Source organism: Camelus ferus, chromosome 11 (genome assembly GCF_009834535.1).
Source record: "Camelus ferus isolate YT-003-E chromosome 11, BCGSAC_Cfer_1.0, whole genome shotgun sequence".
Lineage (NCBI taxonomy): Eukaryota > Metazoa > Chordata > Mammalia > Artiodactyla > Camelidae > Camelus > Camelus ferus.
Window position 1 is genome coordinate 59,327,813 of NC_045706.1, and position 144,179 is coordinate 59,471,991.

The following is a 144,179-nucleotide window of genomic DNA, read 5'->3' on the forward strand; positions in this document are numbered from 1 at the left end:
CGCCAGCTCCAGCTCTCCTGCCTGCGACAGCGCCAGAGCCAGAGCAGAGGGACGCGCTGTAAGTATCAGTGAGGCTCTGCTGCCTCCCCTCCCCTTCAGGGCCGGGACGCCCGCTGTTCCTGATGTGTCTGTGAATTTACAATTCCTGATTATTCTTAGAGGTGGTAACATATCACTTGCGGCCTGTTGTGTCTGTGTTTCATTGTTAATATAAACATCAAAGTGCTCTACATGTCTTTGTTTGGGTAGACGCACTTCTCTGCACCAGACACACAGGGCGGGGACGTGGACAAGTGACCCAAGCACGTTCCCACCCTCTCCCTGTGAGGCATCGACCTCGTCTCCCTTGTCTGCTGTGGACCCAGGGCCCGACCCAGGGCCTCCATCAACACTCCCTGAGACCCTGCCCTTGGGAAGTGCCCAGTCACCTCAAGATGAAGGGAAGGACTTCGAATAGAAGACCCCGAACTTTTAATCTCATAGAATTTGTTTTCTTCTAGCAGCATGACTGATTTGTGTGTGCGAATGTTGCCTGTTTGACATCCATGGAGCCAGCAGCATCCATGCCATTCCTCATATGGCCACCAGAGGGAGGTGTGTAACTGCTCATGGCACTCTGCTCCATTCAAATATGGTCTTTTCCAATTTACCCTTCATCAGAGCATTTTATAAACTGAGGATTTCTTTAAGCTATAGAGATTTGCTTTTCTTCTTCAATCTCACTTGTAAGCTAATGTAAATAAGTCACCAATATAAGGTGAGGTACTGAGTGGACGTTGTCCCTTGTGACACATAGACATGTATATAATTCTGTGTCCAGCCCCATCTGTGTCCACCTCTGTCCCTTCCTCTCTCCCTCTAACTATCTGTAAATATCTATTTAAATAAAACACTTTGACAATCAGTGTAATGTAGTAGAGATATTTTAATTCATGTTGCCTTGTGTGTGTGTGATGTAGATTTGGGTAGCAAGTGGTCTGCTCACAGGACAGTGGGGTTGTCCCTGGATCCCTAGGAGACAATTGTAGGGGGGCAGGAGGCCTCAGTGAGAGTCACTCCAAGGGAAAGAGCTCCTGCTCAGCACAGCCAAAGTGGGTCCTCATTGACTCCTACCCCCAGAGCACTGAGTCTGCTTTCCCCTGGGGAGCTCTGCTAAAATCCTGTGTATTTTAAAGTGTCAGAATAAAGAACAGTGATTATAGGAACTGTGGGAGAGGGACAGGTTATGATTTTAATTTCCTGCTCCTCTACCTACAACGGCTTTCCCTGGATTGTATTATAACGAACGCTCAGCCACCTGAGAGCAGAGTCTACGCCTTGGTTTCAAGTACATTACAGGTCTCTAGCCCAGCACTTGGCCAAGAAGATGGACGTGTATTGCTGAATGAATACAGTTGCGAGGGAAGATAGGACAGGTTCGGGAATGTATTTGAAATGGAGCCTCTCCTGGAGCTGTCCCGACAGGAGGTCATCATACATAGGCACCTTCCTCACCTGCCGGGCCCTTTACTCCTGAAGACCTTCCCACAGAGCCCCTCAGCCAGGACCCACATGATCCCAGGGCTCTCCCACGTCACATCTCAGCAGCTGCTCTCACTTCTCTGCTCACTTCAGCCTCTGTGACTCTCCTACTGTGTGGCTCTCCACTCTAGGTCAAGGGACACCTCTAATTCCCTCAGGGATCCAATGTCACAGTACTAGATCCTATGGACCAAAAGTTTCATGATGGGACTGAATTTAAAAATCAATAACCACATGGAGAAATACAACTCTGTGTGACTATCATAATGGTTGGTTTTCCTTGAACAATCTATGTTAAACTCAATGGCATAAAGCAAATATGTTTTTCTTTGCAATGAGCATCCCTACTGAATTTTGCCCTTTCTCTGATGAGGCGCTAAAAGACCTGACACACAGCAAGAGGAACAGAAGGAAGTTATATTGTGCTATAGTGCAATATATAATGGTGTGATACTTCTGAAAATTGCTATTAGCCAGTTGTGTTAGAGTTATGTTGAAAGAAACCTTATGTAAATATTACCCTTTAAATTTCTCATGTTTACATGAAATTCAGAAGATGGTATTGAATTTCCTCAATTGCTTTCTCGGCATTAATTGAGATGCTCCTGTTTTGTCTCCTCACACTGTTAGTGTAGTGTATTACACTCATGCATTTTCCTAGGTTGAAGTCTTCCTGCATTCCAGGAATAATTCCCACTTTTTCATGGTGTACAATTCTTCTTACACAGATAGTTATGAATGAATAGTATGTAAGTATTTTTCTGCCCTTCCTATCTCAGCTCAGGCTTCCTGAGCCCTGCTAGGGTGGTTGGTGCTAGTCAGGACACAACACTGAACCACAGAGGCTTGTGCCTTCTCATTAGTCATGGTAAGTGTTCTTACTAACCCCTGATTGTTGGCTTACACAGTTGTGACTGTCAGACCTGCACTCATCCATTTCCTGCCTCCGTGTCTCACTCTCCACTCGTTCCTTCTGGGATTCATTCACTTCTTTAAATCCATCCTTCATCACTCTCAGTGACAGCCTGACAGTGGCAAACTCTCTTATTTACTTTGATCTGAAAATGATGTTATTTTGCTTTTACTGCTGAGTGATGGCTTAGACGGAAAAATATATGGACGTTCCTGTGATGTGTCCCTTGGCATCTGAAGATGTCGTTCTGTCATGTGTTCTGCCCTGGCTTGGTCCTGCTGCCTCGACTCCTCTTTGCGCTCCCTGTCCTCAGCCTTCCCTCCTCTGTGACAAAGTCTTCAATTGTCCTTCACAGTACAGCACAGTGCTTCAGTCATACGAGACATACGTATATTCGTTTTCATATTCTTTTTCACCACAAGTCCCTACACAATATTGAATACAGTTCCCTGTGCTCTACAGTGTGAACTTGTTGTTTATTTTATGTATAGTAGTTAGTATCTGCTAATCTCAAACTCCCATTTATCCAGTCCCACCCTCTTTTCCCCTGGTAACCATAAGTTTCTTTTCTATGTCTGTTTCTGTTTTGTAGATAAGTTTGTTTGTCTTTTTTTTTTTTTTAGATTCGACATACATTATATGGTATTTTTCCTTCTCTTTCTGGTTTACTTCACTTAGAATGACAATCTCTGGGTTCATCCATATCACTTCAAATGGTATTATTTTATTCTCTTTATGGCTGAGTAGTATTCCATTGTATAAATATACTACAACATCTTTACCCAGTCATATGTCGATGGACATTTAGGTTGGTTCTATATCTTGACTATTGTAAATAGTGCTGCTATGAAAATTGGGGTGCATGTATCTTTTGGAATTAAGTTTCCCTCTAGGTATATGCCCATGAGTGGAATTGCTGGATCATACGGTAAGTCTATTTTTAATATTTTGAGGAATCTCCATTCTGTTTTCCACAATGGCTGCACCAAACTACATTCCGACCAACAGTGTAGGAGGGTTCCCTTTTCTCCACAGCCTCTCCAGCATTTATTGTTTGTAGACTTTTGAGATGGCCATTCTGATTGGTGTGAGGTGATACTTAATTGAAGTTTTTTATGTGCATTGTCTGATAATTAGCAATTTTGAGCATTGTTCATGTGGGTATTGGCCATTTGTATGTCTTCATTGGAGAATTGCTTGTTTAGGTGTTCTGCCCATTTTTGGAGTGGGTTGTTTGTTTTGTTGTTATTAAGTTGTATGCACTATTTGTATATTCTGGAAATTATACCATTGACATTCGCATCATTTGCAAATATTATCTCCCATTCTGTAAGTTGTTTTGTTTGACTTATGGTTCCCTTGCTGCACAAAAGCTTCTAAGTTTAAAAGGTACCATTTGTTAACTTTTGCTTTTATTTCTATTGCCTGGCAGACTGCTCTAGGAGAACCTTCCTAAGATTTATGTCAGATAAAGTTTTGCCTATGGTTTCTTCTAAGAGTTTTATAGTGTCTTGTCTTATGTTTAACCCTTTAAGCACTTTGAGTTTATTTTTATGTATGGTGTGAGGGAGTGTTCTAGCTTCACTGATTTACACGCCGCTGTCCAGTTATCCCAACACCATTTGCTGAAGAGACAGTCTTTACTCCCTTGTATGTTCTTGCCTCCTTTGTCAAAGATTAATTGACCAAAAGTCTGTGGGTTTATTTCTGGGCTCTCCATTCTGTTCCATTGGTCCATATGTCTGTTTTTGTGCCAATACCATGCTGTTTTGATTACTGTAGCTCTGTAGTACTGTCTGAAGCCTGGGAGGGTTATTCGTCCAGCTTCATTCTTTTTCTTCAGTATTGCTTTGGCAGTTCTAGGTCTTTTGTGATTCCATATAAATTTTAGGATTATTTGTTCTACTTCTGTGAAACATGTCCTGGGTTGTGTGACGGGGATCACATTAAATCTGTAGATCGCTTTGGGCAGTATGGCTGTGTTCACAGTATTAATTCTTCCACTCCAAGAGCTCAGGAGTATCCTTCCATTTCTTTAAGGCATCTTTAATTTCCTTAGTCAATGTTTTCTAATTCTCTAAGTCTTTCATTTCCATGGTTAGATTTATTCCTAAGTATTTTAATTTGGGGGATGCAATTTCATATTATCTTTATTCATTTATGGTCCCAATAGGAACTTTTAGGTCTTTTAGCAATTTAGAGGAATTTCTTTTACAATTTATCAAGTTATTCTATATCATGATGGTCTTGGTGTTCCAATCTCCCCATTCATAGTATCTGCTGACCCTTGTTCATGGTAGATCAGGGCATGTTTGGGTGACAGTGGATCCTTGCTGGTTTGGGGGTTTTGATGTATATATATTTTGGGTGGGGCATGTTAAAGACATTTTGATCTATTGTCATTTTGTTAAGTGTTATCTTGGTTTTTAATCAGAGAACGATGTGGAATTTTCTCAAGTGCATTTTCAGACCCTATGGTGATGAAAATACAGTATTCTCCTTAAGTATCATTTCCTTCATGTTCCTCCCAACATAAAGGCTTCAGTTACCTCTTCAGTTAAAACAGAATGTCCCAACTCCGCACCTCCACCCCTTCCTCTGTGTACTTATACCCATGGCACTTATAATCCAGCACTGGCTGCCTCAGTCACAGGCTGTCTTCCTCCATTTGAGCTGCTATAACAGAAACCTTAGACTGGGTGCTATATGAACAATAGAAATTTAATTCTGCTAGTTTTAGATCCTGAGATATCCAGGATCAAATTGCGTGCAGATTCCGTGTCAGGTGAGGGTGCACGTTCTGGTTCCCAGGAGGCCATCTTTCGCTCTGTTCTCACCCGGCAGAAGGGGCAAGGGGGCTCTCTCAGGTCTCTGCCACAAGGGCATCCATCCCATTCATGAGGGTCCTGCCTTCTGACCTAATCAGCTCCCAAAGGCCCCACCTCCTAATGCCTTCAGCTTAGAGGTTCAGATGCCAGGCATATTCATTTTGGGGGAAAATAAATATTCATTCCTCAGCACAGATCTAGCAAATATTCCCCTTAGAGGAGTATCTCTCTTCTGACCCAGAGTTCAGATATCAAAGCTTCCTCAGTGAGTAAAATGTTTTCTAGTCAATGTCTATTAGGGGCAGAATCCACCCACAGACCTGGCTTTATGTGCCTTTGTGTCTGCATCCCTGATCCTGCCTTCTCTCCCTTCAAAAGGGGTGAAAATCAGAAAGATGCTCACCTGGCTCCATGGACCAATATCAGGACCCACCCCCCCACCGCCCCACCGCCCACAGCTGACACATTATCACAAACTGGGACCCTGTTCTCCCTTCCTCTTCACTCTGAGGCCTCTCCCTTTCTCTCTCCTGAGCTTGACCAGGCCATCCCACATCTAAGTGTTTGTAGCATAAGGGTGTTTGGATTGTCTGGTCTATATCTTGCCTGGACCAGGAGCTGTCACATCTTTAGCAGTTGAAATCTGCTTTGTTAACAATGAGAAAATGCATAGGCATTGAGCAAACATTATTCTTCTGTGGGTTTTCTCCGTGTAATATTTTTTAATGCTTTCTGTACTTGAAAAATAATTTTGTCCTTCATTTTTTTTTTGAAGTATCCTTTCAAAAATAAAATAAATTTAAGAATTCTGGGAAGATGGCTATGTTCATGGAAGGATAGTTTTTGTCTTCCAGAATCTCCACATAAACACAGAGCATGTTATATGAAAACCAAAACCCATTTACAACAAGTCTAGAATACAAGGTATCCCTCATTACTGCAAAATCCAAGTGAGTGAATAACAGCCCTGAGACCCGCCCAGTATCTCAAAAGTCTGGGCAAAGTAGACTTAGTAACAGTGCAAGTAAACGTCTGAGGGCCCTGCGCATGCTCAGTACAGTAGCAGAAGGAGCCAGCATCCACCCTACTTCCCAGGAGGGCCCCACGCATGCGCGGTGCTGAGGCCCAGTGAGGACCCACCAGCAGTGCCTTGCGGTCGTTCCATGCAGAAGTCAGGCAAGGACTTGCCGCTGAGTCGAGGAGGAACTTGGTTCACACCACCAGTGATCAAGGCAGAGCCCCAAGGTAAGGTATGAAAGTCCTTGAATTCTCAAACTGCAGTGCCTGGGCTATGTTAGGACTGAACCCCACAGTGGATGTCAACTATAAAGAGTGCGGGGGAAAAATTAGGCAGGATGGGAACCTATAAGACCGAGGACAGAGATGCTTCAACTCAGGGCTAGAACCAGGGGAGGCAAGAAGTCACTGGGCACAGGCACAAAATTTCAGGGGACGACAAACAACTCAGAAATCAAGATAAATAAGGTTTTAATGTATAATTATTCAAAAACCAGAATCAGTGCCAAAAAGTCCTTCATGAGCAAAATACCAAACTGTGAAATGAAGATGGGATCATGAAAAGACTTGTAATGAGACATATTGGAGCCAGAGGCAAAAGTAAAACTTAGAAATACCGCCCCCGCCTTTATCACTGCGCGTCAGGAGACTGTTCCGGGAGCCCTCGGAGAGGACTCTGCTCAGAACCAGTTTCCCAATCAAAGTAACTAAAGAGATTGCAGGAAGGATTCGTGTGAGCAGTAAATATATGGTTATTTGTAGAAGCAGGATGATGTGAGGGTTAAAAGAAGAGATTGCTTTATGTAATTGATGCAGTTTTGGGTCTTAGATCCTTGAATCAATAGAAATTGAGAACAGGCGGCCGAGGCCTTCACGCGAGGCTTTACTGGGACTCGTGTTCCAGCACAAGGAGTGAGAACAAGGAACAGGTGCCCTTTGCTCTCAGATGAGGCGGGTTGGTTCCTTAAATGGGGGGGAGGGTGGGGGCTGACTGGTGGGAGGGGCCAGAGGGCTGGCTTCGGTGATGGGCCCACCCTCTTGCTGGCGCTGTATGCAGGGCCATGTTCAGTGCTCTGCGTTTACTTCTGGTGCCTGAGAGTGGCAGCTGTTTTGTGGCCTTTCTGTATCTTACTGATCATGATTGCCCCAACTGCGCATGCGTGCAGTTACTTTTCGTCCCTTTTAGTTAAGTTGATTTTGTCTTTGATTTGTTTTTGTCTTTGTCTTACTGAGGCTGAAAATGCTTTCTTCCCTCTGTCACTCACTGTAACTTCTTTTCTGGTGTCTATTTCCCTTTATGGCAGCTGTGCTTCCATTTTTTCAGTGGAAACTTGAACTTTTTTCCTTAGTTAGAAAGTTTGAAATTATACAAAGCATACATTCAACCTAGGAATTGAAAACAAAATTTTAAACATTGGAAATGGGGGAGGAATTTAATATAGAAAACCTAAAATAAACAGTTGGAAAGTAAACACTGTGCTTGATGGACACAAATAAATGTTGGTTTTGGAAAAGGAAAGTATTGTTTTTCTAATTGAAAATATATGAACCCTGTCAAGCAAATTAAAAAAAAAAAACTTCATTATGAATAAGACAAGAAATACTGTAGGAAAAAAAGTCATAAAAAAGGTAATGAACAACTTCATACCCATATACTTGCCATATTAGGCTACATGAATAATTTTCTGGAAAACAAAAATAACCAAAATTAAATTTCTTTCTTTTTGATGGAATGGTAAATGGGATTATTTTCTTAATTTGTCTTTCTGATAATTTGTGCTTAGCATATAGAAATGCAACGGATTTCTGTATATTGATTTTGTATTTTGCAATTTGACTGAATTCATTGATGAGCTCTAGTCGTTTTTTGGCGGCATCTCCGGGATTTTCTGTGTATAGTATCATGTCATCTGTGAACAGTGACAGATTGGCTTCTTCCTTTCTGTTTTGGATTCCTTTGATTTCTTTTTCTTATCTGGTTGCTGTGGCTAGGACTTCCAAAACAATGTTGAATAGAAATATCAAGAGTAGGCATTCTTGTCTTGTTCCTGATCTTAGAGGAAATGCTTTCAGCTTTTCACTGTTGAGTATGATGTCGGCTGTGGGTTTAACCGATGTGGCCTTTATTATGTTGAGGTGTGTTCCCTCTATACACACTTTGTGGAGAGTTTTCATCATAAGCGGATGTTAAAATTTGTCAAGAGCTTTTTCTGCCTCTATTGAGATGAACATGATAAATTTTCAATTTGTTTCTATGGTGTATTACATTGATTTGCAGATATTGAACCATACAAGGTTATTCTTTTTGTAAGAATTCACTAAGCTTCACATTTGTTTTGTGTCATTTGCTATATATCGGGGATCTGATACAAACTAGGAATTCCAACTCCAACCCCAAAGGCTACAGCCCGCAGAGGCAGAGTCCATCAAGGAGAAGAAAGGAGGCCCCAGGGAGCTCTGGCTGAGGCTCAGGTGGGAATGGAGTCGGGCTGCCCTGTTGCAGACTCACTGCAGGGGGCGCTGCAGGCACACTGGGACCAAGGAAAGGGCTGCAGTTCCTGTATCTGACCCCTGGGAAGCCCAGAGGGGTGTCCCGTCCAACTCAGAACCGGAAAGCAGATGGCGAGGAGGGCTTCCGGGGGTCCTGGCCCCACGGCTGGTTGGCACAAGCCCTGCGCTCGGAGAATCAGGCCTGTGCGCGGGGCCCCAAGCACCCGGAGAACAGGCCGGTCCTGCAGCCCAGTGTGGGAGGGCGGAGGCCTGCAATCCCGGGCCGGGAGGAGGAGGCCCACCCCGTGAGGCTGGTTGCTGCCAGGCTCTGCTTGTCCTGGTGGCTCCTTCGGTTGGGCCCATTACGTTTCTCTCCAGGCCTCCATGTACAATCACCAACCTCACGGACTTCCCCTGCGCCCCGCTTGGTCAGATCCCAGCCTGACTTGGGCTCCGGATCTGTTTGCACTGGTTTGGAGTCAGCCTTGCCTCCCTCCAGGATCCCCCACATCCACCCTCCTTCCAGGCCGGGAAGGTTGGAAGCCACGGCTCTCTGCGGCCCCCAGGCCTCACCCTCCATGGAGGAGGCCCGAGCTGGGGACAAAGGAGGTCAGAACTGGGGCTGATGGGCTCCCCTGGAGGCCGTGGGGAGCAGGAGAAGCGGATCCACTGTCCTTCCCTTCTCTGGACATTGGGAGCATGAGGCCGTGAGCTTGATTGGGTGCCCAGGGTCCCCAAGGGAAGGAGCAGGGCAGCCAGAGGTTCGGGGCGGCGTTGCCCATGCCAGGACGCGTCACTCCGCCCACTTACTTACACAAGCAGTGACATCCGTGAACCCTGGCCCTGCGCTGCCGGCTTCGGGGTGCTGGTGAGACCCCAGACGGGGTCAGACAAGGACAGGACAGGCAATGGGCCTAAGGCTGCCCTCAGCACCCGCCAGCACCAGCCTCCTCTCCAGGTAGTCCTTGGGCAGCGCGCCCCTCCCTAGGTCTGCGATTCCACCGCGGGTCCTAAAAGTTAGGAGGGGACAGCCAGCTGCCTGGAATCAGCAATGCGGTTTGTGCTGTGATCTGGCCAGTGTAGACATGCACACAGGGACTGGAGCCTGGACTTGGGGTCCACCAAGGGCAATCTCCCGCCCTCTTCACTGCTCTTGACAGCTTTGAGATGGTCTTGAGGGCAGAAGGGCGAGTCAGCCCTGCTCAGCTGCCCTCAGAAGAGGTTCCAGAACGGGGCACACCGAAGGGAGGGGAGGACACGCTAGTGGCCCTGAGCACTGAAGTGCCCCTAAACAATGAGGTCTGACCCTTGGCTCCAGTCTCTCCCCAACCCACACTGGAAGTCCTTCAGCACCCCATTCTTTTCCCTCTTTCTTCCCCTTGGACCTCTGTCTTCAACTCTCTTCTGTGCCCGTCCTCAAAGGACATCGCTCCACTCCGTGGACTGCCGCTGCTGGTCCCTCTGGCGGCCTCCCAGAGCTCTCCCTGCACAGCACCAGCCCCAGACTCTTAGATCTGCCTCCGACTGGGCTTTGTGCCCTAAGAGCTGGGGACACCTGGCAAGAGACGGTCCCTTTTCACCTACAGCCTCCAATCAATGGAGGAGGAAGCAGAAACTGACATGTCTACTTATATCAGCTGGTGACGAGTGTGTTGGAAAAAAGTTACCCAGGGTAAGGGATGGTGAGGGAGGGGTGTTAGATGGAGAAGCCCTGGTCAAATGACAGTAGTGACGAAGGTTTTTCGTTGTTTATCTGTTGCCACCTTGTACATGTTGGACCACGTACATCTCTCTCTATTCAAAATACTACCTTGGAGAGAAAGCAAAATTAACAATAGTAAACAAAAGTGAGATTTGTTGATACATAAAATACGATGTAATTTATGTTTAAAAGCAATGGGCATCTGTCACGCCCACCAGCACTTCTAAGGAAAGGGGTGTAGACAGACACTCCCTGGTGAGTGGCAGCTTCGCTGGCTGGCCAGGAGCCCGAGTGCCCATCTGAGCCTCCTGAAGTGAGAACAGAGAGGGCAGGAGATGGCATGGGAACCTTAGGAGGGGATGTGACAGAGGGTGCACAAGGCATGGGGATGACAGGACAGCTGGCAGGGGACTGATGCACACATGCTCCTGAGGGCTGGTCACCACTGCTGAGATATGTCCTGAGTTCCCTTGTGTCCATCCCTCAGGGACCTGAGAGGGTCCTTTTTCTGTGCAGCCTGACAAGACCTAAGGAGCATGGCGAGGCGGATGGAGTGAAGCACAGGAACGAGGACTTGCAGGGAGCAGAGTGTGAGCACACCAAGACCCAAAGCGAGTACAGTTCTGATCAGCTTGGGTCACTTGTCGCTGAGAGGAGGCGTAAGTTTGAGAGGCAATGAAAACAAACAGTGTGGGTCCTTGAAGGCCAAGGGGAGACGCTTAGACTCCAGAGGGGATGGGCAGCCATGGCCAGTTGGGCAGGGGTATTTTCAGAACTTGGTTGCAGATGGATGCGGATGGAAGTGAGGAAAGGTGGTTCGCCTAAGGGTCGAGCCTAGAGACTGGCTTGGCACCAGAACAAGGGCCCTAGTGGGACATGAGAAGTACCTGAAGGAGCTGGTGGAGATGGAAAAGCAGGAGAGAACGTGACATGCTGTGGAGGCTGCATCACAGGGGCTGATACTGGAAGAGATGTAGGTTAGGGTTATTTAATCGTGTGATCAAGCCCATTCAGGCTGTTGATAGTGGGGCCAGAGGTGTTTTCTGTAAGGACAGAAATGGCGAAGAGCTAGGTCTCATGGGAACAAGGCTGGGATCTGGGAAGCATTACGATCAGAGGAGGCTCCTTGTTTCATGTGTATGGTCCATGTCTCTTGTTCCTGAGACTCTACCCTGCGCTCTGTGGGTTCCAGGTTTCTGTTCCCCGTGATTTCATCCTGCAAGGGTCCAGGGTTGCCATGGCACCAATTCTGACCTACATCTCTGTAACTCAGAAGTTCCCATGCTCCACACTTGTGAACACAGTTTGAGGGCTTTGCAGTGAAATACTTGGCCAGCATTGAGCCACGCGTTCTCAATGGGTCATGTGTCTCCTATTGGGTGAGGTCACCCAGGGCTGCCCCTTCCTGAGCTTTGGCAAAGCAGATTAGGTCAGAAGTTCAATGATGTGTCTGGCAGAAATGCCGCAGGGAAGCAATTGGAGGCAATAACAGGGTCAATCCAGTCTTTTCTCTTTTTTTTGAAACTGAAGTCTAGTCAGTGTATAATGTTGCATCAACTTCTGGTGTACATCATAATGTTTCAGTCAAACGTGTACATACGTATATTCGTTTTCATTAAAAATTACTGAAAGATATTGAATATAGTTCCCTGTGCTATACAGTATAAACCTGTTGTTTTTCTATTTTGTATATGGTGTATATATAGTAGGATCAATCTGTTCTCACTGAAAAACGTTGCTGCATTTCACTGAAAGAAAAGCAGGAAGGCGAGCATTTGCTGAAGGTCAACACCAGGTTGTAATTTTTTTAAAATCAACACTCGACATTATTGTCAATGGGGAAATGTTAAAATTCCTTCAAAACTAAAAATATACAAAGGATGACCACAATCACCACCTCTATTCCACATTATGTTGGTGATCCTAGCCAGCATAGTAAGAGAAGAAAAAGAAAATGTATAAAATATAAATGCAAAGGCAGAATCAAAATTATCATTACACAGGTGATATTATCTAATAGAAACCAAAGAAATCTATAGACAAACTGTTACGTTAATAAAAGCTTATATAAAAATCAACCACAGTTCTATACCCCAACATCAGTTAGAAAATATAATCTTAAAAATAATGCTATTTCTGTTGGAAACAAAGAAACCACAAAATAATCTATGGGAAAAAATCTTACAAAAAATGTACAATACCAGTTTGGAAAAAAATGTGAAGCTTCTTATAGGACATAAAAGACCCAAATAAATACAGGAGTGCCCAGAAACAGCCTCAGAAGAATATGAAACCGTGACATAAGACAACGGTGATGATGAAGGACTATATTAATTTCCAGTGGCTACTGCAACAAATTGCCACAAGCTTAGTGGCTTAAAGTAACACAAATTGGTTATCATACAGTTCTGGAGGTCAGACTTCTAAAATGTGTCCATGGGGCTTCATTTCTTTCAGAGGCGCTAGAGAAGGATGCGTTGTTTTGCCTTTCCCAATTTCTAAAAGCTGCCTAACTTCCTTAGCTCCTGACCCCTTCTTCTGTCTTCAAGTGACTGCGTCACTCCAATCTCTGACCCTGCTTCTGTCCTTGTATTTCTTTAAGTCTACTTCTCCCTCTTATGAAGACCCTTCTGATTACACTGGGCTCACCCACATAATCCAGGATAATCTCCCATTCTCATGACCCTTAATTTAGTCATACCGCAAATTCCCTTTTGCCATAAGAGGTAACATATTCTCAGGTTCCAAGGATTAGGAAGTGGACCTCTTTGGGGAACCATTATTCAGCCTTCTGCAAAGACCAACAGAAAAGGAACAGAAAATCCAGCTAGACAATTGTTCATTCATATGGAAAAAATGAAATTGACATTTGTAACACAAACATTCAATTCCAAATTGAATGCTCAAACGTGAAAGCAAAATTTAATACTTTCAGAAGATAATACAGATGAATGTCTTTATCAACTTGGGTAGAGAATGGTCTATTCAACAATTTTATTTCATTCTAATCATGAAAGAAATGATTAATACTTGCTACAGTAAAATGAAGATCTTCTGTTTGTTAAAAGATACTATAAAGAAAGTGAAAAATCAAGCCACAAACCAGAAGGTAATCACAACATACCTAAGGAACAAAGGAATAGTATTGAGAATACTATTTAGAATAACTAAAACAATCAATAAGGAAAAGATAAATCAATAGAAAAATGGACAAAAGACCAGTGGTCCATAAATAGGTTCCAGCTCATTGGTAATGAGAAAAATAGATGATAGCAATGAGATGTCATGTTATACCCACCAAATTAGGAAAAAAAAATTTAAATCTGATAGTTTGAAGTGTTGGAGGGAATACGGGGCAATGAGAGCACCTTTAACTGCAGGTTGGGGTATAAATTGGTTCAACCACTTTGTCAAATAACTTGACAGTATTTTGTAAAACTGAACATGTGTGTATCCCATGAGCTGTGTATTCCACTCCTAGGTATAAACCCTACAGAAACTCTTGCACAGGTGCATGTGAAGGTATTTGTAAGTTGGATCATAACAGCATTCTTGAAATTAAAAAAAAAAAACTGAGGAAAATGTGTATTTCTGTGGTTGACCTCAATGCCTAAATAAGTTGTGATAAAATCACATAATGGAACATTTTCAAGCTGTGAAAATGGATGACTTACAGTGACGTGCAGAAATAAAGATGAATCTTGGAAAACATGAAGTGAGTGGGGGAAAAAAGAAAGCCTCAGGAAACAACACAGTAGAAGACATTATTTTTGTAAATCTCAAAAACAAGCAAGTTGAGCTACATGTTGTTTTGAGATACATCCATGTTTGGTAACACTATTTTTAAAAAGCATGCAAATGATACACACAAAATTCAAGGCAGGAGCCATCTTTGAGGAGTAGCAGGGACGGAATAGTTGGCTTGAAGGAAAGTTACTCTAATGTTGAGGTCATGTTCTAGATCTGAAGTTTGGGGTGGGTGTGTAGACATTTGTTTTATTATTTTATAACTTATATATACACCATAGTTTTAAAAAGTTAAGTCCTGGTTAATTAAAAATCCGTATTTATGTTAAGCAAAAGACATCATGAGTAGACAAGCCAGTGACTGGGAGAATAGATTCACAACACATTTATCTGCCCAAAGAACACCTACGTATCAAAAAGAAAAGGACAAATAACTCAGTTAGAAAATGAGCAAAAGACTTGAACAGGCATTTCATAAAGAGACATCCAAATGGCCTATGAGCACTTGAAAAAGTGCTCAACCTCTTCATTCAAGGAGGAAATGCAAATTAAAACCTCAGTGAGATACTCCTGCATACCAGACAGGCCAGCTAAAATCTAAAAGTCTGACAATATTATGTGCTGACAAGGATACAGAGCATCCTTCATTTTCAGAGGGAGAATAAATCATTGTTACCCCCTTCAGAAAACTGTTGGACATTATCTACTGAAGTTAAACATATGCCTAACCCTATGATTCAGCAATTTCACTTCTTGGTATTTACCCAAAAAAAATGAATGCATATATCCGTGAAAGACATGGATGAGAAAGTTTATGACAGCCTTATTCATAATAGCCCCAAACTGGAAATGACCTACATATCCATCAACACAGTATATAAATCTTGGTGTATTTATAGAATAAAAACAAATTATTGATATAACAGAGATGAGTCATCAACATTTTGTTGAGCAGAAGGAGTCACACACATGTTGTGTATTTCCATAGACATGAAGTTCAAGAGCAGGTTAATTAATCTACGATGATAGAAGTCAGAATAGTGGTTACCCTGTGTTACCTAGGAAAATGCACGAGGGAACCTCTGGGATGATGGAAATGTTCTAGATCTTGAACTGAGTGGTGGTTATATGGTGTATACATATGCATGTTTTATAGCATTGTATAATTAAGATTTGTGTATTCTACTATATATAGGTTATACCATTAAAAAAGAAAAAAAACTTCCAGTGTCCCCTCTCAACCAGGTTTCTCTTTCTCAGCATGCCCTGTGTAAGAATTCTAGCACCCTTTTCTCTGTGGACCTTTTATGTCTCATGAACTTAGCTTACCTGGATTCAACCTTGGCCTGTGAATCTTTCCCACTTAGGATCTTCCTAATAAGGGTCTGTCTCAGTCAGCTATGGCTGTGTAACAAAGTACACTAACATTTAGTAGCTTAAAAACAATAGTCCTCTTGTCAGCTGTTCAGGTATTTGAGTGATGCTCAGTGGGCATGGCTTCTCCTCCACATGGTATCATATGGGGCAGCTCAACTAAGGGCTTCCCTCTTCTTAACAATGCCTGCTCTTTAGGCATTACTTTAACACATCACATTCTTTCCCACTGCGCTCTTGTGAAACTTTCTGATAATGGCTTCCACAGTCCCTGAAACAAACATTAAAAACATGCTACACCAGGGCCTTGAGCTTTGCACCAGCATCAGGTGTCCTCTATGTGTCTAAGAAACCCTTCTAAGGAAACACACAAGAAGTATTATCCATGCTACAATTAAAAGACTAATTCTAGTCTAAGATTTTTTTTTTTAATTTTCTCTCCCTTACAAAAGAAAACTTTATTTTGGATAAACCCATGATTGGATAATTAAGTCAGCCCCCTGTCTTGACAGTGTTCCCCACTAGGCCTAGCTTCTTCCTGGATTTCTCATTCAGGCTACATCCTCAAAAAGCCAAAGTGTCAGGAAAAATGCACATGGAGCAAAACAGAAATAAATGTCAAAGACTGCACAGATAAAATACATCAGTCAGCCTTCTCACCCAGCAGATTATTTCAGGAAACACCCATGGAACTCAGGGAGGATATTGCTGCCCTTCAGAGTTGCAGCCACAGGGAGCATCACCAGTAAAGGACAGGCCTGGAGAATTGGGTTTCAGCGCTGAGTTAGCCCTTAGCTGCTAACTGTGATCCCGGCCTCCTCCAGGCCGCAGTTCCTGCCTGTGTGACAATTAATGAGGCGGTGCACAGAAAACCCCTAGCACCAGACCTAGCCTCTTACAAAGCACCTTGTAGATATGCAATAGATGTTGGCTTCTACTGGGACAACTGAAGCAGCCCAGCCCTGCAGACAGCTGTCCGTGCCCAACCACTTAATCAGCTGTCATGGAACCTGGCACTGGTAGGCTGTCCCCACTCGGCACCGCCCCTTCCAAAGGAGTTGTTCATTATTCTACTGCATATGGCTGTACACACCTGTGGCTCACCTCCTGCGTGTTCATCACTGGCAAATCATTGTACTTTGTAGATTTGATTAAAACATCATTGCGTTATTTTGATGCATAGAAAAGATCTATATACCACATTCATAAATAACTCATAACTGCCAGGCAAGGCCCAAAATAAACCTCCATTTTTTTTTTTACTTCCATAGTGCCTTGAAAATTAGTTAAAATTTAGCTTGTCCACAATTTATGAGGTCTCCCGTCATAGACCTGGAACTCCAGAACTGGAACATCAGCTCTTCTGGAAGTATCTAAAACTTGAAGGCTAGCGGGAGGGTGTAGCTCAAGTGGTAAAGCAGATGATTTGATCCCCAGAACCTCCATTAAAAAAATTAATAAATAAACTTAATTACCTTCCCCCACTCCAAAAAAAAAAACACTAAAAAAAATAAGTTAGCATTAAAAAAAAAATTGAAGCCTGTGCCAGGCATATCCTAGGGGCTCAGTGTACATCAGCAGTTTATATTAAAGCATCCCGCAAAATGTGATGGTAGGTTGGAGCAGCAAAATGAAGTAGTCAGTGGAAAAATAACAGGTGCTCGAAAAAGATGCACTGCATTTTGGTTTCTCTTATATGTGATTCTGCTATGTCACTTACTCCTAAAAGCCTAAAAATAAATGGTGTATTTAATATTAGTCCATTGAACTATTTCTGGCCGGCCATGGTAGGTGGTGAAGTAATTCATGCTTAGCATTTCAGAAACTGTTCAGTGATCCGAAGGTTAAAGGCAGGAAGTGGTTTATCCAGGGCCTGACATAGATACCTAAGTGAATGTTCAGTACAGGTGAGTTATTTTTAGGAAAACTGGGCTTACATTTTCCCCTTGCATGACAGCAGCAGGAAACACTGGAGTCGCGGTACGTGCTTAAGCATTGCGTGATCTGCACTGTTTTCTTTTCCACGATGTGCTGTAGAGCTGGAGTCCTGACGACGAGACTCCTGAAACCAAGAGCATTTATTTTTATTTTTTCAGTTTAGTCACTAAAAATTCTTTGATGCTCCACTTGGTTACTCATGCAGGAATTCATGCTCAAGTACTTTAGAAACTGTTCCATGGTCTAAAGGTTCAATTCAGGATGTGGGTTCCCCCCTGAAGACAGTCCCAGCTACCACTCACTTTATAATTTGTTATCTTATCAAAGTAGTATATGTATGTACTTTAAACAGTCAAAAGTGCTACAGTGAAAAAGATTACAGTGAGCTACAGCAGTTCCCTTGGCCCTCCTGCAAGGCACCGCATCCCTATTACCCAGAAGCCCCCACCCCCCCTCTTCAGCTGCTGTTTCTGCCTGTTCCCTCCTGATTTCTAAACAATATGCTTATACTGTTATTTCTTGATTTTTCCATCAACCAGCGGCCCTGGGAGACTAGGATTCCCTCTCCTATGGCCCCCTGCCCCTACTTATCCTTCCAACATACCCATATCACACGTGCTGAAATCAATATTTCGCCAATATGGTGTAATATTACAACAATTGTGTAAATATTGAGCTACATATAATATACTTCGATTACATTTTTTTCTTGTGCAATGTTTGGTTAACCTCTAAGTCAATACTTTGCTTCATTTTCTAAGCACAAGTCTCTAATTGATCCCAAACTGCCAACTGACATGTAAATTGCTTCTCAGCACGTGCAAACTAATGAGGTATCATATCAACCTAGTTTTTTCTAGTGTTTTTTCCTAATTGAATTACAATCAGTTTACAATGTTGTGTTAATTTCTGGTGGACAGCATAGTGATTCATATATATATATGAATATATGTATATATATATGAATATATGTATATATATATTCACCTTGTCATATTCTTTTTCCTTATAGGCCATTACAAGGTATTGAGTATAGTTTCCTGTGCTATACAGTAGGACCTTGTTATTTATCTATTTTATATATAGTAGTTTGTATCTACCAATCCCGAACTCCTAATTTATCCCTTCCCACCCCTTTCCCCACCACTGTAAGCATAAGTTTGTTTTCTATGTCTGTGAGTCTGTCTCTGTTTTGTAAATAAGTTCATTTGTGTCATTTTTTTAGATTCCACATGTAAGTATCATATGGTATTTTTCTTTCTCTTTCTGGCTTATTTCATTTAGTAAGACGATCTCCAAGTCCATCCATGTTGCTGCAGTGGCATTATTTCATTCTTTTTTATGGCTGAGTAGTGTTCCATTGTATATGTATATCACAACTTCTTTATCCAGTCATCTGTTGATGGACATTTAGGTTGTTTCCATGTTTTGGCTGTTGTAAATATTTCCGTTATGAACATTGGGGTGCACGTATCTTTTCAAATTAGATTCTCCTCCAGATATATGCCCAGGAGTGGGATTGTTGGATTATATGGTAAGTCTATTTTCAACTGTTTGAGGAATCTCCATACTGTTTTCCACAGTGGCTGCACCAAATTACATCCTCACCAACAGTGTAGGAGGGTTCTTTTATTTCCATACTCTCTCCAGCGTTTACCATTTGTGGACTTCTGAATGATGGCCATTCTGACTGGTATGAGGTGATACCTCATTGTAGTTTTTATGTTCAGTCTAATATTTTCTTACCTATGTCCCTCCTGGAGTCCTAATGCTTAGAAGAGAGAAATTTAAATGGTTTCTTCTTAGCTGTAAGAAATTAGAATTTATTTTAGAAATTCATTGAGATAAAAATAAAGTTAATTTAAGCCAGTTTCATTAGGACACTGAACATTCAAACACGAATAAGTCCTGCTTCCTGCCCTCAACAAACTCAGTCTGGATGGGGAAACTCATGAAACAGAAAGAGGTAGAGACCTTTAACGGATGCAGGGATACAATGAGAGGTCACCCCAGGGAGGACAGCGTGAGTGCTGGGACCCCTGATTACGTTTAGAATCAGGCAGATTTGGGTTTAAATCCTGATTCTGCCCCTTATGGGGCCTCAGGTAACCAATCTGACCTAAAGTCTCAATGTATTTCTCTATGAAATACAGATAACACTCACCCTTCCAGGAGGTTGGAGAGATTATATCAGAGAAGAGACGTAAAATCAGCTAGCAGCATGTTGGACCCATGTGCTAAGTCACAGAAAAACTCCAAATGAAATCCAAGTTTCGCAAACCTTACGATTCATGCCCATGTTAATTTCATGTTGCACTCATCCTCCCCCAGATCACCATGCAACGTTTGGACTTCTACGGCTTTGTAACTAGGGGAGTAAAAAGCTCAGTTTTACCGGCAGGTACAAACTTTGTTTCAGTTCATCACCATTTCAGAGCCTGACTCAAGTCTTGTCTGCCAGAAACTCCTTGTGGTGGTTGTGAGAAAAGCCGCCCCAGTGAAAATTCTGCTGTTGTATATTCTAAGAGGATTGTAAGATTTCAGCCAGCCATCAGGTGGTATTACTTGGAAGCTAAAGGGACAGTTTGAAAAGTACGACCATTTCCTGGCATCTTCCTCAGCTTGGCTCTTCATCGAAGGGTCAGGTTCCTGCTGCTCACACGCCTGCTTTTCCTCCCAGAGTCTTGGTCTTGTCAGCAAACAGTGGTCATGTTCTCTTCACATCATCGCATAGAGTTGTTTTGAGTTACAACCCCGGCTCTTGATGTTTTAAAACGCTTTAAATACCTTAAACTCTTTGTAAACTGACTCTGTTCTCTTTTTGCTTTGACTCTATTTGCTTTCTTTCAGGGATCGAGACATTTTAGATTTTAGAGGATCAGGAGATTCAGGAAAAAGTCTAAGAATCATTCCCAATTTTTGCATTAATCTATTCATATGATGCTGGTTGAAATGCACAATACCTGTTAACCTCTTAAGAACTCTTGGTTGCATATAACACATTTATTATATTTACTGCCTGCCTCTGGCAGTAAATAATGATAATCTGCCCCCAGAAAGGTCAAGTTGCCACTGAGCTATTAGGACTATTTTAACTAAGTTGAGGGTGGTTTGCTGGGATGCTCTTGAACGTAACCAGATCATGTAGGCTCAATATTTACCACCCTCTGCACACAGCTGTTAAGTAGCAATGGCAGCTTTATGTCTGTTCATTTGATTTTCTGGCCTTTCACATTTCTTCTGAATACATATGAAATGAATAAACATATTCTTATTTAAAAGAAACTCAAATCAATACCAATTAAACAAAACCAGTTAAACACCTCTCCTCATCTCATCTTCCTGCAGAAATAATCATCGTTATCAGTCTGATAAATAGCCTTCCAGGATTGTTCTGTCTGTGCACTCAGAAGCATATGCAGATATTATGTGACTATATACTTTAATGGATTATGATGCACTGTTTGTATGACTGTGCAATTTGAATTTTCCCCAAACAGTATGACTTTGAGATCTTGTCAGTACAAGAATGATCTCTTTCTCTCCACAGATGTATGGTATTTCAGAGATTTGCCCTAAATGTAATGCTTATGACGCATAATACTTTTTGCCTTAATTTCACTGTTATTACTTGTGGATGAGCAAATCCTTCAGGGCAAAAGTGATTGTGAGTGCTGTGTTCTTCCATATTCTCTCTCCATTAGGTCAAGTGATGTTCCATTAGCCTGTTAATTCTTCAATGCTTTCTTAAAAGGTTTAAGAAAAAAAAATTTTTCTTGCCAACATTTTAATTGTTTTCAGCAAGATGGTTAGTTTGAACTCTTCTGTTGGCTGTTTGGGTTTTTGTTTTGTTTTTTGTTTTTTTATCTACTATATTGCTAAACTATTTTCTTTTTGTTTCTAACAAATTCTCTATGGATTCATTTGGATTTTGTATTAGACAACCTTATCTGCAAGTGATTTCAGGCTTTATTTTCAAACTTTTGCCTGTCATTCTTTGTCTTATCACACTGGGACCTCTAAATAATATTAAACAGAAATACTGACATTGGCAATTCAATTGATCCTGAATTTCAAGAAAATGATTCTAGGATTTTACTGTTAAGGTAAATTTCTGTAAGTTTTTACTAAATACCTTCAATTAATTGTTTCAAGGAAGTTCCCTTCTATTTCTACTTTGTTAAAAGATCTTTTTTCTTTGAATATTTTTGAGTTGTTAACATTGAATCTTCAAATAAGGCATTTCTTTCAGCTAGTCTTTCCATTTATTTTGAATATTTATCTTTGAATATTATTTGAATTGAATTCTTTTTGTGCATCCACTGAGAAAATTCCATGCATTTTTCCTCTTTATTAATGTGATGTTACCAATACTGATTTTTCTTTTCTTTTCTTTTATTGAGTTTTAGCAGTGTGTGTAGCCTCCAGTTTTCTTTCTTTCTTTCCATTCTTTCTTTTTGCTTTAATATATTTTTATAGATAAAGTATAGTCAGTTTACAATGTGTGTCAATTTCTGGTGTACAGCACAATGCTTCAGTCATATAGGAACTTACATACATTCGTTCTCATATTCTTCACCATAGGTTATTACAAGATACTGAATATGGTTCCCTGTGCTATACAGAAGAAACTTGTTGTTTATCTATTTTATATGTATAAGTTAGTATCTGCAAATCTTGAATTCCCAATTTATCCCTTCCCACCCCTTTCCCACCTGGCAAACGTAAGTTTGTTTTCTATGTCTGTGAGTCTGTTTCTCTTTTGTAAATAAGTTTGTCTTTTTTTTTTTTTTTTTTTTTTTAGATTCCACATATAAGTGGTAGCATATGGTATTTTTCTTTCTCTTTCTGGCTTACTTCACTTAGAATGACAATCTCCAGTTTCATCCATGTTGCTGCAAATGGCATTATTTTGTTATTTTTTATGGCTGAGTAGTATTCCATTGTATAAATATACCACACCTTCTTTATCCAGTCATCTGTTGATGGACATTTAGGTTGTTTCCATATCTTGGCTCTTATAAATAATGCTTCTATGAACATCTAAGGTGCATTTGTCTTTTTGAATTAAAGTTCCCTCTGGATATAGGCCCAGGAGTGAGATTGCTGGATCATATGATAAGTCTATTTTTAGTTTTTTGAGGAATCTCCATACTGTTTTCCATAATGGCTATACCAAACTACATTCCTGCCAGCAGTGTAGGAGGGTTCCCTTTTCTCCACACCTTCTCCAATATTTATTGTTTGTGGACTTTTGAATGATGGCCATTCTGACTGGTGTGAGGTGATACCTCACTATAGTTTTGATTTGCATGTCTGTGATAGTTAGCGATACTGAGCATTTTTTCATGTGCCTATTGGCCATTCATCAGATATTGATTTTTCTAATGTTAATTTACCATTGCTTTCCTGTGATAAATCCAAATTGGACATGTTCTGTTATTTTTTTATATATTACTGGACACAATTTGCTAATGTGTTTTAAAGGAATTTGGTAGTTATGAGTGGGATAACCTCCAATTTTCCTTTTCCTAGTTTTCCTATTTTGTTATCAATGTTCTATAGACTTCATCGAGTATTTAAGGGAGTTCCCTCTTTTTCAAAGCTCCAGAAGAATTTGTGTAAGACTAGAATTGTTTATTTCTTGAAAACTGAGTAGAAATAACTTTCAAAAACATGAACTTTATGTTATATGTTATGGAATTTTTTTCTTAATGTTGATTTGATTTTTTAGAAGTTATAAAATTCTTCTGTTTTACATTTCTTTTTTTTTTTATTAAAGTATAGTCGATTTACAATGTTAATTTCAGGTGTATAGCAAAGCAATTTAGTTATACATTTACATATACATACATATCTTTTTTTGTTCTTTTCCATTATGGCTCATTACAAGAAATTGAATTAAGTTCCTTGTGTTATACAGTAGGTCCTTGTTGTTTATCTATTTTATATATAGTAATGTGAGTCTGCTAATCCCATACTTCTAATCTATCCCTTCCCCTCTTCTCCCCCCATTACCAGTTTTTCTTTTTCTATGTCCATGAGTCTATTTCTGTTTGTAAATAAAGTTTGTATCTTTTTTTTCGATTCCACATATATTCATTCCATTTCTTTTTGTGTCAGTTTCACTTAATTTTTCTAGTATTTTGATAACTTCATGTAAGTTATCACTTTCATTGGCACATACTTATTCAAAGTATTCAGTTAATGTCTTTTAAATCTCTGTGCCCCCAGTTAGGTTATTCTTTTCAAAGAACCTATTTTTGACCAATTAAAAAATTTTTTGCCTCTTACCTTCTTTCTACTCATCAAAAGTTTATTCTATTGCTTTTGTTCTATCTTAAAAATGGAGAGTTTGTCTTTTAGAATTTTCAGCCATTCTTTTTTTTTATATATATATTTATAAACACTTCAGGTTAAACATTTATCCTTAGTATTGTTTCGCTACATCTTAGGACTTTGGATATTTTATTTTTGTAATCATTTAGCTCTAATTTTTGAAAAATTTCCATCACAATTTCTCTAACCCATGAGTTATCAAGAAATGTGTTTTAAATTTTCTAAACAACTTAACTTTTCGTTATTTGCTTCTAAATGAGTTTTGAATATTTTCCCCTTAGACTTGTTTTGCCTCTTCTACAAATTTGTATCCACCGATTCGTGTTATATGTATGTTGTTTTATTTGGCTTCTTCCACCAAGCATTGTAAACATGCACTTTGTCCACATCGTTGATTGAAAGAGCAGTTCTTGCCTCTTTATTGCTAAGACTATCATAAATAGATTCGAACATTTTGTCACAAATCTTTCTGTTGAATGTTTTCATTTCTCCTGGACAAAATGGAAATGCTGGGTTGATGAAGGTGTATCTTTAATTTTACAAGCAACTCCCAAAATTTTTCCAAAGTGGGGCTGATTTTACATTCCCACCAGCAACATTACCAAAGTTCCAGTTGCTCATTTGTGCCAACATTAGTGTTGTCATCTGTTGAATTTTGGCTGTTCTGCTGAAGAGACAATAGTAGTATCTCGTAATTTAAATGTGCATTTCCATGACTACTAATGATGTTGAACACCTTTAAGATGCGTTTATTACCTATTTGTGTATCATCTTTTGTAAAGAAACTATTCAAGATTTTTCCCATTTAAAAACGGGGCCGTTTGCTTTTTACTGAGTTGTAGTTCTTTATTCTGGATTCAAAGCCTTTTGCCAAGCACATGATTTGTGAATATTTTCTCCCCGTCAGAAGCTTGCATTTTCATTTTCTTAATGGTGTCTCTTTATGAAGACATTTTTAATTTTGATAAAATCTATTTTTCAAGGTTGTTGATTTCTGTATCCTGTCAAAAAAAATTCTTGCCGGTCCCCAAATCATGAAGATATTCTTTCATGCTTTCTTCTAAAAGCTTTATAGTTTTAGCTTTTACACTTAGATATGGTCATCTAGAATTAATTTTTGTGTTTGGTATGAGGTCGTTTGTTTTTAAATGGACATCTAGTTTCAGAACTATTTGTTTAAAATACTTTCTTTCTACATTAAATGGTTTTGGTGCCTCTTCCAAAATTCAGTTGGTGATAAATGTGTACACCTGTTTCTGGGCTCTGTCTTTGCTGTATTGATCTGTTTTCTCTTAGGCTAATATCACATGGTTTGGACGACTATAGTTTTGCAGTGAAACTTGAAGTTCAGTAGTGCACATCCTCCACCTTTGTTATTCTTCAAGATTATTCTGACTATATTAAATCCTCTGCATTTCCGTGTGAATTTTAGGTCAGTATGCCAAGTCTACTTTAAAAAAAAAGCATTGACATTGGACATGTCTGCCTTTTTCTGGATATTAGGAGTAAAGCAGCACACATTATATTATTGCACTTGTCATATATGCTCTTTATCTTATTAAGGTGGCTCCCATCTATTTCTAGTTTGCTGAGAGCTGGGGGCCTTTTAAATCACGAACAGGGGTTGCATTTTGTCAAATACTTTTTCTGTATCTAAAGAGATGATCATAGTATTTTAGGCCTTTGTTTTGTTAACATGGTGTATTATCTTGATTTTCAAATGTTGAACCAATTGTGTTCTCCTTTGATAAACCCCACTTGGTTGTGATGTACTATGCTTTCTATATAATAATGGATTTTATTTTCTAATATTTTGTTAAAGCTTTTGCATCCATCTTCATAATTTTGGTCTGTAGTTGTTTTTTTTTTGCTGTTTATTTTTTCCATTGTCTTTAGTATTAGGGATTAATGAGTAAGACTCATACAATGATTTGAGAAGTATTTCCCTTCTCTGCTTTCTCAATAAGTCTATTTAAGTGGGGGAAGGTATAGCTCAGTGGTAGAGCATGTGCTTACCATGCACAAGGTCCTAGGTTCAATCCCCACTACCTCCATTATAATAAATGAGTAAATAAATAAATCTGATTACCTCCCCCAAACAAAAACAAACAATAAATAAAATGTTGGGGGGGGAAAAAACGATTGATATTCTTCCTGAAACATATTATGATGCATCAGTGTTTTTCTGGGACGGGACTTTTATCTGTAGGAAGATTTTAAAATATTCCTACAAACGCTTATTTGTTGGGGGGGAGGTAGGTAATTAGGTTTACTGGGGATTGAACCCAGGACCTTGTGCATGCTAGGCATCCACTTCTACCACTGAGCTATACCCTCCCCTACCCTCAACCTGCAGTTTCCCATTTCTTGAGTCAGTCTTGGTAAGTTTTGTTTTTCAAGGAATTTGCTCATTTCACTTAAGTTGTAAAACTTACTGGCTTAAGTTATTCGTAATAGTCTGTATCATCCTTTTAAAGGTCTGCAGTATCTCTAGTGATATTCCATCTTTCATTCCTGGCACTGGTAATTTGTGACTTTTTTCTTGATGAGTCTTGCTAAATGTTTATCAATTCTTTTAACTTTCCAAAGAACCAAATTTTAGTTTTGGTAAAATTCCTCAATTGCTTGTCTTTTTAATTATTTTGACTTCTGCTCTTATTTTCTCTCCTTCCACAACTTATTTAAGTTTTATTGCTCATATTTTTCTAGCTACTTCAGGTAGAAATTAAGATAGTTAATTTTAAGCCTTCTTTCTAAACATTTCAAGCTGAATTTCCTCTAAGCACTGCTTTATTTGCATGTCTCAAATTTTTTATTTGTATTTTCATTGACATTTAATTCAAAATTTTTTTCTAATTTTTCTAATTTCCTTTATGTTATTTAGAAGTGTACTTAATTTTTAAATATTATTTTCTAGATATTCTACTATATTATCTTCTGATATAATTCCTTGCAGTCAAGGCTTCAACCATATGAAATTCACTGAGACTTGTTTTATGACCCATCATGTGGTCTATCTCAGTGAAAGTTTCATGTGCAATTGAAAAATTGTTGAGTGTAGTATCCCATAAATGTCATAAATGATGGTACAAGGTAGTTAATATTGTCATTCAGATCTTATTTTCTTGCTGATTTGTAAAACATACAAATTCCTGAGAGGTGTGAAAACATCAGACTATTACTGTAACTTTGTGGAAAATGAATGTTGCCTGCCATTCCAGTGAACAACAAATGTTGCCCACCATCAAGCCATCAGCCCCTGCACTCCCCTGCACACACTAGGAAGGGGAGTCCAGGATGGATAAAAAGTTACCATTCTGTGCTCTGGATACTGGTCCTAGATAGTTAAGATGCGTTATCTATGGACTAATTTCAGTGAGCACAGACCCTTTCATCTTCCCATACATAGAAAAGCATAAAATCATTAATTTGAAATGTTGTTTTCTGTGATTAGTGGTAATCTTTCAATGTTTGACTACATGTTTTTTTTCAACAAACATATATTCTGGATCCTCCCTTACTTCTTAGGATTTCCTCAGAGCTCCATGAGAAGCTGTCTCTCAGGATATAGTCCTCAGTAAGGTCCCCAAATAAAACTTAACTCACACCTTTTAGGTTGTATTTTTCTTCAGTGAACACTCCCTTTAATTTCAATTTTTGCTGTGTATTTGAAAGGTTCTACTGCTGGGTGCAAAGGCAATTGTTATTTCTTACGGATAAAGATTTTTCTCCTTCCTCTGATCATTATGAAATGCTTCTTTTAGACCTGTTACTTGCTTTTTGTCTTAAAAGTCTACTTCATCTGATATTAATCACTCCAATTTTCTTATGATTCTTAACATCTTTTCCAATCCATTTTCTTTGAAATTACTTGTATTTACTGTGTCTTCATTTTTCAGTTCAACCATCTCTGCCATTTCATTGGAGTGTCTGGCTTACTTACTGGTATGTAAGTATCATTAGATTTAGTGAACAAACTTGGCTTTTTCCTGTCTTAGGAGGAAAGCATTTTTTGCCTTTTACTCACATCTGTTTGTTTTCTTTCTCATCAGCTTTCTGTGACTGCTACTCTTTCCCTACTTTTGGTTAATCAAATATTTTTCGGTATTCCGTTTTGATTCCTGTAAGCAGCTTGGGCTGTATCTCTGCATTGTTTTTTACTGGATGCTCTAGGCATTATAACCTGCGTCTTTAACTGATTACAATCTACTAAGTCTTACACTAGTTTATATTAAGATTTCTGAACCTTGGAACAGTACAGTTCTATTTACCTACCCTCTCTGTTACACAACTCTGTAAAGCAGGCAGGTCCTTCTAAACTAGGTGGTATACAGATAGCTTTCTATTCTTGCTCCTTAAGCCAGTCCATGGTCTTCGGAGCATTCAAATTGCAAACACAGAAGCTAAGGAAACAGAGGTTTGACCAAAACACTCAACAGTATTTATTCATTTCTTTCTATAAAGACTTTCTATATGAAATTATTTGTGCATCCAGTATCAGATCGCTAACTGACAGTGAATTGTGCAAACCTCTTCTGGTTCTGCCTTCTAATGTAAGGAAAACACTTGTTTGAAATATTTTAATGATCACTTAAGTGTATCCCACGTCCCCCTCCTTTATTAGTCACTACCAAGATATTAACAATACTAGTTTTGGAAACTTTATAGAGATTTGCTGTTGAAGTAACCCAAACCCAAAGTCCTCGGTGATATTAAAAGGTAATATCCCATGTGTTTAAAAAGTCAGTGTTCTACTCTGCTCTTTGTATTTGGATTTCCTGATGGAGTGAAAACAAAACTGCTTGATAAAAGCTACCATTTACCAGGACCTAAGTTTGGAACACTGCTACTGCTTCACAGGCCCTACCTGCACCTTCACAACCCTGAGGTTAAGCACTATCCGCTATTTATTTCTGCTTCAGTAAAAGTTCAGGAATTTGCTCAAAGTCAATAAACCAAACATATTTGAACAAATATTCCAAATGTGTGCATGTGACTTAAGATGTTCCTACGGATGCAGCCTGTGCACTCCTAAATGTGGTTATGCACATACGTGTGTGTGTAAGAGGGGAAAGAAGATGGGCATTCTCTCGACAGGGTCTTTTAATCTAGGTTTATAGTTAAAAGCACTCAGGAGAGGCTGAGGAAGACACTTGAGTAAATGCAGGCAACTTAAAGGCTGACAAGAAGAAAACCAACAAAAATTGGTTTAATTTTTATGTGTGCACTGAAAGTGTGAAATTCACTTAAGTGATACACTGGGCTTCCCATTAATCAGCTTTAACAAGTTCATGAGACTTCTTTCTCCAGAACAGTTCAATAGATTTATGTTAAAGACAACGTGTGTATTGAAAGTAGCAATTTTATTTGAGTTAAAATTATTTACAAAAACCCAAAGACATACTTCATGAAACTGGTACAAACTATTTTTTTTCCTGCCGTTGGCTTTTGCTCCAAAGATCACAGCTGAGAAATACTGTATAAAATAAAAATAGGATTGGATTCAGAAAAGTACTCTACCTTCTAATTTCCAATGGTAGTATTTACAGAAATATTTACAATGGAAAAAAAGGTTACTTTAAAACTTTAGTTAATTTGCAAGTCAGCCTCAAGTACCCTAAAATGCAGAGTTCTCTGAGGGTTAAAAACACACAAATGCACTGCAGTTGGTGAGGTGATTTCTTCCCCACCCCAGCCCCCCCACCAAAATCTGCATCTCTATCAGTGCTTGACAATTAGTTATTATTTAAAAAACAAAACAAAACAAAAAAACTGTTAAACACTGAGGTAAATCAATTCTCAAATGATTACCAGTGTAACAGAAAAAATGTAGTTCGCCCTGATTGTTCTCATCCAAATGTTTTATAATATCCCTTTACCATCTGCCACAAGTCAGTTTTACCCAAAATCTCCTCCTTTTCCTAAATCCAATGATTAATAAATATCAATATATTTTAAAATAATTTAACTAATTCAATTTCATGGATATCATTTACCAAAATGCTTTTAAAGTAGTCTAAGCTAGGTTTTATACTCAGGGCAAATACCACCTCAGTCTTTCCCAAGTTACACTGGCATACTATGCTCTTAAAAGGTGATGGCTGGGGATTGGGGTGGGTAGGAGGAAGAAGAAAACAACTTGACTGGAATCAGTTACTTCCTTATAGATTTCCCAACAATCTGCATTATCAAAAATAGGAAGACAATAGAAGGCAGCCACTGCATTAAAAACATTACAGCTGGCACTGATCCAAGAGCCCCGATTTGTCACTTTATACAAGGAAATAACAAAGTCTAAGTGGGTAAAAATTAGACTTTTAGTTATTTTCCCCAATACACACCAAACTAATATTTTTATGGCTTCAAGTTTTACAAATCCAATGAAGAAACATGATAAAACTACCTTAAAGGTATTTGAAAGTATTAACTGAAATATCTGAAATGCCCGTATTCAGGCTCAATCAATTAAAAAAAAAATGTATAACCAGTGGTCTGAGCAAGAATTAATACAAGAAAAATTTGCCATGTTGTGAAATTAAATATATAAAATGTGTTTTCTGTGTTCCATGACTGTTTTCCAAACAAAACACTGTTCTATGAACTAAGAAAAAAAGGATCTTCTCTAAACCAGCAATTTAAGGCTTTGCATATATGCATTTGATCCTGTCACTCTATAGAAGAATATACACGTTATCTGGAAACATGAATTCCACATTGGTGTTTAGCTTCCTTATATTTATTGTACTGAATATTAGAAAATATAGCTAGAGAGTCCTCCCTTAAAACTTCATCATGTTTCAAGAGCCGCCCCTAGCATTCAGGTCACCTGCTCTCACTCTGTCTGTTTTGCTTCATCCTTTAACAGGGCACATCACCTTACACAACGTTCCTTCAGAGTGTTGCCTGTTTCCTTGCATCTATAGCTACGACTCTTCATGGTATGGTAACATGGTCATGGTCTCCAAGGTGAAAAACAGTTCGACAACCCAAACCAAATCAAGAATAAAAAAATATACTATTAATCCCTTGTGTCTTTGGATTCCATCTAATTTTAAATATAGACAGTAGTTCAGGGAACAACAACAAAAAAATTCACAAAATTATTAAAAGCTTTATTTACGATTGGAATCATTCAACAAAAAAAAGCAAAAGCAAATGAGCCTGAAAAAGGAACTAAGCTGTTGTCTAGAATGTCCTCAAAACATTCAACACCTCAGTAGCTAAGCTGCCTTGGCACCTGGCTGGCATGACAACAGGGGCTCAGCATACACAGCAGTTGCACGAACAGCAGCACAAATGTTCCCCTTACACTTGCCCGGAACAAAGCAAGAGAACAAGGGGAGAGTAGAAATTCTGCCGAAGTAAGTGTATTTAAATACTGCATGGAATTGTTAACAGCCTGAACCTTTTCCCTCATTTTTGATAGTTGCAGATTGATGTAGTAACTGCCATTTAGCAAATGCAGAATGCATGATGAAGAAATCAGGTGGCCTTAAAAATCCAAATATGAATGATACTGATGAATGTTCTTGATATATCTTCAAGGACTTCTTTCGTGACTTTTCTTTGTCTAAGAATAGCTCCAGCATTACCGAGCACCTGAAGCAAAGGTAAAGCAGCTAGCAATGTTCCAAGTATTCAATCACTCTAGAGATAGACTTCTGGCCTGTGGTTCCAACAGCACACTGAAATGGGGAGGGTCAGAGACGGGGGTGGGGGTGGGGCGGAGAGGAAGTAACAGTTAATATTTAACAAATTTTCAAAAGTATTGAACCAAAGCTTAAATTCTTTAGCTTTACTAAACTGAACACTACGAATCAGAACACAGAGATTAAACTGTGGCTCTGATAATACACTATCAGAATATTTGGCCATAATTCATAATTGTCTTAAAGAAACAGAACACAATTATTAAAAGGGAATCTTTTTTGCTTCTACTCACTATGGCCCTAGTACTTGTATTTCTACTGTCATTAATGTATCATGCTTATATTTAAAACCACAGAAGCTGCTTACGGTAAGATTCATGAAGCTCAGGAATTTTTTGAGCATCTCTGTCATTATTGAAAAGTCCCCTTCTGGAAGATACTCCCGCACAGTGGTCACATTGATCTGAGGAAACAGATCACAGAAACACAGGTCAGGTGGCAGAAAACATAAGCTTGAACCTCGCACTGTGTTGTCAGTTCTGGCAGACATCCTGTATCAAACTTCTACAAGGCCCTTGAACTCCTTGGTTAATATGCAGTTTCCTTTTCCACAGGCCTCAACTCTGTGACGCGTGTGTCATTCCATTCCCTACCCCATCCCATTCTTAGAAAGAAAGGAAAAAGATAAAGCCAGCAAAGCCTACAAAGAAACACTTGTGTGCATATACACTTTCATAAATGCACAGAAAAATGCCTGAAATAACAAAATGCGCTGTTGAATGTGTGTGCAGGGGTGGGCCGGGGGGCGGGGAGTACTGGGAAAGGAGGAGGGAGGAGTGCTGACTTAGATGCACCCAAAGAGCTGCTCAGGAATAGAAAGAAACAGATAAAAGAGGATTCTTCAGGTTCCTATGTAGGCTAGGAATTAACTCCATCTTTCCAAAGGTACCCTAGGACCATCTACGAGAAGGGGAACGCAGGCAGTGCCAGGAGACGAGATTCAGATGTTCCCCTTCATTAACAGCAAGAAGCAGCCAAACTATACATAAACCTCTCTGTTACAAGGGAAATACGGCCTGCCTCTAAAAGACTGGTCTATTTCAACATATTTTTAAAATTATTTAAAGGTTCATAAAGAATAGAAGGAAAAGCTCTTCTAAGGAGACTCACCTGTAATAAAAAGCACAAAAGAAAATAAGCTGCCACAATAAGAGGAGGAACAGGGAAGTTTCTGATTTGATTTTTGTTGATGGGGCAGGAGAGGAAAGAGTATATGTCACCCCTCTTGGGAAATATGCAACCAGTCCCCTCTCTCCCTCTTTTTTATTCCTGTCAAGGTCCTTTTGAAATTATAAATAAGTGAATATGGTATGAACAGAACTTCAGAAAAGATCTAATAAAAACATTGCTAACATAACCATGTGCTAAGGTACACGGTAGCAATCACCCGTATTCTAAGTGAACCTTCCTACCAAAAGCCACCACAGGTCCCTGGCTGGGAGGTGGAGCACAAGCTTACTCCTACTGAGTTAACAAGTTTTGCAGCTAAAATACTGAGAGATTTTTACAATCTTTAACTCTCTGTATTTCTAAAATATACTGGAAAGTGGAGAATATTTTGTTAAGAACAATAGCTATGGTCACTGCAGAGGGAAAGGAAAGCCGGATTTAAGAACATCTTTAACCAGTTTCTAGGAAAGGGGCCTGAGACCACAGTGGTGGGAAGAGAGGTGGCTAAGGTGTCTATGAAGACAGCTCAACAGAAGAGCGCACTCCCATCACACAGAATAAATGATTAGATCCTGGGTTCTGAGTGAAAGCCTCTCAATAAGCCAAATTAATCCTTTTCTGTCAACACACTGCAGAATACAACACGATGAGTGGCTGAGGCGTGGGAGAGAGTCATAGCATTTATTTTTAAGCAGCGTGCAGCAGGTACAAAAAGAAAAGGTAGGAAACGGCATGGCCTATTTGGGAAATTTAAAAAGTACCCAAGGGGCCTGACAGATTTAAAATTTGGAGAACGTAGTTTTAAGTTTGGGGTCTTGCAGCAGTAAACAAGTCACCATTCCCTAAATGATGTTAAGTCAAGAAAGGACTGGTGAGAGAGAAGCTATGGGATCAGATGTGCTCTTAAGGAAGTCAGCCGTGGCGGCGGCATGCAGGACTTTAGGAACGGGGAGTCACGAGAACGGCAAGAACAGGGAGACCAGAGGAGACTGAGCCCTGCAGGACGTCAGGTGTGCGGGGGGCGATGGGAAATGACAGCAGAGTCTCCCGGGCTCCCAGGCAGACTGCCCTCACCACAGAGCAGCGCTTACTGCACATAATCACCTGCTTCTCTGTTTCTTTCCCACTTAAGCACTGGGCAAACCAGTTTCCTTTACATTTTGTGGTATCAGCTAGCTTTTTGGGATTAATCATAGTAATTCCCTAAGCAACAAAGACATCTTAGGTTCTATGAATTCACAACACTTCCCACAACCTAAGGACCTTATGATCTCTTTAGGGACAAGAGAGACATGGATGGATAGGAATTCATTAACATAGGAAAGATGGCCCAAAATAAATCACATCTGATAATAACCCAAGTTAATTTCAAGAACCATTATTTAAGAAAAAGCATGACTGAAATTAGGGTGTGTGCAAAATACAATACCCAAAATTTTAATTTAAATTTAAATTTAAATAGCATGCCCATCAGGTTTGGGGGGGAGCTACTGAAGGAGCCTCTTGTACCTTCCCTTTGCTTGGCATGTGTTTCTCATTTGCCCTTAAAATCTCTGGATTTTAAGGAAATAAGGAAAAGGGCTGAGCTGAAGAGATTACATACAGGAAGGGGAATAAAGATCTTGCAGGGCCTCCAAAGCCATGATAAGAACTCTGGTCTTGATCCTGAAAGCGCTGGTGCCACCAAGGGCCACAACAAAGTGGGCGAGTGTGCATTTAGATCAGAGCTTGACTACAATATAAATATGGAAGAGATGGACTCTTGTCCATCAGAAAAATACACAGGACTCTAGACAAATGGATACAGGGGGAAAGCAAGGCAATGCAGAAAAGTCAATGAGAAAAATGAAGAAATGTGAGTGGACTGATAGACGCTCTTCAGATCATGGTCTTTACTTCTAATCCTCCAGCCTCAGAAAAGAAAAACTAACCATCCTACTATACCATAGACCTCCCTCCACTCTTTCTTGCATCCTGAATGCCCCTGGCTCCTAAGGGGGAAAAACCCTCCCTTTTATTTTAAAATCTGGCTCTTCTACTGGGCATTTCTGTTAAAAAATATCCATATGTTCCCCTTTTTAACAGAGACCATCCCAATAGCCAGAACCTGTCCCCTTCTGTGCTGAGTCAGCCCAAATGTCTAGACACTCACATACTTCTCATAGTTAAATCACGATGATCTACATCTCACATAGTAATCCCTTTCTCCTGGCCAGTGGGTAGATCAAACAAAAGCAAGTGAGCCGATGTTGGCCAAGGTGAGGGGAGGGCTACTTTTTGCAGTGGGTGTGCAGGGGTCCCAGGGATAAGAAACCATTGCTGTTACAAATAAACATACGGGAAGAGGCAACCTTCTTCCACAGGACATTAGTTAAGTAGACAAGACATGTAGCTAGAGTCAGCACAGGGCCATGAAGAGAGCTGGCAAAAAGACGACATGCAGAGGACAGCAGAGTTTAAAGACAGAAATTCTGAGTCTTTGATGCTCTCACTGAGACTGGACTTTTCCACCTCAAGCCAGTTGAGCACAGGTTTTAGACGATGCTCTCTGACTTCAACCAAAGACACAGTGAATCCATTCCTCCATTAACCTGGGAGTTTTCTCATTAAACCCAATTTATTCTTACTTTGAAATGTACCTTCTAAAGTTCACCAAATATGAGGGGGTAAAAAAAGTCCTAAGTTAGGTACTGATATGAAGCGGTCACAATGGAATCCTTTTAAGACACATAAACAGCTCTGAACTCTTACTTACTGGACTCTCTTGGCAGAGACACCCAAGAAGTAGCGCTGTGTATGAGGCCACGATGCAATCCTCCATGTGTTTGCCAGCATGCTGAAGAGCTGAAAATATTTAAGCCAAAAACTGTAACAGTACATTAAAAACACACACACATACACAAAAGCATCCAAGAAACCAACATCTCTGTCAGTCACCTTTCCTTCAAAACTGCTAAACATCAATAAACGGTGCTAGGAAAATGGGATATCCACACAAGTCAACAAAAATAACACAAATGGAAGAGGGACCCAAACCATAAAACCCTTAGAAGAAAACGCAGGACCAAATTTTTGTGATGTTGGGTTAGGAAATGGTTTCTTAGACATGACACCAAAACTGCAAATGATGAAATAAAAAACAGGTAAGTTGGACTTCATCAAACTTAAAGCTTTTGTGTTTCAAATGACATCATCAAAAAAGTGAAGGTAACTCACAGAATTTATCTGCAAATCAGGTATTCAATAAGAGTCAAGTCTCTAGAATATACAGAATTCCTACAACTCAACCAAAAAGAGACAACCCAATTAAAAATACGGGGAAAAGATTTGGAGAACTATTACTGTAATTTATGACAATAGCTCTCAGTTTACAAAGTGAGGCTAATAAAAGAATCCCCAAGTTTCAGAAGTATAAAAACCCTTAGAGGTCATATTATTCAGCTGCTTCGCTTTACAGATAAGTAAAGAAAGAACCAGGAAAGCAAAGCAGACTGTGCCTGCACTGGACACATACCTTCCTCCCTGCTAGGAAGCCTGTGAAGAACTCCTACAAGCACTGAAATAACAAAGCTTGTCCGCACTGGACTAGACAAGCCATAAACATAGCAAGATTGTAACAATATATGAATTAAAAAATGTTTTGGAGGAAAAAGAACACATATTTAGTTTGAATACATCAAAATAAACACACCTTTATTGAGGTCAAGTTCTTCATCGTCTTCCTCCTTCTTCTGTTTCTCTTCCGTACCATCCGTCTTCTCAGTTGACACCCACTGTATTTCTCCACTTGTTTCTTGCCATTCTCCACTCTTATCATGCTGAGTGGTGGGAGCATCTTTGATCAACTCATCTGTTTTACTTTCTGCCAACTGGGCTGCTCTCTCTCGCTCAAGGAAGAGCTGATAAAGATGATTTTTGAAGATCATTAAGAGAGATCACCAACCAGCAACAAATTTAAGGCTCAATTTGCTTTTAAATATCACTAACCCTAAGAAACATGTTGTCTGGTAAAAAGTATCAATAAAAGCCCTTGCTCTTCATCCAACTGAAGGCCAAACCAAAAGTATCAATGTTGTTGAGATTCAATCAAGTAAATTAAGTGTATCTACTAATGATGCAGGCATTCTGATTCTAAGACTGAAAAATCTCAACGCTTCTAATTTGGGTAATACTGATGGAAAATTCAAGCAAAAAATACAAATTAAAAGTTAAAAGAGTTAAAAAAAAATTAAACCCAAGCAGCCTGGATAAATTAACTGGAAGGAAGAAAGGACACTGAATAAAAAACTACGTAATATGGGGAGAAAGCAACATGGCTTCTTTAAAAGGAATTTAAAGAGACAGACAAGAACTAGTAAAAGTAAAAAGCTAGTTCTCAGAGAAAGACCCAGAAATGAATCTCCACTAGAATAACTAATAATGGAAGTACATACCAAAAAGGGAACCCACTAAACCTCCTGCCTTCACTCACTCTAGTTCCCTGTGCTGGTGCAGTGCTGAATGAACAGAAAGCATTTCACGTACTCACTGATACACATGGGGAAGACCCAGTTACTAATAACAACTACCTGAAAATCACATGACAAGGAGATCTCAGATATATACAAGAGTGGTATACAAACTTTAATACCCTTAAGAAAATAAAATTTAAGCTTTATATGAAGCAGTATTTCTTAAAATTGGTTCCAGGTTCCCTAGGGGTCCTCCCAAATCCTTTCAGGGAGTCTGTGAGCTCAAAACTGCATTCATAAGAATACTAAAAGGTCAACTGACTTCTTTCATTCTCTCACAACTGTATGGTGGAGTTTTCCAGAATCTACATGCTATGTGATTATGTTTCTGCTCCAATGGCTAATAAAATGAGTGCCTGAATTTTACAATTTTCCCAGTTTTGATTTCTAATTTATCAATAGATAAAGCACACATAAACAAAAGTTATTTGGTATCCCCAGTAATTATTATAAAGTATATGTACTTTATAGAAGGTATAAAGTATATAGAATAAAAAAAAAGTCCTGAGATCCAAATGTTTGAAAAGAGAATGATAGGCTCCTAGTTATGACTCAATGATAGGCTCCTAGTTATGACTCTAGTTTCAAAAAGGCCAAAAGAATTAACAGGTTAGCAAAGGCTTTGGAAAAAAATGAAAAGAAAAGAAAAGAGAAAAGAAAAGGTTCATCATCACTTCTGAACATGTGCAAACTGTCACTTAAGGAAATAACAAAGGTAGCTAGGAACTGGCAGAAAAGTATGATACTGGAAAAAGTAACAACAGTCATGAAACAAAAACCCACATACAGTTTCAGGGGGGAGTATAAATCGACAGGAAAGGGAGTATGTGATTGGGGTGGGGCAAGCCGGGGACATCAACTTTAAATATACATACTCTGACACAATTCCTCAGCCAGGAAATTACTCCAGACATATACACTTTGCAAAGTATGCCCCAATATTTAGGTGCACACAGTCCTGGGTACAGATCAGACCAGTAAGTAATGCTGGAGGACTTGAATCAGATGCGATAAAGCTAAAACTTGATCCCTAATTTGTTAATAATCTACTTTTGATTCATAAACAAATATGCCTTATTTCTGCTTTTCGCTAACAATGCCTAAGGAGTGATTACAGTGGTTGAAAACAGTAAGCAGAGTAAGTAATGGTACACATTCTAACCCAGTGTACCTCTCATGACCCAGGGAGAGAGTCAGAGGAAGAGGAAGAGGAGGGGAGGGAAGGTAGGAGGGAGAGAAGGTAACACCTGATAAAGGAATTGGACAGATGTAAAAACTGAAGGTGTCAGTGTGTTTTTAAGTTGCTGCTTACCTGCACTAAAGCCTGAACTGCATGGACTTGTCCAGCCATCCTTAAACTGTCTTCTCCCTCTCCACTACAGAAGGAAGAATCAAAAGAACACGATGTTTCCATGTTGACAAGACAGTGCCGATTCCGAGCACTGTACTCGACTAGATTTATCAGTAGACCTAAACCCTACAAAAGGTAAAATATGCATGTTATCACAGGCGAGAATTAAAAGCAAATGAACACAATATACAACTTTTATTGACAGCTAGAAAACTAATCAGTGTTCTATCATCTACAAAATGGTTAAAAACCAATATAAAATTATAAGTAATGCTCTTCCAAAGAATGATTTCACCACTTTTAAAAATCACCACTTTCAGTCCTTATACTCCTTATTTTTACACGTGGCCCTTCATGGCTCCCTTCTGTACTGTAAGAGGTATGTTCATAGGGAATCAACTGAAACCCACAATATATTGAACAACTGGTTCTTAAATCCAAAACTAAGATGAAGTTTTTTTCATCTTAATAGATCAAGCATTCATTTCTGAAATAGTCATTTTGACTCACCAGCACTCGAATATCAAATCTCTGCTCCTGAGGTAGGTACTTTGGAACCTGAAGCACACAGTTCATCGCTGTGCCAATCAAGCCATCCTGCTCTCCTGTTTTGGTGCTGCCCCATTCTGAAACAGGGAATGGGAAGAGGATAAAGGTTGCTATTTTCTTTTATGACACTAACAATACTTATTAATACTAATATTAGAAATTAAAAATGCATAGCTATTCCTTTATTCAGATACACTGCTGACTACAATGTTTCTGAGCCAAGCTACCAGGCTGGTTCTAAAAACATCTACTCCTAACAGCAGTTAAATCTATACATGAGCAAGTGAATGACACAACGGCAATTTAAAAATGACTACGTTAAGAAAAGAAGAAACAAGGGGAGTAACTTATTTTTACATGTAATACAATCTTTCAGTGAGAATATATGTGGAAAATATGACTTACCATTATCATTAGTTAAATTGAGCAGCACCCCAATGATGGCCCTCATGCAGTCTTCCACCGCTTTGCCCACGTGGTTAGTGATATTCTGGTGAGGCAGAGGCTGACTGTCAGGTAAGCATATACTGTTCTCAGCACGGTTATACTGCTTAATTAATTCTTCACAATGTTGTAATGCTCTTAATAGAAAACAAAACATAGACTATTATGTTCAGTAAACAGTTACACTAAGAATGTCTACTTACCTGGACCTGACTGTTTTAATTTTGTCATAAATGCTACCAAATTAATTTTCTTCTATTTCAGAACTTATAATGTATTACCTATTCTATCATGTACCAAGCATGTCTGATAATCATGCTAGGTGCTAAGTTTTTGCTTTATTTTGGGAAAACTTGATAATATAAATTTTTCTAAGCAAAGTTAAAATTATAAACTCAATGCAGAAGTTTATAACTATACTACCCACAGCTGTGCCCCATTTTACCAATCTCTCCAGCGTAACAACCTACCACAGCCCATCCCCAAACAAGTCAAACCTTTGAAAGCTAACACTGGGCACTTCCGAATTTCATTTAGATGTTTTTTGTATTTCAAATGTAAGCTCTTAGCTTAGGTAGAGAATATTATTTATAACAATATTGCATAATAACCTTGTATAGATAAATATTAAATACTTCATAAACCTTAGAACAAATCATAGTTTTTAATGGAGGTACTTGGGATTGAACCCAGGACCTTGTTCATGCTAAGCATGTGCTCTACATTGAGCTATAAACAACCCCCCCAATCATATTCTTTAACATGAGGTCATTTAACTGAAATGTCTCCAGGCAGTCATACAAGGGTATCAACTATATCCAAGGATTCTCAAGATGCTACCCAAAAATAACAAGGAAATGTGATCTTTAAGTGGGCCTAGTATTTCTGAAGACTCTTTAAATCGCCAAGTCCATTAATTTAAAAAAGTCTATGATAGATGAAGTAAGCTAACTCTGTTGGCTGTTTTCATGTATCATATACCACACAAAACCATTATAGAAAACTGTCCTATAAAGAAAACCGCTCTCCAGCTGCTCCTTAAAACATACTCTGTGGTTAGGAAGGGGTTCCTTGTGTCTAACATAAAATAATTTGTTCTTTAGATGACTGGGGATGTTCACCAGAATTACCATGCTGTTACTGTTAACTGCCTGAAGTAGTACTGAGCTAATAAATCTGCCAGGAGGTGAGCTGGGAACAGCAGGAGTGTATGTAACTGTTCAACATGCTATCCCTGCACTTATCAGGGTTCTGCTGAAAATTTCAAAAAGCCAGATGAGTGGTCTTTCACAAACAGCCAATTCTGACCTCTACTGCCACTTCTAAGACATCTGATGCAAAGTTCCTAATCACAAAGGTTCCTAACCGCCTCCTTTTAGAAGTCATGTGTCAGGGGTCATGAAGTAAACAAGAGACATTTTCAAAATAAGAAACATACTTTAACTTGCAATAGTACTCTTTGGTAAAGGAGGGTAAACATGGTAACAAAACAACCAGAACATGCCTTAAAGGTACTAACCGTGATACAAAATTTACAAATATAAGACAAAAGAGAGATGACAGGGGATCCTACAGATTAAAAACAAATCTATTAGTAACTAGAGACTATTAGAAATTTGAGACTATTGGAAATTTGAATACTGACTGGACTTATGACAGTATTAAGCAAGTAATAATTTATAAGGTATGAAAATGGTACTATGGTTATATTTTTTTAAGAGTCCTCTTTTAGAGATTATATACTCAGGTATCTATGGATGAAATGATTTGAAATACATAATTTGCTTCAAAATAATATAGAAAAGGGAATGGATAGGGTAATACATGGAAACAGGACTGGCCATGACAGCTGACTATTCAAGCTAAATGAGGTGTACAACAGGGGTTATGATGCTACTGTCTACTTTTATCTCTGAAATTCTTTAAACTTGAGTCAGGTTGTAGTGGGCCTTTGATACTACACTAAGGATGCTGGATGTACATCCAAAGACACTAAGGCATCACACACATTTGGAGTTTGGGATTATTTTTATAAACAGAGATCTGTGGAAGGTTAACCCCCTGCGGTACTGGTATTATACTGGACTGATTAGAAACCAGAGAACCAGGGCAGCCATATCAAGAACTGGGATAGAGATATTAGGAAGAAGCTGCTATAATGAGCTAGAACCAGGGCTGGTGACATACTTGGCAACTTTACATGCTCTGAGGAGGATGAAATAATGCCATTCACAGCAACAAGGATGGACCTAGAGATTATCATATAAAGTGAAGGAAGCCAGAAAGAGAAAGACAAATACCATGATACCACTTGTATGTGGAATCTAAAAAGATGACACTAACTTATTTACAAAACAAAAATTACTTACAGAAACTAACAGACACAAAAAACAAACTTATGGTTACCAAAGGGGGAAGGGGAAGTGGGAGTCATAATTAGAGGAGTTTGGGATTATCAGATACAAACTACTATATACAAAATCGATACACAATTATATAGCACAGGGAACTATATTCCATAGCTTGTAATAACCTATAATAAAAAAGAACCTGTCTATAACTGAATTACAACACTGTATACTAAAAACACAACACCGCACATCAATTTGAAAGGAAAAAAAGTATGACATTTCAGAACAACTTACTTAGCTGATGAAACAATGAGTTGTGAATCTTTATATGCTATCAAGTAGCTCTGATTCTCTGGATTATGCACTGTTACCTAAAAGGAGAAATTTTGAAATTTTGTGGCAATCCATAACATTCATTCATTCATTCACACACAACACACAGTGCTCTGAAGGACATAAAGATGAGGATGGATGATCAGCCCTTGTCATCTAAGGGAAAAACAATCCACGTGTTCTAAATTGAAAATAATACAGCTATTGCTTTACTACAAAATTAAAACATCACTGTTATAACTGCTTGTTCATAATTAATATATTCTGTACTATACATTCATGGTAATGAATTACCAAGCACTTTAAAGGTCAGAAAAGAAAAATCACTAATAAATAAATAAACTAATATTTTAAAGGTCTTAAAGTAGATTCATCTAGAATTTTTAAAAATTGTCTGTTTATCAAAAGTACCTGAAGCACTCTAGAAGAGCCAAGGAACAATTTCCATTTCATCTATGCCAGGAACTTTTCATTCACACTAGATCATTTTCCCATAGATGTTTCAAAAGGTAGTACCCACTAATCCAATCTGGCCAACACACAGTTTGTGCATCTTGAAATTCACTGGCAGCATAAATTCTAACCTACTCTGAACTGGGTTGTCATTCAGAAAAGTCAAAGAATAAATATACTTATGGCACATGGTTCAGAAGTACTCTTCAGAGCCAAATATTATAAGTTGTGATTATAAACATGACTCAAACAATAGCAAAAATCAAGAAAATTTTTATTAAAAAATAAAAGAAAAAAATACGATTGCATTTAACTATTATTTTCCACAAACAATATGTTTAAGCAGAATTCCACATTAAGGAAAGAACAATAACATTTGGCAACAGAAACAAACTTGACGTGCATGGTTTCATATGGAGCAACGAACAAAAAACTTAACACTGCTCACTTCACTTGTTCTTTAACATTGGTGCTCAAAGAACACATTACAATTTCAATTTGGATTCACAAAAGTAAAACTCTAGGGATATTTAACATAAAACTATGACAGTCTCACACACAGTCATACTTTCTCCAAATATTTGTTCATACTTACACTTTCTAAAACTCGTAAACATCTCTCTGCTCCCCATAACGAGGCCACTAGCTTCTCTTCATCTTCATCTCTACTTAAATGATCCACACATTCTTTCACTGGGAGGAAAGAAATGGATATACATTAGCATGTCTCATCACTTCAATACTTATCCCCTTAACTAGTATTTAAAAGCCATCTGTACACATGCTATGAATATGCTAGAGCTTCTCTGAATACTGTTTATTCTAAGTTTTATTCTGTGGGACGTGAAAATGTAAGAGACTGTAATTTATTGTTTTTTTAAATTTCCACAACTCCCCCATATCAGCATTAATGGCCTTTCCTTTTAAAAGATTTTCAAGATGCTACTAAAAACAGATCTTTTCAAACTGATGTAATTATTCTTTGAAGTATGTGAATTTTCTTCAGGCTTTAAATAATATATTAAAATGTTTTATTGCATGTATATCATACCTTTATCTACAATATGATCCAGACCACCCAAAAGCCGGAGTTCTTCTTTAAACCAGTCTCCTGCTCGTTTGGAAGTAAGGGACAGTAACGTCTCCATAGCTAAATGTCCAGTCTGAAAACCAGAAGCACCGTTAATGAATCCTGACTCAACAATAATTCTGAAGCAACACTTCTAGAGACTTTTATTAAAAAAAAAAAAAAAAAAGTTTACTTCATGCTACCAGCCCATAGTATTTTTATAACAAATGCCTTTTCATGTAAAGCTAAACTAATTTGAATTGGTATCAGAAACGTCTTAAACTGAAGAAATGTTTTTTTTACCATTGGCTTATTTCAGCGAAAATCCATTATTTAAAGTAGTCTATCATTTGCCAGTTCAATAAAGCATACACTAGTACTGTTACTTCTACCATATAGAGGCTCGGGGGTGAGACTGCTAAACCAAAGGGTACATGTATTACAACTATAGATCAATGTATTGAATTAACTTACCACAAAGGTTGTAACAAGTAACACTGCACAAACTGGGTATGGGTGTGTCTAAACTTTTGCCTGATGGTAAAAAACTGGTATATTATTTCTTTGCTTTGTACTTTCTAACTATTTTGAAAATGAGCCTGTCCTCATGTATTTATCAGTTAACTATTTCTTCCACTGGGAGTCCCCTGTCAAATATTCTTTCCTTATTTTCCCGCAAAGTTTCTTGTCTTTTTCATATTGTTCTAATATATTTTCTTACCTATTCTGAATAAAAGTCCTTTGTTACATTTAGGGTTTCAAATTCACCAGTTTTACACTTTACACTGCAGCGTTAGCAGCTTGGATACACATCATGTGGCCAACATGACAGTGTTACACACAAATAATGATTTAGGACCACCACTAGAGGGAGCACAGAGCAGTCAGAGCCATATTTATAAACCAGTCAGCTTTTTATTTTTCTTTTCCTTTAATTTTTCTTTTTCTTTTTTTATTTCTTTTTAAAAAAAACTCATAGCCATCCTCTGAATAAAGGGCAACCTAGTTCCTGCTGCAATAAACTTTAGTCTAACAAAAGAAATGCTTTAATTAGCAAAGCTGAAAACACGTGATTTTCTTCCCAAAGCATCTTTCCTTTGAAAGATGCAAGTTTACATTAAGTCTTCCTGACCTATTTGAAACTGAATATACATTAGATATTTAGAAATGCAAAAAAAAAAAAAAAAGATCTTATCAGCAAAAATCTTAGTATTATTAGATTTAGAAGAGATCTAAAGACTTTATTTTATTCTTTATAAAAAAAAAAGCAAGGCTGATGTCCAAGGTGATAAATATAAAACTAGAATTCAATACTCCAAAAACATTAAATTTTGCCCAGTTCTCATTCTAGGGCCCTGAAAGAGTAATGTAATGGGATCAGTTCAGGTAAGTCAGCTCATGAGTCACAGTAGTGAAGCTGAAGACTAATAAGGCTTTCTTCATTTAGAAAAGAGAGTAATAGTAATTTGGGGTTAATATAGCAAAGATTCACAAGGTTTTATGCAAAAAGGGGACTTTATTTTTGTTTCTATAGGCATAAAAAGGACTGTTTGTTATATTCAGTACACTATACAAGCTAGTATTTAAAAGCAGCATACAATTCAAACACTTTATTTGAAAATGGAATAGTCTTCAAAAAGTTAAAGCACAACCCAATCATTAATAAGAATACTGCTCAGCAATGGTGAGCTCTGTTATCTGAATTATACTTATTGTTTTAACATTATATTAATATTTTGAATTATCTTTCCACGGCACATCGGGAGTAGCAACGTATTTCAAAGAAGAGGTCGAACAGTTAATGAAACAAACCAAACTTATGTGTAGGAGATAGTCACTATATAAAGCAATGTCTATTGTAAGATTTAAAACACACATAAAATTCAAGAACTTCAACTTTTTAGGATGTAAAAAGAGGCATCCTAATATTAGCAACTGTGTTTGGTTTTAATCATGTGGTTAACTCTTTAACACAATATAAGAAAGTTACAATGATATTTACCATCCTAATAAATTCAACAAATGATGGAGAAAATTCAAGGAGTATGTTTATCAACATGTTATTTAAGAGAAAATGCCTGGAAAGAATTGAAATGTACAACAGTATGGGAGACAAAATAGTAACAAAGGTATGTTTATTCAATCATGCAGCAAATAAAAATTATAGGCTCAAATTTCTACCATTAAAAATTAGTGTATGTAAAATGTTAAAAGTAAATAACTTTTACTTTTAAAAGTAAAGTATGTTTTTAAAATAGCATACAGAGAGTTTGGTGAGGTAGAAGGATTGCTTATCTACAATCTTATCTCTTTTCTAATTTTAGTAATTTAAAGTACTGAGTACATGTCAAATTTGTATCCTGCCTTTTAATGGTAACTCATTTTCCCTCTCAAACCCCACTCTACCTGAATCTATTCCCTACCCTAGCTTAACTAAACACAGCAATATCCCTAAGTCATATGTGGCTAACACGAAGCATTCTGCAATTTCTGAGGCAAACGCTGCAGTCCTCAGTTTTGTGGGTAGTAGAAAAATGAATGCTTATATATAATTCAAATGTTGGAAATACCTGAAAGTTGGGTATATATATATATTTTTAATGACCTACTACTGGCCTACTAATCTTCAGGACAAGTTTTTAAAAAGCCAGAAGAAAGTAGAACTAAAATCAACCAAAAGCAACACAATCATCTTGAACTTGGGGAGTTGCACTGAGCCTAATGGTAGCTACAGCCATGACTCCCAGTATAAGACACATTACTCCAGAAAAGGGCTGATGCCTAGGAATCTTCCTTCTGAGTCTTGATCTCTTGCAGCAGTTAATCAGACATCATGCAATAACTCTGAAATAAATTAATGCTCATTGAAAATGCTTCTGAAAATCTTTTGAGTCTTTACTACTGAAATCTACAAAGAGTAAGAATTCAAATTCCTACTAGCCTCAATGTAGTTACATTAAAAACAAGCAAACAAACAAAAAGGAAAAGGATTAAGCAAAATGCAATGAAAAAAAGTTACCAGGAAAAAAAAAAATCTAAATACCCATAGGCCATTTTAGGAACTTCAGGCAGGGAACAGAATTATGCTGAGCAAAAAACATCAGAAAAATTTGCCAAATTATAAACCAAGAGGTGAAATGATTTGTCCAAAGTCACACAGCTACTATGACTAAAAACTTTCTGAAAGTAATTTTCATTTTATAATGGAAGGAAGGAACCCACCGTTATATTTTCTAGATCAAGGTGCTTATTGTGTACAGTTTCGCAGAGCCTTCGAATTTTTTCTTTAATTTTATTCATGTCTTTTTCATTCAGCAGCTTAGCTGAAGAAGCATCTTGTTCCAGTTCTAAAAGTCGAATCATTAGATCTAGGCTAGCTCTATCAAGATCCATGTTCAAACGATCTCTACTCAGTATGTACATGAGGGCAGCTGTACAAAGGGACAGATTCTTCAACAGACAAAAAAAAAAAAAAAGTAAGCAATTAGTGATAATTTCAGGAGATAAGATCATTTTGATGTTTGTTCATATTCTGGAAACCTTGAAAATGTTTTATTCAGTGAAAACTCCCCTCTTAAAATATGTTGCAGAAATATCAATTAGATAAATACATAAAGTACTGTTGGTTAAAATTTTCCTTTCTACAGAATTTCCCTACCTAAATGCTTCTAGCTCTAGGGCATTCAAGTGGAATTACATATTTTGGAGGCCATTCTGTACTAAATGAAGAGTTTACAAAATACCTTTCCAGCTATAAATAATCCTATTTTAAAATACTCTTCACTCTTTCTTTATGATACAGTAGATAAAGTCGAATTTCAGTTTAAAACCAGTAACTAAATGCAATAGTATAAATGTAAAATCTGTATCAGAATCAGCTATTTTTTTTATGTAAAAGGAACACAACTGAGTTTGTGTCAATATATAAAGCTAGGATGCTCAAATAAGCATATTTAGACTCATTTCTTAAAATAAACCTATCAGGTCTGGCTGAAGCAAGTAATTTTTAGAAAACCATTAATATAATGTGCTCTCAAAATCATTCAGATCAAGTAGTTAGCACACTCTGCTTACAATAAAATCTACAAGTACTAAAGGTGATATATTATAGGTAAGCGTTAATATGACAAAAAAGTCTATGTTGGGATATTCCAACATTTAGGATATTCTGTACTTAACACTTGTTTCAATGCACAGAAACACAATTAACTATCTAAAGATTTAAGCTTTGAATCTCCCAAATTCTGACTAGGTTCAAAATTCTACCTAAATGCTTACAGAGCAAAGTAGTTTTGGAAATTAAAATGGCATAGGCCTTGGGAGATTTCCTTGAACAAAAATTAATAAAGCCACCTCAAAATACCACTACTGATCATGATTAGTAGTGATTTTTTTTTCTAATTTCGAAAATGTTAAACCCAACTTTTTAATGTAAATATGCTTTATTTTTAAGAGAAAGTGTCAAAGTCATAATGAAAATGAGAAATTGATCCCTTTTCAGAATGGGCTATGTCCTATATTCAACATCCAGATAAAATGTTAAAAAAAATTTTTATCAAAACTTTTTTCTGTGCTATTAATATCAAAAACTAGTAAAAGATTTTTTTCCAGTACTTTTTGATTAGAGAAAATCAATGCTTACAGAACTAAATCTCCAGTAGTATGCTAGCTATAATAACTGAATTAATGTTTTAACAGTATAAATTGACAGGTTAAGGGAAAAATGTCATGAGCAAATAACTTTAAATGATTTATTAAGCAAAAACTTCTGGCATTAAGCAAATAAAACTTAACTCATAAATACAAAATATTTATAGATGAATATTCAGTGAAGGTACTTTTTCAATAGCTAAGTAAAACTAGAATTTTAAAATAATGCTTCTCAATCCCAGAAACTTAAAATACCTGATGATGCTGGGAATCATCCAAGGTTTTAAAGACCATTGCTACCATGCCGTGTGCTCTCAGGTGCATTCGAAAACTGGGCATGGCACATTTAGTAGCCAAGCTAATAACACTAGAAGAAAAAGAGACTAGGTTAGGGGAACTGAAAATACCTAGTGCATTAATTTTTTGTTTGCACAGTACCAAAACAAGCAAAAGGACATGCAGTAGGTCGGGGGGGGGGGGGGTCAAAGCCCATACAGATGACAATATAAAAAACATGGGCAAACCAAATTATTAAAAACTTACTGATGCATAGTATGTGATTATGCACACTACATTAAAAAATATAACACAGGATCATCTTCAGTGTTATTTCTTACATTATCACTACCATTAAATTAAAAGCAAAAAAAAATCTCAGCTACCTTTCATAATGCTTCTAATTCATAAAGAGTATAAATAATAGCTAATTGGACATATTCCAAATGTCTGGATAATTCAGTCAAATCAAGATATTCAATCCATTACAGTATGTAAAAGATGATTCAAAACATATGTCAATCAAATTTATCATCTGCATGTGTAAAATTTGGGGCTAAGAAGGAACTGAAAAGATTTTTTAGCATAACACTCCTTTTAAGCATCTGGGAAGTGAATCCTATTCTATACTTTTAAAAGGCTGTATCATCCAACTTTACTTCGTCCGTGTAGAATCAAGTCCCTTCAAAGAAATCAATCACGTTTTAACTTATCACTGGCTATAACCTACAACTATAATAACAAAATCACAAATGTTGTGCTCTACCCAGTTAGAAATTTTTAATGAGAAAGAGCATGCATACAATTACCAAATATAAAAAAAAGTCTTACCTAAGGCAACGTGTGTTTAGAGGCTGAGTGCTCTTTAAGCCACTTAACAAGTACTCAATGTCATCAGTGAACTCCTGATTTTCACCAAATTCCACCACATCATTGAAGTGCTTCACATGCTGAACAACAGTATATAACTGCCAAGAAAACATAAGTCCACTTCCTTTTTAACTATGAAGTAGCATATTTAAATCTATGGGCTTGCTGTGCTCTATTTAAAAATGTATAGTTTATCAGATGACAACCAAAAGAAAAGTAAAAACATGGGTAGTAGTAGGGTAAGTTCGTGGTTCAAAATTGAGTATCAGGGTGCTAATATGTGTTCAAGACATGAAAAGGCTAGATAACACAAAACTCTATCCACGTGCAGTAAAACTGTATATGGCTGCTTACTTCTTTGTCTTCTTTTCTGCATTTCAGTGCAGTAACTATATCTTGGTAGGGCTGAGTAGGTATTGTCACAGTTTTTATCACTTTGGGTGGTGGTGCAGGAGCCTTAAAAACTCCATCATCTTTTTGATTTGGTTCCTTTGAAGACAGCCTCACCTATTAATAAAGGTATTAAATTAGTTGTTCTAAATAAATATATAAAAATAGTAACATCTCATCTACTTGGCAAATTAAGCTTAAGAAGAATAATCCCCTCTCCCCCTGCCAAAGGTAGGAGGAGGCCTCTGAAAGGTCATAAGGGATACTTTAAAAATTCCATGCACTACAAGGTAAGACTCATGTACGTTTTATCTACAAAAGAACCACTCAGGAATTCCTTCTGGTCTTTTTAAACTTACATTTCATAAATTTTGTTTTTTGTCTCCAGGACCATTAGAAGAAATAAAGAACCACAATTACATACATAAATAGCACTTTCAAGCAGCTCAGGATGGCCAAGAAACTATAACGGACAAAAGAATTTTTAAAGTAGAAGCAACTATAGTTTAGGGTAGGAAAAAAAAAAGCCATAATATGCACAGTGAAGGTTCTATACTAGTAAAAGGAGTTTAATTTATCAACTTAAGAAGACAAGGAACAGTACATTATATTTTAGAATGATTTCTATCCCTATTTTTGTTGTTATAACATACTCATTCTTTGACAGCTCCAGATGGCTGAGGTGTCACCATTAATCAGAAGTATTAATGTATGGCCCTATCAGTTATTCTAAAGAAAATAATCTGGTAAGAACTTTTTTCAAATGTGTTTTGAATTGAAAGGTATTATTGGAATGCAGGAAAAAGTTCTGCTCTGAAAAGCAAATTAATCACTCAAAGCCACTTTAAGATCAATGCAAATTATAATATAGCTCTTAATAGTTAATACAAACTATTACAAACTATGAAATACACAATACTGTATTTCCATAAAATATGGGTCAGGAGTAAATAAAGTAGTCTAATATTTTTTAAGCTTTCATTTATAACCTAGTAATACCAGAATTTCTGTTATCTTGTCCACAATCTTTACTGTTCCAATGAATTAAACTAAAGCTACTAAGTTTTAGTGAGGAAGTTGAAAATAAACTGTTAGAAAAGCCAGAGACTTTCAAATTATGAATGAAGATAGCAACTGATTAATTAATTTACAGTTCATTACACAAACATGAAATTAAACAGCACAGTTCACTTACTGTGACACTCTGAGGTTTTACTACTGGTGGCCCAGGTATTTCTTCTGAGTCTGGATGGTTCCAATGTCTGGCATTATATACAGCTTTTGTAGGAGACTAGGAGAAATTGGGAAAAGATCAACTGTTTCCACCTTAGTTTGCATCCTTATAAAATTACCTCATTTTAAAAACTAAAAATCATAAAGAATAATTTAAATACAGAAATACAGATCCTAGACAGAGAACAGACAGTATCTGGCCCTGTAGCAGACAAGGGGGGTCACTGTGTTTTTCCACCACAAAATCAACAATCAGTGTTCTAGGTAACTATTTTCAACCAAGAAAAGAAATTAAACCTCTTGCCAAGCTTATATTAACTTACTAATCAATACAGTTAATTCAACCTGTTCTTTATTCCTCATACTACTGATTCATGCCCCACATTCTTCCAACAATGGAAATAGGCAGCTTATGACAAGTGATAATGGTTCTTTCATTTAAGTGAACTTGGTAGGACCAGACGAGTGCCATTATTCAAAAGTTATAAAGGTAAATATGGTATGTATACCACATAATTACATAATGGAATCTACAGCAGTACTATGTAATAAGATACATGATTTCTGCAGTAAAATTATAAATATTCACACTGGGTGGGATAAAGATGTAAATTGCCCCACCCTAGTTCAGGTTAGTTTGCTGCCAAATCAATATACTACAAACTTAATGAAAAAAACTTCCGGTTTTAATACTTTGAATTTCAGAATTGAGAATAAATAACCATAAGCCTGCATAATCAAATCCATAGGATTAACCGGTATAAAAGGAACAAATCCTCACTTTCAAAAGAAGACTGATTAAACAGACTGACAACATTTTCTCCATCACAAAAGTGATGTTAAATTATGTCTTTTAAACTTCAAATAAATGGTTTGATCTTATTAGAGATTCTGTTTGTAAGAGGGTAATAATTAATAATCTTCATATTTCTAGTACTACATACAAAAAGAGGAGAAACATACTTCAAGACTAGCCAAAAATCTGTATCAAAAAATTAACCATCTTCCCTTATTTGCTGCAGTGAAGTAACATAATTGGAATCATACAATAAAGTTATCTTTTTATACAAATATTATCTTCGAAGTAACCATGCTGTGACTAAGACAACAGTGTCCCAAGAACTGGCTTTTTAAAAGTAAAGTTTAAACTGATTCACATATTTGTTAGAAAACCTTAATGCTAAAACGAATCTATTATGAAACTTACATAAAGCAGAAAGTTTCATTCGTACTGTGTATACGAATGCATTATTTTTATATATCAGGTTAGCATAAAGTGACACAGCATTAGTAATCTAAAGCAATTTATGCACTCATGCAATGACTTGATCAGGCCCCTTGAGGCACAACCACATAGAGCAGACTCAACATAAATTATAAAATCTAGCTCTCTCTTAAATGTTTTTCTCTCAAACATCTACATAATCTACATGCCTGCTAGTCGTCAGATCTTGCATTTAAGCAACTACTAATACCAAAGCACAGTCATAAGCCCAGGAAGATAACAAGACTTGAAAAGAATAGGTGCCTCAAAGCTCCTATTAACAATCTTTTGGATAATAAAAAGGTAACCTGGTTTCACAGGTAACAAAATGGTGGAGTGGGTCAACATTCTAAAGTAAATAGACTGTCTTCTAGTTAATTCTGAGTGGCAATACACCTAACAGTTATAAAGTGGACTCAGGAACCAGATGGTCTGGATTAAAATCCAGATAAATAGTAAACTCTACTATTGCTTGTTACTAAAAATTTTTCTCATCTGTAAAATAGAGTTAATAACAGTACCTGTTGCAAAAGTTTATTGTGAGGATTAAATGAGTATGTGTAAAACATATACTGGAGTGCCTGAAACAATATGTGCTTTACAAGTATTATTAATAATAACAGTTATAATTATGTGATGATGTGCAGTTCTGTCTGAGACCAGCATCTTCATAAGGAAATTGGAATATATGGTGTAGCCAAGTAACAGAGGGACTACAACTGACATGAACACATTCTGATAACAAATATTAACATTATAAAAAGCAGACTTGGATATTCTGTCTTAATTCATATCAAAAGTAATTCAACAGTATCCGAGATAAATACAGAGGCAAAAATCTTCAACAAGATACTAGAAAACTAAATTCAACAGCAAATTAAAAGGATCACACACCATGATCATTTAGGATTTATCCTTGGGATGCAAGGATGGTTCAACATACGAAAATAAACCAATGTGATATAGACAACATTAACAGAATGAAGGTCAAAAATCACATGATCGTCTCAATTGGTGCAGAAAAAGCATTTAACAAAATTCAACACCCTTTCACGAAAAAACATTCAACACACTAAGAACAAAAGGAAATTACCCCAACATAGAGATCATAAATACAAAGCCCACAGTTAACATCATACTCAACAGTGAAAAACTGAAAGCTTTTTCTCTGAGGTCAGGCACAAGGCAAGAGTGCCCACTCTCACTGATTCTCACTGATAGTACTGAACATACCAGCAAAAGCAATTAGGAAAGAAAAAAATAAATAAAAGGCCTCCAAATCAGGAAGGAAGGAAGGAAGGAAGGAACGAATGAACGAATGAAGGAAGGAAGGAAGGAAGAAAGGAAGGAAATTTTCTCTATTCACTGATGACAATTTTACATAAAGTAAACCCTAGAGATTACACACACACACATTAAAAAAAAAAAACTTTGTTAGAACAAATAAATGTAACCAATAAAGCTGTATGACATACAAATCATTTGCATTTCTATACACCAACAAAGAAGAATCCAATGGAAATGAAGAAAATTCCATTCACAATAACATCAAAAATAATAAATTATTTAAGAATAAACTTAGGAATAAACTTAACCAAGGAGGCAATAGATTTGTACCCCAACAACTACAAAACATCACTGAAAGAAATTAAAGACACAAAGAAATAGAATGACATCTTGTGGTCATGGATTAGATAACTTAATATTGTTAAAATGACCATATTACCCAAAACGATCTACAGATTCAATCCAATTCCTGTCAAAATTCCAGTGGTATTTTTTACAGAAGTAGATAAAACAAACCCAAAATTCATACAGAACCCCAAAAGACCCTGAATAGCCAAAATAGTCTTGAGAAAGAACAAAAAACCCAGAGGCCCCACATTTCCTGATTTCAAAACGTATTACAAAGCTATAGTAATCAAAACAGTAGGGTAGGGAAATGGGTATATAGCTCAGTGGTACAGTGCATGCTTAGCATGAGTGAGGTCCTGGGTTCAATCCCCAGTACTTCCATTAAAAACAACAACAACAAACAACAGTATGCTACTGGCACAAAGATAAATATATAGACCTACAGTACAGAATAGAGAGCACAGGAATAAATCCACATATCTATGGTCAAATGATCTTCACCAAGGATGCCAAGACTACACAACAGGGACAGTGTCTCTACAACAAATGGTTCTGGGCAAACTGGATATCCACATTCAAAAGAATGAAACTGAAGCCTCATCTTACATCATACACAAAAATCACCTCAAAATATATTAAAGACTTAAACATAAGACCTAGAACTAAAACTCCTAGAAGAAAACATGGGAGAAAAGATACATAACACTGGTCCTGGCGATGACTTCTTGCCAAGAAGCACAAGCACAAAAGCATGAGCAACAGAAGCGAGCACAGACAAGTAGGACTACATCATAAACGCTTCTGCACAGCAAAGGGAACAATTAAGTGTGAAAAGGTGACCTACAGAATGGGAGGAAATATTTACAAACCATGTATCTCATAAGGAGTTACTATCCAAAATACACAAGGAACTCCTGTAAGTCAATAGAAAAATAACAGACAATAGCAACCACCTGATTAAAAGACAGGCAAAATGATGACTGGATCACTGCATTCCGTTGATTCTTATTTTGTGGTTGGCTTTATTCCTTTGACAACTATGTAACTTTAAAAAGCTAAATCTCTAAACTGTTCTTAGAAACAATAATCAGTACATATATGTTAACTAAGAAAAAGTGCAGTATATTATGTATTTACATGCAATATATTGCATATGTGCAGTCAAACTAACAATCCTATTAAAACTGAAAAAAACAAAAACAAAAACAAAAATTCTTTCTCTCTTTGTTTTGGTCACTTATAAAATAGACCAAGAGCAATGTCTTTTAAAAGCCACACTTGACTGGATTGAGGATCTATTAATGTAATTCGGGTGCTAAACTTGCTAAAAATTCCTTTCCTTAAAATATAATATGCCTGATGATGAACAATGCCCAGAATTTTCAGCTAGTTGATGTTTTTAAAAAAAGTCCTCAGCATTTACAATTAAAATTTTAAGTCTTCTAGCAAGGAACTCAGATTGAAGATATGTGTCACTCATGGCAGTAAAACTAAGTAGGTTTCCCATCTCCTATCAGGGCCAGTTGCCAAAATTAGTCATTTTATTAAAGAGCTGTTTTCACAGTTGGGGGGGGGGGGGAAGAGGAAGCAAAAGATCTGAATAGAAATTTCTCCAAAAAAGACATACAAATGGCTAAGAAGTACATGAAAGATGCTCAACATCACTAAACATTAAGAGGAATGCAACATCAAAATCACAATGAAGTATCACTTCGTTCCCATCACGATGGCCACCATGAAAAGAGCAAAAAACAAGTGTAGGGAAAGGATGCAGAGAAACTGTAACCCTCATGCAGTGTTGATGTGAATTTAAACGGTGCAGCCATTATGAAAACAGTATGAAGGTTCCTCAAAGAATAAAAAGTAGAACTATCATATAATCCTACAATATCCAAAAGAATTGAGAGCGAGATCTTGAAGAAATACATGCACTCCCATGTCAAATGCAGTATTATTCACAATAGCCAAGAGGCAGAAAAAACCTGTCCATCAACAGATAAATGGATAAAGAAAATGTTACATATCCATACAACAGACTATTATTCATCGATAAAATAGAAGGAAATCCTATCATACGCTACAACATGAAAGAATCTTTAGGCTGTTATACTAAGTGAAATAAGCCAGTCACAGAAGGAGTTAATACTGCATAATTCGATTTATGAGATATCTAGTCATACTCATAAAAACAGAAATGGTGGTTACCACGGGCTGGAGGGGGGCAAAACGGGGAGCTGCTGTTCAATGAGTAGTTTCTGTCATGCAAGATGAAAAAATTCTACAGATCCATGGGACAATATTGTGCTAATAGTAGTTACCAATATGGTACACTTTAAAATTTCCTGAGGGTAGATTTCATGCTGTTTTTTACTACAATAAGTAAAATTTTTGAAATGCCTTTGAAGCCTAACATATTCAGAATAACTGCGTAAGTTATAGTCAAAAGACATTCAATGAAATTTTTGTTTAATCTGATGAACAAGACAACTTAGTAAATACTATTATCTTAAAGGTTTTTGCTGGTGTTTTGCCACTTTAATGCTAATGAGTAATTGAAAGGAAAGTAAACCAATGAAAACTGTTCCTTGGCTATTATTTCAAAGTTTTACAAGATTAAGATAGGGTTTATTACAGGCAGGTGGAGGAGATGAAGATACATCCTACTATCTAAAAATTAAAATAAAAGGTAACATCTAGAGTGGTTAATACACACACACATGCTGGGGGGATGGGAGGATACGACAACACTCCATGACTCTTGAGCTCTTTACATCATTCCAAAAGGTGTAACAATTTCACATGCACCTAAGTGAACTGTATATGGAAAGAAACCACACAACACTACTATGTCACATTCTAATGTCACTACTCAGTGAGTGAGTGTGTACAGTATCTGCAGGAATACCAGACAGCAATCAACTTTTCATGGAAAATGAAAATCACTCTTGCCATTGAGTAACTTAGCTAAGTTTTAACTGAATCATTCTGATTATACCACCAGGTTTATCTTTAATTTTGTTAATTTTATTGTGGCTTAAAAAGCAGATGCATCATATTAACCATAACTTTTCTCCATGTTATAGTATTTGTGGATTCTGTTTGCTCTGCAATCTAATGGGAAGAATACTTAAAACAAAATGAGCAGAAAGCTCTTAAGACTACTCTAATATTCTAAATATTTGGAATCATTTTAGCATACTTCAGTCCTAGTAATCTTAAACATATTACTCATTTCTATTCAATTCTCCAGGGGCAGGACACATAAGGAGACCTCAAATGTTAACACTCTACTACAGCTAATGAAAAAATATGCCAGTGGCAGAACTATGGAGCATAAAATTTATCCATGAGAGATAATCAGTTTCTATAAAAGCAATGGGTAAAAATTGGTTTTTATAATTATAATGCCAAGGCGGTGGTTAACAGATTGGCTCACTGAATCACAATTATAAAGCAGAGGTAAGAAGAGTTCCCTCATTAAAAGCTACAAAGAAATGACAATATTGTGCTATCCTTTATTGAGCTGGCTCTCAAAAAGGAAAAATATTGGAATAACTGCTTTTAAGCCTTATCAATTCTTTTTTAAGTCTTATCAATTCTTTAGCAGTACCAAACTTATTTCTCAGTTTTAAAGAGCACTATGTACTACCTGAGGACAAATACAGTAAGCTGATTAGAATTCATCCAGCCTTACCCACACCAGGATAGCACAAGAACAGAAGCACGCACTCACCAGTAATTCCATCAGCACACTCTACAACTATGTGAGTTCTGAAAAAGCAAAGCGCTGCAATGCACAACTGCGTATGTGTGTGTGTGGTACTTTAGTGGAAATTCAAAAGGGGGAAAATTAATCTCAATTTGGCTTTTTTTTTAATTGCTAAGGATTTTTTTTGAGATGGGTGGTAGAAGCACTGGAAATCTGAAGGAGAAAATTTTGCAAAGATGAGAATATGTTTCAGCTCTTTAGAACTTACTTTTAAGCAGAATCATATAATCTCAAAGTGTTCTAAACTATGATAAAACAAAAATCCTTAAATTTTCATAATTTGTTAAATATTCAGGGTATTAGATTATTTGAGGGAAAACTGCAGCTATCTCTATACTAAAGCCAAGAATGTCTGTACTGCTGAGAACCAGACATTTAGAGTATGTTAAAGACAGAGAACTATGCAGAGAATATAATCTAAAAGTAACAGGAGAAGTAGAGATGAAAATCTTTTCTGCCTGACTCAGGTAAGAGATAGCAGATAAACCTTTTAAAGATACATTTGCTATTTTTATGAAGAAATTGTCAATTCCTATCATAAGAAAAACAATGCATACCACTACTCAGCTGTTTTAAGTGTAACTTCAACAGTATAATTGGTAGTGACAATTTTATAAAATTTTACAAAAGCAGGCATTGCCACCTCAGAACATCACCTTGAAATAGTATAATCTGAGCATAAACTCTCTTAGCTGGATACGTGCTTGTTCTGATTTTCCAGCCTCTCTTGCTGCTCGAGTGGGCATGTGACCAAGTTCTAGTCAATGATGTACGAATGGAAGTGTAGTACATCTTCTGGGTCCTGGCCTTCTAGGGATGGTCCAGTGCCTCTCCTTCCCATTCCTTCTATTTGTACTCTTCAATACTATAGAAATGGCAGAACACCACCACAGAGAAAGCTGGGTCCCTGGTAATACAGCAACTTGAAAATAGTCCAGAGACAAACAGCCAAGGACTGCTAAACCAAAGAAAAATAAGCTACGCATTACAAACTAATGGGGGGGGGGGGCAGGGGGAGATACAGCTCAGTGGTAGAATGTATGCCTAGCGTGCACAAGGTCCTGGCTCAATCCCCAGTACCTCCATTAAAATAATAAATAAATAAAAACTAATCTAGCATTTCTTCTCCAGTAACTAAACCAAATGCTAGGACAACAATCTCTGAATTATCTTTAACTGAAATTAGGACCAAATAATGATAGGGATGTGCTGAACATACAAAATTTTGCCAATACTGGATTTGTATATACATAACCAACACACATATAACCTTAAAAAGAAGTAACTTTGAAGGATATAAACAACATTTAAGAGAATAGAGGAAGGGAAAAAAACTAAGGAAAAATATAACTTAAAAAAATTATAAATACATATACTCTAAGGAAGATCTCTATGAACTTACAGACTATGATTTCCAAGAGTTATTACTAAATAAAAAAAGGCAAAGTGCAAAAGTGCACATATAGATACTTCCTTTTACGTAAGAAAGAGGGAAAATAAAATAATTTGTACTTATTTTTTATAAAAAGAAACACAGAAAGGATAGAGGAGAGAACAATTAAGTCACTTCCCTACCAGAGGTGGGTGATGGGCTGGAACATCTCTCAATGAAGTGACCCTTCACTGAACTTACCTTTCTGCATAGTGTTGACTTTTGGAAGCATGCATAACATGTTAACATACATATTCAATCAAAAAAACTAAATAAATGAGAATAAAAGGGAAAAAAGCCTAAAATAAAAGCAAATCAGAACAGATAAACCTACTTATAATTCAAACAAACAGCAAACACACTGAAAGGAAAACAGAGAGAACAAAAGACAGGCAGACAACTAATCTAAATAACTTATAACACAATTATTTGACTTTACTCCCTGAGTCATGGGCAGTGTAGCCTGGGGCAAGTGCAGGATCACAAGCAAATCCTAAACACATTAGTAGAGTTATTCACTACAGTGGAACAGACAGCGCAATTCTATTTTAGATGTATCATAGGTTTGAGTAAAAGTGTTGATACTGCTGCGAGTCAGGGTTAAAACAGAAGGCAAGAAAAGAACCCTGCAGGGATGGACTAATACTGAACATAGTGTGAGCTCATGATTTCTACAACAGATATGTGCACATGCTAAAATCTACATGCATGTACGTGCATATTTCCCACCTAAGGGGCCAAGAAGTGCTGACTACATCTACTGCCCAGATCTTGGTCTCTAGTGCCATTCCCCACTACAGGGCATGGGGACTCCTCAGAGAATGGGCCTGATTCCAGGGCTGGAACAGACCAGGTACAAGATGAATCTGCAATACCGTTATGCCAGAAAGTAAGAAAGTGCTCATAAAATGATGTGGGCATGTCACAGTGAAAGAAGAGCTAGATTAGCCAAGTCAGGACAAATTCAAACCATTTTAAAAGTGGGGGGAGGGATTCATAAGTCCATACTGATAAAAGAAAAATAAAACCAAATAAAATAAACAAACGAATAAATAAACGGGAGGAGGAGGATGGGCTGATGCTCATAACGGCGGTGAGGACTGACTGATGAAGGTGAAGGGATGTGAGAGACGGAAAATGGTTTTTTGCAGGCAGCAGATTTAAGAGTATATCCTAGTGAAGAACAAGGGCACTTGAATGGTTTCTTCAAAGACTGCTTTTCAGTTGCAAGGGAGAAAAAAAATAGTATACAGTGGAATAATGGACAACCTTTAACTGGGTGATCATAATTAGCATCCTCCAGAGGTGACACTGAAAAGAATTCATCATCACTTACACAGTATCCTGGCCCAGAATGAATAACCTGAATTCAATCCTGAGGAAACATCAGACTAAACCAAAATAAGGAACTTTTTTTTTAAGTACAGGATGTCAGTGTTACAAAAGACAAAGAAAGTCTATGGAAATGTTCCTGTTTAAAGGAGACTAAAGAGGTGGAGAGCTCAGTGGTAGAGTGTGTGCTTAGCATGCCACGAGGTCCTGGGTACAGTCCCTGGTACCTCCGTTAAAATAAAGAAATAAATAAACCTAACCTTCCCCCACCCCCAAAAAAAGGAGACTGAAGAGACAGCTGAACAACTAAATGAATGATAGCTAAATGAAATACCTCACCCTAGACTGGATCCTGTACCAGGGAGGAGAAAACACTACAAAGGACACTACTGTGTCAACTAACAAAACTGACACAACAACAGATTAGGTAAAAATACTGGAACAATGTCATCTATACTGAAGGTGATTACTGTGATGTGGACATGTAACTGACTAGGAAATTATATATATATATATATATAAAATATACACACATATATAATACATATATATGTATATATAAAATATACATATATCTCTTACCCTTAAATAGTCAGGAAAAAAATGTGTACGTATGAGTGTACACACACACACACACACACACACACACACACACACACACACACACACACACATACACACACCACACACAAATACAGAGAAAGAACAAATGAAAAAGCAAATATTAAGATAATCAGGGTAAGGAATGTTCTTTGTACTATTTTATTTTTGCAACTCTTCTATTAATTTTGAAATTATTTCCAAATACAAACTATTTTAATTATTTTCAAGTAAAAAATATTAAAAATCTTTTAAAATTCTCTCAGAAAACCTGTAAAATAGAAAAAGTATAAATCATCATTCCATCAGTTAATGTTTTAATTTTCATGAAACTAAATCAAATGCAGACCAGAGTAAAAGAAAGTAAGAAATCAAAGAGTAATAAAAGATTAATATAACCTTAACACAGGCAATCCTACCAAGTGGGAAGGGATAAAGATCTTTCATTTATGTTCTTAAATCAAATACTGTTAATTAAATAGCCCATCAATAACAAACGGAAGTTTAACAGCAATACTTCCTTAGTTGAGGCATGGAAAAAGATTACAACATAACTCACATTTGGCCCAAGATAGTAAGAGTGATCTTTTTTAATGGTAAAAAGCAAAGGGGCCACTTGACAACCTCCTCTGCCCTGGCTGCTAAGAAACACAAAATTATATTTGTGGTAGGTCCCTAAGAAATCCATCAAGACAAAAACACTTGAATTTTGGCTTCAACTCCATCTATTCATTACTTTTTCTTCACACAATTTCCTCCTTTATTTTCAACCTGGTTCTACCAACCTTATCTCTATACATTTTTTTAAAAAGTTTTTTATATGGACATCATATAAATCATAACTAAAAATAAAGAGATATAATTATATTTCAATTTAATATGGAATTCCAGGTCAAGTCAAATCAAAAGTATGGGTAGAAGATAAAAAAACAAACCAAAATAGAAGGAAACAAGAATGAATCAATAGTTCTGAAGGTATTCATTACCTCTTAGGTCCTCTAGAAAAAAAAAAAAAAGACTTATTTTCTAGACTATAAGGATATAGAATATAGCGATTATATAAATCTAGGGTGTCCATTTCTGGACAAGATGGATTAACAGGAACCAAATTTATCTTTCTACTAGAAAATAACAAACCAGACAGAATCTATGAAATAATTTTCAGTCACTGGGCATTGGGTAGCATAGCACAATAATCCCTAAGCAGGGGTGAGATGAGATAAGCCCTACAATTGCCTGAGTTTCCAGACAACGGCACAAGGAGGGAGAATTCAGAGCCCAGCCAGTAGCAGCCTCTCTTAGTTGAGGAGATGGAACTAGGAGTCCAGGGATAAAGGTGACTGAAAGTTCACAGAGCACAGTATCACAGGAAAGAGCTGCACAAAGAACTTAATAAAGATCTACAGAGGCTCCCTCTCAAATATGTGGCTGAGTACTGACGAGCAAATGTGAGGCAGGAAAAAGTTCTTCCCTCAAAAGAGCAAACAATTCCTAAACTGCTTCTCCTCGAGACTGGAGAAGTTTGTGTCCCCACTAGCCAACGTTGAAAACCTTGTAATCCAGAGGAATCAGGTGATATATTTGGGGGGATGGGGAGTGGAAGAGGGAAGTAAACTCTAAAGGCTGCCCTCCCACCTAAAATTTAAAAGACACATAAGGATCGAATATAACTTTGATGCATCTCAGAGCAAGCCGAAACTTACAGAGAAATATCCAGCACCCAGCAAGGTAAAAGTTTAAATGACTAGCATCCAATTAAAAGTCATTAGCCATGCAAAGAAGGAGGAAAATACAACCCATAATGAGAAAAATCAGTCTATAAAAACATACCCAGGAATAATACAGATGTCAGAATCAGAAGACAAAGACTTGAAAATAACTGTTACTCACTCCACATATGTAAGAAGGTAGGGGGAACAATGAATATGCTAAGTACACAAGAAAAAAATAAAATAGACCCAAACTAAACTTTCAGAAATGAAAATTATAATGATTGGGATTAATAGCTGATTAGACTCTGTAGAAGAACTTGAAAATGGGCAACAGAAACTGAACTATTTAATTAAATGAAACAAAAAGAGAAAAGACTGAAAAAAATTTAAGATAAAAAAATTGTCAGCGCACACTGGGACAAACTCACCTAGCTCAATAACTGTGTGAGAAGGTAAAGATGAACTCCCTCACAGAGAGCACTGCTTTGCTCTGAGCCTCTCAAACACTGTTTCATTTAAATTTCACCTCAATTCTCCAGTTCCTCCAAAATCCTATAAAAACTTTCCTTTGGTAAAATGCCCCATGGTTCCTCTGGTGTGCAGTATCCTTTATTGCAATAAGTCAACAAGCTTGATTCTGTCAGACCCCAGGTTTTACCTGCTGATTTAAGGCTGACTGAAGTAAAACAAATGTAATCAGGTGTAATTAGAGTCCCCAGAGGGGGACAGAGAGCCCAAAAATATTTGAATAATACTGGCTGAAAATTTCCCAAATTTGATGTTTACCAATTTTCAAATATAAAAAAGCCAAGTATTTAGTACTACATGAGATTCTTTGCTGAAAGATACTTCCAAGAATCCCAGAAATACACATTTATGAACTCCTTCTGTACTTTGGGCACTAAGAATTTAAAGGTGAAAAAAAAATATGGTCACCATTCTCAAAAAACTCCTAGTATTACGCATCTGATGTTAAATTGGGGTCATTATTAGCATTATTAGCATGAAGACATAAGAGTATCAGTATCAGCAAAGAGTTTTCTGGATATCAGAATCCCAATGAATTCTAAATAAAATGTTATTACAAACTGGAAAAATAAATTCCAAACTATAAACACCCTAATACACACACAGACACTTTGGCTCAGTGTCAAATACGTGTCAAAGCTCTCATGCTCTTCTTGATTAAACCACAGCTAAATTTTCTCATTTTGAACTTTATTTTCTGAGAAATAAGTTATAGTGCAATATTTTGAACTTCCAAATTTTAAAAGATCTTGAACTAAAGAAAATAAAAAGATTAATGGTACCTTATTCCATATTAAAATTCTTCCAGAAAAAAATAAATTATAGGAAAAAAAACACAAGAATTAGATCACACAGAGAAAACAACTTACACTTTCCTACGTCTTTATAGAATACAGATCAATGACAAGTACGAAGTTTAATGTTTAAGTTAAATACATAAAAAGTAGATACTCCTGCTTCTGAACTAACACACTGAGGAAATACTAAGACTACTCACAAGTTTCCATGGGGGAAGAACATTCTATAACACACTTTGGAAGACACGTTCCTTTTTGTATACCCAGCACCTAGCACAGTGAAACACATGTAGTATATGTTGAATGAAAACAATGACAAAGAAAAGCCCACTAAAACTGACCCTCTCCATACCCAGGCTGAGCCAGAACGTGCTCAGCTTCAACCACTCTTTGGATCACCAACCTGGGAGCTCTGGCTAGCAGTAGCTTTTTACTTTTACATTTTGGCCAGTTTCCCTCATCGGCAGACCAGTGACTGGAGTCTCCCTTTTTTTCAGGCTTCACATTCAGGTTTTAGTCTATGAAAATATAGTGACTCTCATACTGCTATCTTGATGACTGGATCCCAGGATGGTAAATGAATCCCCAGACACAGATCAAAGGTAACCATGTCAAAATGTAAAACAATTTGACAGAAAAATAAGCAGCTTCATCAGAGTGAGTTCCAACTGCCAGATAACGATGCTGTGAAGGAACACTGGTGAGAGGGAGAACTACCTGTCCTCTAAAATCTCTTCAATTTTTAAGATCTGCTTTTAAGTTGACAACCTATATAAGCTTATTTTATGAAACAAAAAATAAATTTCTAAAACTATAAAAACTACACTTAAAACCACAGCTTTATGTAATTTTAAGTTTCTAATACAGCTAAATATACAACCATGATTTATACTGATAGCCAAACTTTAATTCAGTTGCCCAAGCCCACTATTCTGTGTCATATTGAATGACAGAAGGGAAGGGAAAAGAAAAAAAAAAAAAAGGCCAGAATGTTCTTTGAGAGTCAAACAAAAGATAGTTCCAGATGGGCCCAGCATTAAACCACTGGGAAATGATACAAGTGAAGGTATAAATACTTGAGAATTGAAACTGAGATTGACATTATGGTTAGTTTCATCAATGACCCAGCAACAGTCTTAACTGGCAAAATAAGACAGCCAAAGCCCAAGGTAAACTATAACCCTCTAAGCACTAAAGGTTAGTAAGGATGATTATACGGATAATCCTTTAGAAAGAGAGCAAACAGGCAGCAGCTGAAATCAAACAAAAGGTAGGGCAGGCAGAAGAAATGATCTAAGTATCAGCACATATTTGACAACTACAAATAATGGCATTCAGAGAAACTGGAGCCAGTGATCAGAAAAAGGATAGCCTTGAAAAAAAAAGCATTAAAATTGCCAAATGATCAATAAAACTACGTAGAAACAACAGGTACTTAAAAGCAGGTATGTTTCAACCTAATCCCACAAACCCTATCTTTACTTTTCTCCCTTGCAAGCGAACCTTTTCTGCATAATCATGTCAAACATGTTCTTACTAGAAGTCTTCTTTACCCTCCTCATCTTCTTCCTGCCACATGTGTTCACCCAGCAAGCCCTCAGCCCCATTATGAACTCTTGTCTATACCCCTGGTGAGGTGCTGGGGGAAATTCTCACTGCCAGCAAACTTAAAAAGTTAATGTTTTCTAACATGGGAAAGTTAAAAAAGGGAAGAGGGACCTCTTGGCGAGTGACACTAAAACTAAGGAGATGGCCTGTGTGGCCAGGAATTTGGCTATATACAAGAAGACTGAACAAATAAGTAAATATATTGAGGATAATGGAAACCAGAGTCCTCACTGTTGGCAAAAAGTAAAATGTGAAAAGCAGGAGGGCTAGAATAAAATATGTGGTGTTTAACTGGAATTGGAGATTATCAGTATGAACTTATGGTTCTAAATATACAGAGGTAAAAATATGCAGATATGAAATAAGTATATGCCTGGGTGCGTCCTTTGGGGGGGGGGGCAGAGACAGACTCATATATTCACGTTTCCATACTGTTTACTCCAAGAAGAAATGGCCATACTTAGTAATCAGATATTTCTAAAGATCATACTCCACTAAAACAAAACAGGAGTCCTTGGAGAAATGGCTGATTTCAGGTCTGGGAATGTATATGATGAGTTTTGAACATCTTTAGTGTGTCATTTACTAAGGAAATGCAAAATGGTCGGCCACCTTAAAAGTCAGTTTGAAAAAACATCCACAGGCCAAATCTAAGAAAATCTGAGTATCAAAATAATGATAGTACTATCATTTAAATAAATAACAGTAGCAACTGAATAAAACAAGTTCATATTGACATAAAGAAATGAATATGTAAGTATATAAATGGGTATATAATAATGAATATATAATGTAATGTATAAACACATACATTCTTATATAAATGAAAGGGAGGAAAAGATCTATCTTATGTTAGAAGGCCAACTACTACTAACTATAGAAGGAATGATGTAATTAGGAAAAATTACTCAACAACTATCACAGTAAAGATGGATTCAGGCAAAAATGCTAAAACTAGTGGGTAAAAGTCTGATGCAGAAAGCTTAGGAACTGGACAGACTGCAAAAGACAGTCAACATCAGTTAACATCAACAGTAATGGTACAGACTGCCACTGTATGCCACCTGATGATACTATGAGAACACAGCATCTCTCCTGGTATTTCCACTAAATACACATAACCTAAATCCAATCGTGAGGAAACATGAGACAAGCACAAATGGAGAGTCATTCAACCAATAACCAATCTTAACTCTTTCCAAAGCCATGGAAAGAAACAGACGTTCCAGACTAAAGGAGGTGGAGATTTGTGACAACTAAATACAACATGTGATTCTGGATTCATGGGCTCTTTGTTTGGAAGATGGTGACACAATCGGTAAAACTGAATGGGATCTGTGGATTAGACTGAATTATTGTGTTTAATGTCACTGGCTTCCTGGGGTTGATGTGCAGACTGTTGCTATGCAGGAGAGCACTCCTGTTTCTAGAAAGTACAAACTATGGTATCCAGGATTAATCCGCGTGAAGTCTGCAACTCACTCTCAGGTCATACATACACACATAGTACCCCCAATGAGAAGGGGGCCCATTCTGACCACCCACGGGACACTTAGCTATGTCTGAGACATTCCTAGTGGAAATGGGGGTCAGGGGATGGTACTAGCATCTGGCGGATAGAGGCCAGGGATGCTGCTATATATCCTCCATATACAGGGCCACCTTCCACAGCAAAGACTCATTCAACCCAAACATCGGTGTTGAGGCTAAGAAAGCCTGGTAGGTAAGGAGGAATGCTTATCATATAAGACGTGAACCACTTCTCCACCACTCTGAAATGAGGTCATTAGTGTCTTTAATCATATTAGAGAAGACCCAGATATTCCCACTAATCTATCAGCTACAGGAGGATATTTCTATTAAAATGGAGAAATGGAACAACTGCTGAAAACATGTCCTACACCCACCTACCCAGCAACTCTCCTTTTCCTTTTTCTCTGGAGATCTGGGATATGTAGGATAACCTACATAAAAACTCCTTGGAGAACTGAGCTTGTCTTATTTTTGTTGGAAAACGTGAATCCTGGTTTGTTTGTTTTTTTAATTTTCTTAAATTGTGGGGGGATTAGGTTTATTTATTTCTTAATGGAGGTGCTAGGATTGAACCCAGGACCCTGTGCATGCTAAGTAGGCACTCTACCACTGAGCAATACCTCCCCCCTGATTCATTATATATAAAAGAAATCTATTTATTCCACTCTTACTTTATAAATACTTAAAACTTTGATCCTATTTATGTATTTCTCCTATTTCTTTATACTCGCCAAAACTCAATATGTAAAATTTCTCCTATTTCTGTTTCTCAATAGCTCTCTCCTTTTTAACAACTCTTAAGTAGCCTTTTAGTTGTCTTGAAGACAAATGGAGGACCTAGTTCTTAAAAGAGCTAGGGATTTTATAGTGCTTGATTTCCTGTTGCTCTCTTCCTGAAGCAGGCTTCTAAACTCTTCACCTGATATTGTCTTAAGGATACATAAACTTCATGGGGTTTAAAGCATTTTTTGTCACTTTTTATTAAAGTACTAAAACACTCAGGATTCAAAGTCTTATTTTTGAAGCTTTCTGATCCACCTAAGTAGCAGTAATATCTAACTGGAAAAAATTCTGACATAATTCCACTTAAAATAAAAAGGGTTTTGGCAAACATTTCAATACGAGGTTAAAAAGGAAATTAAAACATTTACTGAAGCCTCATCAGGGATTCAATCAGGACTGTTGTTTTAAGGCAGGACTTTACTCACATTACATCTTTCAAATGAGTTCAATCTCATAGCTCTTTTGGTTTCAAATAATAATTTTCCTCTGACACTACCCATCAACATTAAATAGGTCTTCTGCCTACTTGGTTGCATGACCTGATTTACTTTAACTAGAGAGATTCTTTTATAATCGGGTCAAGTACATGCACACTGCTGTCTTCTAAGCCATGTCAGTAGCAAAGAAATGACTGTAATATTAAGTTTAAAACTAAGTTAAAAAAAAAAAAAGCACAAGTAAGTACAAATGAATTCAAATGAATACTGAATTAACATTCACAAGATAAAAATTATTTCAAAACTTTTGAACACATCACTATGGCTTCATTTTAGTAAAATAATCTCAAGACAAAAAGAACTGGAAAGAAATCTGAAACTTCACTCAGTGTATTTTGTCCATAATAATACTGGTATTATAACTTAAAAGTATATTTACTGTCCATAATAATACTGGTACTACAATTTAAAAAGGAGAATAAAGCAAGTAAGCTAAATATAAAATTCTGAAAAGTTAAATTTGAAATTAAACTATCAATATGAACTCAGTTTATTAAAAGCAAAAGAATGGTCAAAGATAATGGGGTTATATGAAAAGGACTCAAGAAATAGCTTAAGATGGTTCACTCTGGCCAAATCCATTATAAGTAAAAATTACTGAGTCTATAGTGACAGGGGAGTGGGTGGGGAAAAAAGAAAACTCCTCTTTACAAAATTCTAGTTATTAAATGTGGAACTTAGAAGCAAAAACTGAAATTCTGAAGAAATTTTACCTATTACTGTTAACTTTAGATAGCGTCCCAATACTTAGTGACTCATCTGAGGAGTCTGGCAGTGGTATTAATGTGATTTTTTGATACTGTATAATGAAATGTGTCACTATTTGAAAAATCTGCATAAACCAATATAACTTTTTCCAAATGACCAATGTATGTTATTACAAAGCATGCATGTATTTCAAAGTGCAAGACAGATCAATAAATTATAAAAGGTACATTGGCATGGTTTTAGATCCAAGTTACAACCCACCTTTAAGAAACTCTCATTTGTTGAGTTTTGATAGTATCAAAGAAGAATGTCCACGATTACTTGAAAAGACTATTTAAAATACAACTAATATGTGAGGCTGAATTTTCTTCATATATTTCAACTAAAAACAACATAATGAAATACACTGAATGTAGAGGATATGACAAATTGTCTTTATTAAGCCAAACTTTATAAAGATTTGCAAAAGATTTAAAACAATGCTACTCTTCGTACTATTTTAGAGAAAATAATTCCCATTAAAATGTTATATTAACATGTAATAGGTTATTGTTCTTTTAAGTGAATTATTAATAAGTATCTAAGCCCCACCGAAGCATTAAGGTGACATTATATAATCATTTTATCATACTACCCTAGCCCCTGTCTCCAGAGCAAATTCAGCTGAAATTAGCATTAAGCATTTTTTTCCATTGGGGGTGGGGGTGGGGGGGCATGGGTGGGCACCTGGGAGTACAAAAGTATAACACAATTACCTTGAAAATATTCCCAACTGGCTCTTTACAGAGGTAATAAAGCTGGATCATAAAAAAGACACACTTCCTTTAACTGCTTAAAAGCAGTTCAATCTACAAAAAATGTCAGTAACTTTCAACAGCAATTTTCAATAACCAAACTTTTTAACACTATAACAAGCTATTTAAGTAACTTTTTAATAAAAAGGTAAAAATCAAGCATATTATTCTCAATACTTATGCTGGACTATATTAAAATGACTTACATAATGCATAAGAATGATTGGGACCTTAACTTACACTATATACAAAAATTAACTCAAAATAGATCAATGACCTAAAGATAAAACTTAAAACTATAAAACTTAGAAGAAAACATAAGGGGAAGCTCCATGAAATCCGATTTGACAATGATTTATTGGATATGATGCCAAAAGCACAAGGTAACAAGAGAAAAAATAGATAAATTGGACTTCACTGAAATTAAAGCACACTATCAAGAAAGTAAAGAGACAATCCACAGAATAGGGGGATCTATGTGCAAATTACATACCTACTAAGGCATTAATATCTAGAATATATAAACAACTCCTATAACTCAACAATACAAAAACCAAACAACTCGACTCAAAAGTGGGTACTGAATAGACATTTCTTCAAAAAAGATATTCAAATGCCCAGTACATGAAAAGATCCTCAACATCACTAGTTAGGGAAATGCAAATCAAACTACAATGAGATACCATTCCACACCCATTAGGATAGCTACTACCAAAAAACAAAACCCTCAGAAAGTAGCAAGTGTTGTTGAAGATGTGGAAAAATTAGAACCCTTGTCCACTGCTGATGGGAATGTAAAAATGGTGCAAAGGGGAAAACAGTTTGGCTGTTAAAACATAGACCTACCATGTGTCCCAAAAATTCAACTCCTAGGTATCCAAAACAATTGAAAGCAGGAACTCAAATAGCCAAAAGGTGAAAACAACCCATTTCTCCCACAAAGTGTCCATTTACAGATGAATGGATAAAAAGGTGGTATATACAAACACTGGAATATTATTTAGGCATAAAAAAGGCAGGCCATTTTGACACATTACAACAGGAATGGATCTTGACAACACAATGCTTAGTGAAATAAGTCAGACAGAGACAAATATTAAGTGATACCACTTACATGAGGTATCTAGAAAAGAATTTTATAGAGACAGATAGTAAAACAGTGTTTACTAGGGGCTGGGCAGGTCAAAGTTAATTTACTGTTTAATGGGTACAGTGTTTTTGTTAGAGATAATGAAAAAGTCTGGGGTGTAGATAATGGTGATGGTTACACAACACTGTGAATATACTTCATGTCACTGAATTGTACACATGCATATAATAAATACTATGTTATGTACACTTTACCAGACTTCAAAATATGGTTACAATGTTTTAAAAAATGACTTACATAATATATTTTGAAAGACAAAAGTTAATTACCATGTTTGTTAGTAATTTTTAAATTAAAAAATTAAGAGTTGAGCCCTCCAATGATAAATAATACAAATCAATGATAGTGCTTTACTTACCCGTTTGGGGCCACTAAAAATCTTTCTGGTATTTTCCTTCGATTTATCTCCTTGTTTATTTGGGGGCTTCTTCACACTTTCAGGCACACCAGGCAAGTCCTCTGTAAAATCCAAGTTTTCTGAAATGGTAACCAAAACTAGCTAGCTCTCTATTAATTTCAAATTATCTACCAGACAATCTATGAATATTTGGGGAGGAAAGAGGCATATGATGGGGAGAAAAGAATAAAGGAATAGAAGCGCCACATAGTTGACAAAATATTCCCAATGATAGTAAGTCTCATCCTCCCATGCTCAACCCGCTTGTCTCCTGCTCTAAAAAGAAAATCAGAAATCGAGTTGCTATGTATGTGCTCCACTTTCATCGGCAAAATAAGATATTTTCCAGAATATGTTTGGACACTGATACCGGCATGGCCTAATTTAAAACACACATACACATCAGGTGGTATCTACCTATAACATTTTTCTAGAATTTAAGTACACTGAATCACGCTGGCCTTCAAAGAATACCTGCTTACGTCTACAAAGGCCACATTTTACAAAACCAAAAAAAGATAGCTATCCTTGGAAAAAGATATGGAATGACCTAATACAATGCAGTTCAATGGTTTGTGGATATTCCCACAAAACTAACAAAAGGATTATATTAATTTTAAAAAAAGAAATAAACAAACAAAAGAAAAATAGGACTTTATCATAACTCTTAAAAATGCTTGCTGTTTCATACATTGTATGAAGACACAAGATTCCAACTTCGGATATACATCAATCAAATGGTCTCTAATTTTTAAATGTTATTTGATATATCAATTTGACATTTTTGACAGGGGCTCTAATGACTGCACATTTTAAAGCTCAAAGGGTTAATTACCTTACATGTACATTTCAGACACGCATTTTCCACTGCAGATCAGGAAAGCTTGCTATCAAGGTTAGCATAAGAGCTAAGTAGGCTGTAGCAGGACAAGAGCTCAGGTTTCATAGTACTTAAGTTACTTTTCATCCTCCTGAGAAAGCAACTGTAAAGCTGTCTGCCCAGTTAGATCTCAACTGACTAGCAAGGCTGTAGCAATTTCGGTTCTCCAGAAGGGACTCAGGACAACATTGGATGAATTCTAAAAATACTCTTCTTTATTTTTTTGCAGTGGTGAGTAAGAGGAGGGGGGCTCCTAAGGGCTACTTCTGTATAACTCTAGTTTTGAAGATAAGAGTGATTCTAATCTAGCAAAACTATTTTAGGCCAAATAAAGCAAAATGATAGGTAGTCTCAAGAATGGAATACTCTACAAGAGAATCAATATGTAAGAATATTGTGGTAATTCTAATTCACCATAACTCTTGATCTTTGACCCTAACAGGACAAAAACTTTATTTAACAAGTAAACCAATATAGGAAAACTGTATTTGTTAAATATAAGTAAGTACAGCCCCAGGGGCTTTCACATCCTCTTCCTCACTCAACAGCCAATTCATTTCACAAAGCCCTTGTCAAAGTGACTTATTTATAGCAAAGCTAACCTATTTCTTTTGTTTGTCTCTCACAGTGGAGACTATCGACTCCTCAAGGACCTAAGTCATTACTGGTCCTACTATCTTAAAGGACAAGTTAATTTTTCACTGTTCAGAGTATATAAATACTTAACTGGCACTTTTCAAATTTATTAAGTCAACGAGGATGATTCTTAAGATTAAGATTTAATCTTAACTTAATAAAGTTAAGATTTCTTAAAAATATTTTTTAACATTTATTAGTTGGTTTTGAGACTACAAAAGCTTTCTTATTTTACTTTTCTAACATTATCCTCATTACAACCATCTAATATCAATATAGTTCTAAATGTCCAAAATCTATCCTCATGTTTCCATTGCATTTGGTTTTTCAAATCTGAAACATCAAGATGTTTAGTATCCCTGTACACATACACACTTTAAAATTCTCAAGTGCTAATGGTAGAAGTAAAATACAAATATGAAAAGACTCCTCAATTTACAAATTGGTTGGTGCCTTACAATGTGGGACTTTATTAACATTTAAAATGCTGTATCTTTAGATAAGGTAACATTGGCTCTAAATAGGCACTACTTTTAAAATTAAACCTAATAAGCTAAAATTGATTATCTAGGAGGATATTAAGGAGCCGTTATTTAAGTCTGAAAAACACATTTACTAGGAATAATTTTTTATTTTTTAAATCTTACCTGCATTATTAGTACTAGACTGACTGTCCTGGGAATTATCATTGCTTTCTGGAGGAGGCTGCAAGGAGGGTGATGGAGCTGTTTTAGTTCTTTTTTTGCTTGTCTTTCTTTCCACTTGACAGTCATCATCTTCATCATCTTCACTTTCACTGAGATCATCAAAGCCAAAGTACTTAATTTTGTAATTAGAACTCCCAGAACCTCCTTCATCGCCTCCTGTCTCATCGTGATCTTCAAAACCAAAAAATTCAAGTTTAACATCCTTTTTAGATTTAGTATTACTAGGTCGAAATCTAGTAGTGGTCTTAGAAGTTGCAATATCTGCCTTTTTTCTTAGCCTGCCAGCTTCTCCCAGATCTGCAGGAGTCGAAGCAGTGAACTCATCCATGCTGCGTTCCATAGTATCCTGTATGGTCACATTACAAACTGACAAGCAAGACGGATGCAAAACAGTATAATCTCTAGTCCGTCCAACCGTCCCTCTAAAGCTGGTCCCACAACTCACACTGCCTTTCTTCGCCTGATTCAGGCCATCTTTAGTCGATTCACTGTTTGCTTTGGCTAAGGCCTGACTGGTGCCGTCCATTAGCTTATCAAAATTTGATGCTCCTTGTGAGGATTTTGCTTTATTGGCCCTACAGTACGTCCTGCAGTTGCTTGGCCTAAGAACACTTTGCATGACGTCTTCCTCAATGGCTTCATTTAGATTTTCCAACCGATTTTTAAAATCCTCATCCTTCATCTCCAAAAGAGGATCACTATTCAAACTTAAAATGCAATCTTCTGATCTGATATCTTCAAAATCATTATCCCACTCATACAAACCAGTTCTTACAGATCCCTTAATTGGAGATGTTTCTGATGGAGATTCTGACCTTTTTCCAAGCTGGGAGTTCCAAGCATCATTTGTTTCCTTGATTTCATCAGCTTTGTGTCCACAAGCCGCTGTGGTTTCTACATTGGATTTCTTAGCACTGTCTTCAGCATTTTTATAAATATGGAGACTATTCTTATCATGTTCTTCACTAAAGTTCTCCACTTTATCTACAAAAATGAAAAATAGGTCAAAGGATAAAAACATGAGTGACATCACTGTAAAAGTTAACAAAAGGGACATTTGGTCAATTAACAACAGTACAGTCAACTAATCTTAAAACAACTGCAATAATTTTAAATTGTGAAGAAATATATGTTCACATAACTGACATTTCCTCTTCTACCTTTTCAGTACACAGCTCTCATATCTTCTAGTGATTTCTCCCTAGACATTCAAGTCTCTTAAAATTGCTACCCTAAACTCAAGAGATTTCAGCAGGGTTAAGCAACAGGAGAATGACATACGAATAACTCAGCCAAATCTTCTAGAGGTATTATGGATTGTTCAAATACTTCAAGAATACTTCTATTATAAGTTATTTAGTAGAACCTAAACGATGTAACACAATAAATGAAAACATTCTGGCAGTGTCTATGTTTCTCTGGGGTCGGGCTGCCCATATGGCATGCCAGCTCTGTCTAGAAACCTGTTCTGGGGTCAGGTTTCTTTAGCTATTTGTTTTCCATTCTTTCTCCTAATCCTAAAAGCCATATAAGTTTAAGAATTTTTTTTTTAAACAATGGCTCTGATGCCTAAATTACATGGTTACAGTGACTACTTATCCATATCAGCCAGTAGTAAATCTTAAATTGCATATTAATTTTGTACCTGGGAAATTCATTTTTGTTGTCTTTAATTTTTATCATCAGAAACATTTTTTAAAAATCTTTCTAAATAAGAGATGAAAATGTGATTCAAACTGGAACTACAGTGAATTCTCTAAGCACTTGTAAGTAGAAAAGCCCAGGCAAAATGTTTATGCCTAATAATAAAATTACCCAAAAAAGCACCTACATTTAAGAAAAACCATTTACAAATTCCAATTAACAAGCCATCACATACAAGCAAAAGGATGCTTTACATGAAATTCCTGTACAATTTTAATGCTACCCAATGGGTATAAAAAAATACAACCTATACTTACTTACCTTTAGAAGGCATCTAATTCATAGATATATATTGTATTCTTAGATATTTCCCAGCCAAAGGCAAAGAACTAAGTTTTTATAATCTCAGAAGTACCCATCACTAAGCATAAGATACTGAAAAGCTAAGAATTAAAAGCTGACATCTGATACTATCTTAAAAGGAACAGAAGAAAAGCCAAGTCTAAAACTAAACCTGGGGAAATTATACCACTACTTTTATAACATGTGGAAGCAGCACTAGTACCTGAATCTGGAGACTTCTGCTGCCCTGGTCAAACTAGCCCAGTAGAGCTCAGGCAAGACCCCTAACTTTGGGAGTTATCCTGAGGGCTTCAATTTCTTCCTGTATTCAAAAAGGAAGCCACTGACCCAGACTACTTTACAGCATTATTGAAGGAATTATTTCCTAATAAATGCCTAGGGGAATGCTTTGTATGCTTAGCTACACAAAAGTCTATGAGATGTCATTAATGTTATATCACACCACTTACAACTGTATAGCATTCTACTATCTTAATGTCATTAAAATTTATTCAGGCTGTTTCTTATTATTTTATGTAATAACTTTCTGACTTAAAAAAAGCTTATTAACAATAAACTTTATTACTCATGTTTTTAAAAATTACTACTGCAAGTTTTACTTACTACTCCCACTTCCCCTAAGTCAGAGAAATGTTTTAACAGTTAGCTATTCTCATGGGCTGCCTTTCATATAAGTCTAACTGTATTGTGAGCACATCTTATAAATTGTTTTAAGTGCCAAGAGTAATAAAGGGCCCTATAGAAAGAAGTATTCTCACTAAAAATTATGTCACTGGCACATATAATTTATTCATGTATTCAATTATATAGCATAAACAATCCTACAGATGAATTATTAAAGTACATATTTTTAAACTTCTGAAACACATTGCATAGATAAAAGTTAATCTAATCAAGAGTTCTGCAAAGAAAAGCTATCCAAGTTCTCCATAAAAGTATTCTAATGTATAAAATAAATGATTTCTATGGTTCTTACTCATTTAGCTCTCCAACACATATTCTTAACTATACCTTCAGAAGAGAGAGCAAGGCTATCTTGTCCTAAAATGCACAACAGCGATTACTTTCAACTGCCCTCCTTCCTCAAACATCCCAGTTCCCTATCAGATAAACTGACTTTACATCTCAAAATATCAAGGGGGGAAAAAGGGAGAAAGTTCTCTTTTTACAGAGAAGATAAGCATTTATTCTGTTTTAGTCCAAACCGGCTATAGAAACAAAACTGTATTTCTAGCAAAATACAGTTTAGGAGTTAAATGGATGAGTACCTGCTCTGTCACTCACTAGCTAAAATGACCTTGGGCAAGTCACCTTAAGAAGCGGGGAGTTTCTTCATCTGAAAAAATGAGCTAATAAAATCTGTCTCAAGGGCTGGTTGAACAGATAAAAGAAGATAATATACCTAAGGATGTTTTGCAGGTTATAGAGCATCACACAAATGCAAATTATCATAGCTTTTACAACTCAGCCACAATACAGGGTAAATTTTTAATAATCTTTTAGTGAGACATTTCTTAGTGGAATCTAACCTGTATATTCATCAGTATTCCTTTAGGTCCTGTGTCTTTCGACTTCATGCAAGGATTTCAAAACTATATTCTAAGGCCTACTATTCTTCCTCAAGCGAGAAGGCAGACTGGATATGTAGAAAGTTTTCAGTAGAAGACTTATCCCAGTACCATCTGCAAACAGATACTTAATAAATGCCTTTTAACATCACTGGATTTTAGCATCACTAGGTAGGTACTCAATCTTTTGTACATTAGGTAGCATATAAGGGAGGAAATTTAGCATAATGAATAGGACATGGAATTTGGAACTTGAGGACCACGTTGTTGAACCACATGGCTAAGACAATAACTAGATGTGCAAAAATTTGGCAAGTCATATTTTTTCTCATTCTGCTTATCGAAAAAACAGTTAACAACCTGACAAAAGATTAATTAAATGCCCATTATTCCCTTAAGATTCTTAATTTTGATTTTTTTAATAGAAGTAACGGGGACAGAACCCAGGATCTCGTGCATGCTAAGCATGTGCTATACTACTGAGCCAAGAATCTTAATTTTGAAAGGAAATAGATGATTCCTTAAAAAAAAAAACACACATCAGTACTTAAAATAATGTAAGTATACCTCAGTATACATTATACTTGTGGGTATGTACACACATGTGAGTATAAAGAAAATAAACAGGTGGGACGATTTAAGGCTTTTATCAGTAAACTCTGAACTATTTAAAAAGTGGGAAGGAAGATTTAATCACAGATCTATGAATGGGTTTCATGAGCTCTGCAAATCTTGTGAAACTATGAAAAAAATGCGCACATATTTTTCAAGGAGAGTATCTATAATTTTACTAAGTTTTCAAATACTCCAAAATATATTTTGTAATTGGGAAAGGGCAAGAGAAGGAGCAAAATATCTGTGGGAAATCAGTGTATGTTGATTATAGAATTTCAAATCTCTGTAACAGGGATTATTCAATAATGAGTACTGGAACATCTTTTATCTCTAACCATAAAATAAAAGAAATTTCATCAAAATTAAATGTCCATTAAAAAAAAAAACCAATCCTGAAGAGAACTACCAGACCAGAATGGGGTGGGGGATATTACTACCATGTTAAGAATGCCTACAAAAAACTATATTTCCATCCATCAATCAATCAATCAAGTAATGTCACACAAAAAAGAATGCCTACAACTTAAGATACCCAACGGAAATAAAAAATAGAAAAATGATCAAGAGACTTGATTTAAAAAAGGACATTAAATAAATATATAAATCGTAAATACATTAAAAGGCATTTACATGCACTACTTATTAGGAAGATGCAAATTAAAAACATAATGAGATGCCACTACACAACTGCCAAAAGAGCTCAAATTCACAATGCCGAGTATTGTGAGAAGGCAAAGCAACTTCAGTTTGTCAGAGCGGAAGTGGGAACAATCACTCTGGGATACCTACAAAAGCTAAATGTAACAGTTATCCTAAGACCCAGGAATTCTACTTGAAAGTACTTACCTAACAGAAATGTATGCACATATGTACTAAAAGAGTTATCAATGTGAACCTTATGAAACTTCCACTTTCAAAATAATCAAGTGTTAGCAATTCCACATGGTTCAATTTAAGTATGCTCACATCATTCCAAAACAATGAAATATAAATATTCATTAACAGTACAATCAAGTGGTCTGTTCATATAAAGAAATACTTCAGAGCAATAAAAATAAACTACATTTCTGTAGGGGCATATTTCAGTACAATCACTATAGAGAGCAATTTAGTAATTATCTTTAAAAATTAAAAATTACATGTCAAAGAAATAGACTTACCCTGAAGCAAGCAGTTTTATTCACTCTACAAATAACTTCCCATAACTATGAATAACGTAAAGAACAAGGAAATTCACTATAACATTGTTTCCTCATTTTTGCTTTCATGAACAATACAAACACCTAGCAGTAAAGAACTAATTAAATTAACATACAACCACATATCTGAATACTATGTAGCTGTTAAAAAGTGTAAGGTAGGTCTACATTATGTTATGCCATTAGGGAAAAGGACGTCTGAAGGATAAGGGAAAAGTCTTCTGTATCTCTTGAATTTTATACTGTCTATTGTCAATTTAAAAGCTTAAAAAGTAAAAACTGACAAAGGTACATACTAAGTACGTATTAAGTAACTTAAACTGTAACCATGATATTGTAGTTATCTTTTTTGGAGTCCTTAGCTGTTAAAGAATTATATTTATGTATGAAATACAATGCTTGGAATTTGCTTCAAAATAATCCACTGTTGAAAGAGTAGGTAATGATAAACTGGCCATTAATTGACATTTACTGAAGCTGGATACACACACACAAACACACACACACCCGTTTAACTGTATGCTGATCTGTATATACAAACAGCATATATACTTCCTTCACTCTTCTTATAAGACAGTGAAGATATATCCGTTCACTTTTCACCAAACTCATCATTATATAGATGGGGAAAAAGCGGCCCAGAGAGGCCAATGACGACAAAGGTTGCCAACTAAAACAATGACCAAGAGACTTCATAAAAAGAACCATACCAAGTTCTAGTATGTTACACTACCTCTAGTGGTTGGCTGCTGAAAACTGAAAGTACTAAAGCAGATAAACCACCTTAACCCACATTAATAGGAGAGGTCCAGATGAAGAGGTTAAAAATCTAATGTGGGGGGCAAATTGCAAATGAGTACCACATGATGTGCTGAAGACTTAAATTTAAATAAAACCTTTGACTTCTGACTCAGGGGACTGTACAGATGATAGAGAAGTGGCTTTGGAGACCATGACTTACGAAATACAGTTGAGGTAACTAAAAAAGTTTAACTTGGGGGGCAAATGGGGTGCCACTATTACATAGCATGCCACCTCTAAATATCTGAGTGGCTATCATACAAAGAGGGAATAAGTTCCAACGTGTATAAATCACTCAATTCACAGAAATCATAAGGACTGATGAGCAAGAGCTTTAAAGATCAATTACAGCTGTCCAACCAAGGTGATGCCCAGGGAAAGTGTACTCCCTTGTCGTAAGAGAAACATGATAAAATGGGACCTGATCAAAACCAGTAACTTCTGCTCTGCAATGACACTGTTAAGAGAATGCAAAGACAAGCCAGAGACTCAGAGAAAATGTCTGCAATAAATGTCTGATAAAATACTTGTACCCAGAATAAAGAACTCTGAAAGTTTGATGAGAAAATTAACCCAATTAAAAATAAGCAAAAAAATCTGAGTAGACATCACCAAAGAAACTATACTGATATCAAATAAACATGTGAAAAATGCTCATCATTAGTCATTAGGGAAAAGCAAAAGGTTGATTTCCTTAATATATTAAGGATTCTTACACATCAACATATCCAATCAATGTTCCAGCAGAAAAAGCAGCTAGGGACACAAAGAGGCAACTAATGGAAAAAGAAACAGAATGAATTAATAACTTATGAAAAGACACTCAATTTTCATTTACAATTAAGAATCAGACTACACAATGTTATGTATTAATTATATCTCAATAAAGCTGGAAAAAAATCAAAGTAAAATAAAGGTGAACTATATTTATACTTACTAAGCCCTCAGTATGTGCCTCACACTATTCTAAATATTTTCCATCTATTAATTCATTTGATCTCATAGCAACTATCTGAGGTAGTAACTATTACAAGTTCACAAGCCTTTATTCACAATTCCAAAATCCAGAAAGCTCTGAAAACAAAATTTTCTCATAACGCATCTTGAAGCAAAACCTGACCTCACCTAAGTGAGGCTATTTATACTATTTCCTTTTTCTGAAAACACACTTGTCTTTGATTAGAGTGCTGCCTCAGACCCTGATGGGTGTTAATGTAAAATATATATACTTTCTAAATTCCAAAATAATCCCAATTCCAAGAGAAATCTGGCCCCAAAGTTTTCAGATAAGGAAATGTGAACCTGTAACCCATTCTGCAGATGAGGGACAGTTGATTTTAGTTAGTAGATAGTTGACAGCCACACAGTTATTAAGTGGTATTTATTGTCTGAAAAATAAAGCAACTTAAAAAGAAAACAAAAACACTGGAAGCAACCCTGAAGTCTGACATCAACATGGAACTGGTTAAGAAATCACAACACACGGAGAAACTGACACACCATGCAGCAGTATTTTCAAATAAAAGAGAGGCCAGAAAGAGAACTTTTAATATACTGACACAGAATTATTCCCAAAATATATTAAATGAAAGCAAGGTATAAAACAGAAGGCTATCATTTTGTAGATTTAAATACACACACACGTATAACTGCTTATATTGCTTGTACGTACGTACAAGGCGTATGTAAGAAAGACTAACACAAATAACTTTGAGTGGTCAATCACTCCAAGAACTAAGGTGACTGGGAAAAAAGGCTGGGAAGCTTTTAGCCAACTATCATTTTGTACCATGTGCAAGTAGAAATTTTTAATTTAAAATTTTAAAAATAAAGATGTGCATATTCTGAAGTGGAAAAATTAAACCCTAAAAATAAACAAGACATTTGTTTCTACATTTCAGCTAGGCAAAGTCCAAAGTTTGACAGGATGCAAGCAAAAAAAAAAAAAAAAAAAAAAAAAGCCACACTGTTAGTGGGAAAGTTGGAATATCAATTAAATATTTAAATGTGTATGACCTTTCAATTCCATTTTTACAAACATCTACCACACTATACTGATGTATATTATGCTCAAAAACTTAAGTAGAAAAATGTTCAATGCAGCATTTATTTGTAACAGCAAATGACTAGAAACAGCCAAATTATCCCAAAGACACTAGTTTGATGTATGGAATATCCATACAATGGGAAACCATGAAGCAGCTAACAAAGAACAAGGTAGATTTATAAATACTGGTAAGTGTACATCTTAAAGAGGTTTCTTTAAGTGTTTTTTAAGGCACAATACACTAGTGTGTACACACTATACAATATGCACACAGTATACACATATATATATCATGCTCCCACTTATATGTTTGTTTTTAAGGATACATAGATTTCCATGCTGTGTGTATTAAAGATTATGAAAGATATATAAAAAATTGTTAACAGCATTTGCTTCTGTGGAAGGGAACTCATTTTTCACTGTCAACAAGGGTATGTGGCTATTTATCAGACGCACCTAGAAAGCCAGAGGAAAAACATGTCACATCTTCCTCAGTGAATCAATTTTACTCAAATATTTGGAAGGTAGAAAGTACTTAAAAAAAAAAAAAAACCACAGCATTTCAACTGGTAATTTAAAACATTTTTGTATTTTATAAAGCATAGCTATCAAACACAAAATTTACATGTAAGTTTAAAGGAAGAAGAGTGAACAGAAAAAAACTTCAAAAGAACTATTCAACTGGGCCCACTACACAAAGCAGTCCAAGACAACTCAACTTCCCTTACTCCCCCCATCAATAGCCCAAAAAGGGCCTTACTGTCCCAGCCACACATCAAAGAGCCTGTTTGCTCCTGGGGTCTCCTGCTCAAACTGCCCATCTCTGCCCACCCTTGCAGTAGATTAGGAAACACATCCACATACCCCAGCCACTCTTCAACTAGTAGGCCACCCTGACAATTAAGTTTTCAAACTAAATACACAGACCCCTAGAGTTAAACAAAGACCTTCCAAAACATATATAGCACAATTAAGTTTTAGGGACATTCATTTCTAAATCCTCAACTTCATGTACTCTGGTCCAAAAGTCATCTATCAACACACCTGGGATTAATCATTCCTCTCCCACATTACAAATAATGGCGTATCTATCACTCACCTATCTCTAAACCTACTATGGTATACCGCTCCTACTCTGGCATGACCTAAAAATAAATAATGTGACATATTATTGTCTTCTGTGCTTAATAACTATGTCTAATGTCTCGGTAACAAATCCTCTGCATGTCAGGTGGTTCCGATTATTACTTTAACAAATAAAACCTGCCATAACAAAACTCTTTCCATTCTCATTTTTGTCAATAGGGTATCTCAATATTTAGATATATTAAGAAATAAGAAGAGATTGATGCCAGAGCTTTTTCTTAATTCTAGCAATAATATTCATCCACATATACTCAAACTAATTGAAAAAGGCTCCACATGTGTCATTTTCAATAAATTTTGCCTTTAAAATGTACAGCATTCACACTGGATCAATTATGCACTAATAATTACAATCATAATTTAGTCTAGAAGAATTTTTAAATAAGCATTAGAGTCACAGAAAATTCTTAAAAGTTTATGTTTAAATTTATATACATATTTTTGTACAAAGAATTAAGAAAAAGATGACCATTAAAACACTAAACATACTAGTCATTTTAAACATTAGGATAAAATCCTAAAGGGGAAGTGGGACAGAAATACAATTACAAAAAGGCAAAGAGGGGGCTGTAAATCTGGCTGTTAAAGAAAAACCTGTTTTTATTTTTTTTTAATGTGTGAAAGTGAACAGCAAATAATTACGGTGTTTGTAAGCAAGCAGATGATTATGATAAAGCACAGGATAGCAATTACTTTGAGGGTGAAGGAGAGGACACAAGGAAGAGCTTCTGGAGTAGCTGGCACTATTTTCCTTCTTGATGTGGGTGGTGGTTATAACAGTGTTTGTTGCCCTATAATTCATTAAGCAAAATAGATATTCCTATATATTATATTGTGATTTTTTATATCTGTGTTTTATTTTACAATAAAAAGGTTTAAAGAAATCACTGATACCTAAATTGCATGCCAGTTTCAGTTCAAAACACCAATATTTATAGCAAATTATATTAATTACTTTGCAGGAAATTATATTCCTTGCAAACATTTAAGTTTAGGATCCATACTTTTAAGACCTAGGTACTGGCCCCAAGAGGAATGTGGACATACAGCTACACAAAAACCTAAATGCAAATGTAAGCAGCTTCATTCATTATCACCAAAAACTGAAAACCCAAATGTCCTTCAACTAGTGAATGGACTGTGGTACATATATACAATGGAATACTACTCAACAATAAACATACTCATACATGCAACGACATGGAATATGCTTTAAAAGTATTTTGCTAAATGAAAAAGGCCAGGTTGAAACTGCTACATATTGTATGATCTCATGTATATGACATTTTGGAAAAAAACAAAGCTACAGGGACAGAAAACAGATCAGTGGATGCCAGGCTTGTAGGTGGGAGGAGGGGCTGACCACAAAGGAGCATGAAGGAACTTTTGACATGAAGGAAATATTCTCTATCTGAATAATGATTATATAATTGTGTACATTTCCATAAACCTTCATAGTTTTTTTTAAGATATTGTACCAGTTATCTTCTACTTGCCCTTCCAGATCCACTCTCCACCCAGATCTCAGCTCCAGGAGGCTGACCTGTGTTGTGTCAGTTTCCTTACCCTCAGGCTTCCACTGGGTTCCAACTATGAGGAGCTCCAGGACAAAGGAAGGAGGGAGCAGAGTTAGGTTCAGGTATTTTTATCCTCCAGTACCTTCCTTACAAGGTCCCTCAAAAGAAGGATGCTGCTTTTAAGGTGGCTTTCTCTACACAGCTCAAATAATCCCCTGCCCCTATGAAACTCGGTGAGAAGAGCTTCACTGCAGCTAACTGAGGCTAGGGCACCATCCTCGGTGCTTTCCCTAACAGTCCTCCCACACCTTCATAAACAGACCCTCTACAAATAAACCCTCCTGGTATTAGCTTACCTGTCCTTGTCACCTGTTTTCAGTTGGGACCTTGACTGATAAATCATGATGCAAACTTGAAAAATTCATGGGGGGGGGGGCATCTTATCTATCTCCTCAAAATCTACCTGTACCTTTTTCCCATCTCTTAATCCAACAACCCACCCCACCACCCCACACCTTCTAAATCCAGAGTATCCAGGCCTCAGTGATCAGCATACTCACATACACCTGGGCGTCAGGCCCTCCACCACCTCCTGGCCCTAGCTGAAACCTGACTGAGTATGCCCTCCTCCTGTGGCGCCCTCAAGTATCTCAGAGAAGGATGGTTTGTGGTTACTCACATGATGGCTCTCCAGAGCCCTATATAAAACCATTACTACACCCCTCTCTTATACAAGCCCATTCTTTTGAGGTTTGTGCCACCTTAGCTAGTTACCCTCTAAATCTCTCCTATCTGTTGTCCAACCAACTCTTATTCTTCATTTATTTAAGGATTTCACACCAGATTTATAATGTACCCCACCCATGCCAGTTTTGCCAACACCTTGAATTCCACCAAATTCCAACCCCCTGGTCTCCCAGTTCCTTAACCTTCTTCTGACAAGTCTTCTACGTTTCACTTCAGCCACCAGTTCAGTTTCATCAAGAACTTGTCATGTTCTAAAATGCGCCAAATCTTAAATATTAAAATCAGACAACCCACATTTTAATCACTACCAGCTATCCAACTTGCTTGTTCCAGTAACCCATTCTTGACTTTTATTCAATAAGACTTTCAGTATACTGACCTCTCTTCTAATCTTTCTCCTAGCCACCCACCCTGTCCAGTTAATAAACTTTAAACTTAGGACAGTCCATTTCCATCACTCTCCAGCTGATATCCTAACTCTCTTCTCTATTCATTCTATGTCCTGTCAGACAAAATGCCAGTCCAAAATAATTCTCATTATCCTATCCAATATTCTATATTCTGGGCAGGTTCTGGCTAATAAGGCCTACTAAAGGAGAGGGGAAAACACACACTCAATAGGCAGATCAGCGACCAGGGGTTTTCAGGGATACAAACTTCAACTAAAGCATCAATAACATCCAGAAATTCTACTTTCTCTCTAGACAACTTCCTCCTCTTCCACTTTCTGCAATTATCTGTTTGAATCCTTTGCCCGTTCCCTCCAGCCACCACATATCAACCTTCTTACTTTCTTCCTTTCAGAAATGACCTCTTTTGTCACTTTATGGGGGGGGGGGGCAGGAAAATGAAGCTTTCATAGATCGTCTTAGCTTCCATCCTCCAGTTAAGCTCCCATTTTCACCCACCTTTCCTCCTGTCCAGGAAATGCAGCATCCTTTCTCCCAAGACTACTCTCCCCTTTTGATCCTACGCTTTGAGGCTCTCTTGTGCAATCGAACTTTCCAGAACCCCTCATGTATCTCTCGCTGCCTCTTTTCTTTCCTTCAAACGTTTTTAACAATTTGTGTAGAATTCCATTTCCTCACTGTGTACTCACTGCTCAGACCACTCCTGTCCAAGCTGTGAAATCCAATGCCGGCTTTGCAGTCCTCATTTTCATTGACCTTGCACAGGCCTTCCAATTCAGTTGAACCTTCATGAAACACTCTTCAGTTAGATTCTATAAAATGTCACTTGCTTGATTTTCCTTCAGGTGCTCTAGCTGCTCCTACTCAATTTCCTTATCTAGTTTTTCTTTTTCTTCTCTCCATCCATTGCAAGTTCTTCAAGTTCAGTACTTTTTCTTCACATTCTTCGTAATGACTTCTTCTAATCCTGTACTTTCAAGTAACATTTATATGTTGAATCACAAATGTATCATCTCCAACCAAGACTTTTTATCTAAGTTCCATACCAGCAGATTCTACTTGCCTTTGAACATGTCTCACAAATATCTCAATGTGGCCAAAACTGAACTCATATAAACTTTCCCTCAACTCGTCCCCTTATTTCAATGAATATTACTACAATCCACTCAGTTGCTCACAGTAGATACCTGGGATCCATTCTTGATGTCTCCTTCTTCCTTACAGACCATGTCAACATACTCTGCCACTTTTATCCTTTCTCAGTGCACCAACACATCTCAAGTTAAATGTCAGCCTTGCCCAAATGCCTCACTCAGATCAAGTAAATTAGCCTATTATATGCTCTCACAGCACCCTATATTTTCCTGTCATTTTCTGCACACTTGTTTGTCTTTATTCAATCTCTGTCCTATTCTTTATTCAATCCATCTTGCCCACTAGAAAGTGAAAAAGGCAAGATCTTGTTCATGGATATACACCCAACGTTTGGCATACAGAAGATACTAAAATTATAGCTGGACTGGTTGGAAGGAAGGTTATCTCCAGAACAACCTATGAAAAATTCATCCTCCTCTACAACCAGGGGTCTAGAAAAGTTGAGGACGGGGCTGGATCATCAAAATATATGATGCATCATCTGGGTCTAAAGTCTAAGAATATGGAATACATGTGGGAAATGCTCTGAAAAACAACAAGCATTAAACAAGTATGTTGCCATTGTTTTAGAAGTAGTTATTTATCATGACCAGCAGAAGTCAGTAGCTCCATCCCTAGAGGGCAGATATTATGCTTACGGTTTTCTTGTACTAGCCCATGGTTGGTATTCAACCGGTATCCAAGGAGAAACTTGTTAGTGGTTACCCACGCTTGTGCTATTGCTCAAACCTTGAGAATTAACCTCCTTTTATTAAAAAAAAAACTTTTACAAGAAATAAAAGTTTTACTTTAAAACACAATGAATTTACTTGAAATTACAGTGTCTCAGAATTTGCATACTGTTGAATTTCCATCTGTATACAGCACAAAAAATTAGCAAATAAAAGATACTTATTATCTATAAAAATATGGCCAGCTTTCTTCAGTAAGTATGATAAGTAGTTTGGCCATCATTCTTATTAAAAAGAAAATTATTTAAACAGAGGCAAGGTAACCCATAACTTGCTATTTGTCCAAGGGATTCCCAATATCAAGATTAAACTGATCATATAGCAGTAGTCTTGTTATTTTAAATATAAGGCTTTAAGTATGATAAAATCAAGTTCACTCACATCAGAATACAGCAGCACTACATGAAAAGAACACTTAGGATGTTTCTCAGATCTTCCACTTAATAGTTCAAGTTATTCAACCTTTCTGAACTATGCTTTATACCCTATAAAATGAGAATAAAGCCTGCCTTAAATAGTTGTGATTAAGTATCAACTGATAAATAAAGGGCTCAGCAAAGAGTAATAATAGGCATTTTATTGTCTTCCCTTAAAAGTAGATGTTAGGTTTAAGTATATTCTACATGACAAATACATTCAATGTCTAAATGAAGGCAAACATCTCTTGCCTATATTATACTTTGGGAATTCTTTAATAATCCTCATTAATCACCTGTACTTTATCCAGTGAGTAGATGACAATCTCCTCAGGTCACAAGTTCCTGGCCTACTTTAAGCTTTCAGGCATAAAACAATCCATCTCTTTCTAAAAACCATCTTCAGTTCTAAATCAAAGTTTCCGATTTTTTGACAACATCCCTCTAACTTATACAAATACCCAGTACAGCTTTAAGCAAATAGAAAAAAAAATTATTGGCTACAAAAAGTCATGCAAATTAAGAGCCTATGCCGTAGTTATCTCAATATTTGGCAGGATATGCAGACCGAATCCCAGCTGGCTAGCAAGGAAAACGTGCCAAGTAGAAATGCAAGTCTTTGCACACTTTATTCTAGAGTCCAGATTAAAAACCTGTAGCAGAAAGATGAAAAATAGAAGTAGCTACATATAAAAGCCAAGAGAAGCCTTCTTTTACTCCTAATGCACACAGCCCTGGATTCTAAACTTCCTAAGAATATTCTAAGATCTCTCAAAAGGCCAAACTTTTAGGTCCTGCTAAAAGTCATTTTTAAGTGTCACACTTGTTTGAGAACTCACTGGCTTTAATGGCAACTGCAACTAAAGTATATGCAGATAAAATAAGAAATCCAGAATCTGCTTTAAAACAATCCAGGAGGTAGAGGACAGGAGGTAGAGAGAGTAGTATATACAATAGATGGAACAAGACTTGCCATACACTGACAACTGCTGAAGTGAGAAAACAGGCACATGAAGTTCTTTTAACATGCTATTTTTATGTGCCTGAAAGTTCCATATTAAAAAAAAAAAATCAAGGCTAGAATGTTTTAGCAACCCAATCCTTCCCTGCAGTTCTCATTCAGTTTGTAATCTTGCTTCTGGTTCCCTTACCCATCAAGCATCTATTTGGAACATGGCAACCATTATATATTTTATCATGACCTCATTCTGGGTTTCCTCTTCAAATAAGCCACAATTTTAAAAAGCACTATCGGGTATAAAACATTAAAAACAAGGAATTTTAATAGCACCTAAAAATTAACCACATACTCCCCTATAAAGAGATCTGCTTTAAAACTTAATGTCAGGAGGAATGATATATAGTAAGTTTGAGCTTGGATAAGCCCTTTTCACTAACGTGATACATAATTCTACAGCAAAAAAAGGTCTGAATAAGCAGGAACATTCCACTGGAAGGATTCTGAAGAACCCAACTTGTACACTCTGAACAAGCATGATCATAAAATTTTTCACAGGTTCTTAAATAAAATACCTGAAAAAGACCCGCAAAGGATTTCTGAGACCTACATAGGTATGCAAACACTTCTATCTGAAGTCCAAAATGTATCATTCTCAAAAGATCTCCGATTCAAAAAAGGTTTAGGAACCACTTTTGATTTACAGAAACCCCTTTTATCAAAACTTTAGGTTTGAATTTCTAAACTTTAAAATCAGAAGGCTTTTGGAACAATAGTAGAGGCAAGACAATCTGACCAACAAAATGCAAGAAAAAAGTCAACACCCAGGGAAATGCCCAAATTTCAAAGGAGAGAAGCAATGAAAAAGAAGGGCACAATGTATAGAAGTATTCCCAGAACTATAATCAACGTATAAACATATGAACTTTTAAAGGGTTTATAAGAACAACTAACTTACACGTATTAGAGGTAAGATAAGACTACCATCAGAATTAGAAGAACTCACTCAAAGTTCCTTCTTATCCTACAGCAGGCTGCCAGGGTTGCTGCAGCTCTGGATGGCCAAAAAGGATAAAATAAGAAATATTCATAGTGCTACACCATTCCCAACTAATGGTGCCTTGTGAAGAAAGAAGGAAGAGGAGCTAGATGTTCTTTAAGATCTATTTATCTGTATTTTAGTATACACTTTCTCCTCACAAACCCATTATAATGGAGTCTGGAGTCCCAGTCAGTCCGCTGTATCAGTACCAGAACTACAATGTAGCTACATTAAGACTGGGAAGCTAGTACCTCATTTCTACAGAAAATTATGTTTCCAGTTCCCCCAAAACAACTTCAATGGTAGTTTGGACACACACAGATGTAATATCAGCAAAGCTCTCTAAGTAACTGCTGCCTATGAATATTTCACTTCCAAGTTCCTGCTCCCCCTCTACCTAAACATTCATCCTATCAATACCCTCTGCCTGCCAATGACGCCGCCCTATCTCCAAAGACAGCACTTGGGGAAGCTTGTGTCTGCCTTCATGATTCACCACTTGCCCAGCCTCAACTTATTTCCTCCAGCCTATCTGTCCCACACTGAGGACCAGACCACTAGGTAACTGCCATGGAACAGCATTCCCAGAGCCTAGCACAGTACAGGACACAGAGTAGGTGCTCAACATTTTTTAAAAAATCAAAAATTGAATTTCATTCCAATTCTGCCACGACCCAACCTTCAACAGTTACTTAACATCTTTGAGTCTCATATATCAAACGAGGAGAGATGAGTTAAAGTTCGTTTTGGTTCAATGGTTCTATGATTAGAATACAGTTTTAGTAGCTGATTTGGGAAACAGCTTTTATGTTGTTTTTTAATGAAATTTAACCTAAGTTACGAACAATGCCTCAGGAGAAATGTGGGCAAAGGATAAGAGCCAAATCAGAATTAACCAGGAGGGTCAACGGAATGACAGTAACAGCTGGCTCATCCTCTCATCCAAGGGTGAGAAAAAGAGCGAAAAATGTTCAGCATTTTTAGTCAAACTATGCAAGGCATAGTCTTGCATTATACGGTTTGAGGGCCTTTTAAGGCTCCCAAAGGATAAATTCCTCTCAATAATCCAGAACCAGGAAAGGTTTGTCTTGACCTCCTTTCAAAATATAAGCTCTATATAACCTTTCATTATCGCTAAATTTTGCCAAAAGATTAAAAACTAAGGTTTGTTTTCGACCACAGTGCCATCCTTGTCCTATTGCTGATAAGGCATGCACGCTGTCTTCCTTGCCATCTCCAACCTTAGCTCTTCAGTCATTTAGTTAATTGCACTTCTTACCATTTATTTTCAGTCTCAAATTCTTCACAAAAGGGAGTTAGGGATACAACTGACAAAATACATTGTCTTAGGAACAAACACTAGATGCCAGATTTACAAATTTAACATTTCAAAAATACAACTGGTTTTGTGGAGGAAAATCTATTAATACAAGTTGCTACTGGCACCAAACCATCTCCAAACTAATCTCAATCTGCAATGAAGTTCAATTCTTCAACATTCCCACTCAATACCTCCTTAATCTCTCCAGTTTTGGAAGAAAGTCTAACACTCGTAAACCTAATCCTCATTGTAAATGCTCATCTCATTTTCATTATCAGTCACCATCCAAATTCTCCACAGCATCTCCAGAAATGAGATACTGTGCAATCCTAACACAACAAAAAGAGATGCTTCCTATTGGAACTGGAGTTAGGGACTACTGAAAAACCATTCCCAAAATTACTGTAAGTATAGTGTGGAAACATTAATCTCCAAGATGTTTAAGTAAAATTTCAACCCCCACTGGTTTCTTTAATTTCTTAAATCTCTCCTACAAAATTATCTTTGATCCCAATTAATTATAAATGCAGAAAGAAAACCCAAGAGGTACAATATTTCAGAATTTAAATCAAAACTCATTTAACTAAATGGCTTACACAATGCTCTCCTGGTTCAGAACAAAGAAAATCAAAACTTACCTGAAGTCATTAATTTAGCACAGCTACTTCTGCTTGCATTGTCTTCCAAGAGACGGTTTGTGCTCTTTTCTTTCCCAAGCAAAGTATCCTCCAAACGCAAGCATTTATCAGATACAACGCTGTCTTCACCCATCACATGACTAATTTTGCTATTAGCTTCAAGTACAGAAGTGACATCTTCCAGCTGAGCAGCTTCATTAGATTCTGAATAAGAGGAACCCTTACCCTGGGCTAAATTCTTCGAAGAAACTGGTAGAGACTCATCATCGCTATCAAATCCAAAAGGATCGCCAGTATTTTCTTCTTCCATCTTAGGTTTCTTCGGAATTTCTTGGATATCTGGTTTGAAATTGGGCCTCTTCTGACCTAATTTAGCCATAAATGTGGTCTCTCCCCACTTTGTGCTAAGGGTGGTCCGTTTGTTGGAAAAGACTTCATCAAATTTTGAACTGCCATTTCCTCCTTTCCTACTGTATGTTTTCCCAAATCTGGATGTCATTTTGACACCTGTTTCATATTCTCTGTGGAAAAAAAAGAAAATATATAATCGCCAAATACTTAGCAAATGTGAATACTGAATATAAAAATAAGAACATAGGGATTCTCTGCATGTGGCTTTTCAACATTCAAGATACAAATTTTTAAAAATAGTTAAATAAATATGGGGAGGGAGTGTAAAGAGGGAGGCTCATTTTTTACTCTATATGCTTCTACATCAACTTTTTTTCAGTGAGTACATATTCATATGCTACTTTTAGAATAAGAAAGCATAACAACTTACAATGCAGTACACACAAAACCAACTTATTGTGGAACATGGATTTTTCTTTAAAGTTTCAAATAAATCTACTTAACATTCTCATCACTTTTACCTTAAAAAATTATCTGAATAGGCTAATTACCTTAAAATATAAAACCTTAAGCACAAAACGTTATTTTATGAATCTCAGAAGTGTCAAATAATTGACTAAATATAGTTCTTTGAAATTTCAGAGCACTTATTCATGTGAGGGGGGAAAAGTCAGAAAAATGGTGCTGTTTTCTCACACATCAGAATCTGCAGCTTTTAACCCCATCTCAAAGATTCTGACTCTTGGTCTAATGTCATCTGAACTGTGACCTGAAAAATATTCTTCACTTGGTCATCTCCCTAAGCGCAAGAAACTAACACTTATTCTGCCTTGTCCCTATAGTGCTGTGCTCATTTGCTGAGTTACATTTTCTGGAGCTCCTGAACTCCAGCATATTACACTGACTAGTCCATGGATTATTAAACGAAGCAACAGAAACATGTAACTTTATTTTCCTCTTTGCTTTAGTAAAAGATAAAATGATTCATCTGACTTATCTACATTAAAAAAGTACTAGGGCAAAAAAATTTCAGGACAGTAAATCAAGAGTCAAACATTTTTAAAACCAGTTAAAAGTACTTTCAAAACACTATCACTCCTTATCCACCTCCCATACTTTGACCTTCTAAAGTTTAAATATCAGTAAGTTAAATACAACCAGAAAAAAATGAACAATTGCCTAGGGGTTTGGAAAAAAACTTCATACTTTCAAATTTACAATACAACAATTGGAATATTTTTGACCTACACTTCTAGATGTTTTCATCTATATTTTACATGTTTCCCTTTATTAACCTAAATTCTTACAGCTTAGAGTGAATTACTATAATAAACTTAGTTTGATATATACATATAATATATTTGGTAGAGGAATTTTCTTCTCATATTTTGGTTAGAATCCAACTCTAGTTGGACAATACTTAATTTAGTCATCATGCACATCTGTTCTAAGAGAAAATAGTCTGTAATTTGTCTGAAGACCTTTTAACATGTCACAAAAACTTTTTCCTGGGGAGATCTATTTCCCCTTCTACTATCGATTTACATTCAAGAATCTTATTGTCCTGTTAAGTATAACCTAAAAAAACTAAGTACGTTTGGCAGCTACAAGAAACACAAAGTAAGTCATTTCTTTTCATTCCTCCATGAATGGAAAGCCCTGATCTACAGACCTACATTTACATATACACCCAACAAAACTGGAATGTTTTGGATACACTTACATGGCAATCACCTAAAAATGCTGACTAAAGGCCAAACCAAAAATCTAGACTTGGTCTATTTTAGGCCCATAACAGAACAGCGCTTGGTAAAAATGGGCCTTAGAACCATAAAGCATTAACTGTTTCAAGTTGAAAGGCTGCAGATGAATATTTGATATTAAGGAGTTAATTACTTTAAGTGGTAAGAAAAATCATCTTTGCCTTTTAAAAGAACCCGTATCTTTGACAAATAAACACTGAAATACTGATGAAACGTCATTCTCCAACTTTTAAGGGGTGAGAAATGGAAGGTGCCTAGATGAGAAAAATCTGGTTACATGTTAATAACTGTTGAATCTGAAATCCCTGAAGTACATGGGAGTTCATTATATAATACTCCCTATCTCTGACTGCCTTTACAGTTTTCCGTATCTTTTTTTAAAAGTCACTAGACACTACCGTGATGGCATTATCTAAGCCTACAGCGTAAAGTACGTACAAATTCAAAAATATGTGTATAGTAGACACATTCGACATTGTATTTCAAGAACACAGGCTATCTTGCTCAGGCTTCAAACTCCAAAGACTACCCTAACCGGAAAAAAAAAAGAAAGAAAGAAAGAATGATTCACAACTAAGTCTTTTCGATCGTTGGGCCTTTGCCTCAGACCAAAGCCAGGTCGAATTTTAAGGGAAGTGCGCTGGGATAAAAAGTCCTCACACTTAACCTCCAACTAAATCCAGCGTCTTTCAGATCTCCAAGGGCTTGGGGGCTTCCATGAAGGAATGAAAGCCCAAAAGGCCAAACCTGACCGCCCAGAAAGCCTCACCTGGGGGGCGGCGGTGCACTAGGAGGTGGCGGGGAGAGGCGGCCCCGCTCCCGCTGGACGCTCACGCAACTTTTCTTCTCCCCACCCCCACCGCCCAGGAAAGGGATGTTGCTTCCGACGCCCCGGAAGCCTCTGCCACCGAATCCCCAGGGCAGTGGAGGGCCTCAGCGGCGGGCAGGGGCGGAGGGAAAGACGGCAGAAGACTCAGTCCTGAAATCAACACACTTGACCGCGCCTGGGGAGGGAAGTAAATCCGCCGTCGCGCAGAAAGAACTCACAATAAAGGGGAAAAGAGGAAAAAGAGTTCTTCAGATCGTTCCCCTGCCCAACTTCCTCAGAGGCCGGGTGGGTGAGATAGAAAGACTTACATCACACCCTCCCAGACCCCTGCCTCCCCCACCCTCGGCAAGCCCCGGGCCTAGGCAGCCGCCCCAGACCTCACTTACCCTCGGCGCCTGGCGGGTGCTTTGGCCTCGGGCCGCCTCCGCCTCTCCCGCTCCCAGCCGCCCACGGGCGGGCGCCGGAGCCCCGCGCGGGAGAACAGGGCCGGCTGGTGCGCGAAGAGAGGCAAGGGGCTCCGCCACCGTCAGAACCCGCGACTCCGCTCTCGGTAAATAGGAAACCTGGTGGAGGGGGGGAGGAGCGGCGGCACCGCAACTTCCCTCCCCGCCTCGAGCGCCGCTGGCCGGGCCCGGGCCTAGGCCTCCCTGATCGCCGCCGCCGCCACCGCCGGAGCTGGTGCCGGAGCCCGCTACGTGCCCCCGATGGACCGCCGCCGCCTCCTGCGCCGCCGCTTCCGTCGGTGAATGGTCAGCGCTGGAGTTTGAACAGGGCCCTGAACCATCTCAACGCCATTTGCGCTCCCGGCCCCCACCTCCTTCCTCCAACAGCCGCTCGCTCCGTCACTCCGCTTCCCACAGGCCCCGCGCGGCCGCCCGACCCCGCAGCCAATCGCGCGGCCGCTTACTCAAACCGCCGCGCAGGCGCCGCGCCCCGCATGCTCCGGCGCCCGCCATTGGCCCGGCCGCGGGGTTCGACGGGAGTTGTAGTCTCAGACGGCGAGGTCGCGGTGCTGAGAGTCGGGCGCGGGAGCGGGGAGCGGGCGGAGTGGTTGCGGCGGGCCTGACCAACCCGGGTTCGGGAGCCAGTTCCAGCTCCCAGCCCCGCCGGGAGACGCAGGTGCTGCGGGGGAGGACCGGGGAGCGCCGTGCAGGCAGCTGTATCAATCGTTTCCCCTCCAGGGACTCGTCGGTGCCTGGGGACGGTGGGTTGTGCAGCTGCGCCGGGCCTGCTGGGGCCGCTGCCTGGGAGCCGGAGGCGGGGAGCTGGCGGCTCCTACTCCGAGCGGCCCTCGACTCGAAAGGCCTGGGGCGCTGGGCATCCAATGGCCGCGGCCGGGAGCGATGTCCGCCCGGCTCTTTAATGCGCCCCCTGCATTCCCTCGGCCTTACCTTCTTAGTTCTTTCTCCCTCTGTTTGTCACGAACTCATTATAAGTGACCCCCGAGAAAACTGAATGGTATTAAATTATCATTAGCCTTGGTGGGTGTGATGCTGGTAATGTGGTTAGATTAAGGAGGGTGGGGAAAAAAGGACGAAATACTAAAATTTTGACGGGTAAAATGATCTGGTGTCTGGGATTTATTTTAAAATAACGCCTACAAAAACTGAGGAGGGAGAATAAAACTAGTCAAGGGGTGTTTTCCATTGTTGATGCAGTGTTATACCCGGGCTCGTTCCAGACTCTCTACCTGTATATCCGAAATTTTCCATGATAAAAAAATTAATGAACCACTGATTGCCTCTGGGGAGGGCAAGGAGGTGGGAGATGATGGCATCAAAGTGTATTTATTTTTCACTATACACCATTTTGTGCTGTTCGAACTTTTTTCCATGTCAATGTATTACGTATTCAGAAAATTGGAAAGTTTTGCGGTTTTTTGTTTTTGGTTTTTTTTTTTGTAAAGACTGCGGTGGGAAAACAGCGTTCTAAAGGGTAGCACAATTTGTTCCTCCTAAGAGAGGTGCATGATTCTTTGGGCCCGGACGGCCCTGCTGTTTAGTGGGCAGTGAATAGAGATCCACTTGGGAAATTAGAAAACTACTAATTGCTTTCAGTGTAAACCCCGCCCCTTCCACAAAAGAATAATTTGCCTTGAATGCACTCAGAAGTTACCAAGCTCCTCCAATATATTCGGGGAAACTCCAAATAGAGAAAAAATAGTTCAGACATTCTGTAGCCCTTCCCAACAAGAATTTAAGGTGGACTTTAGCATGGTTGAACTGTTTTACTTTTGCACAACTGCTTGCAAAATTTATATTCTGACATTTACCATTTCCCAGATAAATCAGTCCTTGATTGTTTCAAAATCAACCCTTCAGTAGTTTATAACAGGTCTGTGTATTTCACAGCATATGACTTTTCTTTGGGTCAGTTTTGTCTTTTTTAAAAATTGGCATAGGATCTTGTTTTATCAGTTTGTTTGAAGACTGTTAGCAGAGGTGCAAGCTGCACTTACTATAATTATTTCGATGACATGGTGGAGGGTGCTAATTAAGGGGTAATTATCATCAGAGGCAAAGGCGAAGATCAAAAAGCCGAAAGTTGTGGGGAGAAGACTGCAGGATCTTTCTGTAAAAGAGAGCTGTGAACCCTCTGGGACCAAATGATGCCCTCACACAGCTCATTATGCCCTGGCCTGGCTGGTGCTGGGCACTTAGCTGGGTCAGTGACTTTGCAGAAGCTAAAGTGGAAAAGTTAAATTTTTAAAGAAACAAACTAGTCCAAGGAGCTTTTTTTGAGGGCTTTTTGTGCGGTCGTTGTGCTAAGTAATGAAACATAATATTAAATTCTTGCTCCTCAAAGAGTGACCCTCCTCCTCCCAGCCCAAGTCACCAGCATAGGCAGAACCTGGGAGTTTGTTGGGAAATGCAAGAATCCCTGCCTCCAACCCAACTCCCCTGAATCAGAATCTGCGCTTTAGCAGGATCCCCCCAGGTGGATTGATCCACATATTAAAGGTTAACAAGTTCTGTTTTAAAGGGTACAGGTTTGACAGCAATCTAATTCTTTTTGTTAGGATAGGGGACAAGATTAAGAACCTGCTATGCATCAGGTATGATACCAGTCACTTGAGGAAGTCTTCCTTTGCATCTCTACCTGTTTTCTGTATTTTACTGGTGAGGTAATGGGGACATTGGTATTTGTTCAAAGTATCATAACTATTGAGGGAATCAAATTTTTTTCTTAAGCATTCGGTACCTATTATTACTTATAGACATTCTTGAATCTGGTACATGATTTGAAAAATTAAAGTTGCGTGTGTGTGTGTGTTTAGTCTGTGTAAGCTTAAATCTATGAATACTGGAAAGAGCTGTGCTAAGGGCTCTGCACCCTCATGGGTCCCACACTAAAGGCCCTGTTGAGAGCCCCTCCTGGAGAAAGTTCAGACTCTGGGCCCCCAAGCTGTACCACTATCTTCACCCTTCACCTCCCTGGTTCCACTGAAGTAAGCAAGTGCTCTGAAGGCCCCACCCTATTTCCTTGCCATGGCCCTGACTTCCACAGCATAATAAGTGATCTGGATTCTATTGTGGATAACACATGCACAAACAGCTTTTAGTTTTATTTTTATTTTACGGCTTTTGTTTTCTTAGTTTCCTCAGCTTATACTCCACCACCTGCCCATTCCCCATCCCCACCCCGTAGATTGGTTCTCTTCTCTTCATTTGAATCTACACACACACACACACACACCCAAGTAGCCAGCAGGTGCTTTTTTTTTTTTTTTTTTTTTTTTTTTTTTTTTGCTAGAATGCCTCTATGCCAGCTCTCAGATGTCTGGGGTTTTTTTTTCCCCCATTAAATCTCATATTTATGCCAGAAACTGAAATTATGGATCTGAGGCAAGTGTGTACCCTCTGATGCTGCAGGCTGCCCTCCTGCATGCTGCCTAGAGGAGGACAGAATCCTCACTACCTTGAGTTCCACTCAGGTGGCCTCTAGCTGAAAAAAGAAGATCCCACAAAGAAAACTAAGAGAAGAATCTATTCTGCCATTGTTGTGCCTTTGTTTTAGCCCTGGCATGGGAACGGGTCAGAACTGGAGTTGCTAAATAGAGCTGTGCAGTCCTTCTCTGATACCATGTAGTAAAATGTATTACAATGTATAGAATTCAGTTCAGAGAGCTAGAAGTCAAAAGAGTAGACCACATTGGCTCCAGGAAGTTTTTCCTTTTCACAGAATGTGGAATAAAATTATAAACTGTACACTTAATTTCATCGTAGTTCTGTTACAATGCTTACAAGATGTTAGCCAGGCCCTGCCTTTATCTCTGTGATACTCCCCAACCCTTCTCTCTGTTCTGCCCATGCTGGGCAGATAGGACTTTTGAAATAATCTCCCCCAACCAGCCTATTTTAAATTGTAACACGCCCACTCTTAAATGTTCACTGTTCCCTCTTTGTTTTTCTTCAGGACATTTATTGCCTCATCTAACCTATTGCATACTTTGCATGATTCTCTTCCCTGTGAAGGCAGGGATCTTTTCCTGTCTTGTTTTCTGCTATATCCCTGGCACCTAGAAGAATATGTGGCACACAGTAGGTGCTCAGTAAATACTTGTTGAATTAATGTCCCCATTTCTTTCTTTCTCCTGGGTAAAATTATATTCTGAAAGGAAAGTGACTTGAAACTAACACAGTTTCATGTAATCTGCGGCTCCATAACTTGTTGACTGGGTTTTCTCAAGGGGGAGGGGAGTGCTTTCTGGAGCTACCTTTCGTTCTTCCTTTGGATAGATTTTCATTCTGAGAATTGAGACGATGAATACTATGATAATTCTAATTACCTTGTTTTCTGGGATAATTGGAATATGTTCTCTGGAGATGGTGACATCCTTTGGGGAATAAACTGCTATCTAGGTATTTGAAAGACAAAGCAAGGGAAGTACCCTAGGGACGGGTTGCCTGACAAGGATTGGTACCTAGTTACCTCTAAAGGTCTGGCTATCTGACCCTCGTCTGAAAACAGCCCTCTTCTGAACCCCACGGCCCTCACCCCTAATGCTCTGTGATACCCCCTCCCCCTCAAAAAACAAAACAAAACAATACAACTTTCCTGGGGTTTCCCATCACCAAGACAAAAATCCAAAATCCTATAAGGCCTTGCACAATCTGGCCCCTGACTACTCCTATCCCTTCCCACTTTGCCAAGCCTGCCTCTGCCTACTACGAGAACCTGCCAAACCAGCTCCTGCCTCAGAGCCTTTGTACTGCTGTTCCCTCCACTCTTCCTGGAGATAAGGCCAGGACTCACTCCCTCACCTTTTCCAGGTTAGCTCCAGTGTCTCCTCAGTGCTGCCTACCCTGACCACGCTAGTTAGGTTAAACCCTTCACCTCACCATCCCAGCACTCCATATCTCCTTTCCCTTTCATCTTTCTCCATAGTAGTCATCATGTGTGTTTTACACATTTATTTATTTGTTTCCTGCCACTAGAATAGAAATTCTATGAGGACAGGGACTGTTGGCTTTTGATCACTGCTGTATGTCCAGCACACCTGTAACTAAGCAGGACCCTGTGGGACCTTCCCAGGACAGACCCTTCCCCCATACCCTCTGCTTTAGCTCCTTTCTGAAGTACCTAGATAATAGTACCTGATGCACATTTCCTGAGTTGTTTTCCAGATGCTAAAACCCCCACCAAATGGAAGAAATTAACTTCTTGATGATCATGAGCGCATAGCCCCCAGACCTACTGGTGCCTGAGGATGGATAATGTTAACCCCTGTGACACTGCCCTGTTACCTCACCATCAGCCAGAGAATCGTGTACAAGCTGATCACATACCCTGGGACGCCCCTCCCACACCTTGCCTTTAAAAATGCTTTGCAGAAACCTTGTGTTCGGAGAACTAGCTGCCCTGGACTTATTGCTTCGTTCCCTGCAATGAACGCTACACTTGCCTTCACCACAACCCTGTATCATCAGTAGATTGGCTTTACTGCGAATGGATGAGGGGACCCAAGTTTGGTTTGCTAACACACCTAGAGTCGTGCCTCACACACAGAAAGTGTAACAAAGATATTTGTGGACTGAATACCTCATAAATTATGCGTAACTCTTTTGTATCTTTACTAATTTTTATGTGTGTTTGACCTATCAATACTAAAAGGTACATTGAAACTTCCCCTGGAAGAGAAATTTTGTGAATTTCTCCCTACAATTCCATTTTTATTTTTATATTTTGAGGATATTTTATTGGGCACGTACAAGTTCAGCATTGTGAGAACTTTCTGATGGTGTTGAAAGCTTTTAAGTACTATGGGAGATTAATTGCAAAAAGTGCCTGAATTTTCCATCTCTTCCTGTGCACACACCTCCTTCAGTGTGACTTTGCAGCTCCTCCCAGAATCTGGGCCAGCCTTGTAACTTGGCATCTGTCAAAATAATGTGGCAAAAGTGATACATAGTTCTGAGCCTGAGCCTTCCACATTTTCTCTTGGATCCCTGCCTCCACCATGAGAACAGGCCTGGACTAGCCTGCTGGAGGATGAGAAGCCACAGGGAAAAGAGCTGAGGTCATCCTACACCAGTCTACGGCCAGCAGACCCCAAACAGGCAAGTCCAGCCAGTAGCAGAGCCACCTGGCTCTGCTGACCTGACCTGCAACTGCTCACAGATGTACGTGTGAGCCCACCTGGGACCAGAAGAACTGACCAGCTACTTGCAGACTCATAAGCAATAATAACTAGCTATTAGTTAAGCCTCTCAATTTTGATGTGGTTTTTTACAAAGTATTATTGCGGCAATAGGTAACTGATGGTTAATGCCTCCTCATTTGGGTCTCAGCCTCTGAAAAGCTTTCCCGACTACCCAGGCAATCTAAATCAGCCACCCAGTCTCTATATAATACATGTGTATTATTTTCTCAATGACACTTATCACTCTCCAAACTGATTTGTTTACTTCTTTACCATCCATGTCTATCCATGTCTTCCATGCTAGACTGTCAACAGTGCCATGCCAGAGACCTTATCTGCTCTGCTCCCTGCTCTATCCTCAGGATCCTCCACCCTGCACTGTCCTACAGTGTGTCCACTGAGCACTGGAGATGTGGCTTGTCCAAGTTGGGATGAAGTGGGGAGGGTGTAGCTCAGTGGTAGAAGGCATGCCTAACATACATGAGGTCCTGGGTTCAATTCCCGGTACTGTTAAACAAATAAACCTAATTATCTCCTCATAAAAAAAGAAATTTTAAACATTAAAAAAAAAAAACAACCTGAGATGTGCTGAAAATACAAAATACTGGGTTTCCAAGGCTTAGTACAAAAAAATGTATATCCAGTTTTTATACTGATTAAATTATTTGGGGTGGGGGTTTTTTTGCATCTTTTTGATCACATTTATTGGAAGGGTTGGAGAAAAATTAAAATGCCATTTAGCTTAATTTAAAAGTTATCTGCAAATCAATTTATTTCAGGAGTGGAAGAATTCCTGGTCATTTCTTAATAATCAGAATGTATGCAGGTTTCTCTTTTGAATATTTTATACTTTTTTTTTTAATTGAAATATAGTCAGTTATAATGTGTCAATTTCTGGTGTACAGCACCAAGTCCCAGTCATGCATATAAATACATATATTCGTTTTCATATTCTTTTTCATTAAAGGTTATTACAAGATATTGAATATAGTTCCCTAGGCTGTATAGAAGAAATTTGAGGGTTTTTAAATCTATTTTTATATATAGTGTCTGACTATTGTGTGCAAATCTCAAACTCCAAAATTTATCCCTTCCCACCCTCTTTCCCCCAGTAACCATAAGATTGTTTACTACATCTGTGAGTCTGTTTCTGTTTTGTAGATGAGTTCATTAGTGTCCTCTTTATTTCTTTTTTTAGATTCCACATATGAGTGATATCATATGGTATTTTTCTTTCTCTGACTTCACTTAGAATGACAATCTCAAGGTCCACCTATGTTGCTGCAAATGGCATTATTTTATTCTTTTATGGCTGAGTAGTATTCCATTGTATAAATATACCACACCTTCTTTATCCAGTCATCTGTCGGTGGACATTTAGGTTGCTTCCATGTCTTGGCTATTATATACAGTGCTGCTATGAACACTAGGGTGCATGTATCTTTTTCAATTAGAGTTTTCTCCGAAAAAATGCCCAGGAGTGGGATTGCTGGTTCATATGATAAGTCTACTTTTAGTTTTTTGAGGAATCTCCATACTGTTTTCCATAATGGCTGCACCAAATTACATCCTCACCAGCAGTGTAGGAGGGTTCCCTTTTCTCCACACCCTCTCCAGTCCATTTATTGTTTGTGGACTTTTGAATGATGGCCATTCTGACTGGTGCAAAGTGATACCTCATCGTAGTTTTGATATGCATTTCTCTGATAATTAGCGATATTTAGTATTTTTTCATGTGCCTTTTGGCCATTTGTATGTCTTCATTGGAGAATTGCTTGTTTAGGTCTTCTGCCCATTTTTGGAGTGAATTGTTTGTTTGTTTGTTTGTTTTGTTATTAAGTTGTATGAGCTGTTTATATATAATGGAAATTAAATCTTTGCCAGTCACATCATTTAGAAATATTTTTTCCAGTTCCATAGGTTGTCATTTTGTTTTTCTTATGGTTTCCTTTGCTGTACAAAAGCTTATGAGTTTAATTAGGTCCCATTTGATAACTTTTGCTTTTATTTCTATTGCCTGGGTAGACTGCTCTGGGAGAACATTACTAAGATTTATGTCAGATAAAGTTTTGCCTATGTTTTCTTCTAGGTTTATTGTGTCTTGTCTTATATTGAAGCCTTTAAGCCATTTTGAGTTTATTTTTGTGTTTGACGTGAGGGAGTGTTCTAACTTAATTGATTTACATGCTGCTATCCAGTTTTCCCAGCACCACTTACTGAAGAGACTGACTTTTCTCCACTGTATATTCTTGCCTACTTTGTCAAAGATTAATTGACCATAGGTCTGTGGGTTTATTTCTGGGCTCTCTATTCTGTTCCATTGATCCATATGTCTGTTTTTGTGCCAATACCATGCTATTTTGATTACTGTAGCTCTGTAGTATTGTCTCAAGTCTGGGATGGTTATTCATCCAGCTTTGTTCTTTTTCTTCAGTATTGCTTTGGCACTTCTGGGTCTTTTGTGATTCCATATAAATTTTAGGATTATTTGTTCTAATTCTGTGAAAAATGTCATGGGTAATTTATTAGGGATCTCATTAAATCTGTAGATTGCCTTGGGCAGTGTGGCCATTTTAACAATATTGATTCTTCCAGCCCAAAAGCATGGGATATCTTTCCATTTCTTTAAGTTATCTTTAATTTCTTTAATCAGTGTTTTGTAGTTCTCCACGTATAAATCTTTCACCTCCTTGGTCAGATTTATTCCTAAGTATTTTATTTTTTTGGATGCAATTTTAAAAGGCATTGTTTCTTTATTTTCTTTTCCTGCTATTTCATTGTTAGTGTAAAGAAATGCAACTGACTTCTATATGTTAATCTTGTATCCTGCTACCTTGCCAAATTCTTTTATCAGCTCTAGTAGTTTTTGTGTGGAGCCTTTAGGGTTTTCTATATATAGTGTCATGTTTCCGCATATAGTGACAGTTTAACCTCTTCTCTTCCAGTTTGGATCCCTTTTATTTCTTTTTCTTGCCTGATTGCTGTGGCTAGGACTTCTAAGACTATGCTGAATAAAAGTGATGAGACTGTGCATCCTTGTCTTGTTCCAGATTTTAGTGGGAAGGCTTTCAGTTTTTCACCATTGAGTATTATGCTGGCTGTAAGTTTGTCATAAATAGCTTTTATTATGTTGAGATATGTTCCCTCTATATCCACTTTGGTAAGAATTCTTATCATAAATGAGTGTTGAATTTTATCAAATGCTTTTTTCTACATCTATTGAGATGATTGTGTGATTTTTGTCCTTTCTTTTGTTGATGTGGTGTATCACATTGATTGACTTGCATATGTTGAACCATCCTTGTGTCCCTGGGATGAATCCAACTTGATCATGATGTATGATCTTTTTTATGTGCTGTTGGATTTTGTTTGCTAATATTTTGTTGAGGATTTTTGCATCTATGTTCATCAGTGATACTGGCCTGTAAATTTCTTTTTTGGTAGTGTCTTTGGTTTTGGTATCAGGGTGATGGTGGCTTCATAGAGTGAGTTTGGTAGTACTCCCTCCTTTTCAATCTTTTGGAAGAGTTTGAGAAGGATCAGTATGAGTTTTTCTTTGTATGTTTGGTAGAATTCCCCAGTCAAGCCATCTGGTCCTGGACTTTTGTTTGTAGGGAGGTTTTTTATTGCTGATTCTATTTCATTTCTAGTGATTGGTCTGTTCAAGTGGTCTTCAATAGTCTTGATTCAGTCTTGGTGGAGTGTATGTTTCCAGAAAGTTGTCCATTTCTTCTAGGTTATCTTTTCCATTTAAAGAGGCAATCATGCAAAGTGTCCTATTTTTCCACACAGGATAAATTCTTTGTTTCGGCCAACTCTCAATGGCAGGACAACTAGCACAACACTGTCTCCTCAGACAAAGAGCATCAGGGTATTCTGTTTTGTTGATTTATATATCCCTTTGTATGTTTCTTCATCAATTTCTATATTGTCAGTTTCTTCTACATCTCCCACTATCATGTTTAGATGTGATCATAAGCATGTATACTGCCTCTAAGCTCTCTGTCATTTCTCATTTTCACATAGATTCGCTCATCTGGGCTGAAACTGATGAGTTACAGGGGCCCTTCGATAGTGCTGGTAGTTTGTTGCTAGTCCATGTCTTCTGCCATGTTTCAAACCCTGATTAAATGTTGAAATGATAATATTTTCAATATACTGTGTTAAGAAGAATGTTATTAAAGTTAATTTCATTTCCCTTTTACCTTTTTTAATGTGGCTACTAGAAAAAGTAAATTTGTGCCTTGCATTATATTTCTATTGAACAGACAGAATATATAGAAGTTGCTATAGAAGTTCAGTAAATATTTATTGAAATGAAACATAGAAAAGCAGACTTGCCAAAAGAAATGAGCCATCAAGCCACAAAAAGACATGGAAGAACCTTAAATGCATATTACTAAGATAAAGAAGCCAGTCTGAAAAGTCCACATAACATACAATTTCAACTATATGATGTTCTGCAAAAGCAAGATGAGTTAAGATAAAGTAATCACCAAGAGATTTACGGGGAGGGAGGAGGAGTAATGACTAGGTGAAGCACAGGGGATTTTTTTTAGGGTGGTGAAATGATTCTGTATTTTACTGTAATGGTGGGTACGTGGTATTACATATTTGTCAAAGCTACTGAACTGTAAAACACCGAGAGTGAACCCTAATGTAAACTAGGGACTTTAGATAACAGTGTATCAGTATTGCTTCATTAATTATAACAAACATACCACCCTAATGCAAGACATTAATAATAAGCTGTGGCAGGGTGGAGGGGGAAGATATGGGAATTCTCCGTATTACATGCTCAATTTTTCTGTGAACCTAAAACTGTTCTTAAAAAAAGTCTATTTTAAAAAATGCATCCATGCTTGCACAGCCCCAGAATGATCATTCTAAAACATAAATGTAATAAACCACTTAAATCTTTTTAAAAAAAACTTTGGTAGTTCCCCACTGTCTACCAGAAATGAGTTCACATACATCGGCACTGGCAGTGGCGTTGACCACACCTCCAGTTCTGTGTCCTCTCCTCTCTAGCTGTATCAGACTACTCAAGGGCCTCAAGCCTTCGATGACAGACTCATGCAGTCCCCTCTGCCTGGAAGGTCCTTCTCTCTCTCCACTTGTGGAACCTTATCATGAATCATACACCTGTCCATATAAGTCAGTCATCCTCTATTCTGTATTTCCATAGGTTCTAATTTAAAAGTGGATACAGAAAATAGGCCTATTGAGTTTTGGTCAAATTGGAGTTTTGTGCCTTTTTCTAATAAGTTTGGAAAATGGATATGAGTGTATATATTAGTCTTGGAAGTGTTGAAATAGAATTCTGATAGCCACAGGCAGGCTAGGGATTAATATCTTTGAGATGAAAACAGTGGAAGCAGAATAAGGCTATTGAATGTCAGTGAAGATCTGCTTGGGCTCATCTCCTGGGCAGGGGGCACTGGGATACCCTGCTGGGAGCAAGATCCATCCTAAAGTAAGGTGGTGTTAGCTGACTGCTTGGCTACAATGACTTGAGACAGGCCTCTGGGTTGTCACCTGCTCTGAAAGCCAATATGCCTTTGACTGCTGCTCACCCTAGCCAGGATGCCAGTGTGATTCAGTTTCAAGTATTTTACTTCCAGGGCAGATGACAGTGTGATAATGACATTACCATCTCTGCTACCATATAGTAGAGCCTCAGGAGAACATGTGAGCAGATGCTGAGTTTACAATGCAGATTTCCCTGTATCTCCTTTTCAGGGATGCTCTATTACCTGACTACTCTGCTGATGGGAAACTTAAGGAACACTGTCAAAGATAAATGATTTGCCCAAGGTCACCCAACTATTTATTTATCTTTTGTTGTTTTTGTTTGTTTGTTTTGGGGAGGGAAGGCAATTAGGTTTATTTCTTTATTTTTAGAGGAGGTACTCAGGATTAGACCCAGGACCTCATGCATGCTAAGCATTGCACTCTACCACTTGAGCTATACCCCCATCCCAATTATTTAGGTGTCTGTCTTTCTCCAAAGGTCACAGGTATGAAGCGTGCGCTATTCTGGGCCTTTGATATCAGGTCAGGTAGAGGAACCCCATCCTTTTGCTGTTCTTTAAGCCAGAGGTCCAGGCCTGCCTGGAGGAGTAAGGATCTGGTTGATACTTCAGGGGTGTTTAGAGGAAGCAGCCAGGTTGGAGTCAGGAATGGACTAGTACTTGCAGGAAGATATAACAGATCTAGGAGCCCCTAGGAGATATGCATCTATGAACACTGAGGGTAGAGGGGCAGACAGGTGTCTACAAGACCATTTTATTCTTATTCAATCTTATTCACCAGTTTGGGGCTACAACGCCTTGTCTTAACCAGTGATATACATTCTCTTCACACTCTGTCCACTTGGTCCTCTGACTGCACCCAGATGCTTTTACTGGGATGGAGAAAGGACTCCTCTAGTATAAGCTGTTCTTCCTCCCTTCCCTGTGTCCCTCAGCTGGCCCAGGGGACCCACAACTGGCACTTGGGGCAGAGAAAACACAGGAATTGGGATTCCTAAGAAATGCTAATGAATAACCTGGGCTGGGATTTCTTACAGCAACAAACTCCAGCTCTTGGGTGGGTAGGAGGGCTCCTCAGTGAATCCCCACCCCCACCCCCAATATACCCTAGCCTGGCCCGTAGTTTGGGCAGCCATGACCATTTCCTGGGCTGAGGGGCCTCTCCCTGGAGGGTGGGAAAGAATTCTTTTCTTTGTGTGGCTTGCTTCATTATGTATAAGTGTTGTTGGCTCCCAGGGTTGAAAAATGATCATTTCTCTGTTGGGTTTTCCCAGCTTGAGGGAAATGCTTTTGGAAGACCAGGCAGCGCCTGCTTGGAGGATTTAATGGATTAAAGAACGTTGAAGCTGGGGAATTGTTGGGGCCTGGCATCGTTCCAGGACCACAATGGCGTCCTGGTGACCGCCACATCCCCTTTACAGCACACACAAGCCCTGAGCCCTTGCAGTCTAACTTGCACAATTGGAACCCCATATCCTGTGCGCGTGCCCCAATTTGCTCTCACTTGGAGAGGACGTGTGGAGAATAGGTGATGTACCCGTTCTAGAAAGAAGCGCGTCGATGACTTGAGTCGTCTCCTCACAAATTAATCCTTGTGAAGGGCTTTGAAGAGTGCCTGGCGGTGTCAGCGCTGCCAAAGCGTTCGCGGATACTATTACCATTGCTAGTGGCAAAGAATCCAACATGGTGCTGTTTTGGCAATAACCCGACAACTACGGATGTGAACAGGGAACCGTAGGCCAAGACATTTAAAAAGAATCGGCTGTGACACCCCTTATGTGTCCTCCCGCTGCAGACACAGGCCTACGGGCCAGAGACACATAACATAGCGGGGGTCAGGGCTTCCCCGCCGACATCCGGAATTCTAGCGACCAGTTGTCGGTAGAGCGGCGGGCGGGGTTCCAGCCTGACAGCTCCTGGGCGGGGCCGGGCTTGGCTCCGCCGAGCGCGGGCCCGCCCCGCCCTCTACCTGTGACCCGGATTCCTCCTAGCCAGGCGCCGGCGGAAAGACGCACGGCTGGGGACCTCAGCCTGGAGGGTGCAAATAAGGGTCTGTGAATTGAGGACACTTCTCCAACTCCTGGAATCGGTGCACAAAGCAATCTTTTTAAAGCGAGTGGCCAGGGCTGTGTAATAATTTACCCACATTTGTCCTGGTACACCTGTTTTTCTCTTTTAGACCAACAACTATTTACCCGGCTCTCACCCAAGCCAAATGCCGGTTTGTTTATTAACCCCAGAGGCTTCAGCCCGCTTTCAAGGAGACAGATCCGGGCACAGAGGGAAGCTTCAAAACATTAACATTTCAAATGAATGCTCGCCAAAGTCGTGGGGGAGGGGAGCGGAGTAGCGGCGGGATCCTTGGGCTGCTCCTCTCCCGGGGCTCCGCTTCGCCCGGGGACCCGGCCGGGTATTTACAAGACTGAAGGCGCCGCTTGGGGCCGCCTTTGTTATGCGGATGACCTCGCGGACATTTCCTGGACTAATCAACAGCCGGGCGGCTACGCGGTGCTATCCGGCCGCGGCCGGGGGAACGGATGGGTTTCTATGAACGAAGGCGGGTCCTTGGACTCCTGCTGGCGGAAGAAAGCCGGGCAGCCGCCTTTGCCCAAGCGCACCGGCTCTGCTGTCCCTCGCAATGCTCGGGAGCCGCTGGGAGCCGGCTAGCGATAGCAGGATTGGCCAGTCCACCGCCACCTGGGCTTTAATCTCCGTATCTGAGGGCTTTAAGTCCAAATGGACACCCCGCACCTCCGTGCTTCCCTCCCTCTGCGTCCCATCGAGGTGCGGCATGTGCAGCTCAAGAAGGAAGTGTAGGAGCGGACCCGCAGTCTGCAGCCGGCCCTGGGCGCCCCAGGCCAGGCGCAGAGCCCACCCAGCCTTGCACCGCGCTGCCCCTGGCTCTGACGCCAGCTGGACGGTTCCTGCGCGGTTTGCTACGCTCCCCTTTCCTCCTCCCTGACTTATGCATTGCTATCTTGGTCCCGCTGAAGCTGATCGACAGGGCAAACCGGAGGACTCCGCGTCCGTGGCCTCTCAGTGACCCCCGACGGCATTCTACAAAGTTGTAGTCTCAGTTGTAATTAGCCGCGTGCGTCCTAGGCTTCCCCAGGCCGTGGCTTCCCTCGAGACCAGGTCTCCCCAGGAGAATGTTTGCATGCCGGGTCTTCTCCCGAACTCACCTCAGTCTGTGCACCATTTTCTCTGGAATCACGGAGACACCTCCAAGAGGATCCCTGGGATTGTAGAAAGGGAATGAGTTGTCAGTTTTAGTAAAATGAAGACAAGAATACCAGGCCCCCTTTCCCCCTCCCGAAAGAGCTTTAGGAGGCCCCAGTGAGTTAAGGGCCAGGAGACTTAAAGCCTCTTGGATAAACTGTAAGGTCCGATCCCAGGCAGCTTCTGAGTTTTATGTCTCTGATCAGAAGCCGCAGTGGATCTCCTGACAGGTGCAGAGACTCACTGGTTTCAACCTTTGAAAAAAGGATATGCTCTGTTAATTCTGTGCCCTGAAAAATGCGATCCCCCAACTTTGCACCCGGTTTCAGGCTCCAGGCCAGGAAATCTATCCAGGCCCAGATTTAAGAATCCCATTTCAAAAGCTCCCCAGACTCCACTTCCCTGCTTATTCCCTTTCTCCTGCCAAGCTGGCCTACTTGTACCTGGGCAGTCCAGCTTCGGTGTCTTTGTTAGCAGTGAGCTGCCTACAGGAATGCCCACCCCCCTTCCCTTGCAGCTCTCCCCCACCACCCTCCACCCAGCCAGGGGTCATCACCTCACAACTGCTACAGCAACTGGTTGAACCTTCTGACCTGGAGCCAGCTGCCTCCTAGCCTTTGCCTTCGTTGAGTTTGTCTCAGTCCCCATGACTGGCACGATCCTGGGACAGGGCCTTGACTTTGCTCTTCTCTGTGCCCTCTTCACCTCCATTAGTCCAGCGCTGACTGGAGGACCCCTTTAATAACTTCACCTTGGAGGTCATCTCCCAAATGCTGCTTTCAGTGGGGATGTCACCAAGGATAATTCAGAAATCCCCAGAAGGCCCACAGAGTAGATTCTTAGGTGTCAGAAACTTGGCAGTATTCTTCTGCCTAGGACAAGCAGCAGGGCTGGAGAACTGCTTCCGGGCTTCCCAAACTGAGGGCTCTGCTAATATTCTGTGGGCTGCTCTGAGCTCAGGTGGAGTGGGACCATCAGCAGGATGCTGATGGAGGATTGCTGTGGGCCAGGTGGCAGGTCGGGTTAGGGGTACCGGGAGCGTGGGGTCTAAGAGATGACAGGCTCAGTGTCTGGGCTCAAGCAGTACTTTCTGAGCAGCTCTCAAGGCTTGAAATTTCTTTCAGCTCCTCCCCACCGCATTAATTTCTCCTTCTGTGCATCTTTACTTTCCTCTCTTCGAGTACTTACTACACCATCATTTGTTAGTTTTATCAGTGCCCACCAGAACCAGGCCATTACCCACCTGAAGGAAGGTTACCAATCAGATGATGGTCAGGACAGCCTCCAACTCAAACTCTCAAAGGACATCCAGGAAAGCGATTCTAAGGTTGGGCATGTGCCAGTCTGGGGTTGTTGGCCCTGGGAACTCAGGTTTTTTAAAATTTAATTTGGGGGCTTTATTTGTTTTAGGGTAGCGGGATATAAAAATTACACCTAGCTCTCAGATCTTGGTTTCATTCCATTGTCCAATAAAAGGAGCCAGGGCCCCTTGGAGAAATGCTGATTCTAGGACTGGGGAAACAAATGTACAAGATAAGCCTGGAGCATCTTGTAGTGCCAGAAAGTAAGGAAGCACAGAAAAACAAACAAAACTCCACAATTCTGGGGGTGGCAAAGGGACCCAGAAGCCAATTGAAAGAGTTTCCAATGGCTAAAGCTGGAGCAATTTGAACAATAAAGGTAGTGTTGGATGGTGACCCAAAATATAAAATAAATATCCATGAGTCCATGCTGATACAAATGATTGAAGAAATAAACAAATGGGAAAGAAGCAGCAAATCTCCCATGCAGAAGAATTCCAAATAATGTAAGCTGCTGATGTGAATTAGCTAATCTTGAAATCTTTTTGCATAGAAGGCTGCTCCTGGGTTTTATGTTGCAACCTGACTTCTGGACATGCTGGGTCTGATCTCTATGTTTCAGTAGTTCTCAATCTTGGCTGCAAGTTAGAATCTCTTTGGGAGCTGCTAAGACCCAAATTAAACTGGACCCCAGAAAAATTAAATCAAAATTCCTAGCCATGCAAGCCAGAGATAACAGTATTTTTTAAGCCTCTCTCGGTGATTCAGTATGTAGCCAAGGCTGAGAACCATTGTTCTTGTAGTAGGTGTAGATCCAGCACCAGGTGGGATTGGCCTCTTGCGAGTAACTCGCTCCGGAGTCTCTAAAGGGTCTTCAAGCAGGTGACTCCTCAGACAAATGAGGCTGAGTGTGGTTAGGAGTAGTGAGAACCTCACTGCACTTTTGAGAATCCTTATCACTGCCTTGTAAGAAACAGCAAGGCTATGAATTCAACTAAGAGTGTAATTTATCAAATTACTGCTCAGATTTTGGGTCTGATTTTTGGCTACCTCAGCCATGTGGCTACAAGAGGTGAGAGATTCTTTTAGCACAATCCCAGGTTATGTGATTTCATTTCTCAAAGAATTCTCAGTCACTTTGAGCAAATGGTTTTCCTACTGTGTTCTCTGGAGGCAATCCCTTTCTCTGATATTGTTTTTATTAAATAAATGATTTCACCGTTATATGAAGTGAGCAGAGGTAAGACTGTATATAACATGAAATTTCTGAGCTAGCTATTAACTTATGGAGCAAAAACAGTGGGCAGAGGGTTCAAGGGAAATTTGATGTGGTGAGTCTCTAACTTTGTAACTGTGTGTCACCAATTTCTCCTCCATTTTATCAGACTTTGGCATCGTTTCCTGTGATTTTATACTTTATCCAAATCTTTTCCTCTGTATGTATTTTTAAAGGAATGGAATACCTGCAAATAGAGGTTTTTATCGTGTCTAAAGCCAAAAAGATTTTTATAACATTTTATTTCTTTCTCTCCTTTAACCTCAAAACGATCTCAGACTTACTTTTATTTTCTTCCCGGAACTATTTGAGAGGAAGTTGCTAACATGATCATCTTATAATACTAAAGTGTAGCCTTTCTCAACCAGGGTCCTCACCTTAATGACAGAAGAGGAGAATATGATTTGAGTGACAATTTATTCCAGTTCCCCCCAAGAATGGCATGTAATTAGTATCATTATGCTCAGGGAGAGTTAATTCATATTATATTATGGATGCTTAAGATACTAGAGCCTACTTCTTTCATGTAACACTAAGTTAGGGTGTATTTCCTACAAAAAAAGCCACTTACATTAAAGTCAGGAAATCAACATTACCACCATCTAATCCTCAGACTCCATTCAAGTTTTGCCAAATGTCTTAGTAATGTCCTTGAGAATAATAGGATCCAGTGCAGACTGGGCACCTTGCTTCTATTCTTTTTTATAATTTTTTTTAATGGAAGTACTGGGGTTGAATCCAGGACCACGTGCATGACAAGCATATGTCTACCATTTGAGCTATGCCCTCCTCCCTGGCACACGGCTTTTAGTATCATGTCCTTTTAATCTTTACTCTGGAACAATTCTGTCTTTCTCTAGCTTTTTGTATCCTTGACATTTTGGGGAGGTTAGAGTTCAGTTATTTTGTTGTAGCTCCCAATTTTGGTTTTGTCTGCTGTTTCCTCATGATTAGATCGGGGTTATCACCAAAGTGCTACTGTGTGCTTCTATCTGCACCAATCAGATGGTGCATGATTCTGATTTGTCATTATCACTGGCGATATTTGCTTTGACCACTTAAGTAAGATAGTGTCTGCCAGGACTCTCCACTGTAAAGTCGCATTTTCCCCTTTGAAATTAACAAGTATTTTGTGGATACTTTGAACCTCTGTAAATGGTCCATTCCTCATTAGTTTACTTGTTCATTAATATATATAGTATAGACTCATGCTTCCCTATTTTATTTTAATGGGTTTTACTTTCCTAATGTCATTACTTCCTTTGACTGGCTCAAATTGTCCCAGATTTGGCCAGCAGGATTCTGGTTCATAGGTCTTTTAGATATGTCCCCAACATTCTTTGAGCAAACCCTTGCTTTCTGGGGCAAAAAGATGTTTTGAACTTATCTTGTATATTCCCTGCTCTAAGCCTGGAATCTGCCATTTCTCTAAGGAACACTGGTTCTTTTTTACAGGAATAGTATTTCTGGGTGCTAGGTATGCTCATGGCTATTAGGACTCTGCTCTTCCAGGTCCCCTAGACAGCAATACGAAACAGACACACACACACATCTATCTATCTATTCTGAAAACTGTGAGTTCACACTCATACCTCCAATATCACACGATTTATGTTATTTTTCTCCCTTTTCATATTTGTAACTCACTCTTCTGACAGTGAGAAACTCCAGTTATCCGTAAAAGCTCACTCATGTGATCAATCCTCTATATGCAAACTATCTTCACCACTGCTTCCTCCCCACAGAAGCACAGATGTCTTCATCAAACACACTTGGGCCCCAACTCCCCACACCAATCTCTCTCTTCCACATGGATGTCTTCTTCATCCTGCTCAGGCTCTGGAAACCCACACTAGCTTTCCCTCTGTGTGTATACCCCCCTCACTCTGCTCAGACTGTGAGACCGTACACCAGGCTGCCCCTCCATGTCTTCTATGGTGGTCTTTAAATATGTCTTCAAATTCTTTGATACTCTTCCTATTGAAAGGTGGACCAAGGAAGGTGGGTATAGCTCAGTGGTAGAGTGTACGCTTAGCAAGCATGAGGTCCTGGGTTCGATCCCCAATACCTCCACTAAAAAAAAAAGAAAAAATAAAGGTGACCTAATTTCCCTCTCCTTGACTATGGGCTGGATTTAGCATCTCACTTCTAATGAATAAAATGTGCTAGAAACAATATCATATGACTTTCTAGACTAGGTCATAAAAAGGATCACTTCTTCCTGGCTTACTCTCTGGGATCCCTGGCTCTCAGGGAAGCTAGCTGCCATGTTGTGAGGACACTCAATAGTCTTTTGGAGGGAGCCACATCTGGATAGGCCCACATGGAAAGAAACCAACTTGTTAACACTGACTTCACAAGCATGAAGTGAACCACTTTAGAAGCAGATCTCCCAGCCTCAGCCAAGCCCTCAGATGATTTCAGCCCTCTGTCCATCGAGTCTGCCAGCCAGGGCTCCACACATCACAGAACAGAGACAAGCCATTCCTGCTGTGCCCTGTCTCAATTCCTGACCCACAGAAACTAAGACAGTAAAAGATCATTGTTCTAATGTAGGGATCAAATTTAGAGGTCATTTCTTATGTAGCAAGAGATAACTAATACACATTCAGTATCATGCTCAGGCTATGATGCCCTCACTGAACTACTCCTTGGCAGTGCTGTCCTTCTCACCCTTCTTGGGCTCTAACACCTATGTTAGGTCACCTTCTTAGGGTAACACCCTCCTCAGTCAGCTCAAGTTCAGACTCTCCATGCCAGGTAGCCCTCCTATACACATGCCCTCCTTACCCAATTCAGTCACCAGTCACTCTGTGCCTCCAGAGTTCCTTCCACTCCAGGCACAAATGCCTTCCTTGCTCTGTTCTGCTAATGTCAATAGGATTGAATTTTTCAGGACGGTAAGGGAAGAGAAGAGAATGGAAAAGTAAAAGTAAAAAGAAGTGGAAGGGGAAGAATTCATGAACTTGTGCTTATCAATCTCTTACCTTAAATTGTCCAGCAGAATTCAAAGCAATGGCATCAGCCATAGTCCTTGAATTCCTTATTTTCTATATACTGGTTTTTGGTGTCAGCTACTGGGTTCCCCAGAGCCTTGCCTCAATGGATACTTTATTACAGGCAACCCTAAGCAACAGTTAAATTACTTATTTCATCATCACATGCCATAACTTGCAAGTTCCCATCCCTAAATAATTACTGAGTTAGTTATCTATTGGTGAATAACAAATTACCCTGCAACTTAGGGGCTTAAAACAACAAGCAATTATCTTGTGGTATCTGTGAGTCAGGAATTTGGGCACAATCTATATGCATCCTGTATGTCAGGGTCTCTCACAAGGTGGCAATCAAGGTGTCAGTTGAGGCTGTGATCTCATCTGAAGGCTTGATGGAAAAGGATCCATATTCAAGCTCACATGGTTGTTGACATGATTCAGTCCCCTTCAGTTCCTTGTCATTTGGACCTCTCCAACATGTCAGTTTGCTTCATTAAGAAGTGCAAATATAGAGGACAATGGGGCAAAACGAAGTCACAGTCTCTTGTAATCTCATCGTGGAAGTGATATCCCATCACTTTTGCCATATTAGAATATTCGTTAGAAGAATGTCACTAGGTCCAGTTTATAAAATAGCATGAATAGCAGGAGGCAGGGATCTTTGGGAGCCATCTTAAAGGCTGCCTACCACAATTATCTTAACCCCAATTAAGGGAAGATGACCAGTTTTCGATTCTCTCCATTTCCCTGAGAGTCTCTTGCTTACACCTCACACCTCATAGGAATTGCCGTTCTATTCAGGGCTCTTTGTTGCAAAACAAAAACCCAGCTCTGATTAACTTAAGCAAAAATGATCTCTATAAAAATCAGACTTAGCATTCAAAAACGTTCTTGATATTCTCAAAACTACCCCTAGGCATGTAGTGAATATTTTGTGGTTTTTTAAATAAACAAGTGAGAGAATGAATGTATAAATGAATGAATTAATAAATTATCCAGTAGTATGTGGGTGTTATCTGGTGGCATATTCAGCTTGGGAAAACTTTTAAAAACTGAGTTTATTACTATGACTTGTGTGTGTGTGTGTGTGTGTGTGTGTGTGTGTGTGTGTGTGTGTAGGGAGGTAATTAGGTTTATTTATTTATTTATTCTTAGATGAGGTACTGGGGATTGAACCCAGGACCTCATATATGCTAAGCATGCACTCTGCCATTTGAGTTATACCCTCCCCCTTGATGAAGATTTTTTTTTAAAAAGCAGGGTATCTATAATTACTTACTTGGAAAGTTGTCAACAATATATCACTTGGTGAAAAAAGCAAGTCCTAGAACATGAACTTGTTCTGAACAAAAATTCAGGCACATTCGATCCCAAGAACTTACCAACTTTTCAAGTATCCAGGAGCAAAATCCAGGACAATCATGGTGGAACTAATAATTGGAGATCTGGAGAGTTTTTAAAGAGAATTAGAGAAGAGTGGTCTCCCGGAATACACTGGATCCCCCAGAAAGAATCAATATTGGTAAATCCACCACTCCTACACAGAAAGGAGTTAACAAATTTTCTATTGCTTTGTCACACACCAACCCAAAACTTAGTGACTTAAAACAATGGCAACCATTTTATTTTATTTTTTTTCTCAGTTCCTGCCTACCTCAGCTCAGGAGTTCTTGATGGCATCTCTCATGTAATTGTAGTCAAATCACGGCTGGGACCTGAAGACCCCATGGCTAGAACCTCAGCTGGGGTTTCAGCTGCCAACACCTGAATGCGGTCTCTCCATGTGGACTCCTCACAGCCTGGCAGTTGGATCTCATAAATGAGCGTCCCAAGAGGAGAGAGGCAGGCAGAAGCCGATCTGCTTTTATGAACTCGCCTCGGAAGTCATGCTGCATCACTTCCTTTGTATTCTATTTGTTAGAAGCAAATTACTAGGGGCAAACCATATTCAAAGGAAGGGGAATTAGACTCCACTCCTGATGGAGAGAATCTCGAGAATTTGTGGCCATGTTTTGCAAACCACCACAAGAGCCATTAGGGAGGTTGCTCTGGGCTCTGCGAAAAAGACTTCCTGGGCAAATATTTAGTGTTTGAATAATGAAGAGGACATACACCAACTTCAGGAAATACAAAGGAAGAATGAGCTCTGGATGTGCAGCAGCCTAGGGCATGGAGCAGGAGAAGAGTCCGTTCCCCATGCCCAGGGCTAGACCTCGTGCCGGGTGCCCAACTGGCCCACTACTCAAGGAGCCTCCTTCATGGGCAGCGCAGTCTGACCTGGCAAAGTATGCAGACAGACCTGTTCCCCAGCCTGCTTATGCCACCCACGGACTCTTAAACTTAGGTAGGTTACTCCCTATCTCTTCAGGGATGATATTGGTCAGGATCCTGGCAGAAAACAGATGACACACTCGGTTGGGTAATTTGAGGAGGGTTTCATAAAGGGACAATTTACAAAGGTGTGAGTAGGGTGTAGAATAACCATCAGGGACAGTGTGGTCCTCTGGGAGTAGAGACTAGGAACTAGGAACAATAGGGCTGTCATCTCCCCTGGGCCTGAAGGACAAAACCTGGAGACAGAGAGGCTGAGTGGAAGGTGAGACCCTCGGTGGCTGGATGCAGCCAGTCAGTAGGGGTTCTTCAGTGGGAACTGGGGAACAAACACCTCAGATGCTCTCTCTTCCGTGTGCCACCTCCTGCTGATGCTCCCTATTGGCCAAACCCTAGCAGAAGCCAGAGGAGGAAGAAGCTGGCTGATGCTGTCTTAACAGGTCAGCCTCTAGGGGGCAGCCAGTGGGTGGAGATGGGTGGAGAGCAGAGATTAAATGGAAAGTGAATAAAGAGTGCCTGGCCTAGAGAGGACACTCGGTAGACCTTAGTTTCAACTCACTGCTCAAAAGACGTAGCAAAGGTGATGCTTCCAATTTGCTGGGCTTTACCTGGCATTAAAAACACATACAGTGTCCTAACACTTAACATTTAAATGTGCTTGTCATTTTCCCACAGGAAGGAGGAAAGGCAAACATTGCCTGTCTGGGAAGAGGATCACAGCCTACGGTAGCATCTAGTGGTTGTTTAATACATGGAGAAGTGTGAGGATTAGGATACTCCCATCAACCAGCTGTCAAAACCTTCCTCACGGGTTTCCATCCAAAAGTGACACATTTGTCGAGGCCTCCTATTTGGACACCATGTTTTAATCACACCTTTCTTGGAACCCATCGCAGGATGTAACTAGGCAAAAAGTGCCAGCAGAGGGTTCAGAATAAATGTCAGAATCACAGTGAGATGTGCTGCCTGACAAGAGTGAAAACTGATATTGAAGAGATATTTGCACTCCCTTGTTCAAAGCAATATTATTCACAACAGCCAAGGTACAGAAACAACCTGTGTCTGTCAAAAAATGAATAGATAAAAAAGATAACATATATATATATATGTATATGATTCTATTATAAATAGAATACTATTCTACTCTATAATGTTTTCTCCTATAATATTTATATATGCATATATAAAATAGAATACTCTTCAGCCATAAGAAAAAAGAAAACCCTGCCATTTGCTACAGCATGGATGGACCTTGGGGATATTATGTTAAGTCAGACAGAGAAAGACAAATACTGTCTGATATCTCTCATATGTGGAATCTGAAAAACCAAATTTGAAGAAATAGAGTGGAATGATGGTTACCAGGAGCTGGGGGTGGGGGAAATTAGGAGAGATCCTACATAAAGGTACAGACTTGCAAATGGTAGATAAGTAAGCCCTACAGTTTACTTGTACAGTGATTATAGGCAATGATATCATATTATAGACAAGTGCACAGTGCAGTGATTATAGACAACAGTACCATATTATGAACATCACATCTGCTGAAACTGAATCTTTAACTGTTCCCACCACTAGAAGAAATGATACTTCAGTAATAATGATGCTTACGTCACAGTAGCAATTGTATATCAATATAAATGCAGCAAATCAACACACTGTACACCTTAAACTTACACAATGTTTTGTGTCAGTTATATATTTGGTTGTCACTCATCAGGCAGCTCAGGGAAGTGTCTGCTTCACTTTGTCCTTTCCTTTTTCTTACTGGAAATACAATAAAAGGACATGAGTGATGTTTTTAACAAAGAAAATAACCTATAATCCCACATCCTAACATAGCAACTTTTTTTTTGGAGTGTGTTTTCTGGCCTTGTTCATGTAACTTCATATTATTTTACTACAGCTATAGGCCATTTTCTCCACTTAAGTGTTTTTCAGTGGTGCGATGATTCAACAAAGCCTTCATAATTATCATTCTTTAATCATGGCATAAGAGCCACTGAAAAGATACACTGGGATTTATCTGGCATATACCTGTTGTTGTACATTTATGTTATTTTAGATTTTCTTTTACTTTTATAAGCAAATGCTGCGATGGACATCTTCATATATTAAAGTTAGTCTTTCTTGAGTCTTATTTTCCCATTGTTCCTGAAGCAAGATTCCAGGGTGTGGGCCTAAAAATGAGATACATGCCATCAATACCAAACACTGCACGTCTAAGCTAAGTCCTGCCATGTTGGGAAGCCTTCTGCTTGGTTAAAACAAACGTGCTTGGGCCTCAGAAGGGCCAGGATGTGGCGTGGAAAGGTCAGTCAGACAGGCTTGGGTGTACGTCCCTGGCTTTGCGAGGTTATGCACTCAGAAGTAATTACATTGCACTGAGCTACCACGTGAAGATGGATATTATTTTTTTTAAGAAATAAAAAATAAGTGTTGGTGAGGATGTGAAGAACTTGGAACCCTCATACACAGCTGGTAGGAACATAAAACAATGCAGTTGCTGTAGAAAATAGTATGGCTGTTCCTCACAAAGTCAAATCTGGAATTACCATATGATCCAAACAGGCCACTTCAGGGCCTGTACCCAGAAGAACTAAGAGCAGGAATTTGAGCACATATCCGAACACCAATGTTCACAGCAGAATTATTCACAACAGCCAAAAGGTGGAAACACCCAAGTGTCCAACAACAGATGAACTGGGTAAACAAAAATCAGTATATCTCTACAATGGAATGTTATTTGCCCCTCAAAATGGAAGGAGATTCTGACACATGCTGCAACATGGATGAACCTTGAAAACACGATGCTAAGTGAAATGAGCCAGACACAAAAAGACAAATATTGTATGATCCCATTTATATGAGGTACATAGAACAGGCAAATTTGTAGAGATGGAAAATAGACTAGAGATACCAGGGTTGGAGGGAGGAAAGAACTTGGAGTTAGTGTGTAATGGGTCTGGGGTTTCCATTTGGAAAGATGAAAAAGTTCTGGAAATGGATGGTGATGATGGTTGAACAATATTATGAGTATACTTGATGCCACTGAACTGTATGCTTAAAAATGGTTAAATGAAATTTGTATTATGTATATTTTACCACAATAAAAAATATAGACCCAAATAAAAAATAATTATAAATACTCTTCCTGTAGTTTTATTGAGGTTTCCAGAGGCATGATTAGATGCACATGTTTAGCTCACTTTTTTGATCTGCTCAGTGAATATGTATTAAATGAAGAAATGAGTCAGATATAGTGGAAGTATCGTTGGATATATACAGAGGAGCAGTCACACAAACCTTCATGGCTGAATCCTTTTCCCATCTGTCTTTTAAAAAATTTTCAAAAGCAATATATGAATTCATGGTTGTTATAAAAAAAAATTATACGTGCACACACTGTAACTATGTGAATGTTTACTTTCATGGATTCTCTATCCTACACCCACTCTCAAGTTTTTACTTCCAATTGTTCATTGGCTGAAACTATGACCTGCATGTACCCATCAAAGCTTCCCTCCCAGCCGAGGCCAGGACCCAGGTCCAGCAGCCTCTTCTCAAGAAAGCCTCCTGTGTTCTCATGTCTGACCCCTACCCCAACTCTGTCCTATGAGACACACACACACACACACACACACACACACACACACACATACTCTCTCTCTCCCCCCTCCCCCTCCCTCTCTCTACGATTGATAGGATTTCTGTAGCCTCATATCTCTTTCTTTTCCACCAGCAGTGCAGGCCTGGAGATCCCTTCTAGGTTGGGGTTTCCTTACTTGCTCTGATTTCTATCCAGAGAAACTCTGACAAAATCCAGATGCCTGAATCAGGCTTATTAGTTGCAAGCAACAGAAACCAACTCTAAGAGATTGAAGGTACATGGAATGCACAGAATGCATACGGGGAGACTTGGAGACTCTGGCCTAGAAAATAAGTAGGTCCAAGGGAAGCTATGCAGCCAGAGCCACAGCAAATATTATGCTGTAAAATGAAACCAGTGACATAAAATGAGGTCCCTGTTCCATCTACTTGGTCTATCAACATGGAATCTGGGACATCACCATTGGACCCATTGTTAGCCCTGGATTCTCTACCACCACTGTTTCTGAGATACCTACACTGTCCCAGGACCTGGGTGGTACCCTGGCTGCAGCTGATGACCCTAGAAAGGATTCTTCACACCACTGGCTCTCACTTTAGGTTCTAGGGAGGATGCAGCTGAATGGCTGAGCCTAGGTCATATGTGTCCATGCCCTATTTGCAAAGGAAGGTGGAAAAGCAGGGATCTGGCCTTTATGGCTTCCGTAGTGGAAAATGATGTTCTCTGCCTCCCACCAAGAGACACAGATAGGTTCATATGCTGGTAGCTTCAAAAGAAAGTCAAAGCTCCATTCTACCCAACTTCAGCTAGATTTTTCCCAGTCTTCTGTGTCACTGTGCTAGTCACTGCCCAGACATCACATTACTCTGCAATGCATAGCAGAATTACTGAAGATTTAAAGAAAAATGAACTGAAAAATGATCTCTGATGCTGGCAATGAATAATTGCTTGGATGCAGATGGGACATATGTGTGTGTGTGTGTGTGTGTGTGTGTGTGTGTGTGTTTGTGTGTGTGTGTAAAATAATTTCATTACATCTTTATTAGATTTGATGATAGCATTCTCGCTGGGTTTTTCTTAAATTTTTAAAATATAAGTAATACATTTACCTGGTTCAAATACAAAAACAGTATAAAAATGTCCATGCTTTGAAGTCTTGCTCACATTTGTCCCCATCAGCCCATTACCTCATCTGCTTTCTGTATTTTTATTCATTTATTGTGAATCCTTCCAGTGTGTATTTATGCAAATAAGAGAAAATACAGATATGTATATATTACTCATCAAGTTGTATCATTACATATGTACAGCTCTTTGTATGTCAATCACACCTCATAAAGTGGTTTATATTATGTAGTTTTCCTCTTTCTTACAAAAACAGGTAGCATGTTATTTATTGTATTTTGTGCCATCTTTTTATTTAACAATATTTTCTAGAAAAATTTCCATATCAGTATATAAAAAGCTTTCTTATTCTTTTTTTTTCTAATACTTGCATCCACTATACAAATGAACCATGGTTTATTTAATCCAACACCCTTAGATGGATACTTAAGGAGTTTCCAATATTTTACTATTAAGAACAGTCTTATAGTAAATAAACTTGTACACACATCATTTTGCCCCTATGTAGGAATATCTGTCAGATACATTCTCAAAAGTGGAATTGCTGGGTCAAAATGTATGTGCATTTGTAATTTTAGTGGATAGGCTCCACTAAAAATTTTCAAATTTCCTTCTTTGGGGAAGGTAGCAGTTTGCTCCTGGACCAGCTGCATGCATACGTGACTCTCATGCATGAGTGTTTTCCCACAGGCTCAGAGAATGTGCCATCAGTCTTGAATTTTTGCCAATCTGATAGGTGAGAAATGCAGCCTCAGTGTGGGTTAGATTTGCATTCTCTTTTTATAAGTGAACACTTTTTTTCATATGTTTAAGGGCAGTTTGTATTGCTTTTTCTAAAAACTGTATGTTTGCCTTTTTTCCCAGAAATTTTCTGCATCAATTGTTGCTCTTTGACTTCTTCATTTTTAGGAGTTCTTTACTATTAGAGAGATAGGCCTTTGTGATCTGAATTGCATATATTTTGAAAACCAATTTGAAATTTTAAAAATCAGCTCAATTAAAGCATAATTTATGTATAATAAAATGTTCCCATTTTAGGAGTATAATTTTATGAGATTAGAAAAATACATACCCACATGTAACCAGTACCACAATCGAGATACAGAACATTTTTATCATCCCTAAAGGTTCCCTTGTGCCCATTCCCAAGTGATCTCCATCCACCACTCTCAGATCCAAGAAATCATATATCTTCTTTCTCTAAATATAGATTTGTTTTTCCTAAATTTTGTATAAATGGAACATACAGTATGTACTCTTTTCTGTCTGGCTGCTTTTGCTCAGCAGATTGTTTCTGAGATTCAACCACGTTGTGTGTATCGATAATTCATTCTTTATTCTTTTCTCCCTTTTCCTGCACAGTACACCACCGTGTGGATATACAATCATTTATTTATCCAGTTACCTGTTGATGGACATTTATATTATTTCCAGATTCTGGCCACTATGAATAAAGCTATTACGAATATTCATGTACAAGCCTTGGCATAAATATGCATTTTCTTTCTCTTGGTAGTACAATTGCTCTATCTTATGGGAAGAATATGTTTAATTTTACTTTTGTTAAACTGCCAAACTGTTTTCCTAATTGGTTTTTAGCATTTCACACTCCTACCAGAAATATATGAAAATTCTGGTTTATCTTTATAATCATAAATACTTGCCAGTCTTTCTAGTTTTAGTTGATCTAATGGGTGTGTAGTGGTATCGGAACATGGTTTTACTTTGCATTTCTCTGATGATTACAGATTGTGAGCATCTTTTCCTATGTTTTCTGATCATTCATATATCTTCTTTGGTGAGGTTTGTTTTTTTTTTTTTTAACTATGTCTTCTTCGAGCTTTTCTCTTACTCCTTAATTGGAAGAGTTCTTTATGTATGCTGGAAACAAGTCCTTTGTCAGGTTTCCGTATTGCAGATACTGCCTCAGTCTGTGGCTTGCTTTTTCATTTTCTTTCTTTTTCTTTTCTTTTCTTTCTTTCTTTTTTTTTTAGGGGAAGGACGTAATTAGGTTTATTTATTTTAATTTTTTTTAACGGAGGTACTGGGGATTGAACCCAGTACCTCATGCATGGCAAGCATGTGCTCTACCACTCAGCTACACCCTCCCCACTATTTTTTAATTTTCTTAATGCTGCCTTTCAAATAGCAGTTTAAAATTTTTTTTGAAATTTATCTTATCATTTTTTCTTTTATGATTTGTGCTTTTTGTGTCTTAAAATGTATTTGTCTACCCCAAGGTTGCAAAAGTTTTCTCTTATGTTTTCCTCCAAATGTTTTATAATTTTAGCTTTTACATTTAGTCTATGATCCGTGTTTTAATTATAGCTTTATTGAGATACAATTCACGTACCATAAATGTCACCCTTGTAAAGTGTACAACTCAGTGGTTTTGGTATATTCAAAGAGTATACTATATAATTTTTGAACATTTTTTCATCCCCAAAATAAATGCCATATGCAATTGCCCCCTCCCCAGTTCCTGCCATCACTAACCTACTTTCTCTATTTTGGATTTGCCTATTCCAGGAAAATCATATAAATGATATGAAATACAATATGTGTAGGTATGTACCATATCTTGTGTATCCATTCATCAGCTAATGGACATTTGAGTTGTTTCTACCATTATTCTATGAATAATGCTATGAACAGTTATATACAAGTTTTTGTGTGAACATATGTATTCAATTCTCTTGGGTATCTACTTGGGAATGGATTGCCAGGTCAAATGATTAACTCTGTGATTAACTTTTTGAGGAATTGCCAAAATGTTTTCTACAGTGGCTGCACCATTTACATTCCCATCAGTCATATATGAGGTTATAATTTCTCTACATCCTTGTCAACACTTGTCATTTTCCATTTTAAAAAATTACAGCTGTCACATTGGGTAAGAAATGGTATCTCATTGCAGCTTTGACTTGTATTTCCCTACTGGCCAATGATGTTGAGCATCTTTTCATGTACCTATTGTCCATCTTTTTTGGAGAAATGTATATTCAAGTATTTTGCCCAATTTTAAACTGGATTTTTAAAAACTATTAAGTTGGAAGAGTTCTTTATATATTCTGGATATAATCAGTACTTTATCAGACATATAATTTGCAATTTATCTTCTCCCATTCTATGGTTGTCTTTTCATATTCTTGATGGTGTCCTTTGATCCCCAAAGTTTTTAATTTTGACGATTTCCAATTTATCTATTCTGCCCTCCCCCCAGCCCAGTTTGTTTTCTTGTGCTTTTGAGGTCCTACATAGCTTAAGGTGATGAAGCTTTCATTCTATGTTTTTCTTCTAAATGTTTGTAGTTTTAGCTGCTACAGTTAGGTACATAATCCATTTTGAGTTTTTTTTTTTTTTCCCCATATGATGTGAGCTAGCTCACTTCTGCGTGCGGATATCCAATTGTCCCAGCACCATTTGTTGAAAACACTATTCTTTCCCATTGAATTATCTTGGTATCTTATTTCAATCAATTGACCATAAATGTAACGATTTATTCTTGGACTCTTGATTCTACCTTATTGATCTATCCAGCTGTACTTACGCCAGCACTACACTGTCTTGATTCCTGTAGCTTCACAGTAAGTTTTAAAATTGAGAAGTCTACATTCTCCAACTTTGTTCACCTTTTTCAAGATTGTTTTGGCTATTCTGAGTCACATTCATTTCCATGTGAATTTTAGGATCAACTTCTAAAATACTGCCAGAAAAAGGTTGGGAGGGGAATCTGGGACTTTGATAGGGGCTGTGTTTAATCTTTAGAACAATTTGGAAAGTATTGCCATCTGTTTGTTTGTTTGTTTGTTTGTGAAGTATAGTTGATTTGTAGTATTTGTGCTAGTTTATGGTGTACAGCATAGTGATTCAGTTATAAACACATATATATTCTTTTTCATTATAAGTTAGTACAAGCTATTGAACATGGTGCTATGCAGTAGGACCTTGCTGTTTATTTTATACAGAGTGTTTTGTACCTGAAAATCCCAAACTCCTAATTTATTCCTCCCAACCCAATCCCCTTTAGTAAGCCATCTTAATATTAAGTCTTCCAATCTATGAGAGTGGAATGTCTTTCCATTTATTTATCTTTATTAACTTACTTAAACACTGTTTTGTAGTTCTCCATGTACAAAGCATGCACTGATACTGTGAAATTTATTCCAAATATTTTATTCTTATTGCTAGTGTTATAAGTGGGGTAATTTTCTTAATTCCACTTTTGGATTATTCATTAATAGTACATAGAAATACAATTGATTTTTGCATATGGACCTTATACCCTGCAACTTTGCTGAATTTATTATTTACCAGTTTCTTAGAGATATTTTTTGGATTCTCTACATAAAAGATCAATCTACATATAAAGATAGTTTTGCTTCTTTCTTTCCAATTTGAATGACTCATCTCTTTCTGTTACCTAATTACCCTAGCGAGAATCTCCAATACAATACTGAATATAAGTGGGGAGAGAGGACATTCTTGGATCTGATTTTAGGGGGAAAGCATTCAGTCTTTCACTATTAAGTATGTTTGTAACCTGTGGGGTCTTCATAAATGCCCTGTATTAGCTTGAGGAAATTTCCTTCTATTCCTAATTTCTGAGGGGTTTTGTCATAAAACGGTATTGAATTTTGTCCACTGATTTTCTCTTTCCAGGTGAACATGTGGTCTTTGTCCTTTATTCTATTAAATATGGTGTATTAGTGTTTATAGTATTCCCTTAAAATACTTTTTATTTTTGTAAGGTTAGTAGTGACGTCCCTTCCTTCATTCCTGATCTTTGTAATTTTAGTCTTCTCTGTTTCTTCATCATTTGACCTAAAGATTTGTCAGTTTTGATAATATTTTCAAAGAACCAACCTTTGATTTTGTTGAATCTCTATTTGTTGTAATTCTCTATCTCATTAATTTCTGCTCTGTTCTGTATTATCTCCTTTTTTCTGCTTGCCATGGGGTTAGTTCGCTCTTCTTTTTCTATTGTCTTTTTTTCCCTAGCTATATTATGATAAAATATAGCATTGTTTAGGTTTAAGGTGAATAATGTGTTGATTTTATACATTTATATATTGCAAAATGATTACCACTATGCTTTGGTTAACACCTCCATCACATCACATAATTTCAGTATTTTTTGCGTGTCGTAAGAACACTTAAGATTTACTTTCTTAGCAACTTTCAAGTGTGTAACAGAGTGGTATTAACTATGATGGTGTACATTAGGACCCCAGAACTTACTTATTTTATAACTGGAAGTTTGTACCCTCTGACAACATCTCCCCATTTCTTCTACCTCTAAGCCCCTGGTAAGGACCAGTCTACTCTATGAGCTCAGCATTTTAAGATCCTACATAAAAATGACATTGCACAGTATTTGTCTTTCTCTGTCTGATTTATTTCATTTAGCACAATGCCCTCAAGCTCTACCCATGTTGCTGCAGATGGCAGGATTTTCTTCTTTCTCATGGGTAAATAATATTCCATCGTATATTTATACCACATCTTTTTTATCTCTTTATCCATTCATCCATTGACAGATGCTTAGGTTGTCTCCGTATCTTGGCTATTGTGAATAATGCTGCAACAAACATGGGAGTGCAGATAACTCTTCAAGATTTTGTTTTCTTTTCCTTTAGCTATATACCCAGAAGTAGGACTGCTAAATCATATGGTAGCTCTAGTTGTAATTTTTTGAGAAACCAGCATATTGTTTGGCTGTACTAATTTATATTCCCACCAACAGTGCAGAAGAGTTTCATTTATTCCACATCCTCACCAACACTTGTCATTTCTGGTGTTTTTGATGATAGCCAATTCTAACAAGTGTGAGGTAATATCTCATTGTGGTTTTAATTTGCATTCCCCCAAAGGTTGGTGATGTCAAGCACTTTTCAGGTACCTGCTGGACATGTCTATATCTTCTTTGGGAAAATATCTATTCTGTTTCTCTGTCTATTTTGTAATTGGATTGTTTATTTATTCATTTACTTTTGCTATTGAATTGTATGAGTTCTTTATATATTTTCTCCTATTCTGTAGGTTGTTTGTTCATTTTGTTCTTTTGCTATGCAGAAACTTCTTAGTTTGATGTAGTCCCACTTAACTAATTTTTGCTTTTGTTGCTTTTGCTGTTGACGTAACCAAGAAATCATTGTCAAGGCCATGAATGTGTGTTCAATTTTGTCAAATTATTTTATTGCATCTCATGATTTAAAATGTATCGTATTTCCCACTTTTTCCTGTCTCAATAAACATTCATTGAAGTCACAATGTTACTAAGCTTTCATTCCTGTAATAAACTCCACTTGTTTTGGTATCAACATTATGTTGGCTTCAAATGTCCATCAACAACTGACTGGATAAAGAAGCTGTGGTATATTTATACAATGGAATACTACTCAGCAATAAAAAGGAATAAAATAATGCCATTTGCAGCAACATGGATGGACCTGGAGAATGTCATTTGCCATGAAGTAAGCCAGAAAGAGAAAGAAAAATGCCATATGATATCACTCACATGTGGAATCTAAAAAAATAAGACAAATGAACTTGTTTACAAAATAGAAACAGACTCACAGACATAGAAAACAAACTTATGGTTACCAGCAGGGAAAGAGGGTGGGAAGGGATAAACTGGGAGTTCAAGATTTGCAGATACTAACTAATATACATAAAATAGATAAACAACAAGTCTATATGGTATAGCAAAGGGAACCATATTCAATATCTTGAAGTAACCTATGGTGAAAAAGAACATGAAAATGAATACATGTATGTTCTTATATGACTGAAGTATTGTGCTGTACTCCAGAAACTGATACAACATTGTAAACAGACTATACTTCAACAAAATACATATTGAGAAAAACAACATTATGTTGGCTTCGTAAAATGAGTTGAGGAGTATTCCTTCTTTAAACTTGAGTAGGATTGATACTATTTCTTCCTTAATTGTTTGAGAGAATACACTGCTGAAGGCTTTGGCTCTGGATAGTTTTTAATAGGATGGTTTATAAATATAAATTTTATTATTTTGGCAGAAAATGGGACACTTAGAGCCTTAACTTTCTTTCTTGGTGAATTTTGTCTTTCAAGAAAATTTTCCATTGCACCAAAGTTGCAGAATTTATAACAAAGATTTTCATAATTTTTACTTACTTTTAAGATCTGCAGGATCTACAGTATTATCCTCTTTCTTTCCTAATGTTGGTAGTTTGTATTTTCTCTACTTTTATCTTGATTTGTCTACTTAAAACTATTATCAATTTCAATGACTTTTTCAAAGAATCAGCTTTTGATTTATTTATTTTTCTCGATTTGTTCTTTTTCTATTTCATTGGTTTCCATTCTTATCTTTATTTTTTCTTTCATCTACTTATTTTAGATTTAATGTTTTTCTAGCTTCTTAATGTACTAAATTGGATTATTGATGTTAGACTTTTCTTCCTTTTAAACATAAACATTTGAAGTTATAATGTTCCCTGTTTTCACTGCTTTAGCTTCGTCCCACAAATTCTGAAATGTTGTGTCTTCATTTTCAATCACTTCAATGTGTTTCCTGATTTTCCTTGTGATTTTCTCCTTGATTAATGGGTTATTTAGAAGAGTTGTTTAACTTTCAAATATTTGGGGATTTTCTAGATTCATTTCTTATATTGATTTCTTTTTTAATTCAACTATTAGTTATTAATTTAATTTCATTCACACATACATAGACTACTTGATATTATCCCATAGCTCACTGAGTGCTGTTCACTTTTTAAAATCTTTCTTTTGCTTATTTTGCTTCATTTTGTATTTGTGTAATTTCAATTCTTTAATACTGTTGAGGCTTGTTTTATGGCATATGGCACATTTTAATAAATGTTCCAAGTGTACTTGAAACGTATATGTTGACTAGAGTGTTCCATGAATTTCAATTAAATTGTTGATAGGTTTTCAAGTTTTCTACATTCTTACCAATTTTCTTCCTACTTATTGAATCAATTACTGCGAGAAACATGTCTGTATTTTGAACTATAATTGTGGATTTCTTTATTTTAGCTTTTTGTTTTATTTTTTCATGTATTTTGAAGCTTTGCCATTGGGTATGTACTTATTTAGTATTTTTATGTCTTTGTAATGTCTCTTGTTGTTGGTGTTTCCATAGCATTTCTTTTTATATTCTTCTACTTTATTCTGTCCATGTCTTTACTTTTTTTTTTTTAATGGAGGTACTAGGGATTGAACCCAGGACCTCCTGCATGCTAGTCATGTGCTCTACCACTGAGCTATACCCACCTTCCATGTCTTTATGTTTAAATTGAGTTTCTTGTACATACAGCATATTGTAAGGTATTGCTTTTCTAACCAATCTGATACTTCTGCCCTTTAATTGGCATGTTTAGACCACGTGAATTTATTGTACTTATTGTTCTGACTTGGTTTAAGTCTACTATCTGTTTTCTATTTGTGCCGTCTGTTCTTTCTTTTTTTTATTTTTTTAATTGCTTATTTTGGATTAATTTTTTTATGCTTCGATTTTACCTCTTCTATTGGCTTAACAGCTCTGCCTCTTTTTGTTTTATTAGTTTTAGGAGTTGCTGTAGCATATACAATATACACATTTAACTTTTCACAGTCTACCTTCCAATAATACTGTATCAGCTAATGTAGATTGTAAGAATCTTACAATAGCATACTTCCATTTTTGTTTTCCTTACCTCCAAAGAACTTCCTTTAATATTTCTTGTGCTACAGATCAACCGGTAACAAATATACTCAGCTTTTATTGTTGTTGTCTGAAAAGGTTTTTATTTTATCTTCTTTTGTGAACAATATTTGATAGACATGGCAGTCCAGGTTGATCTTTTTTTTTTTTCCCAGCACTTTTACGATGTACCATGGCCTTATGATTTACATAGTTTCTGAAATTCTTCAGTAATTCTTATCTTTATTCCTTTGTTTCTTTTTCCCTCTGGATAATTGTAAGGTTTTTGTTAATAATATTTTGGTTTTCAGCTATTTGATTATAATGTGTTTCGCTTCTGGTGCTGGTGGTGGTGGCAGCAGTGTGCACAGTCATCCTGTTTTGTGTTTGTTGATGTTTTAGATCTGTAGCCTTATAGTTTTTATCACCTATGGGAAAAAAAATTGGCCATTATTTCTTCAAATATTTGTTCTGTGCTGTATCTCTTCTTTCTTCCTGGGTTTCCAATTATGTTAGACCATTGGCTATTGTCCCACAGGTCACTAGACTCTGTTCACTTTTTTCAGTCTTTCTTTTCCTCTCTTTGTTTAATTTTGAATACAATCTATTCCTCTATCTTCAAGTTTACTGATTGTTTTCTTCATTATTTAATCTGATTTTTATCCCATCCAGTGATTTTTTTTTCAACATAGGTGTGGTATTTTTCATCTCTAGGAGTTTCATTTTGTTATGTCTTTTTCTACCTTTCATTTGCTTCCTTATTATGTTCATGCTTTCTCTCCTTGTTATGCTCATGTTTTCTTTTAAATACTTGAACATAGTTATAATAGCTGTTTTAATATTCTTATTTGTCAGTCTATCAGATCTATTATCGAGTCTCTTTGTATTGACTGATTTTTCTCCTAGTCATGTTTTCTGGCTTCTTCTCTGTCCAGTAAATTTAATTGGTTGCTAGAAATTGTTTTAACAAAATGTGTGTAACAAAAAACATTTTTGTTTTCTTCCTTTGCAGCTTTGTTCTCATAGTAAATGAAGTTAACTTCAGTTCAGCTTGATCCCTTTGAAGCTCTTTTAAAGTGTTATTAAAGTGGGTTTAGAGAGGCTATATTCTAGGGAGAGTTCAGCTTTCTCATGAAGGCATGGCCCACTTAGGGCCTCTGCTGAATATCCCCTGTGATCAATTAGAGCTCTCTCTTCTGGCTGGTCAGAACTCAAATGTCTTCCAGTCCTTTGTGAGCTGGGGAAGCATTCAGCTCATAGCTTCCTGGTTGGTTTCTATCCAGCCTCGTGGAGTTTCATCCCATACATTCACATATTACTATCCAACAAAGATTCATAGAAGTATCTATGGAGATTTCTGGAATTATTATTTTTTTTCTTTGTATAATCCACTCCTCTCTGAACTCTGCCCTGCAATTTCCAGCCACTTCAGATATCCTGAACTCTTGTCTCTGGCTCCTCATCTAAGCAAGATTGCTGGGCTCTGCTTGGATTCCCCTTCCTTACTCCGTAGTTTGAAACATGCCTCCAGGAAGAAAGCTGTGGTGATCGTAGGGCTCAACTCATTTGTTTCCTTTCTCTCAAGTATCACAGTTGTGTCTTGCCAGTTATTTGATGCCTGAAACCAATGGTTCCACACACTTTGCCCAGTTTTTTTTTTATTTTATTTTATTTTATTTTATTTTATTTTATTTTATTTTATTTTATTTCTCTTTTGGTGCAATGCTAAATGTGGTCCTTTTTATTCCATTACAGCCTGAGGTGAAAGTCTGTCATTTGTTTTGATGATTTGTTTCTGGAGTATTTGTTTTGTTTAAAATTTTTTTTTCCATCCAGAAACGGCTAGATAGTATGTAATCAAATTGATTGATTTGTAGTCTATGACTTCTGGATTTTGAAGAACTTTGAAGTTAAAAGGGACTTCCCCTCTCCAAGGCATTTTATGCCATTTTTTCATGCTGATTCTAATCTTGTTTTCCACGCAGTTCATGTCCATGTGACCTTGCCTTGAACCCTTCAAATCTCTTTGCTAGGTCATATTTGTCCTGCCCTTCCCCTGGGAGTGGAACTTTTATCTCAAATGAAGTGGGGTTAATCTGGCATTTTACCTATACTTCCCCAAAACAGCAATTTATGGCATAAGTTAGATGGCCTGAGTTCTTTTGGGTTTCATTTTTGACATCCAAGGCAATGGAAAGCTTTGGGAATTCTAAAACCCTTTCTATCAAAGTGTTGTCTTTGTCACATATTCCAAAAGCCTATTTTAAAACTCAAAGAGTTCTTTGATATCTGTGCCCATTTGAAGTAACTGACCTCTCTTGAGACAGGACTGGGAGAAGGGCTTGGATGATTGGTCTGGGGAGGGCCACAAGGTACTCGGAAGTAAAAAGGGAAAAGCACAAAGATTAATATTTCAAAGCATGCTTCCACCATGCCCTCTGTCTTCTGCACTTTCTGACGCACCAGCCCAGTAACACCATCAAAGAAGAAACTAAAATTAGCCTGATCGTCTCTATTCCTCATTCTGGGGCTCACTGCCTTTTTAGGTCAGCTCAGAAACCAGCCTCTCCAAAGACTCCGTCTACAACACAACCTCGAATCTGCAGGAAGCTCACTATGGACAATTCTTTTTAGAAATTGGAAAGCTAACCACATGTAGTTTTGTTAGTTTATTTGCAAGTTTTCCAGAATGTAATTCACCAGATTAGGAAACCTGTATTATTTAGAATAGTTTTCTTACTAATACCGTCACCCGTCTTTGAATTGACTCTCTTCTGGTGAACTTGGTTCAGTACTCTTCAGCACCATAACCAAACGTTTCTCACAGTCATCTATCAATACTGTGTCTTCAGTTTCCAGCAAAATGACTCCATTTCTTGCTTCATAAATTATTTGTAATCAAGTTTTGCATTCCCTGTCTTATTTGAAATATCAGTTGAATTCACCATTTTATATGTCTTTTAAAATATCAAGCTGCTTTTACTTCTAGGGGGCTGGATTTTTTTTTTTTTTTCTAGTGGGCAGTACTCTCCCCATTAGGAAAAGTGATCACATAAAAATGAAGTAGAAAGCTTATCTCGAAATGCTGGAGAGGGTGTGGAGAAAAGGGAACCCTCCTACACTGTTGGTGGGAATGTAATTTGGTGCAGTCATTATGGAAAACATTATGGAGATTCCTTAAAAAACTGAAAGAAGATTTACTATATGATCCAGCAATCCCACTCCTGGGCATATATTCAGAGGGAACCAGAATTCAAAGAGATACATGCACCCCAATGTTCATAGCAGCACTATTTACAATAGCCAAGACATGGAAACAACCTAAATGTCCATCGACAGATGACTGAATAAAGAAGTTGTGATACACATACACACACACACACACACACACACACACACAGGAATGCTACTTAGTCATAAAAAAGAATAAAATAATGCCATTTGCAGTATCATAGATGGATCTGGAGATCTTCATATTAAGTGAAGTAAGCCAGAAAGAGAAAGATAAATACCATATGGTATCACTTATTTGTGGAATCTAAAATAAATAAATAAATAAATAAATAAATAAACAAACTTATTTACAAAACAAAGACAGACTCACAGACATAGGAAACAAACTAGTGGTTACCAGGGGGAAAGGGGGTGGGGAAGGATAAACTGGGAACTTGGGATTTGTAGATACTAACTACTTTACATAAAACAGATAAACAACAAAGTCCTACTGTACAGCACAGGGAACTATATTCAGTACCTTATAATGGCCTATAATGAAATAGAATATGAAAGGAATATATACATGTAATGTATATATGAATCACTATGCTGCACACCAGAAATTAACACAATGCTGTAAACTGACTGTACTTCAATTAAAAAAAGAACAAGAAAGCAAGCTTATCTTGAGCTTGGAAATTAAGACACTGAGTGCCCCACTGTCAGTAGAGATGAAGGCGTATCTCCTGGCTTGGCAGCACAGCCATCGGCCTCTCAGGCAGAGAACCCTGCTGCTGGACTCACAGAGTCTAAGGCAGCAACTGGCCTCCCCTCCCACCCAGCACTCCATTCTGGCCAGCTGATTGCCAGGCCTCTCTCTGTTGTCCTGGAGGAAAGGTTAGTAAACTCAGTCTGTGAGCCAAACCTGGCCTGCTGCCCTCTTGCAAATAAAGTGTTATTGTACCATAGCCACACCTAATATTTGCCATATTGCCTATATGTGCTTTCATGCCACAGTGGCAAAGCTAAGTAATTACAGCCAAGACCATATGAACCACAAAGCTGAAAAGATTTCCTACCCGGCCCTTTACAGAAAAGTTTGCCAAGCCCTCTCCTAGAGCACTGGGACTGTCAAGGAATTTTGGTGTTTTCCTCTTTCTAGGTTATTCCATAGACCTAACCTGACATCAAAGTGTGATTATTGCCCTCAGAACTCTTGGCTCCTCCATCCTGGCGGATTCTCATTTCCTACTTGCTACCAAAGCATATCGTCTTAATTTGAGTAACCCCAGAAGCAGATTCTGACATAAGGATATAAATGAAAGTAATTTATTTGGGAAGGGCTTCCTAGAAACCTCATTAAGGGTGTGGGAAAGTAAGATAGGAAAGGAAGTCAACATTTTATGTTATCAAGCAAGTTACCATTCCAAGCAACTGGAGGTCAGTCTGCCATGGAACTCTGGAAGCCAATGTAGAACACCGGGCTCTGTTATGCCCACTGAGGAGTGAGTGAGCTGGGGTATTTATACACCAGCTCTGGCCTATGATTAAGTAGAGGGTTGCTATGAGGAGGGATGAGCTCTGTCACTTCTGGGTTTTTTTTGAAGGTAGGATGGGCTCCAGAGAATGTTCTCAGGCAACTGGATGCAGGTGCTGGCCTTCAGAAGTCAGGCCAACATACACAGGAATGATAAAGCTAAGAGGGTACAGGTAGGGTACTGAGAATCTGCTATGGAAAAATACAAGATACCAAGATAACTACCTGGAGGTCCTCAGGACGGAGGGTCTGGCTCCCAGAAAAAGAAAAACAGAAAGTTTCTTGTGAAATAGGTAGTTGAAGAGAGGTGATCACTCACCTCTGTCTGTGTGATCCTGGCCAACCTCCCTACACTCCTGGGGTTCAAGGTGCCCATCGGGACATAAGACTGAGGTGAAATGACTGGCATCGTCCCTGACCTGGAGAGGGGTAGTGTTCTGTTTCATTTTATTTTGGCAAAATTAATGCTCAGGGACTGAGTCTGTCTTTGCCAGCAAAGTACTTAACACACGTTCACTGCGCGAATTTCACAAGCCAAAAGCACACGGGATAATATCTCTTAAAAAGCCAATAAAGAAATAACATACCTCAAACCAATGAGTGATTAATCACACCATTGTTCCAGGCAAGGGGAGGTGAAAGGAATAAAGTCCAAATTTAGTCTGAGGTGTCCCTGTGTACAAGCTGGGAGAGCACAGATGCCTGAGCCAAATGCTAGCTGACGCCCAGCTGCCAGCACAAAAGGAGAAATCTCCAGTTGCTAGAGCTCATTGCTAGGGAACGAGGGCGCTGCTGTTAATGGGCAAGATGATCTCTTTGCGGAAACTGCTGAGTGGCTTTCCCCACTGCCAGTAAAACAGTCATCCCTTCCACACAAGAGCTAATGCCCCAGACTTCGGAGAGCTGTTTAGATCAGCAAAGGGTCACCTGCCCAGACGAACACTCTCGGATAGCCCCACAAATGCTGAGCATTGACAGGCACGCCTCGTTTCATTGTGCTTCCCTTCATTGCACTTGGCAAATATTGTGGTTTTTACCAATTGAAGGTTTGAGGCAATCTTTCTTTGTCAGGTGATGAGTAGCACTTTTTTTTTTAAGCAATAATGTATTTCTAAATTAAGGTATGGACATTTTTTAGATCTAATGCTATTGCACACCTAATAGACTGCAGTACAGGGTAAAGGTAACTTTCACTTGCACTGGGAAACCGAAAAGTGTGTGTGCCTTGCTTTATTGTGGTGGCCTAGAGCTCAGCCTGTAAGATCTCCGAGGCACGCCCGCATTGCTTCCTCACGTGCTCTCATCACTGAATCCCCAGCAGGGCCGTCAGCAGCTGGGCTACTGGGTGCTCATTGGTGACAACAGTCCGGGTGACGACATCCTGACACAACTGACTTCACTCTTATATCAAAACCATTTTACCTCTAAAAACCACTTTTTTGGTCTCTGCCACAAACAAGTGGATTAAAACGACTTCATTTAAGTCATAAACAAGTGGATTTAAAATCACATCAAACCAACACACAGCTAACTCCTAAAAACCAAAAGATGCACGGATTAAAGTGTTGAAATACTTATTTTCTCCACAAATGGAAATCCTATTATTTTTACTGATTATAACATTAAAAAATATTATAAAAGGTTTTTTTAATCCAGAAGAGTAGAAAATAAGAAATTTAAAATCCTTCCCAAAGCTAGCCACATGTAGAAGGGTACTGTGCTATGTTAACTTCCCAGACCTTCTATGCACATACGGATTTCTGTTTTTACATAGATGAACTCATAGGGAACATACTGGTTTTTAATCTGCTTTCTTTACTTGACAATACGTTGCGGGTAGACTGGCAGACGTTAAGAGGCATGAATCTACCGTATGCTTCTTAACAGCTACACGGTGTTCCATTGTGTGGTTATACCAGCGTGTAACCAATCCAGTCTTCATGGACTTTCATGCTTTCTCCAATATGCCTATATAATAAATAGTGCTGCAAGGGAAATCCTTGCACATCTGTCTCTGCTTAGTTGGACAGATGTTTCCAGAGGATAATTTTCTAGAAGTGGAATTGCTTGATCTAAGAGTAGACACATTCAACAATTTTGAAACTATTCTCAATTAAAAGATTGTATAAAATTACATGCCCAGTCATATACGGTGGAGGCCAGTTTCATCTAATACAGGGCATCTTTAACCTTTTGTGAATTATATTTTTCATGTCTTTTGCCCATTTTTCAACTGGGATACTCATTTCTTATTTGATTTATATGAGCTCTTTATGTATTAAGGATAACACACCACCAATGATGATATCAACAGTAAGCTCTGACTGATGGCATGACCAGGCACATCACTTGCTTAAATTTACATACCTCAAATTTACAAAAGGAACTCAGTGGTACCAGGATACTGCATAAAGAGATTAGATACCCATAAAGAGACTAGAAGCATTCTGCAGGACAGATGAGGGATAGATAAGATTCCCAGGTTCCTCAAAATCCTCTCCTGGAACACACAGTTGCAGAAAACAAATCTGTGCCTGGGGCTGCATAATGTCTTCTGGAAACTCAATTACCCCCGCTCCAAGGCCAGCTTCTGTGCAAAAAGCTGAAGCACTTCTGCACCTAGTCTGGTCTGAGCTGAAAGCTCCTTAACAATTGGGGGACGAAATTACATACAGTCTGACTGTGGTACCCCCAAGCCTGGCCAAGTGCACTTCTTGACCTTATTGCTGCATGACCCTTTTATCTCTAACATTAAAAAGGAATTATTTAGGAGCAAACAGGGTCAGGGGCAGAGGAGAGGGCAGGACCAGAGGGCTTTATCTCCCTTATTCCCCATCAGCTCCCCTCAGGCCTTCCTCCTCCTCCTCCTTCATCATTATAAATAATAGATAATTACATTTTCTGTTGTGTTGCAATGAAACGTGCAAATAAAAGCAACTTTGGAAAATTGTGATTTGCATTGATCTGTAATATAATATTTAAAGGAAAAGGTTGTGCAGTGCTATGCACATGTAGCTTGCAACAAAGTCCCTTGTGCCTCTTCTGGAGTCTCTAAAACAGACATGGGCTCCCCATCTGGGGTGGACAAGTCTGCTCTGGGGCTGGAAACTGGCAGAGAGGAGTAGGAGGAGGAGCCCCCTCCCTGGCAAACGCTGGGCACCTCCAAGTGCCCGTATCACCTCTCACCAGAATTATTTGTAAATGACAAAAGGATCTGCTTGAAATGATACACCGAGTCCTGGCCTGCTGCCCGGGCATCCACATCCCGCCAGTGCCTGTGGGAGGGAGGATTGCGAGCAAAAACAGGGGTCCCTTTCCAGCGATGGGTGCTGGCAGTAAGTGCCAGCCCACCTCCAGCCGGACCACCTGGATTGCACTGGCTTGAAGTCTCCAGTTACTAATCTCAGTCTGTCCATCTTCGCATGTGTTTTGCTTAAGTCGATTTTTCAGCCGTTTGAATGTGGGTTTCAACAACATGATGGGTTAATTTCTGAATAGAAAATTTGAAAACAGAGACTTTGTTTCATCCTTAAAAATAGAATGAAAATATATCTACCAGATATACTGTTTCCTTGCTGCAAAATTCGGCCTATCAAATTTTACAGACTCTGTGGAGATGAATTGTTCTCCAAGGACAAAGATAGATCCTGGTTTTCCAAGGGCCCTGCCCAGAACTAAAGCAGCCGAGGGAGGGAGACGGCTGACCCCAGCTGCCTCATCTCCCAAAAGGAGACCAGGGTGCGCCCTCAGGTCAACAGGAAACAACAGGGGCTGTTCTGGTGCTATTTGACTTATCTATCCCCACCCTGTGGCTTCTGACTAACGTTTTTCATTTTCAACATAGTTATGCACACGAAAGACCCCTTTACAGATGCAATCACTGAGCCCCAAGAGCTATGGCGTCTGGTCCCAGGTCCCGCAGCAAGGTGGCCCCACAGCTGGGACCGGAGACGGACCACCAGGAGGGCCAGGAACTAAGAGGACAGGAGGTCCGTAGTATTTCATCCCTTCCTGGGGCTTCCAGCATTTGCCAGTGGTTCTAACACCAGGGGCCTCTCTTCTGTGTCCCCTGAGCTACGTGCTTACCGAGATGCAGGGCACCAGGGAGGCAAGGCATGGGGGGTGGGGGTGGGGGTGGGGGTGGGGGTGGCGGGCGGGGACGGCCCTGAAGTCCCGGGCACAGAGGCCCAGGCCTGCAGCCCCAGCCGCCTACCCGCTGATCCCCTGGGGACCCTGCACACCCCTCTCCACACCACACCCCGCCACCCCACGTGGGAGCCAGCACCCTCACAGCCATCCGGTCCGAGAACGGCCTATGAACGAATCCTACATCGGCGCTCAAACGCCGCCTCCCGCCTTGGGCCCTTCAGTGGGAACCAGTTTTCGGAGCAGTTAATTAGTTAAGCATGTGTCTATGGGTCCCACCGTGGGCTCCTGGAAGGCAGGAACTATTTCTTGTACCTCTTGTAACCCCAGTGCCCAGCACACAAGGGCCCAGCTGTGCTCCCACTCCTTCTTGCGGCCAGTATCGCTGTGGGCGCCCTTTCCTTTCTTGAGGAGCCGCAGCGCCTCCCGGTGGCGGGCTGGCTGTACTAAGGCTGCTCGCCGAGGGCGCTTCCGCCTCACCCCCTGCTGGTGGAGACCGGTTACTGCAGGAGTTGAAAGTGATCAACGGGTCACCTTCCGGGCAGGGCCCTCCAGCACTCCACAGCCAAGGTTAAAACGGGGGTGGAGTGTCAGAGAAGCAGGCTCAGTGCCTTTGGGATCCTTGGGCATAGAGACTGGGCTCTGTGTTGCTGTATCTGCATGAGGCTCCTGTTCTTCCTTTCCTGCTGTCCTTTTTCCCTTCCCGTGCTACCAAAATGCTCTTCCAGGCTCAGCTCAGGCACCACCCTCCTATGCTTGCAACTGCAGATATCTAGCTTAATCAGCCTAGATTCACATCCCAGCTCTGCTCGTTATCTGTTGTGAGACTATAAGCAAGTTACTCAACTTCACTGGCCTCAGTTTGTTTATCTATAAAATGGGGCATAATAATAATACCTGCCCTGCAGGGTTATAAGGAACAAATGCGTCCATACAAGTAAAGTGTGTGCAACTGTACTGTTCCTTGGTCAGTTTCACCGCCTGGGGGCAAAGACCAGGACTGATCCATTGTGTCCTCATATGGTAGGAAATCAAAAGGTCCCGCACCTGCCAAATGCAGGGAGACAGTCAGACTCTGACTTGAGTTGCAGTGAAAAGAGGGGACAGGAGAAGACCCTCGTCCTAGTCTGGGCTATGACACTTTCTCATTGGGTGGCCTTGGACACGCCCCACCCCTCCCTGGGCCTCCATTCCCTCATGAGTAAGTGGAGGAGGGGTTTAGGCTGTATTGTTACACGCCATTCAGACTAGGGGCCCCAGGACTCCTGATCTCAGAAGAGGAGACAATTTAGGAAAACAGCTTACAACAAAAAAATCACTCTTACCCAAATGATGAAGGTAACACTCAAGGATGCCCCATTGCTGACCAAAGACAAGGCTAGACACTAACCCTACAAATTCCCATTCTTTGTCTAACAAATGATTAGCTGAACTGTTTCATCCCCACTGATCAACTGGACAAAATGCCTGTTAACCACACTTTGGTTAAGCTTCTCTCCTTACTCCAGGCCTCTGAACTGTGGCCCATTCTCTGCCTGGGGCAGCATACAGCCTCTCCTGACAATTGACTGGGCTCAGGGTGAAAAATTCCCTAGCCTTTTTACTCCTCTCTATAACAGAAAACCACTTTTTGCCTAACTCTACACACATGCATGCTCCCTATGGCAATAGTCCCTTTCCCCCTTGCAATAATCCTTTCAAATAAAATCTGTCCTTACTACAAACAAAAAGAAGAATAAGAGGATACAATTTACCCTCAAGCCTTTTCCTTGGATTGGCTAGACTTTTAGCTACAGCATAAGGCTCCCCTGCTCAGGGAAATAGATAAGAGGTGTATTCCAGAGAAGAAGGAGTGAAGTTGGCCTTGAGAGAGCAGGGAGCAGCTCTGGGATGAGGGGGAGAGATGGAAGACCTTCTGCTTCCCCAGGAAGGATGTATCTTTTTAGGGTGAAGCCAGGGAGCAGAGACACCTCCTGCCTGGGTCCAGGTGGAGACTGGAAAGGAAACCCTGGCTGTGCAAAAAGGGGATGGGGCTACCCTGGTGCACTAGAGGAGAGTGGAGGTGGGGGGGTGACAGGAACAGGAACACAGAATCAGCTTTAGGCTTTTGCATCCGGTGTCCAGCCAGCAACACTGCGGCACTGCTCCTGACAGCTAGGGGACTGGCTACAAAGTCAAGTAGACGGAGTGATTCTTCACGTGGGGAGTGCGAGGTCCTGCTTTCTGGGACGAATGCCAGAATATGACATGTGGAGGAGACTTCAAAGGTTAAAAACGTATTTAATAAACCTAGGATTTGAATCAAATAAACAACCAAAGGCAAAGCTCAACCAGTTCTCTTGGAGATGCAGAAAAGCTGGAGGGAGAAAGGGTATGGTTCATATCCTGAGAAGGGTTGCTCTAAAGAGTTTTGGCCATGTTACTGGAGACTGTTGACAGCAGGCAGGCCATGCATGCAGGTCAGCAGGTCACATACTGGGTCCAAACTCCCACCACTCTTTGAGGAATTGATTAACCCCTGATACAAATGGCCCTTTACAATTATTCTCATGCTTTGTCTTAAAATTTTCACTTCTAAGAATCTCTCCTAAAGAATTAGCAGTAGATGTGCACCAAGATTTCTTTTTTTGCTTTGGTTTTTTTGTTTTGTTTTGTTTGATTTTGGAGAAGAAGGCAATTAGGTTTCTTTGTTTTTTTAATGGCAGTACTGGGGATTGAACCCCGGACATCAGGCATGCTAAGCACACACTCTACCACTGAGCTATACCTCCTCGCCTCAAGATTTCTTTTTAAGGAGATTTATTACAACATTCTTAGCAACAGTCAACAACCGGAAGTAATCAAAGAAGTCAACAATAGGGGATAGAAATGGATCCATGAAATGGTACCTCGGGCAGCCTTTACAATGGAGATGAGGGAGAAAGGCATGGGAGTTTGCAATATGGTCAGATACAGTGACTGGTGATTTTTTTGGCTTATTTTGGCTTTACTGCCTTCCCACATTTTATATATAAAGATGTGTATCTTTGTTATTGAAGTATAGTCAGTTATAATTCTGGTGTACAGCATGTTTCAGTCATACACATACATACATATATTCGTTTTCATATTTTTTTCATTATAGGTTACTACAGGATATTGAATATAGTTCCCTGTGCTATACAGTATAAACTTGTTTTTTTTTTTAATTCTTTTTTTTAATGGGGGGAAGTAATTAGGTTTACTTATTTATTTTTTGGAGGAGCTGCTGGGGATTGAACCCAGGACCTCGTGAATGCTAAGCACGCGCTCTACCACTTCAG

The 144,179-nt window shown here is 38.5% G+C and overlaps 1 protein-coding gene, 1 long non-coding RNA gene, 2 other non-coding genes and 1 pseudogene across 5 annotated transcripts; 2 read left to right on the forward strand and 3 right to left on the reverse strand.

Moving 5' to 3' along the window:
- The first annotated feature begins 25,851 nt into the window (after positions 1-25,851).
- Positions 25,852-25,923, forward strand: TRNAG-ACC. Its single transcript has one exon. It is a non-coding gene; the product is annotated as a tRNA-Gly (tRNA).
- A 3,290-nt stretch (positions 25,924-29,213) lies between these two features.
- Positions 29,214-96,071, reverse strand: WAPL (WAPL cohesin release factor). Of its 2 annotated transcripts, none has more exons than XM_032491614.1 (19): positions 95,638-96,071; positions 92,309-92,829; positions 73,931-74,974; positions 71,729-71,829; positions 51,191-51,286; positions 49,960-50,112; positions 49,567-49,703; positions 48,715-48,826; positions 47,032-47,259; positions 43,792-43,903; positions 43,336-43,433; positions 42,249-42,325; positions 39,565-39,740; positions 39,121-39,236; positions 38,572-38,736; positions 36,440-36,647; positions 35,504-35,592; positions 31,886-31,981; positions 29,214-31,554 (listed from the first exon to the last, which is right to left on the reverse strand). In XM_032491614.1, the coding sequence occupies exons 2-19, from the start codon at positions 92,805-92,807 to the stop codon at positions 31,489-31,491; spliced, it is 3,573 nt and encodes a 1,190-aa protein (XP_032347505.1). In that variant the 5' UTR covers positions 92,808-92,829; positions 95,638-96,071; the 3' UTR covers positions 29,214-31,488. The 2 variants fall into 2 exon arrangements, with proteins under 2 accessions (XP_032347505.1, XP_032347504.1); XM_032491613.1 differs by having other exon boundaries at positions 71,729-71,847; positions 95,638-96,070.
- Positions 69,249-93,702, forward strand: LOC116667231. The gene is made up of 5 exons (XR_004324045.1): positions 69,249-69,378; positions 71,369-71,371; positions 75,599-75,604; positions 81,548-81,557; positions 93,693-93,702. It is a non-coding gene; the product is annotated as an uncharacterized LOC116667231 (long non-coding RNA).
- A 9,585-nt stretch (positions 96,072-105,656) lies between the features above and the next one.
- Positions 105,657-106,006, reverse strand: LOC116666857 (annotated as a pseudogene).
- A 19,316-nt stretch (positions 106,007-125,322) lies between these two features.
- On the reverse strand, positions 125,323-125,394 carry TRNAG-GCC. The gene has a single exon. It is a non-coding gene; the product is annotated as a tRNA-Gly (tRNA).
- Positions 125,395-144,179: the final 18,785 nt, after the last annotated feature.

What these genes read in the sequence shown, in the direction of transcription:
- WAPL (XM_032491613.1), bottom strand. Translation starts at nt 92,807, where the DNA reads ATGACATCCAGATTTGGGAAAACATACAGTAGGAAAGGAGGAAATGGC. An exon ending in TAAAACCTCAGAGTGTCACA is followed by an intron (nt 50,113 to 51,190) that starts GTAAGTGAACTG and finishes CTTTATTAATAG; the next exon opens with GTGAGGCTGTCTTCAAAGGA. An exon ending in CTAAACACACGTTGCCTTAG is followed by an intron (nt 48,827 to 49,566) that starts GTAAGACTTTTT and finishes TTTTTCTTCTAG; the next exon opens with TGTTATTAGCTTGGCTACTA.